Here is a 118,689-nt window from a genome sequence, read left to right as displayed (position 1 = left end):
TTAACATAATCACACCATCACTGGAGATCCCAAAGGATGAATTTTATCTATATAGAATTGCCTTAATACCTTTTTGGTATATTTAGATCAAGAACTCTGCTATTTACATGTTCAATCTGTAGGCCAAGACAATATTTTTTCTTTCCCAAATATTTTATCTCAAATTCTGCCATTAACAATTTTAGTGAGCTCTTCAAGAGTCCTAACTAATTTCAAATTATCAAAATAAACAACAATTATAGAAAAACTGGATTCTAATAAAAACGTATGGACAAATTGGATCTTTTATGAATCCTTTTTTCACAAGGCACTCAATTGTTTGTACTGCAGGCACCTAGATTGTTTTAATCCATATAAGAAACGTTGGAGTTTAATTGAACATGAATTTCTAGATTTTGCTTCAAGCAATTCAAATCCTTCAGGGATTTTTCATATAAATTTCACTATCCAACGATCCATGATGTTACTACATCCATATGATGCATGCTCAGTCGTTCAACAACTGCTAGCCTGTTGATGTTTTAAGTCCTATCTCATTTTTTATAATGACAAATATAAGGTATTTAATGTTTGCCGAGTTTGTGTGCAAGATCAAATTGGCAAAATCATATGGCGGCACATATTGACTTGAAGAAAAAGAAGACCCAAAGTGTTTAATTTTTTTGTATTTTTAATTCGAGTCTTTAATATTATTTAAATTCCAACAGTCTGTAATAATTGATACATATCATGCATGTAAGAACCTATAAGCTCAAGATCGTTGAATGACCTTAGGGCTCAACACCTTCCTTTTTAGGGAATTTCTTTGAGCTCCTAGGAGTTTTTCAAAATTATTTTATCCTTCAGTAAATTTACAAATAATCTCATATTTATCTTTTAAATTCTCCTTCAGTAAATTTACAAATAATCTCATATTTATCTTTCAAATTCTTTTCTAACTCCTCAATTTTCAAATCTTTATCTTTCATGAAAGATGCATGAGATTCTTTTTGGCGTTCAACTAAACTTGAAAGTTCTTTGACTTTATTTTTCAAATCAGAAATTTTCTTAATTTTCTTCTCAAACATTTTAATAATGTACAAATATTCTTGTTTCAGTTCATCATAAGAAAGCATGTCATTCTCATTTTCAGAATCACTAGAATAATAAGAAGATGATGAGAATGATGATTGTACCTCAAGGTCATTATGTGTCATTAGACACAGATTGACAATCTCGTCATCACTGGATTCAAATTCTGAACAACTTGTGTTGTGCGTATCCCAACCAACTTTTAGTGCCTTCTTCTTTTTCTTAGAGGCTTTCATTAGTTTGGGACACTCAGGCTTGATGTGTCCAACCTCTCGGCAGTTGTAGCATGTTGGAGGATCTTCCTTCTTTTTCTTTATGCTTCACTCTCCTCTTTCTGATTTTGAGTTCCGAAATATTCTGTTAAACTTCTTATTCTTTTTCAAGAACTTACGAACTTCTTTGTTAGCAAGACCATGTCGTCTTCTGTATCAGAATCACTTTCTTCACTAGTGCTGTTTGACGATGCCTTAAGTGTTGTGGCTTTCTTTGCTTTGCTTTGCTCATTCTTCCTCTCATTTATTGCAAGCTCATAGGTGATGAGCGATCCAATGAGTTCGTCAACAGACATCTCCTTGAGATTTCTCCCTTCTGCTATTGCAGTAGCTTTAGCTTCCCAAACTAGAGGTAGTCCCCTGAGTATTTTCCTGATCAACTCATAAGTAGGGTAAGTTTTTCCAAGAGTATTTAATGAATTTGTGGTGTGTGTGAATCTAGTATACATTGATTGAATAAATTCATCAGTAGTCAATTTAAATGCTTCATATTCACTGGTGAGCATGTCTTTCCTACTATCTTTTATTTCCTTAGTGCCTTCATATATAACTTCTAATTTTTTCAAATTTCTTTAGTAGAGTTATATGCCATTACCCTATTAAATTCATTTACATCTAATACACAGAAAAGCAAGTTCATCGCAGTAGCATTTATTTGCACTGATTTTTAGTCTTCCTCTGAATACTCATCTTTAGTTTTAGATACAATTAACTTATCAATTACTTTCATAGGAACATGATTTCCCTTAGTCACTATTTTCCATACCTTTCAATCTACATTTAACAGATATATGTTCATCCTATGTTTCCAATAGGTGTAATTTATACCACAAAAAATTGGTGGTCTAGTGGATGAGTGTCCCTCACCGAATGGAGTTATACCGATGTGTGTCATGTGATCTTTTTACAAATGAACTATTAAGTCTATGTAAATCCGCTCTGATACCAAATGTTGATTTAGGTGTAATCCCAAGAGGGGGGAGGTGAATTGGGTATTTTAAAATTCTTTCAAATTTATTTACCACTTAGTCTCTCTTTCTATATTTAACAAATTACTTATCAAGTTTGTGTGAGATTATTCAACATACATACATGCAATATAAGTAATGAAGTGCGTTGCGGAAATTAAAAAGATAAGGGAAGAGAGAATGCAAACATAGTTTTTACGAGGTTCAAACAAACCGGCCTACGTCCTCGCCTTGAGCAACCCACTCAAGGATTCCACTATAATCCCTGCTCCTTAAATCGGTATGGAGCTTCCCTTACATCCACTGGTTATAAGAGGTACAACTTCCTCCTAATCCGCTGCTTACAAGAGATACAACTCTCTTCTCGAACCCAGTTCACAACCCGAACCGTGATTACAATATAATATAAAATTTGCAAAACACTCAATGTTGCTTCTAGAAAAATTAGTGAGTGCAATTTAAATTCCTAATACATAATCATATAATGAAACCTGAAGTTCAGAATGTATGTAACGATATAATCGTTATATGCAAAAGTATGATTCACTAAAGTATGATTCACTAACTTTCCCTTTTATCAAATCTCCCAAAAATATTTATATAAGTCAATGCTTTGGAGAACTTATGTTAAATCTTTGAATACATAAAAAGCTTTGAAGATTACAAAGATTTGAAACACACTTTGTCACAACAATATTTCTTTGAAGTGTATTTAGATATCCTTTAGACTTTTCAATAACGTAGATTTTGGAATATTAAAAATACCAAGTCGTTGAATAAAAACTCACTTGAATCAAAAATATCTAATCAATAACAAACGCTTTTCTCAAGTGGTACTCTTATCAAAATGATTTGATATATGCACACTCAAGATCAACCTATTAACAAATATTCAAAAATGTATTTGGCAATGACAAGCCCTTTGAAAAATAGATATCAATCAGCAAATTAGTTTAGATGAAGAAACTCTATGAGAATAACTCTTAAAAAGAAGATTGATTTACCAAACCTCAATACCCAAATGAAATCAAGATGTGTATACGAAATCTCTTTGATTTTCTGAGTTGATTTGCCCAAGCTTGATGAGTATGAGCTGAGTGCGAGCAATCATATAGCTATATGTTCAAGTTTATCAATTCTCTTTCAAAATATGTTCTTTTCTCTTCTTTTTCAAAGGTCTTTCAAAAGCGTATAGCACTAGGGTTTAGATGTTGAATATATAGGTATCTTGCTCTTAGAATCAATCTCAACCATTGGATCAAAAAATATCTCGCGAGTTCTCTTATTAAAAAATAAATTATTAAACTTTCCTGTAAGTTCAGACGACTGAGGTTAAAGGCCCAGACAACTGAAGTTCCTTAGAGCATCAAAAAATTAACCTGGACACAGGGTCAGATGATTGAAGTTGGGGTTTAGACGACTGAAGTGTCGAGTTTAGACAACTGAAGTCTAAGTTCAGTCTTCTGAGGTGCTTCTGCCAGGTTATATGTTTCACCATTAATTCTTCAGGTGACTGAACTTAATCTTCAATCTTCTAAAGAAATTCTTTAGACGACTGAACTTATCTTTGGTCTTCTGAAGTGCAATCTTCAGACGACTGAACGCTGAGTTCGGTCTTCTGAAGTTCCTATTTCCTGAATTTTTTCTTTATAGTTTGAAAAATTGCTTTGCTCTTGTAGACACCCTATTTTTGCCCTAGCCAAATAGAACAATGGGTCCCCTCTTATTTTCATTATTATTATTATTACTATTATTATTATTTTTCATTAGTATTATTATTATTACTTATTTTTACTTCTATTTTATTATTATTATTATTTATTTTTTTCATTATTATTTTTAATTTTTATTATCATTATTATTAGTATTTTTTATTACTATTATTACTATTATTTTATTTATTATTATTATTATTATTATTATTTTTCATTAGTATTATTATTATTACTTTTATTTTTATTTATATTGTTTATTATTATTATTATCATTATTTATTATTTTCATTATTATTGACATTATTTTTAATATTAGTATTTTTACTATTATTATTATTATTTATTTATTACTATTATTTTATTATTATTATTATTATTATTATTATTATTATTATTATTATTATTATTATTATTATTATTATTATTACCATATTAGTAGTTATACTCATCTATATTATTTCCAAAAGAAAAATAAAAAAAAATGTGTAATAAAATGCAATAAACCAAAAAGGAAATAGGAAATTAGGGTTTCTAAAATTTTTTTTTAAAAAGGGGGTCTCTTTTGGCTTCTGGGGAGGGGGCGCACACACGGCTGGAGGGCACAACCACAGCGCTGAAACAAAAAAAACTCTCCTTTCTTCTTCTTCTTCTTCAGCTTCCCGGGCACTGCAGCTCCAGCCCACCTTCCCTCTCCCTTGTTCTCCTCTGTTGCAGATCACCCATAGCCACCATCACCATAGCCGCTGCCCAGCCACCATCACAACCCGTCACGACCTCAAAGATTTCCAGCCAGCCTCTAGGATCTCCGGTGACGACCACGACTCCTCCAACAGAAGCAGCGTTCACAACCCCACGGCCCCTCCACGGCCTCACCTGTTCTTCACGACCACAACCCCAGCACCATCACCATCGTCTCCACCGTCGCCAACACCCCTTGCCGGCGACGCTCCGACGAGGAGCTCACACACAGCCCCAGCCACGTTCCCTGCAGACAACCAGCTGCAACCACCATAGCTGCAACACAGACGCGCGAACTCTGACCACCTGCTTCCTCTCCTTCAGCCCACGGTAAGTCTCTGGTAAATCTCCTACTACTCCCGGCTACCCACAACACACACTCACACGCCCAGTAAATACATGCACACACACACTTTATATTTTATTGTTTAAATTTTTCTTTATTTCATACTTGTTATATATATTAAAATTGTTATTAAAGGTTTTTTTTTTTTTATGGTGATCATATTGTTATTATTATTTGTATATTGTTATTAGTAATATTATTATTATTATTATTATTTATATATCATTATTAGTAAATTGCTTGAATATTATTATTGCCATTATATTAATTGTATTAACATTATTATATTGATTTTACTTGTATTAGTATTATTTTGTTTGTATTAGTATTACTTTGTTTGTATTATTATTAGTAATATTATTATATTGTTGACTTATTATTATTAGTATTATTATTATATATATTGTTGGTATGTTCTTATTATTATTATTATTATTATTATATTAGTGGAGTACTATTATTATTGTTGTCATTTATTAGTTATTATCTAATGTGCATATATATTATTGTTATTGCCTTATATGTTTATTTGTATATTTATATTATTTTGAATGCACATTTTTTTGTATAGTTTATATATTTGTGATTGTTTTATATTATTATTTGCATATTCATTTGCATATGAGCTTACATATTTTCATATTATTATTGTAGTTCCATAATATTCAAATTGTATATCTAATTTGCATGTATATATATTTACGTAATATTATTGTCTATTATGTATTCCTGTGATATTATTGTTTATTATTTTTGTAATTATCATGTTAATATTTAGTTGATCTTATTATATAGTTGTTTTATGGTTTTCATCATTGTCATATTGATATTGCATATTCTCGGTTATCATTATTGTCATATTGTATATTAGGATAGTTATATTGTTATAGGGCTTTCGGTTATTATTATATATTATTTAGGATTGAGTTGTTGCCTTAATTTCATTAATTGCTTTAAATATATATTATTGTTTATTAACATGTTAATTTTTAGGTCGATTTGTTTCCATAATGTCAGTTATTTCCATACTTGCTATTTAACCTTTTGCACATTAGTTTTAGGGTTCAAATTGTTTCCATAGGTATCAGTTGTTTCCATATGTATATATATTGAATATTAACTTTAAGGTTTTGATTATTTCTAGGTTGTTATTATTGTATTTATAGGATGTTAATATATTATTATATGGTAGTGTATTATTGTCATTATTAGTTTTATGGTTATTATTATTACGTAGGATATAGTATCATTATTATTAGTATTCTAAGTTTAGTATTATCACGATATGAGTTACATTATTATTATCCTTATTATGCATGTATTATTACTATCTATTAGGTTGGTTTATTATGAGGATAAGTTATTAGGTGTTATAAACAATTTATTATTATACAGTATATATAGCATATATGTATCCCTATTATTATTACATGTATTATGGTAATTTAATTTCTTAGTTTATTATCTTATTAATATATATTAAAACCTCCCATACTAGTATTTTCCTATAAAAATTTTATATATAATTTCAAAATTTTGGGAGTGTATTTTCTTAATTATTATCCCTATGATTTTATTGCGGGGGTATGAGCCTTTGGGCATCACGTACCCTAAGCTCTGAGGGAATATATTTATTTATTTATTTATTTTTCATATGTATTTATAAGTTCATAGAAAGGAGTAATTTAAAGACTTATTAGATTAACTTATGGATAATTTTAAATTAATTAGGTACCGTTCGTAAGAACGGGCGCGTAGGGGGTGCTCGTACCTTCCCCTCGCGTAACCGAACTCCCGAACCTAACTCTGGTAATGTAGACCGATTCTACCCCTAACGGGGTAGTAATCATGTGTTCTAACCGCACTAAAGGTTAGTGGCGACTCCGACATTCCATGTTTTTCCATGAAAATTTAAAATTGATTTTTATTTCGCCGCTCGGGGCACACGCGCTCCCGGGACGTCGCGACTTTGCTCTCTTTCTTGAATTTTATATAAAAATATTTTTCGGGCTTTTAAAAATATTTCTAAGTCCATGAATGTCCCCTAATGATGTTCATGAAATGCATGAGTCCTAAGGTTATTCTAGATTATGATTTGAGCCTCAAATTAAATCATATGACAATGTAAATACATTAGTTCTAAGTACCCATTCACAAGACGCTCTTGAACTTTTCGCTTGCATCTTCATTCTTCAATTCTTTGAGTTCCACGGATTTTATTAAGGTATGTATGCTTTAATCTACATGGCTTCCATGGCTTGTTATCTTTCCGTGCATGCTAATTATTGTTCCTATTCACAATCTTAATGCACAAATCAAATACCAAGTGATTTGTCATTATCAAAACCGGATTGGACTCATAGAATTAGCAGATTGTTTGAAAATGCACTCTTGCACTTGATTGACTATTGACATAAGATTGAGTGCTAGCACACATATTGCACTGAGCTTATAGTTCTTATCATATTGAAGTACGTTGATTATTACATGTGCATATCGGTACATAATATTATTGTGATAGAAGCAATTTGAATTGTACATAAATTTGTATTCATTGTTGTATTCCGGGCATAGCGTGAGGGGGTTTGATCTAACTCGTAAGGATCAAGTTGGGGCTAGCCTTGTGAATTTGACCTAGGGTCTTCTTCGCTCCGCAAGGAGAGTTTGTAAAGGTTGAGGTCAGCCCTGGAAATTTGACCTGGTTGTAATCGGTGTCGCTCCACCCATTATGTGAGCAATAGCGATAATCCTAGGGCTTGCGAGTTAAGCCGGGGACGTAGGCATAGTTGGTTGAACCCCGATAATATATCGTTTGTGCACTTTATATTTTCTCAATTTATTTACTGCACGTGTATGTTATATTATGAATGTTGCACATGATTTAATATTCGCATCTTACATTTATCTGCGCATTTGGGTTTATGAGTATATAGACAGATCCTAGGTTGAGTATTACTGCCGTTGATTTGGACACACCTAGGAATAAATTTTAAATACCCAATTCACCCCTCCTCTTGGGAATACACCAATGCCAACAATTGGTATTAGAGTCTCGCGACATTGACTTAAATGTTTTTACTAAAGATTGAGATGGCTCACATTGGTGTATCTCCATTCATCGAGGGACGATCACCTTTTAGTCCTCCAGTGTTTTGTAGTGTTGATTACACCACCTAGAAATTTAGAATGAGCATATTTATAAAAGCAATGGACTAGCGGACTTGGCAGGTGATTAATAAAGGAATTTGTAATGCCTATAAATGAAAATGATATTACTTTGATGCATGCAAATTCACATGCCATGGATTTACTGTATTGTGCTTTAGATTCTAATATTTTGCTTGAGATTATGGCATGTACACATGCGAGGGAGATCTAGGTTGAGCTGGAAAAGAGATATGGAGAGTCCTAGGAGAGGGAGATCGCCACTCCAGACGCACCAAGTTTAAATGATCAGGTAGTGGCGAATCATGAGCTAGTAGTCAATGAGGAGGTATATGATTCACCTCCAGTTTTAGTTTGTTATGTAGTTGACGATTCTTATGTTGATTGTGACAAAATATCATGTGGCAAATCATCTGTCGAACTATGTGAAAATACTGCTGTTGTTGCATGCAATGATTCATGTGAAAAATATTGTGTTAATTCTTTTAATGAATGTTAGCTTTATTGTAATCCTAACAGGGGGGTGAATTGATATTTTAAAAATTTCTCCCCTAGGTCAATTATCTAGCAGCAGTATTACACAACTCTAGGGTCAATCTAGTGCAGATAAATCAATATATTCATCTGAAACTAAATTACACAAGTAAGCTAATTACGCATGCACAGAAAAGCAAGTAAAGAGAGATAATACTAGATACGTTATCGAGGTTCAGCAAATGTGCATATGCCCTCACCTTGGCTCACAAGCACAAGGAATCCACTAAGACTCACTTCACGGGTGGAGCGGCACCAAAATACAACAAGGTCAAATTAACACCGGGCTGACCTCAACCTTGACAACCAATCCTTCCAAACTTAATTAATGCCCCCTTAGGTCACATCTGAAATACAACCAAATCACAATATAAGATGTGTGCAAAATATATGCTTCTCAGACAAGCAGATTTGTACCAGTATCAATCAATGCACATAAATAATATAAGAACTATAAGCTCAGTGCTATATGTGTGCAATCAACACTCAATATAATGTCTATATTCAATCAAGCACAAGAGTGTATTAACAAGCCAATCTTTGAAACAATGTATAGAAGTGAATCTCAATAATAGTTTAGGGTTTCAAAGATTTTCTCTAAGAATAATCAAAATACCTCTAAAAATATTTTCTCAATATTCAAACACAAGAGACATTCGAAAAATAAGTTTGTGAAAATATTTTTGCACACTCAAAAACACAAGCTAAGGTGTTTTGAAATTCAAATGCCAAGACCCACAAACTTTAAGTTTTCCCACATAAAAGATTTATTAAATTAAATCTAGGGAAAACTTATGCTCAACTCTCCATCCAAAAATCAAACATATAATAAACAAATGATAGTTTCTAGCAAATGGGAATAACGAATAATCACTCAAGGTACTCTCATAAGGATTGATATAGCAAAGGAGTAGTAGTATGAGAGTGTACGAGCTTTTTGTTTGAAAAAGGTCTCTCAAAAATACAGAGAATATTTTTGTTAATCAAAATACTAATTACACTTAATCTGAGCAAATGAAATCATATTAATAGACTTGACCAAAATTATAACCATTGGGGATACCAAGGGAATAGTTAAAATTATTTTAATTGAGTTTTAAAAAATTAACCCTGTTTAACCCCAATTAACCGCGGTAAAATTTGACTAACCTGAGAGTTTCGGTCGACTATATTTTAAGTTCGATTGGCTATATTTGCAAGTTCTGTCGACCGAGTTACTTTTGAACTACAAAATATAGTCGGCTGAATCAGGGCGATTTACGAACCCTTTGAGGTTCGGTCGGCTATATCTGGGTTCGGTCTGCTATATATATATAATTCGGTCGACTATATTATAAATGAACTGAACATTCAGTCTGCTGAACAGTTGGGTGTTAGACACAAGTGAATATGGTTGACTGAGGAAGACATGTTCAGAAACCATTCGGTCGGCTGAACCGTGGTCAATCAATTGACCCTTGAGCATTTTGGTCGACTGAGCTGAAAGTTTATAGCTGGGTTCGGTCGACCAAAACCGTTTCAATTTTTATTTTAAGTCTAGATTTTGAGTATTTTTACGTGTAGGGACCTAGGGTCTATCTAAGGTTATTTTGGACTTATAAGTTCCTACACGCATGAAATGCGTCAATTATTACAAACCTTTCTAAATTAAACATTACAGACCTAAATTGAACGTAATATAAATTACAACAAATAAATATTCTGGGTCTTTATCGTCTTCAAGTTACCACATGAAATCATATGATCTCGCCAATATGATCCTGCACACAAACTTGACAGACATTAAATACCGAAGTATTTGTCATTATCAAAATAGGGTATGATCAATAAGGTCAACAATGAATCATGTGTTGAATTGAATAATGAAAGCATGCTGTCGTATAAAAAACTAGAAAAGACTTTATTGAAAATGAATAAATTTCTAATTAAGTTATCTAAGTAGAAATCATTTCTGAAAAGTGAAAATAAAAGGATAGTAAAGGAATTAGACGAATTAAAAGATTATTAGGCTATTCTTGAAAAGAAAAAGATTGAGAAGATTTTGAAGATCATCTGTTTAGAGGAAGAAATAAATGATTATTCTAGAGTTATAATTAAAGTCATAAATGAAAAGAATAATCATAACAGACCCTTCACAATTAAAATGAAAAATATTTTCAAAAAGGGTTCATACTCTATCTATCAAACCCACAATCATGCCTCAATGAGTAAAAGCCGAATAAATAAGCATAATCCTTCATGAGCATATAAAACTTGCTTATACATTGGAAGATAGGGCATATGAAATATAATTATCCACCAAAAGGTTCCAGTGGCTTAGAAAAAGAAATGAAATGGATAATCAGCAAAGCAAACCCTGTAGAACCTAAGGTAAAATGGATCTAAATTAATATTGCATAATTATCTAATCCATCCTTAGTTCCTAGGTTTAGGGGTAGTGATGACCAAAAGGCTAGGAAGTGGTCTTTGTTTAAAATGTCAAATCTTAGTATGCATATTCATTATACACTATCATTGTGCACTAAGATCATTAGAAAATCTAGCCAATTAGAAATTTCAAATAAAATATCCAATCTAAACTTAACACGAATACATATCATAATGATTGGATAAAATATGAAAACATTGGCTATAACTTAATTGAATAAAATCCACTTCCAAATGGACAAAGCATTATTTGCTTGGTAAATAATTCTTAATGCTTAACTCATGCATAAAACATCTTAAGTTAAGCAACGGTTGTCCATTGTATAGAAATGAGCTTTAGGGATTCATCCTATTTTATATATCTTTGACCCTAATCTCATCAACTAAAATCTAGTCAACACTCTAGGTATAAGCACTGTTTATTAAAATTCCATATCTATTGTCTGCTTACTAAAAGTCATCATTCTCTATCAAAATTAGAGGGGTCCCCTAAAGGAATCAAGCTCCTCATCTAAGAAAATCAAAGTATTCCCTTTGAGCTTAAAATATAAAAATCCTCTAATTTTAGTTCATCTCCTCCATAGGAACTCTTTACACACTACGATCACATTCGGTAAAGAGTCACCTATCCCCTGGTTCGTATCCTTGCTTTAAATTGTGATTATATTTATAGGATACTTTTCATTCTCTAAAGAGCATTGTTCACAATATTCACATATCTTATATGCTCTTTGCCCAAGCCTGTACATGATTACCATCGCGAAAATATTTTGAAAAATGTCTTGTTACCTCCTAAATACTTTTCTGAACCAAATATAAATTTAATCCTTAAGAGTATTTGGTCAAATTCCTTTCATAAGCTCACAAACATTAAATCAAACCCTTTAGAGCTTCAAATCGTTTGAAATTTGTTAAATGGCTAAAGTCATTACACTAGGTTTCAAATCTAGATGATGAAATGAAATTTGAAAGAGACCTATGCATATGTAGTTAAAATTCAACGCCATTCAATCTTGTGCCTCTTATACGTATTCAGATTCTTGAGAAAAGAGGTAGACATAGGCTTATCATCTTAATGAATACTCATTGTGACTTTTTGGTCCAATAAGCCTAAATCATTCATGCCAAGTCTAAATTCATTGAAAATCTTAATAACCTTGGCTAAAGAAAGTAGATAATTAAGAAAAGGCATAAATTGAATAAGTGCATAACTCAAGGGGAGCATTCATCTTCTATGGCTACAAATTCAAAGGTTCTCCTGATCTTATATCATATTATATGCACGTATGTCTTTATGGGAACTAAATTGTACATAGCTATCCATAGTGCACTGATTGATTAAAACTATTGAATAGTTTTATTTTACATGATTTGTTTTTGAGCTACCTGATTGCATGCTTGTGTTGAATGCCTCCTGCATGGCGGATGCAATTGATGTGTATTGCATGCTGGTGGTAGTTCTAGGTTCTTGTGTACCTTAAACTGAATTAAAAATTACTTATTTGAACCTATCATGTACAAGTTTCATGGGAAAATGTTCAATTTACAGACGACATACTGCCGAATTTTCGTTGGAATTTTCCTACAATAAAATTGTGTACAAAGATGATTATGATGGAATAAATGTTAAATTTTTTTTTAAAGGATGAGCGAAAGCTAAAAATATATTAAACTTCATCTTAGCATAATCATCAAAGGTTTAGAAAGGCTCAACTTCATCCTTATAGAAATAGCACAAATGACCTTCATGCATTACTTTCGTTTATTGAAATATTGAGGCTCTTCTGGAATCCCTAAACATTATATCCAGTACTTAAAACTTTATGATTCGATATGAAATGTTCTTGGGTCATGAACTCTATAGTATGCCTTAATATATATTCTATGGTCCATAGGGATAACTATGCTGATCAAGTGATAATTATAGTTGACAAATATTCAACATAGTTGATTTAAGGAGTGCAAAAATAGTTGCTTATACTTCTAGGCATAATCAAATAAATCTCTGATTAGTATAAGTAATTCATTCATCTAAGCTATGTTTCTAATCAATAGGGGGAGCATCCAAAAATTAAAATGCCTATCATATTATGCTCACAAATGTTTACTTAGATCAGTTCTTGAATTCATTATGGTTTATGTGTTAAAATGATGTTTTTTACTGAAAATCATAATTAGATACATATTGCTTAGCCACAATAGTTCTTATTTTCCATATGATCTTGCATGTGATTGTTAAATCTTTAGGATCATTATGGTTGTGGTTTTCTGATTATATTTTAGTATGTGCTTAATTGACAAATTAGAAAATTTGTGTTTGCTTGATCTTTAAAGTTTCCTTTTCAACAAGCAAACCCATAGTATCTTTTGACAACATCCTAAGGGGGATATATATATTACATATATTTTTATTATTTGGCAAAAAATTCTTTCAAATAAAAAATCCTTCATGACTTGCCTTATTATTAGTCATATATATGTTTTTTTTTTTTAAATTGCATAACTGGTTTGGTAATTTCACATGAAAATGCATGCGAACTAGTTAGATCATGTTTATGCTCAAACCCTTTTTATATATATGCCACATGTTTTCAAATTTCAAATTTCAAATTTCTGCGAGTCTTATGAAATGCTTAAATTGCAATGGTTTGAGGATATTTCTGGTTCGACTATGTTTTCATGTCATTTAAATCTTTAAGTGACTAGTTATACTGTTTGTGTACTTAATTGTCATATTTTTAAAAAATAATTATATTTATTTTTTTATATACCCTTTTTGCTGATGCCAAAATGGAGAGAAATACACTTGCAAAAATTGGTATCCATATATTCTTAGGGGGAGCTTTATTTGACTTTACTCATTTTTGTATTTGTGTTTATCATCATAAAAAAGGGGGAGATTGTTGACTTTTTGAATCCTATTTCATTTTTGATAATGACAAATACAAGGTATTTAATGTTTTCCGAGTTTATGTACAGGATCAAATTGGAAAAATCATATGGCGGCACATATTGACTTGAAGAAAAAGAAGACCCAAAGTGTTTAATTTCTTTGTATTTTTAATTCGGGTATGTAATATTATTTAAATTCCAACGGTCTGTAATAATTGATGTATATCATGCATGTAGGAACCTATAAGCTCAAGACAGTTGAAAGACCTTAGGGATCACCTTTCGGTCGACCGACACCGGATTTTTGGGTCTAGGTAAAAAGACCTTAGAAAGACCCTAGGACCTTGCACAAGCACTTAGGAAAATTCCCATTTTCATTTATGCTCTTAGGGGAAATTAATATTCAAAATTAGGACTTAAATGCACAACCTAAGTGTGCTCGGTCGACCGAACCAGAACCTACATAGAAGCTTCAGTCGACCAAACCTCCTAGGGTCAACATGTTGACTATTCGACCGACCATTTTAAAATAAACTTGTACTGTATGGCTGACCGAATTGACCCGTGGGGAATTCCAGATGCCCTGGTCGACCAAAATCTTAGTCAAATTTGACCTGGTCGACCAAACCTTTGAATTTGGTCAACCGAACATGCTCTGGTCGACCGAACCTCGAAGGGTTCAAAATTGCCTTAATATGGTCGACCAAAACCTCAGTTCAAAAATGCCATGGTCGACCAAACTTAGTGATATGGTCGACCAAACCTTAAATATGGCCGACTGAAACTCTCAGGTTGGCGAGATTTTTACTGAGGTTAAACAATGTTATTTTTATTAAACTCATTTCAAACAATTATAAAAATCCCTCTGATGTCCCTAATGGTCATAATTCTTACAATGTCTATAAATACAACTTAATTTGCACACTTAAATGATGATTAGCATTTGGATAAGCCTAAAAATCCTCTGAATTGTTGAGTGCATATTTTTAAAATACAAAGCCCATACACTCTTCCTTTGCTATTCCCTTACTAAATCAAACTTGGTGAAAGTGTCCTTGAGTGATTCCACTTTGTTCTCACTTGCTCAAACTCTCATTAGTTTAATTGCTTGTTGATTTTTTGATTGAGAGTTTTGGCCAAAGTTTTTCCCCCTGATTTAATTAATAAACTCATTAAGTGGGGAAAACTTTTAGCTAGTGAGTCTTTGCACCATTATTGCAAGACTCATTACGTTTGGCTTGTATTATGTTATTGCAAAAATCATTTGATAAGCTTATTCTCAAATATCTTTTGTGCTAGAATTTTGAGAAAATCATTTTAGAGATACTTTGATTAAACTATTTTGATATCTTTGAAATCTTACTTGTGATTGAGATATTTTGATATACTGTTTCTAAGATTGTTTGAAAATGCATTCTTGCACTTGATTGGCTATTGAAATAAGATTAAGTGTTAGCACACATATTACACTGAGCTTATAGTTCTTATCATATTGAAGTGCGTTGATTATTACATGTGTGTATCGGTACATAATATGCTTGTGATAGAAGCAATTTGAATTGTATACAAATTTGTATTTCATTGTTGTATTCCAGGCGTGGCCTAAGGAGGTTTAATCAAGCCCGTAAGGATCAGGTTGGGGTCAGTCTTGTGAATTTGACCTAAGGCCTTCTCCACCCCGCAAGGAGAGTATCTAAAGGTTGAGGTCAGCCCTGAGAATTTGACTTGGTTGTAATCGGAGTCGCTCCACCCATTAAGTGAGCAATAGTGATAATCCTCGAGCTTGCAAGATGAGCCGGGAGCGTAGACACAGTTGGTCGAAGTCCGATAACATATCATGTATGCACTTTATAGTTCCACAATTTATTTACTACACGTGTATGTTATATTATGAATGTTGTGCATGATTTAATTTTCGCATCTTACATTTATCTGCTCATTTGGGTTTATGAGTATATAAACAGACCCTAGGTTGAGTATTACTGTTGCTGATTTGGATATACCTAAGAATAAATTTTAAATACCTAATTCACCCCCTCTTGGGAATACACCAATTCCAACATAGCCCATTTAGGAATCTGAAAGCGATTCCATCCATTACGGGAGAATATGTCTCCTCATAATCAATTATGAGTTTTTGTGAGAAACCTTGTGCCATAAGCCTTGCTTTATATCGAGTAATTTCATTATTTTCATTACGCTTGCGCACCAATACCCATTTGTATCCAACGGGTTGGACATCTTCTAGTGTTTGGACTACAGGTCCAAAAACTTTTCTTTTTGATAGAGAGTTCAATTCTGATGTGATAGCTTCTTTCCATTTTGGTCAATCCCTTTCATATCGACATTCATTAACAAATTTAGATTCATGATCCTCATTACTTCTGGTAATGTCATCATTACTGCATATGCAAATGTGTTGTTGACAATAATTTTATTTTTATCCCACATTTCTCTTATCTAATGAATTGAGATCTTATTATTATTTTTAGGTACCTAACTCTTTTTAAGGGATGTCTCTTCAGAAGTTTTCTCTTTGGGAGATTCCTTTTCAAGAGGTTTCATAATAGAAAGTTCATTTTCTGGAGAAACGAGTTTGTGAAGTTAGAATGGATTATCCACTTCTGTAACCTTTTCTGGAATGCTTACAGATTTCAATTTTCTCTTTCTAGGAGTTTTGTCTTTTGCACCAACAGACCTTCCATGCTTAACTTATGGTTTAGGTTCATTAGCCAACTATTGTCTTTCAGAGACATCAATAGGTGCTGCAATATTTGTAGCAGGTACATGAGATTTTAATATGGCCTTGGTATCTGTAAAAGAATCGGGTAATTGATTTTCAATCCCTTGCAAATGGATAATCTCATGAACTTCAAGTTCACTTTGATTTGTTCGAGAATCTAAATAAGATAATCTCATGGCATTCCATGTGATTTCATATTGTGCTTCAGACATTGATTTTGGTCCCCCTAATATAGGGAATACTGCTTCATTAAAATAACAATTAATTTTTTTTGAAAACAAGCAGTACACATAAAATCTGTTAATAAAAGAATCTTTTGGTTTTTTAGTGGATGACCATGTGAATTTTCAATGATTTTTCGCATTATTACATTTCTAGGATGTCCAAGATATTTAGGCCAAAGTGTAAATAATTTTGGATCATTGTACTTCTGGTGTAAGATATTATATAATTGTTTTAATCTTTGTATAATACAAATTAGAAAATAAAGTTGACAGTTTTATTAAATTTGTTTCTTCCTAGAAACAATACAAGTAATATAAAGAAATTCTTTACTACCTTCATTTGTAGTTTGAATGTGATATCTATCGAATTTTAAATCTTTAAAACTTAATAGATTTCTCCTAGATCTGCTGGAATATAAAGCTTTATTGATTTGTTATAAAGTACCATTGGATAACTTTATATTAGCTCTTCCAGAATTTTCAATCAAATTTGTAGAAATAGATATTGTATTGACATTTATTGAAAATATATTCAAGTAATGGAAATAATTCCTATCTTGAATAATTGTGTTAGTGCTATTATCAAAGCAATGATAAATCCAAACATAAAATTGCTTCGTTTGCATCATTGTTTGATTTGCAAGAAAATCAGTAAAATTTATTTCTACTTCTTTACTATTTTCCTTTTTTATTTATAGATATTTGGTATAGATCTACTAAGTGTCTGAGTGTACGATAGGTACACGACCAATGACCTTTTATTCCGCATTTGTGTCATTTATTTTCATGATGCGTATTATTGATTATCCCGCTTCTAGGGGTCATCCCTCTTCTAAGGGTCATCCCTCTTCTAGGGGATCGTATCCTCACGTCTCGACGCTAGTGATAATTTCAATCACGACCACAACTATGCCCAAGACCATATATGCGACCTCGTCCTCGACCACAAAACGTGTTCATATTCACTTCAAGGAATAAGGTCAAACCAGTTGGACGAGTTTGACAATATTTTATCAAAAACTCGCTATTTTGCTTAGTAACAAGACATGATATGAATTCAGAAAATTTACTAAATTTCCTATCCCTATATTGTTGCTGTAGAAGCATATTAGTGAGATGAAAAGTAGTAAAATTCTTTTCAAGCATGTCTTATTCAGTAATATTTTCACTACATAGGTTTAGCTGCAAGCTAATTTTATGTAGAATTGAATTATATTTATAGGTTGTTTTAAAATCTTATAACTTCAAGTGCAACTATTCATATCGAACTTTTAATAATATCTGATGGTCAAATATATCCTTTAAAAATTTTCTATAGAATAAGTGAGTTTTTGATAGTGAGGTATTCAGTCTTTAATTCTTCCTCTATAAATAAAATGATAATAACAATGATAATAAAAATATATGAGAGAGAAAGCAATTAGAGACAAATAACATTTATGAGAGAGAAGAATTATTAATTAAATAAGGAGCTGAATATAAAATAAAAAAGGCAAATACATTTGAGCTCATGCATAATTTTTTATATATACATACATATATATATATATATATATATATATATAATATTTTCTTAATAAGCTGCCCACTCCATGCACCTTCCACGCATCATCATATATACATGCGTGAGGAAGATCACGACTTTTACGCAATCCTGCAGGGATACGATATTTTCATATAAAATAGTATTTTTCAAATTCATTGTATTTAGATGGATTTTGACATCAAGAATATATAATATACAATTATTGTCTTTTGATGTCAAGTAGAACAAATTCAGTTTTGCTTATATTTTATATTTAAATAAATTAACAATAAGGCAATTTGTAAAAACAGAATATAAAAGCTGAAATAAAGTTGCGATGTAATATAATATTATTTTCACCCTTTTGGGATTACTTAAATATGTTTCTTTAGGAACATTATATTATTTCTCTCAATTTGTACTTTTCAAGAGTATGATTCTAATTTACAATATTAAATTGGGTAATAATTTACCACCTCTTTTGGAAGTTGAATATACTACTTCATTTGGAGGATAAACATTTCATCTCTTCAGGAGATCGATTTAAACATCTCTTCAGGAGGTTAAAAATATACCCTCTTCAGAAGGTAAATATTTAATATTTCTTCTCGAAATTAAATATATAGACGGAAAATGTATATAACATCTCTTTTAGAGATTAGATATATAACCTATTCAAGAGGTCTATCTATTCAGGAGATTAAATATGTAGATGAAATATTTAAATATATTGTCTCTTCAGAAGGACTATCTCTTCGGGAGATTTAAATATATAACCTTTTTATGAGCTGTATCTTATCATCTCTTATAGAGATTAAATATATATAGCCTCTTCAGGAGGACTATTTTACCATCTCTTCTAAATATTAGTACTTTAAATACATACATACATACATATATATATATAGGTGGTACAGAATTAAAACCGTCTATTAAGGCGGTATAAAGATATAAAAATATATCAGTTGGTTAGAGACTCGTGCTAATAACGTGTTATAAAATGATACAAGAATTATTAATAAAATAAATAGAGATGAACAGAAAAATAAATGAAGATGAGACAAAGATTTTACGTGGTTCGGCTATACCTACTCCATAGGCGAATGATATCAAAACTTTACTATCACGGGAGGAATTATAAGATGATTTGGAATTAGTCTTGTACAAAATATCTTTCTTCTCTCTATCTCTCATCTTTTCTATATGCTCCCCACTTCAAGCATGCAATATATACATATATAAGTATGTTATATGTATATCACAAATGAGAGGGAGAGGGTGCCTTTTAATAGGGTTAGGGATGGAAAATGAAAAGGTGAAAGATGAATTAGTGCATACATATAGGATAGGTTCATAAAAATATGAATTAGTGTATATATATATATATATAACAGATTCATAGGAACAAGAGGGACATTCACCTATATTTCATAACAGTACAAAAGTAACATTAAGCCATGGCTCAACCCAATGACTTGGATTCTGTAAGTTGGTTTCCCCAATGACTTGGATTCTGTAAGTTGGTTTCCCGCTGCGGTGCACCTCCATAAATTATCAGCAAATCACACTATATTTTAAATTTCCTCATTGACTTTTGGGCGACTGTCAAGTGTCAACATCACCCAAAGTGTTTTCTCCTTTAATTGGTAATTAACTATTTATCACCCATATAATTTAACTTAGGTACAAGTACAATAATATTAATTGCTACTACTAATTTAAGCAGCACTCGTTTCCTCATTTTTCCTTCCGGTGGCCCGAATGTAACAGAAAACCGCCACCAGAAAAGTGGTGGCTAAGCCCCCGAGGATCACTCCTCCGCCGGCCACCGATTTATCCATCGACCTGTGCTTCTTCATCAGCGTTTCATTCTCCGGTTCATCTGCAGCAGCCCGGTCTGACGAGCCCACCACGTCTATGGACCGGATCTTCTCTTGGGCTTGAGGGGCTTCCGACGACGGTCCGAGCGCCTGTCCCCCCAAAACCACAGCCACCTTGTGGTGGTGCAAGTGATGGTGATTCCCCAGCTTCCTTGTTATGGGTGCTCCGGCCATGGTCATGTACTCTTCTCTCCCAATGTTTGATGGGCTTGCCGCTGGCCTGCCGGGGGAAGTTGCCGGAACCACCGCGGCATCAGCAATAATATTGATCATGCAGAGAAGAAGAAGAAGAAGAAAAGGAGCCATTATGTTTTATGGGAGATTGGTTTTTAGAAATTGTTCGTGGTTTTGTGAGCGAAGGAGGTACAGTGAGTGCCTTTTGGGTCTTATATGTATATATATATAGCGGAGGGGAGGAGGGAGAGAGTGTTGAGATATCCCATAACTATGGGGTTTGATGGAAGTTTCCCTTTGTTTGATTTTAAGAGTAGTTTAGGTAATTTTTGATTAATTTTTCTGGGGGGGTTTAAACGGAGAAGAGGGGGTATCGGGCGATATACACGTGGAAGCATTATTAGAATAATGGAAAAATACTACTGTGAGGCAGAAAACAGATCGATGGATCTCCAATATGTTCATTTGTTCGATCCATGGGGGGTTGAATGTGTAATGTTATTCACAAGGCACTGTTGCTCAAAAGTGTGCACTTAGTCTTCATGCATGGGAGAGTGTGGCCGCCCATTGTACATCCATTAGTAAATTTAGGAACAATATATATATATATATATATATATATATATATATATAGAGTTACTAAATATCAAAGTATTATTTCAAATAAAAAATTGTAATTCTCAAAACTCAGATCCTAACATTTTAATTTGAAGAGCCTTGAATTGATCATGAGCCACCTTTGGCCCCTATATTACTACCTATTATAATTTTTTTATCCAACAAAAGGAATAGCCGAGGAAGAAGTAGAAGAAAAATTAAAATCTCATAAAATTGACATGACAAATTGCAAGCATAAGCTAAACTAAGACTTGACTACTTTGTTATATTTGTATTGATGCATGATTTTACAATTTGAAATTATGTAGGTATGAGAGAGGTTTTTGTCATGGCAATTATAAGCAGAGTGAATTAGGTTTCAGTCTTGTGTGATATTTTTTGTAAGGTAAATTTGTGATTCAACTAATTAAAAACATATAATATTTCACTAGAATGGGAGCAAGACTATGAAATTTAATGTTGAAACCACCTGAGGAACTGTAGGTGAGTCTCACACATGGAAATGTTTGGGTCGCTCTAACAAGGGCATTAGAAATCAGGAATGGCATTATCTCTTAATCATATTAATGTCATATTACAAAAAATATCATGCATGCAAAGTGGATTCTACTTTATATGCTCTAGACTATATACATATGTATCTTAATTAATTAGTTATTTTCTTATTTCTAACAACCTAACATTTTTTCTATAAGTAGGAATTATAAATCAAGTTTGGAACATAAATTAAACAAGTTTTTTAATTCATTTAATTATGTCATGGCCTCTCTCTCTCTCTCTCTCTCTCTCTCTCTCCCTAACTATTCATTTCTCAATTTGTTACCCCATCCCCATACATGCATTCACCATTCTCCATCTCTGTTAATTTCATGAAATGCACGTGTTTGGTGGGTGGAGTGCACATGCAGTGCAGCTAAAATTACTCGATGTACTTAGAAAAATTAATTTTAAATAAAAATAAAAATTAAACGAAATATTAAGGGCCCATAATTAAATCATTTCTAGGGCCCCATATTGGGAAGATCCGCTCCTAACAATATGGCTATATATATATATATATGTGTGTGTGTGTGTGTGCGACCACGTATATTAATTTTTGGTGGCTGTTCTTGTGTGTGTCAAGCAAGCAATGTTGTTGTTCTTAATTATTTTAATGAATTTATTTTTGAGCACTGATGCAGGTATTCTTTAAATTTCAACGTATTTAGGATGTGGTAAAAAAAGGCTATAATTCATGAAGCAAATTTGATATCAATTCAAAAGATGGTGCTAATTATTACTTGATAGAAAAAAATATAAAGACATGGCCTATTATAATTTTCAAGCAATTGATCTGTTAATTTTTGAGAATGTTGCATCCACAAAAATGATACAAAGGCATATTGAAGTTGTATTAGGATTTTGAAACTTGAAAAAATTAAAAAGGTGTGGTTACAAACTCTATAATGACAATATGAGCTTTTGTAGATGAGAAATCAAAATGATTTGTCATTATTTTTCACACATATTAGTTATTGTCAATTAGATAAGAGTTATAAGAAGGAAGGGAAAGGTATTCAATTAATTATGAAAAAGAATCATGAATTGTGGTTAAATGAATAGGCACAAGTTTGCATAAAGGAAGCCCTACAAACCAGTTGGATATAAAAGGTGAGGATTGAAGGACAGTCTCAAAAGAAATTAGAATCATTTAAGAGAAATCAACAATGGAGGAAGGACAAATTACAAATCATCAATGGGAAAAGGACATATAAATGATACTTCCAGAAGGAGGGATAAGGCTCGTGTTTAATTAGTGTCATAATTGTAACAAATATGGTATTACAAATTTGAGTTGTGGTAGAATTGACACGCAAAGATTGTTGAAAGTAATGAAAAAAAATTAGGACCTTAATTGTTGACGTGATGCGAAGTGGAGAAAGAACATTAGAACCAATGAATTCTCATACAGGTTGCAATAATCACATATACATTTTTTTTTTTTAACTAAAGAAGGGCGACACTACCAATTATTTATTGATATACCCTCACTTTTTGTGAAGGAATACCATAGTTACATTATAAGTATTGGAAGATTACAGGAAAAAAAAAAAAAAGACATTAAAGAGCTTCCAAAAATAACACCAACAACCAACCAAAATAGGACTACAAATCCAAACAAAACTAAATAAGAAACAAATCTAAACAAGCCTAACAAAAACAAAAATACTAAAATAAACTAAAATAAAAAAATATAAACCAACCAAACAAAAATCGAGAGGATGAACTAATGACGAAGGGAAGTGAGACCCAACCTATCCATTTAAAAGATACTTTTTAGATAACGTGATAAAAGATGTTGTTTTTCGTAAATGACATATACTAATTAGAAAGATATGTTTTGATTCAGATGAATCACTCAAATCATCGTGACATATATGTCTTTGAACACTTTAATTTTGATAATCTAAAATTTTTTTATCTTAAATATGTATATATAAAGCTTACAATCTTTACTCGAGTCAAAATAGATATTCATGTTCGACGTATTGTAAAAAAGAAAAAAAAAATTTAATAGATGATTTTATTTTTATTATTTTAATTTTATGCGTGCTCCTTGAATAGTTTTTCTTGAAATTGCCTGCCCCTTTGGAAGCAAGAGAGAGTTGGCTTTTGGGTTTTATACATATATATATATATATATATATATATATATATATATATATATATATATAGGCAGGGTTTAGTGTTGAGAGAGATCCCATAACTACGGGGTTGGATGGAAGTTTCCCTCTGTCTGGTTTGAATAATTATTTAAGTGAGTTTGAAATAAATTTTTTATGGAGCTATCTGAAGATGGAACAAGGGAAATTGAGCTGAGGGCTTTACACGTGGAAGGATTAGAAAATTGGAAATTCCAACTGTTAAGGGAAGAGAAGGGAACAGCAAGATGTCTGATATGTTTATTTTTAAATGCATGAAGTCCTTTTCTTACTATTTCTTTATATATATACACAAGTGTTATAGATTGACTCAACACCTATGTTCAATGGCTGAATTCATGATCAGTATAATTAAAGTTTAAAGTTGAAAAATTTTAACCTTTTTTTTGTCGGTTTCCTTCAAGTGTTTTTCAACCCTTGATTATTCACAAAATTAGAGTTTTTAAAGTTAAAATAACTTTGAAAAAGATAAAAAGTAAAATTATGAGACCAAATAACATATCAATTAAAGTTTTTTTAATACCGTTATACAAAAAAAAAATTATATGATATTCAAAATTGTAATAATTATCGCAAATTTAAGATTATGAATCATACGATGAAACTACGAGAAAGGATAATTGAATGAATAATGAGACTAGAAATGAGAGTTTAAAAAATCAAATTTGGTATTATGCCTTGGAGATTAATAACAAATACTATTTATCTTTTAAGAAGATTAATGAAAATTTTGAAGGAAAAAAAAGAAGAAGGGGGAATTACATATAGTTTTAATTAACTTAGAGAAGACTTATGATAGAGTATCCAAGGCACTAGGGAAGTTCTTTGGTGGGTTTCAAAAAAAGGGAGTATGCAATAGATATAGTGAGGTCATTAGGTATATGTATGATAGAATAATCTAAAAGTTTTTCAATCGCAATAGGTATACATCAAGGTTTTACACTGAGTCAATATCTTTTTATTTTAGAAATTGATAAACTCATTAATAATATTCAAAACAAGATCCTTTTGCGTATGTTGTTTGTAGATGATATTGTCTTACTTCATGAAAGTAGCAGTGGAGTAGAATCTAAGTTAGAACTTTAGAGAACTGCTTTAGAGTCTAATTAAAGTTTTTAAGATAAGCACAAATAAAACAAAATATATAAAATGTAGTTTCAGTATCGTAAGGAATAGTAGCAGAGAGAAAATTAAACTTGATAATCAAGAAATTAGTAGCACTTATAGATTATGATATCTTGGATTTATTAAGCACACTACAAAAAAAAAGACTTTTAGTGATGGCTTTAAACCGTCACTAATAATAAAAAACTGTCACTATTAATTATTAGTGACAACTTAATGACGTTTATAGATTAGTGACTATAACAGTCATCCCAACTTACTATTAGTGATGGTTTTCGATGCGTGAGGGAAGCAATGGAAATATTTAAGGAAGTTTTTAGTGACAATTTTTAAAACCGTCACTAATAATAGACTATTAGTAACAAAATTTTTTATCACTAACTAATATTCAAAAAATCGTTACTAATATTTTCATGCAATCGTTAGAGCGGGAAAACCTACGTTTAGTGACAAACAGGAAACCGTCACTAATAATGCATTATTAGTGACAGATACAAGGTTCGTCACTAATGGCTGAAATATTAGTAACGAATTTTTATTTTATTACTAATAGAGCATCATTAGTGACAATTTTAGATTCCTCATTGATACTTTCGTTACTAAAAATGACATTTTTTGCTGTGACAAGTGGAAAGGAAAATTAAAGAGGGTATAATATATAAAATTAAAGCAGGTTTCATAAAATGGAAGAGTGCGTCAATTGTGTGATTGTAAAATACCTTTAAAATTAAAAGGAAAGTTCTGTAAGATGACTATAAAACTAGCTATGTTTTTTTCATTCAAAATGTTGGGCAACTAAAAAACATGTACAAAAAATAAATGTTACTAAAATGCCAATGCTATGGTACTAATGATATAATATTAAAAGATAAATTCAAGAACGAGCATACTAAGCATAACACCAATCAAAGATAAGGGAGGGGCCGCTTATATCGTTTGAGCATTTAAAATGCAATTCTAGTAGCACACATGTGAAGAGAAGTGAGTTTATTATTGTTTCTAACGTGAAAGGGGATAGTAATAGGTTTGAAAAAACTTGGAATAAAATTGTTATAAAGAATTTAATAACTCGTTCTTGATCAAGTGAATTGGTAAAAAAGAATTCATGTAAAAGAAATGATGCGGTTAAAATTTTTACATTGCCTAGACTATATCTTAGAAGTAAAGCCAAATTTATATCCTACTTGTATACTCTTTGGTGTCCCTTTCAAAGGTTAGAAGCCATGTAAAACACCCTTTGGCCCTTTGGTTGGGCACCCTTTTAAACTATTCACAACCCTTGATTTGGTTTAAACTAGATAAGACGAGGGGTATTATTATGGCCAAACAGTCCATACCTAAGAGTCACATATTTAGACACACCTCTTCTCTTGACATTTAAAACATTTATTATTTTATACAAGAGAGAGAATCAAACATGAACAAAAGAAGATGCATCTATGTTTTTGAAAATTTTAGGTGATGTCCATGCATGGACAAGAAGCAGGAATAAGCAATCTTGAAGTAGAAAATGATGGGTAAACATAAACAGTGTTATCTTGGTTGATTTCTTTGCCAATTTTATACAGCCAACACATCTAGAATAGTCGCAACATCATGTTATTAGCTTCAAGAACCACCACATATGCATCCCTTGTCTGCCAACATCCAAAGCAAACCTGCAAATTCAAAATCCCCTTGGTCAATGAATTCCCAAAACTTGCTTCGTACATATAGCCAATATCCAATATATTACAATTTCATTTGAATTCAATATCTTATGAGGAAAAAAAATAATAAATAAAAGAAAAGAACAGAAGATGAAAATCAAATTTTCTTCATATTTTCTCTATAGTATAGGTAAGAACAATTTTTTTTCAAATATGATTAATTTTAAAAATAAAAATAAAAGTTAATGACTTGGGAAATGAAAATTGGATTCGCTCATTTTCTATAAATCTTATATATTTTCTTTCTCATTTTCTTGATAACCAAGCAAGAAAAAGCAAATTACTTTTTCCATAAAACATGTAGATTTGTGTGCGTATATACTTTGGTTGGTACGCGCTAATTATTGAGAAAGAAATTTGAAATCGTCATCCCTAAATCTGCACTCTATTATATATATACCCTTTCTGGGTACTATTCGTTATGCATGCATATGGGGGATGGTTCAATGGAATCTGTAACCATATATATATTAAGGCGGATCATCATGGACCGATCACCTAAATTCATGGTGGCTGCTTGGAAAATCACAGACATGATCATGCAGAGTTCTATACAATTTCTTAACCAGCCAGCAAGCTGCTCTGCACATATAATATAAACAACTCATTCATTTATTCATTTTAACAGTAAGTCAGATAAGAAATTAAGAATGCAGTGGATGGACACATACCCGTCGAACAGGAGAGGAGACATCATGTGTTGAGACACCTAAAGAGTGAAGAGATCATTGCAGAGTTCCATTTTATTAATGAAGGTTTCCTGTCAGTCGCTGTCTCTGCATTATGGGATCGTGAATGCAGTGCTGCTAACCAGCGGAAAACACAAAAGCTAAAAAACCAAAAACAGAAACAGAAAACAAAAGCAGAAAATTGGATCGCAGTAGGTTGCTGGATCATGTTGAACAAAGAAATGTTTGCTGGCAGCTGTTGGGTCATCTTGGACACGAAATTTTGGCTGGCAAACCATGCAACAACATCATATTGGCAGCCTGCACGTGTGGAGACCCTTCATGGAATCTTGGCTCACCCAACAACTTGATCAATTAATATTGAACTTGAATACATACATACATACATACATACATACATACATACATATATATTAGCTCACTAATTAATTGAATTCTTAAGGGTTTATTTTACTAATCAAGCCAAATCAAAGAATAGTTGTCATATCAATGCTATAATGTAAAAATTAAGGAGTTTCACCTTAATTTGACCATTTTCTTTTACATTTTACTGCCATGTAGTGTTATTATTCTACTCTTTTTTATCGTCATGTATCTACCTCATTGTGGTTGCATGGGAAATTAAAAATTATTTTATTTTCCCAACCTTCTGCTTCCCTTTCTATTATTTTTAATAATAAAATAACTTTTGATTCGCAAAATATCCTAACAATAGGACAGAATACAATGCAAATATAATAAAAGTTACATAATGTGAGCTGAATTCAATTCAATTCAATTCTGAAAATTAACATTATGTACATCCCAATCTTATAATACAATCACCTATTCTAATAAGGAAATAATCCCCGTACAGAATAATATATAATCTCCTACATTTACCCACTTTCCTAATTTACCCATTATACACAAAGATGCTTGGGATATTAACACTCCCCCTCAAGTTGGATCATAGATATTAATCATCTCCAACTTGCTAACGAGATCATCAAAGTTCTGTCATGCCAACCCTTTCGTAAAGATATCTGCAGTTTGTTCCTTCGTAGGTACATAGGTCATACAAATAGTTCCTTCTTCAACTTTCTCTTTGATAAAATGTCGGTCCACTTCTACATGTTAGTCCTATCATGTTGAACTGGTTGAGAGAAATATTGATGGCTGCTTTGTTGTCACAATAGAGTTTGATTCGAAATTTCACTCGGACTTGTAGTTCATCCAAGAGTTTTCGTAACCACATTCCTTCACATATTCCTTGAGCAACTGTTATGAACTTAGCTTCAGCACTACTACGAGCCACTACATTCTATTTTTTGCTTCTCCAAGTTACCAAATTTCCCCAGACAAATGTGCAATAACCAGTGGTGGACCTATCTTCCACTGATCCTGCCCAATCTGCAACTCTAAAGATCTCTACTTCCTTGCTTTCACATTTCTTGAAGAAGAGTCCTTTGCCTAGGGAGCCCTTGAGATGTCGAAGGATCTTATATACATCATCTAAACGAACTTCTTTGGTGAATGCATGTGTTGACTTACCACACTAACCGCAAATGCAATATCTAGTCTGGTATGTGATAAGTAGATTAGTTTACCAACCAATCTCTGATACCTCTCCTTTTCAACAGGTATTCCACAGTCTTCGACCCTCTTTACTACTTCAATCGGGGTTTCACTAGATTTGCATCCTAGCATGCTAGTTTCAATTAGGAGATCAGTGATATACTTTCGCTGACACTAATACCCTTTTTCGTTCTAGCAACTTCAATGCCCAAGAAGTACCGCATTTGTCCCAAGTTTTTAACTTCAAATTCAATAGCTTAGAACTTTCTTCAATCTTTCCATCTCTACTGTATCATCCCCAGTTAAAATTATATCGTCAACATACACTATTAGAATTGTTCTCTTACCTCTTTTAGACTGTTGGAAGAACAAGGTGTGATCAGATTGCCCTTGTCGATATCCTTGGTTCTTTATTACTTTTGCAAATCTGTCGAACCATGCCCTGGGAGATTACTTGAGTCCATACAAGGACATCTTGAGTTTACACACTTTGTTTTCTTCACCTTTCTTGCTAAAGCCTGGTGGTATTGTCATGTAGACTTCTTCTTCTAACTCACCATTTAGAAATACATTTTTAATGTCAAATTGTTGTAGTGGCCAATCTAAGTTGGCTGCCAAGGATAAGAAAACTTGAACTGTATTCAAGTTTGCCACCGGTTCAAATGTCTCTGTATAGTCAATGCCATAAGTCTGTGTGAATCCTTTTGCAACGAGTCGGACTTTATATCATTCAACTGTTCCATTAGATTTATATTTCACTGTGAAGACCCATTTACAACCAACTAGCTTCTTCCCTCTCGGCAAATTCATTACATCCCAAGTCCCATTTTTCTCCAGAGCCCACATTTCCTCCATGACAGCCTCCATCCATTTAGGTATTTCCAGAACTTCTTGAATATCCTTTGGAATTCTCATCCTGTCAAGGTTAGAGGCAAAAACACGATATCTTGTAGACAAACTTTTATAAGACATATATTTAGACTAGGGATATTGAGTACATGACCTGGTTTGTTTTCTGACTGCAATAGGTAAATTGATGTCATCAAGTACATGATTATCAAAAGAGAGCTCATGACTATCTGTTACCAAATCGGGATTGGGCGTGGACTCATGGTTGTTCGGAGCCATCATTGGTTCCGACGCTCTTGGTGCCTCAGGTATGAGATTCTCCTTATTCTTTGTGTTTGGCTTTCTTGAGTAAACAAGTATGTCTATGTTGTTTTTCTTTCCTGCATCTCCCCCTGAGGTTAAGTGCTCTTTTGTGTTTGACAGGTCAGGAAGTGATGCAATAAGAGGCTCAGTGGATGGGTCAGCAAATGAAGTAATATGAGACTCAATAGATGGCACAGAGTCGGTGGTAAAAAAGTCAATGAACCGATCTTCACTCCATTGCTCCCCTTGAAAAGAGGACTTTGGGAAATAAGGAGTGGTTTCAAAGAATGTGACATCAAGGCTAACAAACATTCTCTTTGGGACAGGGTCATAGCATTTGTAGCCTTTCCGGGTAGGGAAGTAACCAATGAAGACACATTTAACGGCACAAGGATCCAATTTATCTCGATGGTGAGCATGAACATGAACAAATGCCGTACAACCAAAGATTTTCAGCGGAATACTTGAGGGGAGTCGAGAGGTAGGAAAATGTTCCTAGAATTTCTGGAGAGGAGTGGCAAAGGAAAGTACTCGACTCGGCATTCGATTAATGAGATGTGTAGTTGTTAAGATGGCATCTCCCCAAAAATAGTTTTTCATGTTTGTAGTGAACATCAATGCCCAAGTTACTTCAAGTATATGTCTATTTTTTCATTAAGCAACCCCATTTTGTTGAGGGGTATCCACACAAGAAATCTGATGTACAATCCCATTTTCTTGAAGATAAGTTCCCAGAATATCATTAAAATATTCCGTACCATTATCAGTACGTAAAATTTGAATGTGAGTCTGGAATTGTATTTGAATCATGGAATGAAAACTGACAAAAATGGAACGGACTTCAGTTTTATTTTTCAACAAGTAAACCCAACAAAGACAAGTATGGTCATCAATAAAAGTAACAAACCATTTTGTATGTGTGCGATTGAGGGATCTTGAGGGTCCCCACAAATCACTATGAATCATAGTAAATGGACGGGATGGTTTGTGTATGGATGTTGGGAAAGAAGCACAGCAATGTTTTGCAAGCTCACACACTTCACATTGAAACTCAGAAGACATTTTATTTGAACAGATAGACGGAAACAAACGTTTTAAATATTGAAAATTTGGGTGACCCATCATAGAATGTCATAACAAAAGTTCACTATCTCTAGAAGTAGATGCAGAATCACAAATTGCAGTATTACATTGTTCACTCAAGCTTGCCTCCTCAAAGTAGTAGAGTCCCTCATATGCTTTAGCAGTGCCAATCGTCTTCCCCGATGATAGGTTCTGAAAAACACAATGAGATGAAACAAATTTAGCAGAGCAATTCGAGTCTTTTGTTAATTGGCTGATGGATAACAAGTTGCAAGATAACTTGGGAACATGTAGGACATATTTTAAGGTTACAAAGTCATATATGCGAATACTTCCTTTACCAGCAACTGGTGAGAGTGAACCATCTGTAATTTTGACTCTCAGATTTCCAGCATATGGTGAATAGGATGAAAACAATTGATGAGACCCAGTCATATGATCAAATGCACCCGAGTCAATTATCCATGGTGATTTGTGATAGGATATAGTATTTAAGGCTGATAAATAATTACCTCGATGAGCTAGAGAACCAGTGGAAGACTGACCCGATGTTTGAATGGAGGTAATCATTTTATATAGCTGATCCAACTACTTAGGGCTGAATGCACTACTTGGACTAATATTATTGGTTTTTTCGCCTTGTAATTTTTTAGTTGAACTGTTAGTAGTAGCCTAATACCCACGATTTTTTTGATATTGTCTCAGCTTCCAATCTGAAGGTTTTCCATGAATCTCCCAGCAGGTCTTTTTTGAATGACCTGGCTTTCGAAAGTGCTCACACCATAATTTGCCTTTTTGTGGTCTTTGTCTATATCCTCCCAAGCCTTTTGAAGTTAGGGTCGAGACGTCAGGCCCATTTGGATTTAGGGCTGGTATTTCAAGCCCAACACGATCCGCCTATGGCTTCAGCATCACGCGTCGTTGGCTCTCCTCCCTCCTTACTTCAATGAACACCTCTCGGGTTGATGACAGAGGTCGTCAGCCAAGAATTCTTCCCCGTACGTCATCCAGATCTCGGTTAAGGCCGGCCAAGAACTCGAAGACCCGTTCGTTTTCGAGTCGTTTTTTGTATCATGCGTTGTCGCTGAAGCACTCCCATTCTTCTTCGATGCTCAGATCAAGCTCCTGCCAGAGATGAGTCATCTCCATGAAATACTCAGTAACGCCTCTCTCGCCTTGCCCACAACCGGGTCTTGATCTCGAAAATCTGTGAGTAACTCTCGACGTCGGAATATGTCTCACGAACGGCGTCCTAGACGTCCTTCGTCTTTGGTAAGAACAAGTAGATTTTCCCGATTGAAGGCTACATTGAGTTGATGAGCCAAGCGGTCACCATGGAGTTTTCGGACCTCCATTTTTGCAAGGCTACAACGTCAGTGGAGTCTAGTTTCCTCCGTTCGCCGGTAAAATAACCTAGCCTCCCTTTTCCTTCAATTACCAATTTTATGGATTGAGCTCACTCAAGGAAATTTTTTCCGTTTAATATCTCCACTACGAGTGGAAAGGCTGTGTTGTCTAGCCCATTCGAACCCCCAACGGATGTGGCCTCTGAGTCGCCGTCAATATTTTCAGAAGAGGTCGACCCTCTGCTATTGACGGTGCTGCTGGCCATAGTTAGTTAAGGTTGAGAAACCCTAACTCTGATACCATATGAGCTGAATTCAATTATATTCAATTCTGAAAATAAACATTATGTACATCCCAATCTTATAATACAATCACCTATTCTAATAAGGAAATAATCCCCCTACAAAATAATATATAATCTCCTACATTTACCCACTTTCCTAATTTACCCATCATACACAAAGATACTTGGGATTTTAACACATAAAAAAATGAAATAATTTAAAGAGAAGTTAATCATGTAAATTCATGTTATTCTAACCCATATTCAATAGGAAAAAAAAAACATTTCCATAATGAAATTTGAAAATAATTATTTATTTTTATTTCCTTTATGGATTCATACACTTGTTTTCACTGTTATTTGATTTATAATAGTACCACACACTTTTTTGTGTATACTATCAAATTCTTCCACTATAATTATCACTCTATGTTTAAGAATAGACAATTCATGAGCCAAACTATCATAATTGTCTATTCTTCTTCTCAATTATATCTATTTTAACTTCTTACCTATATTTAGTAAAATTAATTAATTATTTAAATTTACTAATGTTGATCCTAAAAATCAAACCCTAACCTCCGCATCCACAAACCACGGCGATCACCAGCAACAAAAAGGGGGAAAAAACTTGAGATACTCTTAATAGCATTCATATACCTTTTTTGAGGCTCAAGACAGAGATTGATGTAATTGTAACCATAATCTTGGAGTGCATGAAGAGTTCTAGAGAGTTTTCCTTACCTGAATTTTGGCCTCTCCTTTATATAGCTGATATTCCCTAGTATAAATGTCCTCCATATTTAATTGGGAGGTTATTTGTTTTGTATGAGGGGTTACACTCCTCCATCACCCCCTTTACTTCCCTTGCGGTTGCATTTCCCTTCTAAATTTTGGGGTGGCTTTTGGTCTTCATATAGATCACTCTCTTTAACTCTTAAATTGCCATAGTTTATTTTATGCTCATCAAATGGCTCCACTTTTAAGCCTTGAAAGGTTTAGAAATACGTTTTTCGTAACTTATAAGGTTTCATTTTTTTTTTTTGCAGTATTTTTTTCTTATATGCTTGGATTGAGTTGGCCCCCTTTTTTCTCATTTTTGTTCCTCAAATGCTTTAACCAAGATGGTTGTTATTTAAGGCTCTTATATTTCTATTTTGATAAGCAAAGAAGGAAAGAGGAAAAACGTGAAGGGGGCAGCACAGCAAGACTCGTCAATGGGGAGCCTATGCTCGTTGACGAGGGAACAACAGATGTTCGTCGACAAAGGTACTGAAACTCGTCGATGAACAATTACCAAGAGCAGGAAATTTTCAGACTTCTAGCATCGTCAACGAGAGCCCTGTATTCGTCGATGAAGGTTCGTCTTGGTCTCGTCGATGAGGTCGTGTATTCATCGAAGAGAGGCACCAGGGCTGCGACAGTTTTTCTGAATTTTGAATTTTTGAACGTTGAATGGTTGGGCAAATGGGGGGAAACCTCCGAGGAACTTCTATATATGTCATCTAGGCATATTTTGAGAGGAGAAATGATCATTATTGAAGTGTATTGTGTACATTTTGATTTCCTTAGTGAAATTTGTGTGTCATTGCTTCCATAGATGTAAGCTTTGCCGAACCACGTAAATCTTTGTGTTGATCTTGTTCTAGTTGTGTGTATTATTTACATTCACTTGTTGTTTATTCCACTGTGCATTTTCATTATACGATCCATTTCACAACAAAATTGGTATCGGAGCGATTATTGTTATGACATTAGGATCGTCTTCTACAAGATTTGACATTGTCAAATTCAATGGAATCGGAAACTTCGATTTATGGCAGAGGAAAGTGAAAGATATTCTAGTACAATAAGGAATGGATAAAGCATTACTTGATACTCAATCGGAAGGAATGGATGAGGCAACATGGTTAGATTTGAAAGCAAAGGCAGCATTGGCAATACGCTTGTGTTTGCCCGACGAAATTCTCTATCGGTTGATGGAGGAGGATTCTCCATCAGCTATCTGGAAAAAGTTAGAAAATCGGTACATGTCTAAATCCCTCCATAACAATTTTTTTCTTAAGTAGCGTTTATATTGGCTTAAGATGGTAGAAGGATCTAGTTTAGATTAACACATCAATGCGCTTTGATGAGAATTGATGTGAAATTTGATGAGGATGATGAGGCTTTGATGCTGTTAAATTCTTTGCCCTCGACTCATACCTACGAAAATCTTGTGACCACTCTTTCGTGGGGAAAAGAAACACTTGATTTGGAAGAAGTAACAAGTGTTTTGTTAAATTTTCATCAAAGGTTGAAAATATGTGATGAAGGAGAAGAACTTGTGGTAAAGAGCAGTAATGAGCGAGGCAAAGGAAAGTTTAAAATTGGGTCTAATCAGAAATCTTGGAATCAATCCAAGAAGAAGAAGGGAATCCGGTGTTATAAATGCGGTAAAAAGGGGCATGTGAAACCGGAGTGTCCGGATTGGAAGAAGGGAAATACTAATAAGCATGAGAGGATTTCTAAATCTGTGAATGTTATTCAAGAAGAGGAATCAGCGGATGATGATGTTCTATCAGTATCAGCGGAGTCGGATAATTTAACGGACTCTTGGATACTTGACTCGGCATGTTCTTATCACATGACTCCAAACAAGAAGTGGTTTAGCACTTACAGTTTAATAAATTCTGGATCAATTCTTATGGGTAATGATGCTTCTTACAAGATCCTTGGCATAGGAAATGTAAAGATAAAGATGTTTGATGGTGCTGTAAGAACATTGTGTAATGTAAGACATATACCTGAGTTAAGAAAGAGTCAGATATCTCTTGGTACTTTGGATTGTAATGGCTTTAATTACAAGTCCAAAAGTGGAGTCTTGACAGTATGGAAAGGTAATCTGACTGTGATGAAATGGTAGAAACTGGATGGGAATATTTATACGTTGCAGGGAACTACCGTTATAAGTGGAGTTGCAGCTGTGGATGCTGAATCAGATGAGACCGTCTTGTGGCATATGCGTCTTGGACATATGGGAGAACATGACATGAAAGAACTACACAAAAGAAAATTGTTGAAAGATTTAAAATCATGTCAATTGGAATTCTGTAGATTTTGTGTTCTTGGAAAACAGAACAGGGCAAAATTCAGATCAGCTACTCACAAGACAAAAGGAATTCTTGACTATGTACATTCAGATGTTTGGGGCCCAGTTAGAATTGCATCAAAGGGTGGACATATGTATTATGTGAGTTTCGTTGATGATTACTCACGAAAGGTTTGGGTTTACTTCATGCGTCACAAATCTAGTACGTTTGTCAAGTTTAAGATTTAGAAGGCTGAAGTGGAAAACCTGACATGGAGGAGAATCAAATATTTAAGGTCGGATAATGGGACCGAGTACGCTAATTTTCGGTTTATGGAGTTTTGTGTAGAGTAGGGCATCAAGAGACATTTTACAGTTCGTTGGACACCTCAACAAAATGGTATGGCAGAACGGATGAATCGAACTCTTGCTGATAGGGCTCAGTGTCTCAGATTGAATGCAGGACTACCGAAGAATTTCTGAGCCGAGGCAATTAGTATGGCTTGTTTTCTGGTTAACCGATCACCAAGGGCATAGCGGGTAAAGTGGCGGAAGAGGTTTGGAGGGGAAATGCAGTAGACTACTCCAAATAAAAGGTATTCAGGTGTCCAACCTATGTCCACGTGTCTAGTGAGGAGAGGTCTAAGCTTGAACCGAAGTCTCGTCGTTGCATCTTCTTGGGATATCTAGAGGATGTGAAGGGGTATAAGTTGTGGGACCCAGTGGCAAACAAGTTGGTGATCAATAGAGATGTAGTCTTTGATAAGAAGGCTATGGTGAAGCGTACTCAAGAGTTTGATGAACAGAAACAGGAGCCAGAAAGCTGGGGCAGTGATGAACATGTTGTGCAGGTGGAGTTGGAAGCTTAGGACAATAAAAATGATCATGGTCCCGTGGTTGTAGGGAGCTCTAGCTCGGGAAACCAGCAAGTCGACAATATTCCTATACGAAGATCCGGACGCACTATCAGGCCTCCATCAAGGTATGGATTTGATGAGTTAGTATCTTATGCTTTCTTTAGTTGTTGCAACTATCCAACTTCTTTTTAAGAGGCAGTGCACGGCCAGGAGAAAGATAGGTGGATGGGAGTAATGATTGAGGAGATGGAATCATTACATAAGAATCTAACTTGGGATTTGGTGGAGCTTCCAGATGGGAAGAGACCAATAGGTTGCAAATGGGTGTATAGGAAGAAGGAGACAATTTCAAAAAAGGAAAGAGAGAAATTCAAGGCATGGTTGGTGGCAAAAGGATACTCACAAAAGAAGGGGATAGATTATAATGAGATCTTTTCTTCAGTGGTCCGACATACTTCTATCAGAGTTGTGTTGGGGTTGGTAGCTTATTACGATCTTCATTTGGAACAAATGGATGTGAAGACGGTGTTTCTTCACGGTGACTTGGAGGAACAAATCTATATGGTACAGGCAGAGGGATTCATTGAATCAGGAAAAGAAAATTTTGTTTGCAGGTTGAAGAAATCTCTTTATAAGCTAAAATAGTCTCCAAGGCAATGGTATAAACAGTTTGATTCGTACATGATGAAGATTGGCTACAAACGGTGTGAGTATGATTGCTGTATTTATGTGAATAAACTTGAGGATGGTTCTCTTGTTTTCTTGTTATTATACGTCGATGACATGTTGATAACTGCAAAGGATTTAACTGAGGTGAATCAGTTAAAGGACCTGTTGCATAAAAAATTTGATATGAAGGATCTTGATTCAGCCAAAAAAATACTTGGGATGGAGATTTGCCGTGACAGGACTGCAAGGAGATTATGGCTATCTTAGGGCAGTTATGTTCAGAAGGTGTTGGAGAGGTTTAGCATAACTAATGCAAGACCGGTGTGTACACCTCTAGCGAATCATTTCAAGTTATCTATTGCAAATTGCCCAAGTTCGGATGAGGAAATCCTGGACATGTCAAAAGTCCCCTATGCTAGTGCTATGTGGAGTTTAATGTATGCCATGATATGTACGAGGCCGGATTTAGCTCATGCAGTGAGCGTGGTGAGCAAGTTCCTCTCTAATCCAGGAAGGTAGCATTGGGAAGTCATCAAATGGATACTTAGATACTTGGGGGTACATCAGGATATGGCATCATGTTCGGCAAACAACAGGGTTGTCCTTCAGTTATAAGATTTGTTGATGCAGATTATGCTAGGGATATGGATGATAGAAGGTCTACAACGGGAAATGTGTTTACCCTTGTAGGAGGACCAATATGTTGGAGATCCATGATACAGTCTCTAGTTGCATTGTCCATGACTGAGGTAGAATATATGGCTGTTGCCGAAACTGCAAAGGAAGCCTTATGGCTTACTAGTTTAGTCAGAGAATTGGAGTTACAGCAAGATGGTGCCGTGCTGCATTGTGATAGTCAGAGTGTTATTTACTTGGCGAAGAATCAAGTATACCATACTAGGACCAAACACATTGATATGAGGTTCCACAGAGTACGGGAATTGATTGCTTCAGGTGAACTTGTGTTGGAGAAAGTTCACACATCTGATAATGCAACAGATATTTTGATCAAATCAGTTACTTCAGAGAAGTTCAAGCATTGCTTGAACTTACTTAATGTCTCCAGGTGTTAGAAGGGAGACATACCCAACCAAGCATTTTCAAGTTCAAAGTGAAGCAGTTCATGTTTTTGAGATTCTCCAAAGGGGGGTATAATCTCCAAGGTGAAGATTGTTATTTATGGCTTTTATACTTCTGTTTTGATAAGCAAAGAAGGAAGGAGGAAAAACATGAAGAGGGCAGCACAGCAGGACTCGTCGACGAGGAGCCTATGCTTGTCGATGAGGGAATAACAGAAGTTCGTCGACGAAGGTTCTGAAGCTCGTCGACGAACAATTACCGAGAGCAGGAAATTTTCAGACTTCTAGCATCTTCAACGAGAGTCATGTATTCGTTGACGAAGGTTCGTCTTGGTCTCATCGACGAGGTCCTATATTCGTCAACGAGAGGCGCCTGGGCTGTGACAATTTTTCTAAATTTTGAATTTTTGAACATTGGATGGTTGGGCAAACGGGGGGAAACCTCCGAGAAACTTCTATATATGTCATTTGGGCATATTTTGAGAGGAGAGATGATCATTATTGAAGTGTATTGTGTACATTTTGATTTCCTTAGTGAAATTTGTGTCATTGCTTCCGTGGATGTAAGCTTTGCCGAACCACGTAAATCTTTGTGTTGATTTTGTTCTGGTTGTGTGTGTTATTTACATTCACTTGTTGTTGTTTATTCCGCTATACATCTTCATTATACGATTCATTTCACAACAATGGCCTTTGGGAAATTTTTCTATACCTCAAATTCTTGTATAGATGTATGAGCTATTTTCATGATTGTTTCCAAGGTTATCCTTTCTTGCCTCAATGGCAATGGACATCTACTCATCATGCATGTTTCCATGGCACCAATTTTCGTGGCTATTTCCAAGGTTATCCTTTCTTGCCTTGATGGTAATGGATATCTACCCATCATAATATTTCCATGGCACCAAGTCTTCATGCCTATGTTACCTTTTTCATGGGTATTTTCCAAGGTTGCCAAATCCTATATTAATGATGTTGGTAACCTACTTATCAAATGTCTTTTAAGGTTAGCACTTTAGATTCTCTAACCAAGGTTGCCAAATCCTATATTAATGATGTTGGTAACCTACTCATCAAATGTCTTTTAAGGTTAGCACTTTAGATTCTCTAACCAAGGTAGGTTGTTCTTTCATAGATGTTCCCAGGGTTACCACCTTGGGAGGTGGCCTGACTTTCAAACGCTATTTGTGAATACTAATGTTAAGCCGTGGTGGCACATTTTATTTGTGAGATTTCAGTATAGGTATATTAAATATATATATATATATAATTTTATTTTTTAATAATTTATAATATACTGCCAACCAAATTTTATTTTTTATAATTTATAACTTATAATTTATAATTTATTATATATTGTCAACCAACCAACAAGTATGACAAAGGGTTGGAAACACGTAAAAATTTTAAAGAACAATAAGAAATGCTAACAACATCAACTCTCATAATTTAAAACCAAAAAATAGAAATATCATAATTTAGTGATGATCCAAATTAATTAATGTTCATGGTTTCACTATTTACTGCTCATAATATCGTACTAAAATATACTTTATATACAAAGTCGTGATCTATATCTCAAACATCTACATAACAAATTGTCATTTGAGGCAATTAAATTATTCAGTATGCTAGTAAGCTATCTTTGCTTTTCATGAAGCGACCACATTGCTTTGTAGAACAAAGGGCAACCACACTCAGAACTGGCTAGGGCATAGTCAAAAAATTCTCCTTTAGGGCAAGTGCAAAAAAGTGAGCATGAACAACTACACTTACTAATTAGCTCAACACATAAAACACATATAACATCGTATTCAATTCAAGCATAACATGCAGAAACCCAGAACTAACTTCAGTCAATAATTCCAAAACTTTTCTTATAGCTCGCAGCATCCAATTTTGCGACTCTATATTCTTATTCTATCAGTCTTTTCCCATTCAAAAAGCAGTGCAATAATTTTTAAAAAAAAATTAATTTTAAGCTTGTATGTGTGTATCGAAAGGCATAACAAAAAGGGAAATCATTTAATTTATTTGAACAATTTCAAAATGCTAAAAGCAAAATACCAATAGACGAATAATTTCAATTCATTGCATGCAAACACTTGGAAGGGACATTACCATATCTTGAAGTTTGAGCGCTTATCCTTTCAGATAAGACAAAGGATCCCAAAACACCTCTCTGTAACGACCCGGCCCTTTACACGGACTCAGGTGTCACTCACATACATCAAATACCTATACCTGTTCAAGATATGGAAACAACCCGTCCTAAACAGGGACATACGGGTGTAAAACATACATAATCATGATGTAAATGTCGCGGAAAAACATAAACATCCATTGGGATTACTACTAGCCTTATACCAGAGTTCACAAATACATCCATAATTTACATACATTCGGACTTAGAGTAATCGACATATTACAACCCTCCAAAAATGACTTTCATCAAGTTTAGTACAAAAATTTAGATGCTTACGTAAGCTAACCAAAATAACCTCCCTAGTCCTTTTATCTACTAGGACCGACGCACGGATGGACCTGAAAACAAAAGTTGTCAGATAGGGTGAGACACCTCTCAGTAAGGAAGAACGAGTTACAACAGTGTGTGACTGCATACATGCATATTTTCATTCAACATCTGAAATATAAATCAAATATTTTCAATACAGTAATGCATCAGGTATATCATTATTCATATTACAAAATTCCCACATCTGTCTTTCGACCATTTAATGATTTATCAGATGACCAACAGCAAAATATCCCTATAACCAGTTTTACCCCGTGGCTCGGGTTGTGCACTGGTACTCGTCCAATGCCCTGTTCGTGCAGACACTGCCGAGTACCTACATACGATCCGACTGCCTCCATTGGCCCAATATCAGCTAATGGTTTCACCCTACTAACCGACCATCTTGGTACCCACATCGTTTAGTACGTGTGATTGCACGTGTACATCTAGCTACGATATCGTGTCGTATCATATAACAGTGGTTTCATTTCATCCTGCAAAGAAAGTATTTTTCAACCCTCCCAGGACTCTCGAGCTGTGGTTCTGTGTATCATAAATTCAATTTATACAAATATGATTTTATCTCCCATAATCTATATCAATAGTATAGAAATAATTCCAGCGGGTTCAAATCGGCGTCTTTTCACCTAGTTTACCCCTCTTTGTTTACTGATGCGGCTCAGTGTATCACCAGCCTCTGTTTATCACATTGTCAGTATAACAAATTGGAATTTCATTCCCATATTCTATATCAGTAGTATAGAAAATACCTTCATTTCCATTTCAACATATATCACACAAGTTTAATACAAAAACCCGCTAAATGATAAAAATTCAATATACATAGTTTAACTAAATAAATAAAGGATTCAAGCCTCTCCTACTATAGTATAAATACAAATAAACAATATTTGTAAAATTTGGAGATCATACGTCGAAATCCTCGTTTTTACCAAAAATCGTAAAATCGTCAAACCGGCATTTCTACTGGGTAGAATTTCACAAATAAGTAGTTAAATCATAGATAACGGTTTAGTTTTCCAAAAATGCTGTTGTAATCAAATTCCTCTTACCTTATATTCGAAATGAAATTTCGTACGAAAACGGTCCAAAACGACAACTCGAGATCCTGAAAACCTAAAAACACAGAACATAACCTTACTATGTTTTCTACTGCTATCCAAATATCTAATCAAAATTAGGATCAGATTCCTACCTCGATTCTTGGGAAAACCCGAAACTCTCCGAAACGACGATCTGATCTACTAAAAGTGTAGAGTTTCCTCTTCTGATCCACGCAGTACCCTCCGTTTTTGGAAACGGATGATGAACGGCGAAGGATCTTAGAGAGAGAGAGAGAGAGAGAGAATGAGAGAGAGAGAGAGAGAGAGAGAGAGAGAGAGAGAGAGAGAGAGAGAATGAGAGAATGAGAGAGGATAAGAGAATTTATAGAATAAATCCTTGAGAGAGAGAGAGAGAGAGAGAGAATGAGAGAATGAGAGAGGATAAGAGAATTTATAGAATAAATTCTTACTTAACCCTTAAGTAATTTAAATAAATATCTCTTCCAAGATATTTATATATAAATATCTAAAAATATCTCTTTTCAAAATATCTTCTCCAAAATATCTTCCTTTTTTTTTTTTTTCTTTTTCGGGGTCGGGTTACTACATCTTTTGTTGGACAATATATATATTGGATACACTAGAATTTTAGTAATCCATTCTAAACCGGCCACATCAAACTTGTCAACCTTGCGCTTTGAAAAGGCATCTTTAATTTCCATTCAAAATGTCATATGATGCAGAAAATGAATTTGCATTCTAATGTGATCTCATACTTACCACACGATGTTGAAGTTCTTAAAGCATCTCCTCCACTTCTATGCATTGTGTTTGTAACATATCCACTATCAGTCACAGTTACTGAATTTATTCGCTGAATCCTTATATGCTTCAAAAATTCTAACCCATTTTTAGCCTCTCGATATAAACAAACAAACCCACCCTTCTGTCAAAATCAACAACGTAAAACCCAAATTAGCACATTTATAACAGGTACTGATGCCTAAGAAATAAAAGAAGTAAATTTTTTTCTTTTGTTTGTTCCAATTAACCCAGAGGAAAAACCTAAAATAGCATTGATTTAAAGGAGGGGAAGTAAAAATTAGTAAGTTATTACTAATCAAGATGTGCATTAAATAGTCTATGAAAATGAGTTCGCAGAAAATGACTACATATTTAGGCATAACAATATGAATATAATATAAGAAGAGCCCAAAATAATTTTAAATAAAATTTCTAGAAAATCAGTGCAGCCTACAAACTAATCTTCAAGATTAACCAAAAAATATTTTATTCACAAATCCCAAAAAATGAAAAGTCAACTAAGAAAAAAAATCGGTGTAACACATCATATCAGATGATTCAGATGTGCTAATGCATTCAGCTGCTTAATAAAATGAACATTAAATTCCCACAAACCCAACCATGAGATGATGATGTGAAGCATAAAACTCTTAATCAACGTTGTGCTAACTGAAACCATAAATTTTATACACCATAAGTGCAACAATGTATGACCATTTCAGCACCAAAATATACCATTATAACTTCAGACATAAAATGGTAATTAATGCTTCCCAGATTCAGAAAAGATTGACAAATTAGTCTTCTTGACTACACAACCACAAATTCTGATGCGCTAGGAGTTTAGTGCAATCAAGCAATAAATGTACTTAAACAATCTATATCATTCCATTCTTGATAAAATTTCCCATCTAAAAATTCAAATTTGATGCAAACAACCCAATTTCAAACAAGGTTATTACACTCAAATGCATCAACATATATAAACCAATTGTAACTCGTGATATGTGTGTTCAGTTGAATGGAAGGGAATTTATAAAAATATGGAGACCAACAACAGATTCATCCACTGAAGACTAACAGTCATAATAGTAGGACAATTGGAATTGTGATTGTTGAACTCTGAGGAGCAGTCATCTTGCACGTAACTGCCCATGGTAGATGGAGGGACTGTATTAAATGAACAAGATTCAATGGACCCTTCAATTCTAGGTTTTGGGGTACGCAGGGAACTAAAATTTTGTATGAATAACAAATAGAGGGTAAATTTGGAATTTCAATTTGACTAAAAATTTTTCCCTTTATGATTTTAGAAGTAGTTTAATTAGTTGGGTCACATGTGTTGCACGTGATTACAATTCAAAGGTATCAATTTTGACTTCTACAAGAGGCTTGGTATCCATATTTCTAATAAAATTAAAGTCTCTGATTTTTACAACTATGGCATGCACTTAGACTTTATTGTGAGAAACTCTATAAATTTTCTCTTTTAATGGTAAGAGTGCATTTAATTTATTCTAATGAAATTCCTAGAAGGGCATAGTATGTAAGATCTTCTCCAAGCATCATTTTACTTTTTCTAAACCTATAACCATACCTTTGATTAAACTATTTCAATCATCTAACCAAACTGCCAAATAACAAAAACATAACCCTCCTTTTCCTTTCTTTGTTCCCCAACTTTTTCAATAAACTTCTTTTGACACATTTTACTTGAATCCATCACAAAAGTAAAAATACAAAGCTAAAAACATGGCCAACTATCATTTCATCCTATAATTATCAAAATCATTTTTCATTCTATACTTCCTAAAACGCAAAATCCTAGTCCACCTATATGTAAGCCTAGAAAACTATAAATTTAGCACTCAAGATAGTCCTACATGATTATACTCCTTGAACCCCAACAAAATCTAAAAAATTAAATTCATAGCCTAGAAATATTTTCACATTAAATTCATAGCCTAGAAATATTTTCACATATGTTCCCCTTGGTTAACAAAAAGTTGAAATCACTTTGACCACTTAGCCTAATAAATTCATGTCTAGGTTTTATTTCTTGCCACTGAAATGCAACATGCATTGCACTAGTTTAATCGAAAGAAATAAAATTGAAATTTCCAAACATCTAGAAATTTCAAAATTCGAAACAATTTATTCAAATATGGATGGCAAATTGAAGTCTATGTTTAGCCTAAACATTGAGGTATATTGCTAATGGGTAGCTTGTGAGACAGCATAACAGAAAATAGAACTGCAAATCTCATAGCTTTTTTCTTTAAAAAATTTAAATAAAAATTTCAAAAAATACATGTATCTCATTCCAAGATACTCATATGTGCTACACAAAAAAAGGTACTTAACAAAGAGGGAGAAGCATTTGTTTTGGTAATTACTCTTGACAAAATAATGTTGAGATATCTAGGCAATTCCAACTTCCTAACCAACGGTTCCTCCCACTTCTCTCCAAGAGACCGATAATTGGCTCCTCCAAACTAAATAGAGTGTGGCAGGTCAAGTTCCCATCTCATAATTGCAAATGTTTTATATCCATGTTGAAAAGGTAGAATTTTCCATCATACTAATGCATTAAATCTAAAAAAATGCTAAAATTCTAGTCCTTCTTAGCATATATTATACCCATTGTTCAAAGAGACGGTGGGTCAATAAACCAAAAACAAGATGCAATTACATACTTTCTCATCTAATGAACATATGCTTTATATATCACTGGACACCAAATTATATCATAAACATTGATTAAATTGGCTAAAACTCTAGCCATTCTTAGCATGTATTGTAGTTTACACATGTACCAACTCCCAAAAAGCAATAGATCCCCATACATATTTCTTTTTCTATAAACAAAAGGTAATTGGATGCTATCTCATGTGTTCTTACAGCGAAGATTGGTCACAAGGTGAGACTCAATCGTCCCCAACAGCCAAGAGATCACCTTAGCATCCTTGACCTTCCATTGTGCAAATTCCTTTTCATTAGTGGGAACTTGAGTAGAACTATCAATATGATTTGATAATTCGTTCCCTTTCAAGAACATTTTAAATTGGAATTCTCACGTAGGGAAATTCTTTCTAGTAAATCGAACAATAGTCTTTTCAATAGACATGATGAAAGGCACTAAAATAAAAAATAAAAAATAAAAAATAAAAAAAAAAAGCCCAAGTAGTCAACCAAATAAACGACAAGCCTAACTCAAATCAGGTCCAAATCCAAATAATAAGAGGTCCACAGACACAACCAGATTACAGAAGCCCAGCAGAAATAAAAAGCCCAGATCAAACATGGAAGCCTACCTTGAAATACCTGCCCTATGTGAAAAATGACACAGCAGAGGAAGAAACACAGCACCTTCGTCGATCACACCAGGAGAAGTTGAAGCTGCTGACCACCACAGAAACTGCCGACAACCACAAAATGCCCAGCCACCAAGAGAAAAACACCGAGATGAGTAGCCCGCAACCAAGGACAGCGTGCGCAACTAAAAAAAAATTCCGGCAACCCCCAACCAAACTCAAAACCACCAAAGTGGACACCACGGAGAAGGTTGATGCCCACAAAAAAGCAAGAAAGAACTTTCTAAAACCGAGAGAAATTAAAAAAAAAAAAAAAACACACACACAACGATAAGAATTGCACCCGGTGATTAAGACCAAAACGATGGAATCAGAAGAGGGGCTCTGATACCATGTTAATTTTGGTCTTAACGCCCTTTCCATCGGGTTTGCTTTCATTATATATAGAAGAAATTTACATAGTTGTTGCCTAAATTTCAGCACATTTTCAGCGCCTAAATGCTGCTAGATTTTCAGCATTATTTACAGCCTAATTTTCTGCTATATGCAATATAAATATAAACTAAAATATTTCAACTAAATTATTTACGGCCTAATTATCCTAAATTATCTTCATAACAAAACCTACTAATTAATTAGGAAAAAGTCACCCCAAATTAGCTTGTTTTGCGCTTTGGGGAATTTAGGAATAGCCCACTCCATTGCTGGGTCTTGCAAATTAATTAGCCCCAACTCAGGCCAGTTGAACATACTTCCCAAATTCCCTTCTCCCATAACTTTCTTCATCGCCTCATCAACCTCCAACTCTCCTCCCGAAGCCTTGCTAGAGGCTTGCCAGGTTCTCTTTAGTACTATTGGAACCTTTAGACCCTCACATGGTTTTAAATTGCTGTAGTCGGTAGCATAACATAACAGTAACGAGTGTTGCAGGAAGTAATAGTAGCAGATGTTATATAACGGGAAGCGGGTGTAATGGCCATGAATTCTTTTCAAGCACACACAACCTTATGCACATTAGTGTAGTCATATGTTTTAAGCTTTTAACCCTTCTTAAAAAGAGTTCGTTCATTTTGGATCCTTTAGTTCAACTAAGTTGTTTGGTAAGGACAAAAAATTTACATTTGTTTTAAACCATACATCATTGATAGAAAATTATGTGTGTGTGTGTATTTATACTTATTCACTATTTTTATGTGTGATAAATTAATTAATAAAATAAAATACATTATACACCATTAATTTATTAAACACATAAGACATACAAAAAAACAAATATACAATAACTAGAAAAGGAATAGAAGGCCAAAATTGAAAAATATAGAACATAAATACCAAATTGCTAATATTATAAAAAATATATATATATTTTCTCAACAAATTAGTATTATCAAATTGTGAATCAATGCATCTCTTGTGAGTATTTTTAAAAAGTATCAAATTTTGTACCATTATCATCCTCATGATAATCTTTTCCCCCCTCTCTCCCCATTGTATATTGAGAAATGGTTATGAAAGGTGGGTAAAAACAAAAGTGAGAACAAAAAGTAAAAAATAAAACATTTTTTTTGTCGTAACATTCCTGTGGCAGTTACATAACAGTCGAAGCAATCTTTACGTAATGGTCTCGGTTCATAACAATCACTACAAGCGTGATTTTTCTTCCCACCGATTTGCAGTATGTAATGGTGTTGGGAACCCAAAAAAATTTCACGTAATGGCATTACGTAATGGTCGCAGCCGTTATTTAAAACCATGGACCCTCAATTTCTCCGCAACCAACTCCAGTTCCATCCCACCTCATATTTGTACCTAGATGCCCTATTTGGTCTGCTTAGATCTGTTCGATAAAGATCTTTCTAGTTTGATTCCACCCGAGCTTGTGAATAATTGTCAATTTCTCAATGATTTGGTTTTGAGAAACAATCAGTTGTCTAGTCCGGTACTGTATGAGCTCCGCAGCTTGATCACCTTAAGCAGTTTTTTGTTGAGCACAACGATCTCTCCGGTTCAAACTTTATCGCTTTGACCAAATTTGATGCCATAAATTTCGTTTAAACATGGATCTTTGCAGTAAGCTCCTTGGATCTCCAAGAATATGGAGGAAAGTTATGGGAATATGGAGTCCAAAAGGGTGGTCCAACGAAAAAATAATGTCCATTACAGTGTGATGATTGGAATTATGATGGGTGAGCCAATGGAGAGTAGTCATCCTAGGCATAACCGACATGTAGATGAAGCAGCATGCTAGAACCTCAATGGCCAAAGGGAGAATCCGATCGTTGGATTTTGGGACATGTAAGGTATTTAAATTTTGTATGAATAAAACATAGGGGTAAATTTTTTAATTTTTGTCATGTTGGAAACTACTAGATTTTCTCTTTTGTGCTTTTAGAAGTAGTTTAATTAATTTTGGCCATTGGTACTTGTACCATTTTTCCAAATGAATCTATTTGATCTTTATATCAAGTGAGCATATTCGATTTTTTATACTTGATCATTCCATCAGGTGGACCTATTTTGTTTTCTGTACTTTGTTACTCCGCCAAGTATGCAACTTTTGCCTTTTTTTCTAAGTGAGTCTATTAGACTTATTAAACTTGGTCTTTAAGCCAAGTTTCTTCAAGTGGGTTTGCTTGGCCCTTCGTTCTAAGCCATTCTACCAATTTTCTTCAAGTGTGCCAAATAGGCCCACTAAGCACATTCAAACGACATTGACAAAATGGTCAAGAACAAAAGACAGAATAGGCCCTCACGAAGAAACTTGGGAAAAGGACCAAGTTCAATAGGCCAAGCAAACCCATTTTGAACAAAAAAAAAAAGGACAAATAAATCCACTTGGTAGAAAGGAGGCCAAACAAGTCACTTGGTAGAATAGTTGTACAAAAAACAAAATACGCCCCCTTGGCAAAATGGCCAAACACACCACCAAAAACAAAAGTTTAGATAGTTCCACCTGAAGAAACTTGAAAAAAAAAGACCAAATTCAACATGCCAAAGATGTCAACCTGCAAATAGGTCCACTTAGCAAAAAGGTCAAGCATAAAAGGCCAAATAGGCCCACTTGGCAAAATGACCAAGCATCACAAAAAGCAAAATGGGTACTTGGCAAAATCACCAAGTATAAAAAGCTAAATAAGCCCATTTGGTAAAAAGACCAAGTATTATAAGTCATATAGACCCATTTGACAAAATGATCCAAGTACTAAAGGTCAAAATTAACCTTGACAAATTGTTTTAAAGAGCAAGCCACCACTCAAGATGGCAACATTTGGAAACACATATGGAAAAGAAGGTTTTCCTTGGTTAAAGAATCTGAGATGGCAACATTAGAGAAAGGATTTGATGAGTGCATCACCACCTTCGTTAAGATAAGAGGTGGCAACCTTGGGAAACGCCCATAAAAAGGTTACCTTGATCTAAAGACCCAAAGTAGTTGGTTTGCACCGCCCATTAAGAAGGCAATAGGAGATAACCTTGTGAAATGCCTTGAAAAAGGCCCAAAAGCCTTAGTCCAAACATCTTAGGTACAAGAAAAGAAAAAATCAATCTTAGTCTAAGCATCTGAGAAATAAAAAACAAAACAACCTTCTTCCATGAGTTTAGTTATGAAAAATATACTCTCAAACCTTAAAGTATCTTTCGAGGCTTGGGGTGGTGGCATTTGATGGGGATAATACACCATGACAAGCCAAGAGTTAGAGAAAAGGATCTATATAAAGACCAAGGGTCACCAAAAAATTAAAGGGGAGAAATATAACCCTAAGGGAAGTAAAGAGGCTAATGGAGGGTTGTAACCCCCATATAAAACTATAACCCTCCAAATATGGAAGGAAAGCATTTATGCTAGGAAAATATCACCTATATAAAGGAGATATCCTTTGCTGTTTCTTTTTTTTTTTTTGGGGGTGGGGGGGGGGGTGGGTGTCTAAGATTTTTGAAATCTCTACTGCATTCTAAAAATTATGCTGACAATTACATACATTTCGTGTTAACTCTAACTTTAGCATCGAAGAAGACCTCCAAAGGCCACAAGAGAACTCACAAACTTTTTCTTTTTCCATTAGTTGTAGGTAATCACCATGGTCTGTAGACACTGAGACCAAGATTCAATTTTTGGTGTCGAAAGATTTGGGAAACATAATCCTAATTAAAAGAAGATTGGGGGGGGGGGGGGGGGAAAAATCCCCCCACATAAAACCAATCACCTCCCAATTAATTGTTAAATATCACTTATATAAAGGACAGGTCAATGTTCAAATATGGACACTCCAGAATTCTCTAAGACTCTAATGCCACTCACAATTATATACATTATGTGCCAACTCTGACTTGAGTGTCATTGAAGGCCCCATAGGCCGCTGAGGATCTCCAAAACTCAATACTTTTTCCATTGGTTGCAAGCAATTACCAACACTCATCAACAAACCCTTGCAAACATCCATTGAACAACATCTAATTGTCATAATAGGGTAATCTACTCCCTGTTGATCTTAATTTTGACCACATTGTAGACCACTTTTACCTCATTCCAAGATATCCCATTGAATTCACCACACATTCCATAGAAAGCATTTTGATGCATTTGTACAACTGTATTACAGGAGTAAGGATGTGAAGAGTAGTCTTACATAACCAATGGAAAAGAAGGTAATTTTGCCTCCATTGTATTTGGATAATTAGAGAGAAATGAAAAGAAACAAAAGTAATTTCTCTTCTATATCGTTTGAATGCTTGAAGAGAAAAGAAAAAAATAATAATATCATACTAAATTGACCTTTTATTTATTAATTCAGATGGTAAACTGTTTCCTAAGGAAGTTTTGGCAGTTAAAAAAAAAAATGTATCATAAAATTTCCCTCTCCAAATCTCTCCACTTTTTGAAGAGTCATAAACAGGATTACAAGCCCTCCCTTTCTCTCCAGTAGTATATTCTCTAAAGGGTGATTAAAACAAGTGATTACGAGGCATAGAGTTTTCTTTAATTAATTTATTTTTTTCTCTCCAAATACTCACTCCAAACAAAGTGTTAGTATTATTTTATTTTTTAGCAAAAGTGCTAGCATCATCTTCCTTTTTTTTTTTTTTTAGTACCCCTCATAATCATGCATTATTTGGGAAAAAAATGCACAAGGTTATGGAACAACACAACCAAATATAATAAAAACAATAATAAAAAAACCTGACACAAGTGGCCCCATTTCTATTTTTACCCTACCTACTTCTAGATTTTCTTTAAATATAATTGAAAGCACCTCACTCTCGAATGCAAGTATATAATGTGTAGAATGTCTTCACAAAGACCCAACAATAACAATGACCATTTAAGAAAAACAAAATTTATCCTTGCAAAATAGTTCACCAGGCATCTACTCTAGTTTCTAGATGCATGTGTAATTATTTTTTTTCTTGTTTATTTAATTCATTTTTACTTTTTCTATTTATATAATTTAATTTTTTCATTTTTACATCTCTAATATTCAGTCTCTATTCCATAGTTAATTATTGTAAGAAGCTAGACAAAATGTGATTAAATACTAGTAATTTTTTTATTAAAATTTAAATTTATATAAAACATTCCAAAATGTTAAACAAAAACAGGCAATAAAGGAAAAAGTATAGCTATGTGCATATAATATAAATAGTTTTAGGTTAATTATGTGACAACAATACCTAATGTTTTTATATACTGCATAGTTTTACTGCAAATATTTATATAAGAATATATTAGAAGATAAATAAATAAATAAAATAAAAGATGAAACACCTCTTCCTTCTACTTGTGTAGATTTAGGCATTCTTAAACATATAACACATCTACCTTATCGGTTCTTATGTTAAAGAACACTATATTCATTTTTAACTCTGCTAAGCTCAAGAAATTTGTAGCTCCCTGGTCTCAATAGGCTGGCAGTCACTCCAAACAAATTACATGCACGTTTGGTACATAGGATTGGAATGAAATTAGGCAGAATTGAATTGAATTTATTACTTGATTTCGACGCTCTCCATTCAAATTTTCATTCCATTACATTCCTACCCAATTTCCTTCCGCCAACTAATACAATTAGATTCTCTGGCCATACTTTATTTTCATCGAATGTACATAACTTGAACAAGACATGGTTAAATACAGGAGAACCGGAAACAGGAAACTCACTGGTGTAATGTGAGAACTTAATTAGTCAAAGTCCCTTTGAGCAGTTTCAAAATCCATGAGACAAATCAGGCTAAAAACACATTCAACTTTGACAGTTTCCATAATCTACCACTCAAAATCAGTTTACACAGTCTAGTTTGTCTTCTACACCCTGAAGTTCTTTTACTAATGCATTTTTTTAATGTCACCATTTTTCTTGAGTTCATGTTACCTTAGAAAAAAGAAAGACCAGAAAACATATATGCACCAAATGCGGCAAAAAAGCACTCCTAGCACTCAGTTTTAGACAAAGTCCCAAACCATGAACAAAGCCATAGAAGCACTGTATGGAGAAAGAAATAAAAATTAACCAAAAAAAACATTTAAAAATAAGATAAATGCTATAAAATGATGCAAGAATTAATAAAAAAATAAATAGAGATAAGCAGAAAAATAAATGAAGACAAGACAGAGATTTTACGTGGTTCGGATATACCTACTCCACGAGTAAATTGGATCAAAGCTTCACTCTTTCGGGAGGAATTACAATATGATATGGATATGGCCTTACACAAAATATCTCTCCTTATTTCTTTTATATCTCTCATCTTTCTTTCTACTTCTATCTTTCTCTCTTCTTCTTTTCCTACTCGTCCTTTTTTCAACTCCACTGGCTATGTGGGAGGAGGTATTTATAGCCTTTACAAGCTAGCTCATCTTGACTTTATTAGTGCAAACATATAGGGCAAGTTCACATGGGGATATAATTAGTGCAAACATATAGAACAAGTTCATAGGGATATGAATTAGTGCAGACATTAGGGGCAGGTTCATAGGAATATGAATTAGTGCAGACATTAGGGGCAAGTTCATAGGGATATGAAAAGGTGGACGAGATATGGATGAATGACAGCCACTCTCATCCATTCATAACACTCCCCCTTGGCTGTCACTCATACATTAACTCTTTCTGCTAAGATCTTTAAGATGCCTCATTCCGATAAGATGAACCAATTTCTTAAACATTATAGTAGGCAAAGCTTTGGAGAACAAATCTGTTAGATTATCTCTTGATCAGATCTGCTAAGCATCTATATCACCATTCTTCTAGAGTTCATGTGTTTAGAAGAATTTTGGAGAGATATGTTGGGCTTTTGTGGAGCCTAATTGTGTTTTAATTTGGATGACGACCCAACCTCTATTTAATTAGAGATTTCTATCCTAAAGCTTAGTCCATGGAGCGAAGGCTTGGGCCATTCGAAACGGAACCCTAGGCGCAACATATAAAAAGGATTGCTTTCGGGTGATTAGGGTTGGCGTGGTTGTACGTGCGAGAGAGCGAGAGGGAGAGCATTGTATTGCCGCACTCTCTGTGTTTTCTTCCTGATAATATTGAAAACCCTGCAACTCCGTGGACGTAGGCAAAATTGTCGAATCACGTAAATATTGTCTTGTGCATGTGATTGATTTTGATTTGACATTATTTTTCTTCTATTTTGTTTCTCACAGGTTTCGGGAATTTGTTCTTTATTCCCAACAAGATATGCTTTTTTTTGTCACCCTTTATGTATTCTCCTCTTAGTTGAGCTATACATGCAACATTGTCTTCATATAAAACTGTTGGAATATCCTTGATTGATTGAAGACCACAATTTGCAGGGATATGAGAAATCACTGATCACACATTCTCCACTAGCCTCATGGATAGCTAGTATTTCAGAATGATTGGAGGATGTGGCTGTAATCGTCTGCTTTAATGATTTCCAAGATATAGCTATTTTTTCAGTAAAGAAATACATATCCTTGCATATACTACTAATTAAGATTTGGAATCAAATGAGTAGAATAGACTCAAATCAGATGTACCTCTCAAATAGCGTAAAATGTGCTTAATTCCATTCTATTGCCGCCGAGTAGGAGCAGAGTTACGTCTTATTAGTAGACTTACAGCAATTGCAATGTCGGGTTTTGTACAATTTGCCAAATACATCAAAAAGCCGACAGCACTTAAATATGATACCTCAGGACCAACTAATTCTTTCCCCTCATCATGAGCCTTAAATATGGTACTTCAGGACCAAGTAAATCCTCCTCCTCATCATGAGGATGAAATTGATCTTTCTTAACATAATCACACTATCATTGGAGATCCCAAAGGATGAATTTTATCCATATAAAATTGCCTTAATACCTTTTCGATATATTTAGATCAAGAATTCCATCATTTATATATTCAATTTGTAGGCAAAGATAATATTTTGTCTTTCCTAAATCTTTCATCTCAAATTCCACCATTAGCAATTTTAGTAAGCTCTTCAGGAATCCCAACTAATTTCAAATTATCAATATAAACAGTAATTATAGCAAATCTGGATTCTGATAAAAATGCATGGACAAATTGGATTTTTTATGAATCCTTCTTTCACAAGGTACTCAATCGATTGTACCATGTGCGTCCAAATTGCTTTAATCCATATAAGGAATGTTGGAGTTTAACGAAACATAAATTTCTAGATTTTGCTTCAGGCAATTTAAATCTTTCAAGGATTTTTCATATAAATTTCACTATCCAACGATCCATGTTGTTACTACATCCATATGACGCATGCTCAGTCGTTCAGTGACTACTAGCCCAATTAGGAATCTAAAAGTGATTTCATCCATTACGGGAGAATATGTCTCCTCATAATCAATTCTGGGTTTTTGTGAGAAACCTTATGTCACAAGCCTTGCTTTATATCAAGTAATTTAATTATTTTCATTTTGCTTGCGCAAAAATACCCATTTGTATCCAACGGGTTGGACATCTTCTGGTGTCTGGACTACAGGTCCAAAAACTTCTCTTTTAGATAAAGAGTTTAATTTTGATGTGATAGGCTCTTCCATTTTGGCCAATCACTTCTATATCGACATTCATTAACAGATTTCGGTTCAAGATCCTCATTACTTCTAGTAATGTTATTACTTCTAGTAATGCTATTATCTCTGGTAATGCGATTACTTTTGGTAATACGATGATTACTTCTAGTAATGTCATCATTACTTCTGGTAATGTCAGTACAGGATCCTCAGTACTTCTGGAAATGTTAGTTTGGATCCTTATTACTTATGGTAATATCAGTAGCTACTGCATATGCAAATGTATTGTTGACAATAACTTTATTTCTATCCCACATTTCTCATGTGTAATGAATTGAGATCTCATTATTATTATTTCCAAGTACCTTTCCTGTCCCTTTTCAAGGGATGTCTCTTCAAGAGTTTTCTCTTCAGGAGATTCCTCTTCAGGAGGTTTCATAATAGAAATTTTCATTTTCAAGAGAAATGGGTTTATGAATATCAAATGGATTATTCATCTCTATAACCTCTTCTGGAGTGTTTACATATTTCAATTTTCTCCTTCTGGGAGTTTTATCTTTTGCACCAAAAGGCCTTCCACGCTTATCTTGCAGCTTAGGTTTATTAACCGGCTATTGTCCTTCAGGGATATCAATACGTGCTGGAATATTTGCAATAGGTATATGAGATTTTAATATGATCTTGGTATCTGCAAAAGAATCTGGTAATTGATTTGAATTCCCTTGCAAATGTATAATCTTTTGAACTTCAAAATTCACTATGATTTGTGGAAGAATCTAAATGAGATAAACTCATGGCATTCCATGCAATTTCATATTGTGCTTTAGGCACTGATTTTGCTCCCCCTAGTCTAGGGAATATTATTTCATTAAAGTGAGAATTAATTTCCCTTAAGAACAAGTAGTACACATGAAATCAGTTGATAAAGAATCTTCTGCTTCTTTAGTGGATGAACATGTGAATTTTCAATGATTTTTCGCATCGTTACATCTCCAGGATGTCCAAGGCGATTAGACCAAAGTGTAAATAACTTTGGGTCATTGCACTTATGGTGCAAGACATTATATGATTCAACTGCTTTAATCTTTGTATAATACAAACTAGAAAATAAAGTTAGCAATTTTTCTAAAATTTGTTTCTTCCAAAAACAATAGAAGTAATATGAAGAAATTCTTTACTACCTTCATTTGTAGATTCAATGTGATATCCATTGATTATCCCGCTTCTGGGGTCATCCCTCTTTTGGGAATTATTTCTCTTTTGGGGGATCGTAACCTCACATCTCGATGCCAATGATTATTTCAATCACAGCCACAACCATGCCCACGACCATACCTTTGACCTTGTCCTCGACCACAAAATGTTTTCATATTCACTTCAGGGAATAAGATCGAACTAGTTGGACAAGTTTGGAAATATTTTATCAAAAGCACGTCATTTTTCTTAGCAACAAGAAGACATGATATGAATTCAGAAATTTTACTAAATTTCCTATCCCTCTATTACTATTGCAGGAGCGTATTAGTGGGATGGAAAGTAGTAAAAATCTTTTCAAGCATGTCTTTGTCAATAATATTTTCACCACATAATTTTAGCTTTGAGCTAATTTTATGCAAAACTGAATTATATGTACTGATTGTTTTAAAATCTTGCAACTTCGGGTGCAACTATTCATATCGATCTTTTGGTAAAATCTGATGGTCAAATAAAATTTTTTTCGTAGGATAAGTGGGTCTTTAACAGTGAGGCATTCAAGTTTTAATTCTTTTTCTAATTATAGAGATAACAATGATAAGAGAGGAATTATTAATTAGATGGGAAACTGAATATAAAATAAAATAGGCAAAGACATTTGAGCCCATGCATGATTATATATATAATAATATATAATATTTTCTTAATAAGCCGCCCACTCCATGCACCTTCCACACACCATCATACATACATGCGTGAGCAAGATCATGGCTTTTACGCGATCCTGCAGGGATGCGATATTTCCATCTAAAATAGTAATTTTCAAATTCATTGTATTTAAATGGATTTTGATATCAAGAATATACGATATACAATTATTTTCTTTTGATATCAAGTAGAACAAATTTAATTTTACTTATGTTTGACATGTAAATAAATTAACAATAAGGCTATTTATCTTCTAGGGATTAAATATATAGACAGGAAATTTAAATATATAGCATCTCTTTTAGAGATTAGATATATAACCTTTTTTGGAGGACTATCTCTTCGAAATATTAAATATATATACAGGAAAATTATATATATATAGCCTCTTCAGGAGGTGTATCTTATAATCTCTTCTAGAGATTAAATATATATAGCCTCTTCAGGAGGACTATTTTACCATCTCTTCTGGAGATTAGATACATAACCTCTTCTGGAGATTAGATACATAACCTCTTCAGGAGGTCTATCTCTTCGAGAGATTAAATATGTAGACGAGATATTAAATATATTACCTCTTCAGGAGGTCTATCTCTTTGGGAGATTTAAATATAAATAGGTTCTTCAGGAGGACTATCTTACCATCTCTTCTAGAGATGGGTACTTTTAAAAAAAACAGATTCTCTTTTGGAGAATATTATATTCTTGTGGAGTAAAACTTACAAGAAATGAATAAATTAAATAAGAATTAAAGAAGTAACTTAGATGGTTAGAGTCTCGTGTTGATAACATGTTATAAAATAGTACAAGAATTAATAATAAAATAAATAGAGATGAGCAGAAAAATAAATGAAGACAAGACAAAGATTTTACATGGTTCGGATATACCTACTCCACGGGCAGATTGAATCAAAGCTTCACTATTTCGGGAGAAATTACAATATAATATGGATATGGCCTTAAACAAAATATCTCTCATTATTTATTTTATATCTCTCATCTTTCTTTCTACTTCTATCTTTCTCTTTTCTTCTTTTTGTACTCTTCCTTTTTTCAACTCCACTAGCTATGTGGGAGGAGGTATTTATAGCCTTCACAAGCTAGCTCATCTTGACTTTATTAGTGCAAACATATAGGGCAGGTTCACTTGGGGATATAATTACTGCAGAAATGTGGGACAGGTTCATAGGGATATGAATTAGTGCAAACATTAGGGGTAGGTTCATAGGGATATGAATTAGTGCAGACATTAGGGGCAGGTTCATAGGGATATGAAAAGGTGGACAAGATATGGATGAATGACAGGCACACTCATCCATTCATAACAATAAAAAAATAAAAAATAAAAAGGGTAAACAATAGTACAAGCAATAAGTATGGACAAAAAATACCACATAGCATTATGTCTATTAGGTAAAACATTGTTTGATTGATAACAAGAGAATGTCATGAACTCTAGCAAAATGAGTGTCAAACTAGATAAAATTGGTAAACAGGATATATGCTACATTTTTATTTTTATTTTGGCTAAGCTACACAACAACAACAAAAAAAGAGGCAAAGAACAACAAAGAAACCAACCAATAAAACGCGAACTAATGAAGCCTCTCCCTTAAAGCTAAAACAAAGTTGGAACTATTAGAAACAGATTTCTAAGACTTGGTATGGTTAGTCACCTGAAAACTCGCATCCAAATATATGTTTTTGAAAATGAAAACTGCCAGTTGTATTTTGCAAATTTTGTGCTCAACAATGCTTTTAGTTAACCGCATTTGAAGTTATTTCCTAAGAATGAAAATGATGGAAAATGCATTTGATTGAAAGAGATGCCTAATTGTTTGGTTTAACCATTATGCATACATAATAAAAAATAAAAAATAAAAAATGAATTTTTTTATATAGAAAAAGAAGTTCATTAACGAGATAGAGAAGAACTTACATCAAGATGGAGGATAAGGGATCCTCATTAAGAAATTAAAAAAATAATAATAATAAAGAAAACAAAAAACAAAAGGATTACTATAATGCTCCCCTCTAGTTCCTTTGAAGATTTGACAAAAGTAAACCTCGAAAAAAACTCAAAATAATGAGCCCAAAAAGATGCAAGGAAAACCACTCTATCCCAAAGGAAGCAAGGAGGATTTGATTTGCCATTGAAAATCACTGCATTCCTTTCCATCCAAAGAGTCCAAAGGAGAGCAAAAGGAGAGCAAAGATAGCACATCTCCAAAGGATCCTCCTTTCCTTACTTCTCCCAATACCTCTATAATGCACTTTTAGGAAAGCTTCAACTGTCCTTGGGAAAACCACAACCTCGCCAAAGACTGAAAACAACATAAACCAAAGTTGCTTAGCCATTCGGCAATATAGGAACAAATGGTTGATAGTTTTGCTTGAGTCATGGCACATGATACATATATCAAGACTTATAGCTTTGTGAGGCCTCCTTTACTGCAACAAATCATTGGTATAAACCCAATAAAGTACAGAAGTCCACATGAAAGCTTCGATTTTGAAAGGAAACTTTGCCTCCCAGATAAAACTATTCAAAAGGAAAGTACGCAGACTCGAGGATTTCATAAGATATGAGAAAAATGATTTAGTAAAAAAGGAACTTGAGGAATCCCCTACCCAAATCCTCAAGTCATCTTTCACCCTAGGTGAAAAAAATCCCAGCACTCTCAATAAAAAATTAAAATCATCAACCTCTATCTCATTGAGATTCCTAAAAAGGTGAAAATCCAAAGAAATAGAACCCATTCCAAATTATAGAAATCAATAATTGGAGAGTTGTGTAACCTATAGAATCTAGATAGATAAGGAACTAAAGACTGCAATGAAACCTCACTCACCAAGATATCTTCCTAAAAACTAATGATGTTTCCATTACCAACTTGGCAAGTAAGAGGGTAGAACAAATTAGCTATTTGAGAAATGAATTTCCAAGAACTTGCGTGAGAAGCACAACCACTTCCTCTAGTATCCCACCCTTTATGATGCATACAATATTTACTTCTAATTACCATGTACTAAAGGGAGTCAACCTCCAAGGGAAACCTCCAAAGTCTTTGCCCACCCCACCTAAAATTTTGAAAAGGGAAAGAAAATATAAAGGTATATAAAAGGAGTGGCATTAGTGAGGGTAATGTAACCTCCAAAAGACAAGTAAGCTCCCCCACCCCCAAATTTATTCCCCACTCTCTCCACTACAAGGTCCCAAAACAAAATATTGCCAAGATTACCAACGAGGTAAAGAGCCAAATAAATCAGGGGCCCCTCCAAAATCGTGCAACACGCTAGTTCAGCCAATACCTTAACACTATCAAAGCTAAGTTGATACCCGCTACCCCACTCCTAAACATGTTAATTTTAAAACCTGAAATATTCTCAAAGATTTTCAATAGGGAAGAGTACTGTGAAAATTCATAATACCATCCTTGAGAAAAAAGGAGGGTGTCATCAACAAATTGGAGATGGGACACTATGATCTCCTCCCTACCTACTTCGAGGCCTAAGATGACATTGGGACCTTGGGCATGATTGATCATTCTACTCAAGCCATTTACAACTAAGGTAAAGAAAAACGGGGAAAAAGGATCCCATTACCCAAAACCCTATGAGGCTTGAAACCACTCCCATAGTTGACCATTTACTATAATTGACAATGTCACCGTGGACAGGCATCCTTTTATCCATTTCCTCCGATTCCCACCAAAACCCTTCAAGGCCGACATGTTATCCAAGAAATTCCAACAAACCATATCAAAAGCTTTTTCAAAGTCTAATTCGAGTAAAACACCCCTCCCTCCCCTTCTTCTACATCCTCCACCACCTCATTTGCCACAAGGAAAGCATCTAGAATCTGTTTATCCTCATTAAAGGCAGACTGTCCTAGGGTAACTGTTCTCCCTAAAATCTCCTGAAGCCCCTTAGACAAAACCTTGGTGAGAATTTTATAGAGACTAGTTACCAGGCTTACCAGTCGAAAGTCGCTCACTTTCTTTGAATACTCCTTCTCAAATATATAAGGTAGGTCTTCTAATCTTGTTAACCATAAACCAGAGTCCATTCTCCATTATCCAATCTCTATCTTCAATTTTGACGAATTAAAATATAAAAGCAGCATTAGGAAGTGAAAAAATCTCTACAGTACCAGCTCTTTTCCAAATTTTCTCTATAATGTTCCTAATGCACGTGCATGGAGGAGCATTTCCAAGAAATTGTCCAATAATTACCTCTTTCCATTTTTCAACTCCATATTGAAAAAAAAAATTATTCAGAGGATTAATTAATATTTTTCCTTCCTCCTGGATTGGCTCAAAGTACTGTAGCTGTGAGACATCCTCATTCAAATGATCCAACAACCTTCTCCAAAGAACATTAGTTCCTATTGAAATTTTTTTTTTTATCCCTTGGCTTCTTTGAAGAAGAATGATTTGATTCTACAAATATCTCTTCAATTCTACAACCAATAGATATTTCCCTTTTCTTAGAAGAGTTACTGAAGATCAGATCCATATCATAAAATTTCAACCACTTTCTAGGAACAATGATTGCAGAACAATCAAGAGAATTAGGGAAACAAGATGAACTCGAGATTATTGAAATCAAAACCAGCAGAAGCAATAAGATTCAAGATGAATTTAAGAAAGTTCTTGATGAATTCCACAAGTTAGCAATCAGTGCCTATCTAGCTGAGAGAAATTGAAACTTTCAGGCCTCCAAAAACCCACTTGACAAAAAAATGTTGCAGTCAAACGAAAGCCAATATATCACGACAGATAAAATACAGTGAACAACCAAATGATAAATATGAAAACCCTCAAAATCTGAGTAACATTGTAAGACAAAATCTCACCAAGTTCACATAAAACCCATTTAGGATTTAAGTTATTCAGAACTAGAACCTTCACATCCAACTATTTGCCATTCCATAGTCTATACGATTCATGTGTGCCGCCATTTTTTTTTTTTCCTTTCATTGGAAACATAATTTATTCGCACTCCAATTTTATAACGAAGGGACGCACCATATACACAATATCAATTTATGTTTAGCCATCACCAACTTGAATTTACCACCCAAACCCAAAAATAAAATAAAATAAAATAAGCCAAAAATAAACAAGGAATTGAAACAATAATTACGGACATAATTACCTCATCTTCGCCAAGTAATGGACGATGAGGAAGGATTTCAAGGGACTAAGTATCAGCAGCCATCACTATGAACTCCAAAATCCCCCGGTACAGCGCCAAAAAATGCATGCACAAATTGGGGGGAAAATAACAACGAATAAAAGTTCACAGAAAATGAGGGAAGTTTGAAAGATCAAAACCATCAGCTTGGCGAGGGAAGGAGAAGATAGAATGCACGAGAGAACGTTGCAAAAATATTGCACCAGCCGGGAATCGAACCCGGGTCTGTACCGTGGCAGGGTACTATTCTACCACTAGACCACTGGTGCTTCTACTGTGGTGGCTTACAGTATATTTACCATATTTTTGTAGCTTGGCTCAACGGAATGCACACGAACAAATTTAAATTTTTTAAAATGCGAAGCATGTCCTGGAAAAATCGTACATTCAGGCTCTGAATTATTCTTTTACAGCAAAATTGTATACAGCTTAAACATAAAAACACAAATAGACACATACTAAAGACGTTCAAATTTGTTATAAATATCTAATTAGTAATATTTAATTTTCGTTAAGTTAATCATTTTTACCTCGTTTTTATTTATTGGCCCTCTGTAATTCAAAATCATCGACCATTTGGTCTGCACCAAACCAAATTCCTTATTATTTTTTTCTGGGTCTCTACATCCTCCCCTCCTTATAAAAATTTCATTCTCGAAATTTGCTAACTAATATTCAACCCAACTCTAGAATTCCTTTAAATCGTAACCCCGCACTACAGAAGAGCCGGCAGCCACCCACATAGCTACTCCGTCTCAAATTTATTAATTACCCTTACTTTTGGCGGAGGAATATCGTGGTTATAACAAAGGTTTCTGCGAGATTATAAGTAGTTAATATAAAAACTCTCCCACAACCAGTCATAACTTAAAACCTAAACAGACAGATTATAACAAGCATACTAACTATACAACCATACACGAACTAAATCAATAACCAAAACAATTAAGTATTTTTCTGAACCGTCATTTTTATCTGACTAACGCTAGGCTTGGTTGAATAAGTGTGGGTACTTCTGACGTATTTCCTCCTCTAATTCCCATGAAGCTTCCTTAACTGCGTAATTATGCCAAAGTACCTTCATCAATGGAATTTTCTTGATACGTAATTCCTGCTGTTAGCCTAATAAGGTTTACAATTCTTATTTTAATGATAACAAATCAAATGATATATTTAATATGTTTCAAGTAAAAGTGTTCAGGAAAATAACAGAGCTCAAGTGTATAAGAAAGTTCATGGATTACAAAAAACATGAAGAAATGAAGTCATATTGTGAAAAGCTCAAAGGAAAGAATGTAACTACAAAGATGGTGGAAGAACAAGTTTTGAAGACTAGATTATACTTCTGAGGATATTCTCAAATGTAAGTACTTTAAAGTAAATCTTAAGTATAAAGAAATTTGAAGCTCATAAAAATTCAAAAATATATTTTTATATATATACTCTAAAGAATATTTCTTAAATCCATAAAAAGAAAGGGTTTAAGAAAAGAAAATTTTTTTGAAATAATGAAGTTTTTAAACATATTTATTTCAAAATATTTGGAAAATCAAAAATATTTTTTTTAAGAAATATTTTTTTTAATAAATAAAAAGGGCTTAAAAAGAGAAGATTTTTTGAACCATGTTTTTAAACATATTTATTTCAAAATATTTGGAAATGAATTTTAGGAATCTTTTGGAGTAATGGATGATTTCAAAAAAACTCTATAAATAGTTCTAATCTCAAACATTTTAAATTAGAGAAAAGAAAGTACAAAGAAAGAGAGAAAGAACTTTGATGAAATATTCAAAAGAATTTTGAAATTGAGAAATCCTCTAAAGTTTCCAGATCAAGTGTTTTTCAACAACTTTTCTGATCCAGAGATATTCAAAGGCTTTTAGATCAAAGTAAATTTTTTTTTAAGGTTTTAGATCAACTAATCTTCAAGTATTCAAAATTTTGTTTTCAAAGGATCTGAAATTCTTTTAAGATAAACTCTTTGATCTGAAATCGATTTACATTCTAAAATTAAGTTTTCCAACGATCAAAATTTTTATCTTCTTTGGAAAATTATTTGATAATCCATACCAAGTAATTGAGCTTGAAATTTCTTATATTTAAATTACTTTGAGGTATAAAGTGAGCTGATTGGTGTATTAATTCACTCTGCTGTGAGAGTTCTCTTTTATACACATATTCCTTCATTATCTTTCTTAAACGATTCTGAGTTGTTGAATCGTTGAACCAAATAAGGGGTTGTTATTTGTAGAGGCGGGCTCTAGCCTAATTGAAGGAGTGCATTGTAAATTGGTATTGTTCCACTAGGTAAAGGAACTGAGATAGTGAAATCCTTTGGTGTTTTTGCCAAAGGCGAGGACGTAGGCTGTGTTGAAGCTGAACCTCGTAAAAACTCTTGTCTCCTTCTCTCTACTTTAATTTACATACTTTATTCGCTTTTGTTATAAAATTTATGAGTGCAGGTTGCAGGATTTAAATTAAGTTCTTGATCAATAGAAAGTATGTTTTGATTAATCTTTTGCGGAAACCCAAAAGGGGAGTACGTTGATTAATTTGCGGAAATCTTAATCAAGTAAAGTGAATAATAAAAGGTTACAGGGAAAGCAACGGAAGCCTAAATGTTATTGATTGATTAATTACATTGATTGAATTATTATTTTAAATTCCAGTTTTCTTAAGTGTTGTTATATATTGTATTTTGCTGGGTTATTAAAATTAGAAAACTTAAAAATCAAATAAAATTAAAAGATTTCCAATTCACCCCCCCCCCCTCTTGGGAAGCTATTCTTCATTTCACCTGCTCTTTCTGTTCTATAATCTAAACTGACATTTCTTCATATGACAAGGTGTCTCCAAGTTTTAGCGACTAATAACTTATCACATGCGACGGATCTGGGACATACTTTTTCAGCATGGACACATAAAACACGTCATGGATTCTAGACAATGTCGGGGGTAACACTATCCTATAGGCAACTAGACCAACCCTCTCCAATATCTCCAATGGCCTGATATACCTAGGGTTTAGCTTACCCTTCTTCCCAAATCTCATTACTCCCTTCATTGGTGCAATTCTCAAAAATACATTATCCCCTACACCAAACTCTAGCTCTCGTTGGCGAGTATCAGTATAACTCTATTATTGACTCTGAGCTGTTTTAATTCTATCTTGGATGAGTCTGATTTTCTCAGAAGTCTACTATATAATCTCTAGCCCCAAAATTTTCCTTTCACCAACTTCGTCCCAATACATTGAAAGTCAATATATACACCATCCCAAATACAAATACCAGAGTTCAATACATCCACACATCCACGAATACATATACATCCACAAAATACTCTGGGGATCATATGAAACACATGCCTAGCTCAAAACACTTACCCTGATTACTAGGGAACTATGGTCCCCTCTCCCTCAGAACTCTCTCTGCTTGTCTATCTTGGTTTCCTAAAATGTTTAAATTTTGGGTGAGACACCTCTCAGTAAGATGGAATAAATTATTGACAGTGTGTGGGACATGAGTTTTAATATATCATCACATTTATTTAAATAATTATAACAATTGAGAAAATATACCGATATGTACTCATAATTATAAATATAAAACATAGTGTCACAAACTTTCATAACATTTTCATAATCATATATATAAGCTTTCATATCTCATATCATATACATACTCATTCATTTCTTATATCATATACGTACTCTTTCAATTCTCATATTCATAATCACATTCTAGTCCATAGGTATCCACCAGCATATAGCACAATGCGTCTATAACCCATGGTTGTTCATTTCTTATATCATATCTCATTTTCATAGTGTGATGCTCCGACCCACCACGTGGGCCTGGAGTGCTAGAAAACATAACATAAAGTAAAATACTCCCTGATACCATTTAAAAGAGGGTTCGACCCCGAAGAGTTCACGATTGCCCTATCCATAACCAACATACAATAAAGCAGCGGAAAAGTTTCAATCTCTAAAATACCATACCAGAGTCCTAAGTCATTACTATTACATAAATACTTCCAATGTTTCTATTACAATCCCAAAAAGATAACCAGACTATAGTCCAGTACTTACACGAGTACTTACAAAAAGGACTCCCAAAACACTATTCTCCAGAACTCACTAGAACGCTAGGTCCGATTTCTTGGAAGACCTGAAACAAGATTTGTATATTGGGGTGAGACACTTCTCAGTAAGGTGCATTAGATTACATTAGTGAGTGACTACATGAGTTTATCCCAACAGAAAAACAATAGTAAGTTTAATTGAAATGAATTACGCAGTTAAAACATTCTCAACCCTGTAATATAGGAGATATATATATAATTCCTGCAAAAGATAGTGTGGCTCACTACAAGCGAGAGTTCCCAAGGTTGGGGTAGGATACAGGCCCATACACTATAAAATCCCTCTACTCGGTACATAAAGTTTTAACTCCGCCCATTTTATTTTTAAATCATGTATATACATATCGAACTCATCCCTGCCTAGGAACACCACATAAACACCATTTACTTCCCCCATGGTACGGGATGTGTGGTCCGTAGACCCAATATAGATCTAGCGGCCCACCGGTCTAATCACTTTAATGTTACAAGTCCGCCTTAGTCAAACCCACCCCAGATCAAACACTAGAGCTAGTGACCAATCGACTTTTTAGATACCCACCCTTACTAGTAAGGCGTGGTTGCACTGTATCACCCACTAGCAACGATACCATGCTCTCATAGTAACTAGTTCCTCAGGTGGTTCATATATCATATATACAATTTATAACACAAGCACAGTAACCTGTTTTCATTCTATAAAGCATTTAAGCAATTCCAGTATTTTTCACAAACTCGTTCATTCATCGGCATTACCAGGCATTCATAGCCCTCGGTCTTAAACCAGCATCTCATTTTCCATATCCCCTGAAAACAATTTGGAACTCTAGTTCCCATACTCCACATAGATTTTTCACCAGTTCAACTTATTCACATTTACCTTCTCATATCACACTCATTTGATTAAATATGCTATAACATAATAAATGGTTTGTAAAACTACAATTTAAATAAAACAAGGTTTCAAGCATCTCCAACTTTTAATATATTAAGAATATATAAGTTTAAATAAAAATGGAGACCACACCCCAAAACCCTAATTTTCCCGAAACCATAAAATACAGTTTAACCAGTTTAGATTTTAAAAGTAACTTATGTAAGACAAATCCTCTTACCTAGCTTACAAGAAAGCCCCCTGTGTTGATTAAGGTGTAATCCCAAGAGGGGGGGTTAATTGGAAATTAAAAAATAATTCACTTAATTTTCTTTTACACACTTCTTATAAGTTTACCAACAACTTCTAGTTGCTCAATTATGTGTGAGTGTGGCAATCCTATCTATGCATGCAATATACTCAATTTAAATATAACGCGAAAAATAAAGAGTAAAAGGAAAAGAGAAGACAAACGCGATTTTACGAGGTTCAGCCGACTTGGCCTACGTCCTCGCCTTGAGCAACCACTCAAGGATTCACTAAAAACCCTACTCCTTAAAGTGGGACGGAGCTTCCCTTACAAACTGCTGCTTACAAGAGGTACAGCTCCCTCCTTATCCGTTGCTCACAAGAGGTATAGCTTCCTCCTCACACCCGATTCACAACCCGAACCGTGTTTACTATGAAATCTGAAAATAACACTCAAAACAATGCTTCTAACAAAAGCTTGTGAGTACAATTCAATTTCTTAATACATTAACATATGATATAACTTGAAGCTCAAGAATGTATGAAAAACGATACAATCGTTTGATGTATGATATGTGTCAACACATAAATTCGTATTTAATCAAAACTCCCAAGTGAAAAATATATTTAGAATGCTTTGGAGTCCACTAGGATTCTTGATTCACTTTGTAAAGATGCTCAAGTATATTTGAAGTGAGCTATTTAACAAAAATTTGACTTGAATACAACTCAATCAAAATCACAAAGTTTTCCTTCAAGTTCCAATATTTTAATTAAAGTAGGTTTTTTTTTAAGAAGCCCAATGAACAATATATATGGATATGTGTTTATGTACTTCTTGAATTTCAAATCAATCAACCAAGCTAACAAGTTTTTTCTCAAAAAATGATCTTCCCGAAGATCAATTTTTATATGTGAATACACACTCAAGATCAAACCTCTTCTAATGATAAACACGTAAAGAGATTAGAGGTTCTTGAAAAGTAATAACTTGACAGATCAAACCTTAATACTGGATCAAAGTTTAGTTGGATGAATGAATGCCCTTTTGATTTCAGTAGAGATTTTCCCAAACGAAGATGGAAAAAGATTGAAGTGCAGAAAACCGGCTCTAGGGTTCAAATCTTGCAATGAGATGTATGTCTTTCTTGTTGTGTCCCTTAGCTTATGTTCTAGGGTTTAGATATTCATAATATATATTATATTATCCTTAGAATTAATCTCAGCCGTTGGATCAATAAGATACTTCGCTTGTCTTTTTAATAAAGAGCTTATTTTTAGGCTTTCCCGCGAGTTCAGGCAATCGAACTCGACTTCAGGCTTCTAAAGTATCAACTTTAGGTGCCTGAGGTTCCAAGGTCAGGCGACTGAAGAGCCTCGGCTAGGTTCTGTCTTCTTCATTTAATTTTTCAGGCGACTAAACTTAATCTTCAGGCAACCGAAGAAATTCTTCAGGCTATTGCGGTTTGAGTTCAGGCAACCGAACTCCCCATTCTCTCAAATTTTCATTTCTAACTAAAAAAATCTGCTTGGCTTCTTTTCTTAGGTCTTTCATAAAATATATTTCATGATTTTGAAAACATTTCAAGGTCCATGAGAGTTTCCTAATGATGTACATGAAATACATGAATCCTAAAATCATTCTAAGTTATAGTGAGCCTTAAATTAAATCATATGAAAATGTTAATACATGTGTTCTAAATACCATTTCCCAAGATATTCTTGAACTTTGCCGCTTGCATCTTAATTCCCGTACTCTTTGAGTTCCATGGATCTTACCAAGATTTGTTAACTTTCCATGCATGCTTAGTGTAAGTCCTGTTCACAAACTTAATGAACAGATCAAATATCAAGTGATTTGTCATTATCAAAATAAGATTGGACTCGTAGAGTCAACACCCTGAAAATCCCAAACTCCACGCCCTACAACATTTGCAATTCAAAATCCTGAAACCATATTTTCCCTAAATAAATCAAGACAAACTCCAGATCAACAACCATTAATCCTTTCCTAAGCCTTGATATAGCTCACAAAAACTATAAAGCCTTAAAAACCTACTTACCTTGATTTTGGAGTAACGCTCGAAAAGCTTAAATCAAATATCTATTCCGCTAAAGTTGTAGAGAATCTCCCCTAGATCCTCGTAGTAACTTTCGTTTGTCGAATCTGTCAACAAACGGCAAGAAATAGTAGACAGAGAGAAAGAAAGAGAGAGAGAGAGAGAGAGAGAGAGAGAGAGAGAGAGAGAGAGAGAGAGAAATTATGTTTCTTAATGAAGAAGCAAACAAAATTTATATTTATAGACCCCTTGACCCCGTCAAATTTGTCGACGAATGGCACCTTCGTCGATGAGCCACACAAGGACGTTCGTCGACGAACCTCAAGCCTAATATTTTTTGGACATTCTGGATTTCTTCGTCGACTAAGCTCTGAATTTCGACAACAAATCTCAGAAATGCCTTCGTCGACGAGAACATGGAGTTTGTCAACGAAGCCTATTGAAAATCCCATTTTTCCTTTCTTATTTAATTTCTTATTTTCCTTGTTCGGGTCTCTACAATTTCCTCTTCTTATAAAATTTCGTCCTTGAAATTTGTTAACTACTTTCTATTACATCATCTAATCATCACTACACTGACTCTAGGAAGAGCCGGTGGCAACCCGCATCGCAGCCCCATCCCAAGTTTATTACCTACCCTCACTTATGGTAAAGGAATACCATGGTTAAATACACCATCTCAAGAGATTACAATATCCATACAAAACTCTCCCAAAGACCAAAAATACACCAAGCTATAAACAAATCTACTATAAACACTATACATACAAACTAACACTTACTTACTGCTCTACCCACCTACCTAGCTTTGAGCATCTCTGAATAACTATGGGTACTTCTGACGCAACTCTGACTCTAATTCCCATGAAGCTTCCTCCACTGCATGATTATGCCGTAGTACCTTCACTAACAGAATCTTCTTCATACATAACTCTCGCTCTCTATGATCTAGGATCTGAACTGGTATTTTCTCATATGCTAACGTGTCCCTGAGCTCCAAAGACTCGTAACTGATCACATGCAAAGGATTCGGAACATACCTCCTAAGCATGGATACATTGAACACGTCGTGAATCCTAGACAATGCAGGAGGTAATGCTATCCTATACGCCACTGAACCAACTCTCTCTAGAATCTCGAACAGTTCGACGTACCTAGGGCTCAACTTGCCCTTTTTCTTGAATTTCATTACCCCTTTCATCGGAGTAATCCTAAAAAATACGGCATCACCTATGTCGAACTCCAGCTCCTGTCGGTGAGTATCCGCATAACTCTTCTGCTGACTCTGAGCCGCTTTTATTCTCTCCTTGATAACTTGGACCTTCTCAGCGACTTACTAGACAAACTCCGACCCTAAAATCTGCCACTTACCGACCTCGTCCCAATACAACGGAGATCGGCATCTCTGAACATACAGTGCTTCATACAGTGCTATCCTGATGCTGGCCTGATAACTGTTGTTGTAGGCGAACTCAACTAATGGCAGATATCTGATCCAACTACCACCAAAATCTAGTACACACGCCCGTGCATATCCTCTAAAATTTGGATGATCCTGTAACGCCCTGAACCCTTAAACTCGGGTCCGATGCGTTATACCTGATCATATCCTCATAAATCATATTCCATAACATACGCAGCGGAAAACATGATCATAACTTCCATATAACATAATACCAAAGTTTACTAATTCTAACTATAATTTATAATAAATCATCCAACACCTGCATTTCCATAATTACATATATTTCCAAAACATTTCAGTATGTTCACAACTTTCTTTTCTCCACAGACTTAAAATATAAGGACGTAAAATATAAATATTTGCATCCCATAATTAACATAGAAATATACCATTTTCTTTTACTATTTCCCAATAATGTTATAGAACCTCGAGCTCTCTAAGCTCGATCTCGATGAAATCCTAAAAAAAAAAAAAAAATTTCATATTCGGGTAAGACACATCTCAGTAAGGGAAGAAACCATATATTAAAGCAATATGTGGCCAACATGAGTTTATACATAACATAATATTTAACATTTGAAAATCCTTAACATAATTTTCGAAATCATTCCCTGATCCTAATCAAACACATGCAAATGTTTAACCCACGATATTTTCAGAGGATAGGGGTGATTACCCGCCTATACAAGTAGCACCCCTCTGCTCTGATACTTAGGCAACCCAAAGGTCGCAGTTAAAGCATACCAGGGCACTCACCTTACTCAGTAAGCCCTCAAGTGATAAATTAATTTCGTACTCACACCGTTCAACAATAGCTTACCGGAAAAGGCCCTAAGGATAGGAAAATCTACCCACCCATACAAGTAGGTTCCCTCTGCCCTAATACGTTATGCAGCTACTGCCACATCTGTAGCTACTAGTGCACTCGCCTTACTCAGCAAACCCTCAGGTGAAGAGTGTGTCCTGCCCAAACGTAACATGTTCTACATATATAAATATTTCTAATATCATAATACACCATTCTTTCTGTCAATATACATTCATACACATTCGTTCATGTTCATAACTTAACTTTGCATTTTGTTTCACTTTAAGTGGCTCTTTTCCATTTACATCATTTACCTTTGTCATTTCATTTCATTGCCTTTTCATCATAATTTCATTGCATAACATTTCATTTCATTATTTCGTACTACAGCTGGTTTTTAGCCATCATCAGTTAGTCTACGTAGAAACGTGCTAGATCTACTAACACAGCTCCTTTTAGCTGTCATCAATTAGTTTACAACGAAGTGTACTAGATCTGCTAACATGACTGTCTTTCAGCTGTCTTACATTTACATGGTTGCATTTAACATATACAAACATCATTGTCTTCACATTTTATTCATAAACTTTACTTACTTCACCTGCATCTCGTATTTAGACCACTAGAAAGATTCCCGCAAATCCATGTACATCTTCGTACTTCCTGGATGTATTGTAAAGACCCGAAAAATTAAAATGATTAAAATAATTTTTTTTAAAAAATAATAAATGAACAGATAAAATGAATAGTATGGAAAAAAAAATAAAAATAAAAATAAAAATATATATGAAATAAAATGAAATTAGACTAATTATTAATTAGTTAATTAATCGAATATTATTTGATTGAATTAATAAATTAATTAAACGTTATTTAAATAAATTAATTAAGTAATTTATATGGTGAGTATATATATATATATATATATAAAATATAAAATAATATAAAGATAGAATTAAGTGAATTAGATTTCAATTTGAAATCCAATTCAATGTCAGATTCATCCCCCCCTCTCTGCAATTGCTCCAGTTGCTTCTGCTTCCTGCGTGCAGCCCGCTCACCTCCGTCTCCGTCTCTCTCATTCTCTCAATTACTCGGCGAGTTTGCGACGGATCAGGAAACGAAAGGTGCCGTTGGAATCCTGGTTCCGCTGCCGACATTTCTACTAGAGCATATTTTTCATGGGAACGGCTTAGGCACTGCTCATGGGGAAAGGTAATTTTTTCCCATTTTCTCAATTTCACCGTTAATATGTGGTTAAATCGATGAACGGACACCCCCACGGAGTCCTAGTCATCGTCGTTGTCATTTTGGCATAGATAATTTTCCAATTGGGATTTTCTAGGCCCTACTCCAAAGTGAGAGTGAGATTTGGGAATTTGGCTAAATTTAAGGGTATTATTATTTATTTATGAATTATGGTCCTAGGAAGTATTAAATTAATATTTTATTTAGGAATAATTTATTGGGACTAGGAATTTAATTATAGGGTCCGGGTGAGCGCCGCAGGTATTTTTTGGAGTCACTGTTGGCGTAGTTCAAGAAACCAAGTAAGGAGGAAATTTATATATTAAATCAGGTTTTTCATGAATTAAAAATGAATATGTGTTATTTATGTATTTATGTTTGTTATGTGGGTTGAAAATGCCAACCATAAAATTTATGTTTTCTGGGTCTGGGATTGTCGATATAGTTATGTATGTGTGAAAGTGAACGAATGAAAGTGAAATGAATTTTTCGATGAATTAAATAAGAAATGAAATGAATTTTGAGCATATAAATGTTAAATGTTGGTTGGCTTATTTTACAGGCAGTGTATGAATTTTATTGTTAAATTGTGTGGCTAGAGATTCTGTGCAAATATATGTTAAATGTATGAGATGCAGGCTAAGTAAGTAAAGCAATGAAAATAAAATATGATATGGACAATGTTGCCTGTGTATGTTAAATGCAATCATGTAAACGTAAGACAGCTGAAAGACAGTCATGTTAGCAGATCTAGCACACTTCTGTGTAGACTAACTGATGATAGCTAAAAGGAGCTGTGTTAGCAGATCTAGCACGTTTCTACGTAAACTAACTGATGATGGCTAAAGACCAGTTGTAGTACGAAATAATGAAATGAAATGTTATGCAATGAAATGATGATGAAAAGGCAATGAAATGAAATGACAAAGGTAAATGATGTAAATGGAAAAGAGTCACTTAAAGTGAAACACAAGGAAATGTTAAGTTATGAATAGGAATGAATGTGCATGAATGTATAATGACAGAAAAGAATGATGTATTATGATATTAGAAGTATGTATGTACAAAGAACATGTTACGATTGGGCGAGGCGTACCTTTCACCTGAGGGCTTGCTGAGTAAGGCGAGTGCACTAGTAGCTATAGATGTGGCAGTAGCCGCATAACGTATTAGGGCAGAGGGAACCTACTTGTATGGGCGGGTAGGTTTCCCTATCCTTAAGGCCTTTGCCGATAAGCTATTGTTGAACAGTGTGAGTACGAGATTAATTTATCACTTGAGGGCTTACTGAGTAAGGTGAGTGCCCTGGTATGCTTTAACTGCGACCTTTGGGTTGTCAAAAATATCATAGTAGAGGGGTGCTACTTGTATAGGCGGGTAATCACCCCTATCTTCGGGTAATCTCGTGGGTTAAACATTTGCATGTGTGTGATTAGGTTCAGGGAATGATTTCAGAAATTATATTAATGATTTTCAAATGTTAAATAATATGCCATATATAAACTCATGTTGGTCACACACTGTTTTAGTATTTGGTTTCTTCCCTTACTGAGATGTGTCTCACCCGAATATGAATGTATCTTCTTTTTTTTTCAAGATTTCCTCGAGATCGAGCTTTGAGAGCTCGAAGTTTTTATAACATTATTGGGGAATAAAAAAAGAAAATGGTATATTTCTATGTTAATTTTGGAGAATTTAAATATTATGTTTTATGCCTGTTTTAAGGCTATTGAGTAAGGAATGATTGTGAAAATACTGATTTGTTTTGGGAGTTATGTAAATTTATGGAAATGCAGGTGTTGGATGATTTATTATGGAATATAATTAGAATTAGTAAACTCTGGTATATTGTTATATGGAGATTATGATTATGTTTTCTGCTGCGTATGTTATAGATCATGATTTATTAGGGATATGATCAGGTTTAACACATCGAACCCGAGTTTAAGGGTTCGGGGCGTTACATGTATTGTGTAAAGCGAACGAAATGCCTCCTCTAGAAAAACCCGTTTGATCTCGACGTCATTCGGTACACAAATTCTGGTGTGGAATCTCAACATTCCATCATTAGAGATGTTAAAATCTGGTTTCAACCCATTCCATACTCCCTCAATAACCTCTACCAGCTCTGAATCTTTCGTCTGAGCTGTTCTAATACTTTCCTGAAAGATCGGCTGCACCACCAAGCTAGCAATGAAATTCTGATGATTTCTTTCCTATAATTCCACGCCTAACTTTTCCAGGTCCATACCAATCTAATGTTGAACCCCCACTACTGAAACTGACGCACCCACTGACTTCCGACTCAGAGCATCAGCTACCACATTAGCTTTTCCTGGGTGATAACTAATGGTACAATCGTAGTCCTTTATCAGCTCCAACCATCTCCTCTATCTCATGTTCAACTCCTTCTGAGTGAAAAAGTACTTAAGACTTTTATGATTGATAAAAATCTCGCACCTTTCACCGTATAGGTAGTGCCTCCATATCTTCAATGCATACACTATCGCTGCTAATTTCATATCGTGTGTCGGGTAGTTCTTCTCGTACTCCTTGAGTTGGCGAGAAGCATAAGCATTTACCTTTTCCTATTGCATTAGAACACACCGAGACCCTTCTTAGATGCATCACTGAAGATTACAAATCCACCATCCCCTAATGGAATGGTCAGAACTGGTGCAGTAACCAACCACTACTTCAGTTCCTGGAAACTTAGCTCACACTCATCAGTCCATTCAAACTTTACGTTCTTCCTCGTGAGTCATGTTAAGGGACTTGATAGTTGGGAAAACCGTGCGATGAATCATCGGTAGTATCCTACAAAACCTAGAAAACTCCTGACCTCTTGAACATTCTTCGGTCTCATCTAGTCCACTACTGCTTCTATTTTACTCGAGTCCACTGATACCCTTCCTTGGACACTACATGCCCCAGAAATGGCACTTGCTCTTACCAAAACTCGCATTTCTTAAATTTCGCAAACAACTTCTTCTCCCTGAGCACCCAAAGTACCAACCTTAGATGAACTGCATGCTCCTCAAGACTCCTCGAATAAACCAAGATATCATCAATAAAAATGACCATGAATTGGTCCAAATACTCATGGAACACCCTGTTCATCAAGTCCATAAATGCTACAGGAGCATTAGTCAATCCAAAAGACATAACTAGAAATTCATAGTGGTCATTCCTAGTTCGGAATGCAGTCTTCAGAACGTCTTCTGATTTCACCTTTAGCTGATGATACCCGGATCGCAAATCGATCTTAGAGAAGACCTGTGTGCCCTGTAGTTGGTCAAACAGATCTAGCACTAAGCCCCATGGACCCAAGAAAATATGGGTACTAAAATTAGTCAATTGAATGTATATTGCAGGTGTGCTTGAGATCATCCTCTTCAAACGATAGATGGTATATGGATAGTGGATTTTCTCGACATATGACTAGAGATAAATCCAAGTTTGCGTCCATCACACCTAAGGATGAAGGATTCGTCACCTTCGGTGACAATGTAAAAGGTAGAATTATTGGAGTTGGTAAGCTTAGTAAGGAACCTTCCGTTGTTATTGATAATGTGTTATTAGTAGATGGTCTAAAACATAACCTATTAAGTATAAGTCAATTATGTGACAAAGGTTATAGAATTTCTTTTGAACATGACAAATGCACTGTAGAGGATAAATCTGAAAATAAAATATTGTTTACCTGTTGATCATCGTGAAAATGTCTACACCACTAGCTTTGATAATTTTGCTTCTCAACATGTAACTTACTTTTCTGCTATAATGAAGCTAGTTAACTATAGCATAGGAGATTAGGACATGCAAACATGGACTTATTATCCAAACTAGTTAAAGGAGAATTAGTTAAGGGATTACCTAAGACAAAATTTGCTAAAGATAAAATATGTGATGCATGTCAACTAGGAAAGCAAATAAAATCTAACTTTAAGAAGAAGAAAACTACCTCCACTACTAGACCACTTCAAATGTTACACCTAGATCTATTTGGTTTTAATCCAACTCAAAGTCTAGGTGGTAAATTATATACTTTTGTCATTGTCGACGATTATTCTAGGTTCACATGGGTACTATTTCTTACACATAAAGATGAAACTTGTGAAAAATTTACTAGACTTTGCAGAAAAATCCAAAATGAAAAGGGATACAAAATAACGCACATTAGAAGTGATAGGGGAACAGAATTTAAAAATGACGGTATAGAGAACTATTGTCACATGGAGAGTGTATCTCATAACTTTTCAGCACCTAGGACTCCACAACAAAATAGGGTAGTTGAGGGAAAGAATAGAACTTTACAGGAAATGGCTAGAACTATACTTAACGAACGTAAGTTACCTAAGTATTTCTGGGCTGAGGCAGTGAGCACCGCTTGCTATGTATCGAATAGAGTTTTGATTAGACCCACTTTGAATAAAGCTCTATATGAATTATGGAAGGACCATAGACCAAATATTTCATATTTCCATGCATTTGGTTGCAAATGTTTTATTCTTAGAGATAATGAACACCTAGGAAAATTTGACACCAAATCAGATGAGGGTATTTTTCTAGGCTATGCCTTAGATAGTAAAGCCTACAGGGTGTAACAAAAAAACGTTGATTGTTATTGAATCCATCCATGTAGTGTTTGATGAGTCCAATCCCTTTTCAAAAAAGACTGATGAGGATGAGATTGAGATAAGTAAGGGATTAGAAAAGCTATCTTTCGAAAATAATTCAAATAAGAACTTTGAAGTTAACAAAACATCAGCTAAAGATAATCAAGTAGAAAAGGAGGTTAATGAGCTACGTAGGGAATGGAAATAGGTAAGGAATCACCCCATTGATCAAATCATAGGTGAACCATTATGTAGAGTAACTACACGATCGTCACTTAGAAATATGATTAGTCACTTCGCATTCTTATCACAAGAAGAACCTAAGAACGTGAATGAGGAAATTGAGGATGAATCATGGGTGATATCTATGCAAAAAGAATTAAATCAATTTGAGAGAAATAAAGTCTGGACATTAGTTCCTAGACCTGATGATCATACAGTTATTGGAACAAAATGGATATATAACAAGAAAGATGAAAATGGAGTAGTAATTAGAAACAAATCTAGACTAGTAGCTTAAGGATACAACTAGGAGGAAGGCATAGATTTTGAGGAAACATTTGCTCCTATAACTAGAATGGAAGCCATTCGAATGTTATTAGCATATGCTGCTTTTAAGGATTTTAAATTATATCAAATGGATGTGAAAAGCACATTTTTAAATGGCTATATTAATGAGGAAGTCTATGTTAAACAACCCCCAAGGTTTGAAAACCACAAATTTCCAAATCATGTCTATAAATTGACTAAATCCTTATATGGATTGAAGCAAGTTCCTAGAGTCTAGTATGAAAGGTTTAGTGGTTTTATTCTAGATAATGGGTTTACTAGAGGGAGATACAACACTTTTCATAAAGGCTAAAAATGAAAATTTGCTCCTAGTACAAATATACGCAGATGATATCATTTTTGAAGCAACCAATGAAGAGTTGTGTAATGAAGTAAATTTGAAATGAGCATGATGGGTGAACTCAACTTCTTTCTAGGACTCCAGATCAAACAAGCAAAACATGGAATTTTCATAAACCAATCAAAATACATTAAAGACCTGCTCAAAAAGTTTAACATGGAAGATGGTAAAATTTTAGGAACACCTGTGAGTTCTTCCATAAAATTAGATAAGGATGAGCAAGGTATATCAGTGGATATTAAACTCTACCGTGGAATGATAGGTAGCCTCTTATACTTGACTGCTAGCAGGTATGATATTATGTTTAGCGTATGCTTGTGTGCAAGATTTCATGCTGCACCTAAAGAGTCACATCTATTAGCCGTTAAAAGTATACTTAGATGTCTTATTGGAACTATTGAACTTGGATTATGGTATCCTAAGTACACTTCTCTTAAGATTATCAGTTATTCTGATGCTGACTTTGCCGGTAGCAAAGTAGATAGAAAAAGCACTAACGACACTTGTCATTTTTTAGGACAATCCTTAGTTTCTTGGTTTTCCAAGAAACAAAATTCAGTTGCATTGTCCACAGCTGAGAATGAATACATAGCGGCTGGAAGCTATTGTGCTCAAATGCTACATATAAAGCAACAACTAATGGACTATGGATTGTACTATGAATCAGTTCCTATAAAGTGTGACAATACAAGTGTAATAAATATCTTAAAGAACCCCATATCACATTCACGAACTAAGAACATAGAAATTACACATCATTTTCTACGTGACCATGTGCAAAAGGGGGATGTGGAGTTTGTTTGCACAGATGAATAATGGGTAGATATATTCACAAAATCACTTTCGGATGATAAGTTTATCCAAATTAGACGTGAATTAGGCCTAATGCACAGTAGAGAAGTTGCCTAGAGATATATTAGAATACATAACTGAGGGGGAGAACCTTAATTTAATATTAAGTAATGGCTATTGCATGTTAAATATTTTATGAATCTATGATACATGTTGATGCGCACATGATTTTTAAACTTTAATGAACTGAATTGCTTGCCTATATTAATGTCGATTGAAATGTTGTTGTATGTTAAACATGAAATTTTGATTTCACAAAACAACTATATCTTTAGAAAGGGGGAGCGATAAATTGTTTAACACAGGGGGAGAGATAAATTTTTTAACAAAGGGGAGAAATATTTAACCTTGTACATTTTGGTAAACCTTTTTTATTAATATCAAAAGGGGGAGAGAATATTTATTAGAGCAAAATTTTCTTTGCAATATTTATGGATTACATTGCCATATTATTAGAAAAGGGGAAGAGAATATTTATTTTTATTTGTGTATTTGTCATCATAAAAAAATAGGGAAATTGTTGACTCTATGAGTCTAATCCCGTTTTGATAATGACAAATCACATAGTATCTTAACTGTGCATTGAGATTGGGAACAGGATCACTACCTAGCATGCACGAAAGGTAAGGATGTCATGGAAGCCATAAAGAACTTAAAGCATATACAACATGGCACACTTCATGGAATTAGAAGAGCAAAAGGATGAAAAAGCTTCAAGTTTTTCAAGTGTAATGGGTATTTAGTATTGCTTGTATTTACATATCTCATATGATATAGTTAGGAGCTCAAAATAACAAATAGATGGACCTTAGGATACATGCATTTTATGAAAATTTACATTCACTTATCCTAGGTTGAATCAGGTTGAAAATAAGGCAGCTCGTCGACGAATCCTTGGCCTCGTTGACGAATGCATGAAGGCCACTCTACGACGAGCATTTTGTTCTCATCGACGAGAAAATACCGAGACCTCTAAAATTTTAGACAAGCCACTCGGCGATGAACCCATACTCTCGTCGACGAATGAGTGTAGAACACTCGTTGGCGAACGTGTGCACTTGTCGACGAGTCCATCCGGCAAAACAACGCTCTAGTGTGCAACGGGAAAATTTTTTCTCAACAAAAATATACCTAAATTGATCCAACGATCAAGATGCACCCATCTGCCGGCCATGGATATATATTTCAACCTAAAACCCTTGTTTTTGAAAGAAGATTAGAAAAAAAAAAAAAAAAGAACAAAAAAAGCTAGAAGAGAACAAGAACGAAAGATTTTTGCTATGCTTGAACTTCTTGCCTACGCACTATTGTCTTCAGATTTTTGGGCATTCATTACTCTCACAATCAAAGGTTCTTTCACTCTTATTTTCATAAGCAAGATCGTGTCTTTGAGGTTTGGTAGAAAAAATATTATTTTTGATATATAGATCTTTATTTTCAAAGTGCTTATACTCTCACAATCATATTGTTATATATTTTGAGAGCAAGAATGTGAGTTGTTCATATGTATATATTACTTGAAGATATTTTTAAAGGGTTTATTAAAGCTTAAATCTTTGAAAACATTCAAGTTTATATTTTATTCAAAGATTTTATCTTAGTTTCATTATTGTAAAATTGATTTGATTTAGATCTTTGGAGCAAAACTGTTTTACATATATTTTTATAAAGATCATATAGTTGGATTAGATCTTTGGAACATATTTGTTATACATCTTTTCTTATATAAAGATCATTCAGTTGTTATTACTAAATATTTCATCAAACATAGCACATACATTCAACTGAGCTTCGAGTTATATCATTTGAGTATGTATTAAGATTTCAATTGTACTCATTAGCTTTTTGTGAAGCATTCGAGTTTGCAAAAAATTGTAATCATATTATTGTATTGACGGTTCAGGTTATGAACCGAAGTGAGGAGGAAGTTATGCTTCTTGTAAGGAGCGGACTGTAACAGGAAGCTCCGTCCCAGTTAAAGGAGTGAGATTAGTGGAATCCTTAAGTGGGTTGCTCAAGGTGAGGACGTAGGCCAGGTTGGCTGAACCTTGTAAAAGCTGTGTTTGCATCTCTCTTTCCCTTAACTCTTTTAATTTTCACTTGCACTTAATTATATGGGGGTTGTGTATATGTTACCTGTTTAGTACACTAGTAAAGTAATTGGGTAAGATTGATTGATTAAAAAAATCACACGTTAAAATTGATAAGTTGAGAAATACTGAATTGTTTGTCATCTAAGTTGTACGTGTATGGTTGTAAAGTGTTCAAAATTAGAACTTGAGTGACACAAATTTTAAAATACTCAATTCACCCCCCCCCCCTCTTAGGATTACACCTAAATTAACACACCGACACTGCACCTCAACAATGCTGGCACTCTATAGCTCAACAATACTTGCACCATCTTTACAGCTTAACAATACTGGCATTGTTTCCACTAAAGCTCAACAATCTCCCACTTAAAGACGGAGAGACCATCTCAACCAGTATATAGGTAAAAGATGTGCTCAAATCTGTCTTCAAGCATGAAGACCAACTAAAGTTGAGCACAACTTCAGCTTCTCTGTAGTGACCATCTTTGCCTACATGTCTGCTGGATACCTACTATATTGGATTTTTTCAAGTCCCAACACTACGTTCTCTAATAGAGATCTGACGAAGTGTTAACGAAATCCAATATGTTTGGTTTTGGAATGAAATGCAAAGTTCTTTACTAGATGTATCGCACTCTAACTATCGCTGTGCAAAACATTCCTCACTTGTTTTATTCCAAGCTTAGTCAACAAATCTTGAAACCAAATAATCTCTTTGTTGGTTTTTGTCACTGCGATGTACTCAACTTTTGTAGTGGATAGGGCGACAATATTTTGTATATGACATCCAACTAACAGTTGTTGTGCCAACAGTGAACACATATCTGGTGGTGCTTCTACGGTGATCAAATTCACCAGCAAAATCGACATCAATATACCCTTGAATTTTCTAGTCTCCTTTGCCGAAACATAGGCACTTATCAATAGTGCCACATAGGTACCTCAAGATCCACTTCACTGCTTCCCAGTGAGTCTTCCCTGGATTTGACATGAACCTGTTGACAACTCCCACTTCTTGGCCAATGTCTGGTCTGGTAGAAACCATGGCGTACATGAGACTTCCAATGGCTAAGGCGTAAGGTGCCTTAGCCATGAAGTTCTTCTCTTCATCTGTCTGGGGAGCTTGATCCTTGGAGAGGCGAAAGTGACCGGCCAATGGTGTATTTACCACTTTGGCGTGGCTTGACTCACTCTAAAAATGAGCAGCACAAAGGCTATCCCAAGTATAAGAGTTCTGTAATGTAATAATTAGCCCAAGGGCTAAATCGTCTCCTCAAGGAATGCAGTTTAATTTCAAACTCGTGTAAAAAATTTTACTAAACATGGTTCAAATTTAGTTTCTAGGATCTTTGAGATATTGTGATGAAATTGAAACAACGCAAGATCTAAACTATAAACCTAACACGCAAGAAATTAAAGAAAAGAAAAGGGAAACAAACACAATAAGATAGACGATAACAAATTTAAATGCAAAACACAATCCTACGTTTAACCATTCAGACAGGAAATAAATCCTACGTTTGAACTTTTACACAAAAGCCTTAAAGCGATAACTTTATTACGTAATTGAAGCATACAACCGTAAAAACCTCAATAAAACAATAACTCAAACAAAACAAAACTTTAACACAATCAAGAATGTAACAAAAAGCAAATCAAAAACTGAACTTTAATAATAATCAAAAAGAAGTTTAAAATTCCAAGACTTCAATTAAAACACAACACAAATAAGCAATATTAATTTTACAATTATTTAAAGGAGAAAAGAGAATGAGTGAGAGAGAAAGAGAGAGAGATTAACTGAATACTCAATGCAAGAATTAACTCAAATTAAATATTTAAAGATGTATTTAAATGACCATGAAAATAAATAACAAGTACGTAAAACAACTAATTAAACAAGGAGAGAGAGAGAGAGAGAGAGAGAGAGAGAGAATGAGAAAGAGAGTTGTCGTAGATGGTGGAGAGTTGCAGCAGCTACAATTTGTCTTTATGCATGTGGCGCAGGTTCCCAAGGCCAGAAGACCCTCTGTGGCTGCTCCTCTCCAAGAAAAAGAAGACCCCACTAAAGCTACTTAAAAAAAAAAAAAACCCTAAAAATTACTTTAGTGCCTTACACCCAGTCTCCCCAACGCTGCCTCACAAAGAGACCCCAGCGCCTAGCCTTTGTCCTCCCATGTGTATGCTTCATGGTTGGGTCACATCAAGCCCTCCTTTTAGCATTCGGTTCTTCTGTTTGAAGCCCAACACCCCACACAACCCAGCGTATGGCTTCTTGTTCACAGCTCTAGCCCAGCTCTCACGGTAATGTACACATGGGCCATCAATTTCATGCAAGCTTCACACGACAGCCCATGCATGCTCACCCGTCCACACGTCACGGCCAAGTCAAATTCAGCCCCAGCGTTGTTAGCAGCCTACAAGCCTGGCGTCCTTCAATTTTCAGTGTTCAAGCTCGCTTTGACGCGGACACGAGTTCGTTCACACGGCCAAGTACATTTAATTTCAGATTTAATATCTAGAATTTTTCCTATAATGATAAAATACAAAAATCTGTAAATTATTGAATAAAAAACCAAATAATATAAATTGAGTGCAATGTTAAAGTATTGAATATAATCAGGCATTTTAATTAAAATTATAATCTTTAATGTATGACTTTTAAATGCCTAATTACGCAACTTTGAGGCGTAATCACACCCCTCCAACTAACATTCTGCTAGTCCTCACAAATAAAAATCTAAGAAAACTATCAAATCCTATCTACCTCCTCTTTCGCGAGAAACACGATTGCATTTATCAAATGCAACAAGATTTTAAACTCGTAGGTCAATCCTACTGGACGAGTTGTAGTCTTGTGAGGGTTTCCAAGGCGACACCCACAATTACCATTCCCAATGAATATTAAATGAATGCACATGCAATACAAATATACCATTTCACAAACAGAAATATCACCAGAGTACTCACAAGCTCATTCATTCATAATTCTGCTATAGATGCAACTCCGAAGCAAGTTACTCATACAAGTTTCATCATTATATAGTTATTAAGAATAGTATACTCACATATAGTTAACCAGCAATTACAATTCAAAATTAATGCAGTCGTATAAATTCGAGTATGAATAGGTTAAAGCTCGAGGCATGTGTAATGTGTATAACTCGTTACACTCAAGATATCCATGGACACCTACAAAACGGTCGTCTTGACTCAACCTCACTGATATACCCTAAAAAACACTTAAAAAGGATGGGCTCACTCGTCATATGTGAGGAGGAGTGTCATGATCAAACATCCCACATATTGCAAGGAAGAAATGCTAAATGTATGGAGTGGACTAGTCTGAAAAGGATCCAGCCTATTTGTAAGATGTCAAATCCTTCACCCTAGCATCTTTTCACCGTCATATCCAACCAAGACCACCTTAAATCAACTTATTCACAAATCAGGCATTAATACGTCTGAGGAATTAGCGGCTAAAGAGTCTTCGTATATGTAGAACATGTGTCGTGGCCTGATTTTTAGTTATAATTATGTGGAGCAGGAATTAATCTTTCATCCTATTCAGGTGCAATTCTATTTCTTTTTTTCTTTTTTCTGCTCATTCTTCAATTTATTTATTTTCATGGTTAATTAGGACAATCATTACACTTCTTTTATTGTCTTCATACCACCCATGTGAATTGAGCTTGAACAGGATTCCATGAAATAAGTCTATTTATAGGGATGGCTCAGCCTTCACATCTTAAGTAGGCTACAAGACCTAGGTTTTTATCTCCACTCTAAATGTCACCTCTAGACTAACAAGTCAAAAATCGAGACTAGTGTACAAAGAGTATCCAGAAAAAGGGAAAGTTGAGTTTCATGAACTCTAAGTTGACGTCAAAAACTCAAAAGAACAATAAATGGCTCAATAGTACCTCACCGGAATAGTTGCCACGGGTGCTCACAAGAAATCCTAAGTGCTACAAGTCACGTGAACGTGTATTTTCAACCTCATAAGATACCATGTAAATACATGAGTTTATATAGTCATATTAACACGAATGAACTATTAGTCAACCTGCATAGAGTTACAATTTTTAGATTAGCCATAAAAAGAAACTACACATAAATAACCCACTACACTATCAGGGAGCATACAGAATCATGTTGATGGGCCTAAGTGTGTAACTCTTAGGTTATATGCAAATATGTAAAGGATATAAGTCAGTGTTAATCATGACCTAATCATTCATATTCAACATTCTCTTTGTTTTTTGTTTTGTTTTTGTATTTTTTTTATGCATAAGGATATCATCAAATGGAAACACACAATGTCATATACATTGTCCTCAATGTGAAAGCATAAGGGAGACAGGAGAGATGATAAGGAAGGAAGTAGATACATACTTGGGAAGAGAAGTAAGGGAAAAGAAAAACTGAAACAAAGGGAAAAGGTACCTAAAAATAAACTAAAAATAAAATAAAACGAAAATAAAGGGAAGAAAAACATCACAATATAGAAATCCATTGTTGGGCACTTTCAGCTAAGTAATCAAAGAATGACAGTGCCTGATCCAGTTTCTTACTGAAGAATTCTCCATTGCACATAGTCTGAACAAACTGTTTGCATTCAAAAGTAAAAACTATATAGAAACAATTAGGCAACCTTGAAGATTCAAACCCGTGATGTGGATAGATATTTATCATATCCTTGAACCTCTCCCAACAAGCCTAGAAAGTCTCGTTACCCTTCTACATAAATTGATTGATCTGCTCTTCGAGGAACTGAGTTCTCTGAAAAGGAAAGAGTTTGTGTGAGAACTCACGCTACATATCAGTCCAACTAGTAATAGAGTTAGGTCTTAAAGAGTTAAACCATATCTTCGCCTTATCCTTCAAAGAAAAAGGAAATAAACGGAGTTTGATATACTCATCAATTCCAACCCTATTAATGAAAGTCGTATAGACCAGCTCAAAATCCGTCAAGTGCTGGTAAGGACTCTCAGAATCCATCTCATGGAACTGAGGTATCACTGACAACACCCCAGGCTTAATTATGAAATTCGGTGCATCATGTGGTAAAGCAATGCAAGAAGGTGTGGTAGTGCATGTAGGTTACAAAAAATCCATAAGAGTGAGTGGTGCAGATGCAGCCATATTTTCCTCAAAACTTTTTTTTTTTTCATTGAAAAAATCAAAATAATAGGAAAAACACTAGTTTAAAACTAGATCTGACATTCCTCGGGAATGGCGCCAAAAACTTGACTCACTCTAAAAATGAGCAGCACAAAGGCTATCCCAATTATAAGAGTTATGTCATGTAATAATTAGCCTAAGGGTCAGATCGTCTCCTCAGGGAATGCAGTTTAATTTCAAACTCATGCAAAAAAGTTTACTGAACATGGTTCAGATTCGATTTTTGGGATTTTTGAGATATTGGGATGAAATTGAAACGATGCAAGATCTAAACTATAAACCTAACACGCACAAAATTAACGACAAGAAATGGGAAACGGGCACAATACGATAGACAATAAGAAATTTAAATGCAAAACACAATCCTATGTTTAACCAATCAGACAGGAAATAAATCCTACATTTGAACTTTTAGACAAAAGCCTAAAAGCGATATTATTATGTAACTGAAGTATACAACCATAAAAACCTCAATCAAACACTAACTCAAAAAAAAACAAAACTTTAACAAAATCAAGAACGTAACAAAAAAGTAAACCAAAAACTGAACTTTAATAATAACCAAACAGAAATTTAAAATTCCAAGACTTTAATTAAAACACAACCCAAATAAGCAATATTAACTTAAATAATTATTTAAAGGAGAAGAGAGAATGAAAGAGAGAGATAGAGAAGAGAAGGAGAAAGAGAAAGAAAGATTAACCTAATACTCAATGCAAGAATTAACTCAAATTAAATATTTAAAGATGTATTTAAATGACCATGAAAATAAATAACAAGTAAGTAAAACAACTAACCCCCAGGGGGTAGCTCAGTTGGCAAGGCGGGCTTTAGGATTTCCTTTCACGAGGTGAGCCATTCAGTGCATCCTGGGTTCGATTCCTGCGGCGGGCTCCTAAAATTTACCCTCTCCGTGGGCTATGGGGTCGGTTGGCACGGGCACGGGATTAGTCGCGGACCGTAAAAACGGACGTGGACACCCGGAGCGTATAAAAAAAAAGGTAATTAAAACAACTAATTAAACAAGGAGAGAGAGAGAGAGAGAGAGAGAGAGAGAGAGAGAGAGAGAGAGAGAAAGAGAAAGAGAGAGAGGAGAGAGAGAGAGAGAGAGAAGAGAGAGAGAGAGAGAGAAGGAGAACGAGAGTAGCTGTAGATGTTGGAGAGTTGCATCAACTTCAATTTTTCCTTGTGTGTGTGGCGTACGTTCCCAAGGCCAGAAGACCCTCTATGGTTGCTCCTCTCCAAGAAAAAGAAGACCCTATTAAAGCTACCTTTAAAGAAAAGAAAACCTTAAAAATTACTTTAAGTGCCTTACACCCATCCTCCTTTTAAAGTTTCCCTATGGCTGCCTTACAAAGAGACTGCAGTGCTTGGCCTTTGTCCTCCCATGTGCATGCTTCATGGTTGGGTCACATCAAGCCATCCTTTTAGCATTTGGCCCTTCTGTTTGAAGCCCAACACCCCACACAACCCAGCGCATGGCTTCTTGTTCACGGCTCCAGCCCAGCTCTCACAGTAATGTACATATGGGCCATCAATTTCATGCAAGCTTCACACAACAGCTCATGCATGCTCACCCGTCCACACATCACGGCCACATCAAATTCAACTCTAGCATTGTTGGCAGCCCACGGGCCCAGCGTCCTTCAATTTCCAGCATTCAAGCCCACTTTGATGCAAACACGTGTTTGTTCACACGACCACATACATTTAATTTTGGATTTAATATTAAGAATTTTTCCTGCAATAATAAAATACAAAAATCCATAAATTATTGAATAAAAAAATAAATAATATAAATTGAGCACAATGTTAAAATATTGAACATAATTAGGCATTTTAATTAAAATTATAATCTTTAATGCATGATTTTTAAATGTCTAATTACACAACTTTGATGCGTAATCACTGCTCATGTTGAATCTTTGTAAAACACGACTAATATACTTTGACTGAGATAACTGCAATGTTCCCTATTGCTTATCTCTAGATATCTGCATCCCAAGTATCTGCTTGAACCCAAGTCCTTGATGTCAAACTTCTCTGACAATTCCTGCTTCAATTTTCTGATCTCTTCTATATCTAGTCATGCGACTAGAATGTCATTAACATATAGCAATAGAATGATATAGGTAGACTGATACTTCTTGAAGTTGCAACATTGGTCGCCATTGCACTTCTGAAAATCTTTTCTGTGCATAAAGCCATCAATTTTTTTGGTACCATTTCCTAGGAACTTGTTTGAGACCGTACAAGCTCTTTTTTAATCTGTATACCAGATTCTCTTTACCTTTCACTGAGAATCCTTCTGGCTGGTGCATGTAAATCTCCTCATCTAGATCATCATGAAGAAATGCCATCTTCACATCCAACTGCTTGAGATGTAGGCCCTCCGAGGCAACAATGCTCAAGGCTAATTTGATGGTTGTTAGCTTTATAACTGGTGCAAAGATGTCAGTGTAGTCGATTTCTTCCTTCTACTCGTAGCCTTTGACTACCAACTGGGTCTTGTACCTCCTGGAGCCATCATGCTCCTCTTTGATCCTGTACACCCACTTGTTGTGAATAGCCTTCTTACCTTTGGGCAACTTAGTTAATTCCCACGTTTTGTTGGAGGTAAGAGACTTCATCTTGTCCTTCATCACAAACTCTCACTCGTATGAATCTCCCACCTGACATGCTTTATTATAGCATTCGGGCTCTACTTTATCTGTAAGAATTAAATAATCTACATACTTTTTATTTGGTACAAGGGATCGAGAAGATCTCCTAAGCTCTGGAGCTGGAGTAGGAAGTGGTGGTGCGACGATTTACTCCATAGGTTCCTCTGCCTAAGGATTCTCAGTATTTTGCTGTTGTGTCTCCTCCGCCTAAGGATTCTTGGTGTTTGCTGTTGTGTCCCAACACCTTATAGGACATCATCCAATTCTACATAGGTTGTTTCATTCTAAACTGGTTCTGTAGATTTTGTTGTGTGTCTGTCATTGTACATCACTTTTTCATTGAAGATCATGTCTCTGTGTCTAATTACCTTCTTATTTTCATCATCCAAAACGCGATAACCATACTCATCTTCACCATAGCAGAGTTGGATCAAGCTTGTTTCTAACATGATCACTAATATGCACATATGCAACACAACTGAAAACTTTTAAATGTGAAAGTCTCACCTCTTTTTTGCTCCATACTTCTTCTGGTAGTCTGTGGTCCAATAGTAGTGATGGACTCATGTTGATCAGGTATGCTGTTGTGTTGACTGCCTCTGCCCAGAACTACTTTGGTAGGCCTGATTGCATACGCATATTTATGGCTCTTTCGATTAACGATCGGTTCATCCGCTCGGCTACGCCGTTGTGCTGGGGTGTACCTGGTGTTGACTTTTTGAGTCTGATCCCTATTTTGATGCTGACAAAGCACACATTTCTTATGTGTGTATTTAGCATTTGAACAGGTCCATTAATTTAATACACACACATAAGGAAATGGCGATGGAAGCTTGCAGGACTTAAAACTTATACGATCTAGCGCATTTCATGAAGTTAGAAAAGCAAAAAGAAGAAGAAGACTTTTATTTCTTATTGTAATTGCATTTAACTTTATTATTTGGTCTGTAATAATGCATACATCTTGCATGATATGATTTGAATGCTCATACAGAACCGCATACTGACCGTAGGGAACCAAAGACCATAAACAGACCTTATGACATTGAATTTTTCATTGAAAACCTTTTTCATAAAAATTAACATCATACAAAAGTTTTAAAATGTCCTTAGGGTTTAAATTGGGGCAAAAACAGGTCTTTGGTCGACCGATGTTAGATTTTTAGGCTTAATTAAACGCCTCGGGCGACCGACCGATTTATATGTTTGGCCGAATCTCGATAACAAATCTTGTCTCGCTTTCTCCCTATCTCTTTTATATTTATGCACTTAAATTTCCGCATGTGTATGCTTTCATTTATAGTTATAATTATTTTCATGCACACCTCTATTTCAAACGAGATATGTTCTATGTGTATGTTTGCATTTATTGCTTTATTAATTTATATACACGTTTGTATTATGAATGAGACATGAACTGTGGTGAATAAGTGTAAATGTTTAAATTAGCCGAAATATTTTTGAAAACCAATTCACCCTTCCTCTTGGGATCACACCAATTCCAATAATTGGTATTGTTGCGACGTTCCCAAACGCGAACTTGACAAAAATGTGTTATTTTAAAAGGTGATAGCCTCGGCACCCCCAGTGGAGTCGCAAAGCTGTCGCGACATTCCTAAATGTGAACTTGGGATGACTCAACAATGAAATGATGAAAATGAAGTGTGGATTTTGAAAAATGTGATTTTCGTAGAAAGTAAAGTGTGATGGAGTCACCACTAATCTTTTGAAGTGTGGTTGGAACACAAGATTACTATCCAATTAAGGGTAGAATCGGTCTACATTATCAGAGTCGGGTTCGGGAGTTCAGTTACGCGAGGGGCAGGTATCAGCACCCTCTATGCGTCCGTTCTTACGAACTGTACCTAATAGTCTTCGGTCGACTGACGTTGGGTTTTTAGGCCTAATTAAATGCCTCGGGTGACAGATCGATTTATATGTTATTGCCCTCGGTCAACCGAACACACTGTTGATCGAAAAGTCAAATAGTTGACTGAAACCTTAGGTGACCGAACAAAAAATGAACGTAGCTTCCACGATCAATCGAACCCTGGTTATTGACTTTTCCACTGTCTTCGGCCTTCTGAACTTATAGTTCAAAATCATCCTGGGTGATCGAATTGTGAGGCATGGCAAACTGAACCAATGAACCAGACGCCCAAACCTATGAAGGTTTGGGAAATCGCCTTGACTTCAGCCAACTGGACTCACCCACAGTCACCCGAACCCAATACAGGCTTTGTGTCTGTTCGAGCGACCGACCCTAAGGATTGGGCGATCGAACCTCTCGGGTTGGGTTACTTTTTCAGCCTTAAACACGCTTATCTTTTAATTAAATATTTTTAAAAATACCGAATGTGTCCCTAACGGTCATATTTTTTTTATTAAAAAAGTATAAATACCCCTTCATTTTCTTAGATTAGCAACTTTGATTAACAAATATTTTCTCTCAAATTTTTCACTTAATCTAAGTTGCCCCACCCACATTCTTATTTCAAAAATCACTTTGGGGTTAAATTTTTACACTCTCCAACCCTCTTTATTATTCTTTGGAAAATCTTTTGAAATAGAGCATCTTTATTTTAGGACATTTATTTTTGCATCCATGATTTCATAGAAAAAGTTTTATGTTGCAAAAACTATTTGAAAAACCAAAACCCAAGGTTCTTCTACTTCTCATTGAAAATATTTATGGAGAAATATTTTATAGGGTTTAAATATTTGAGCATTTTATCATATACATTATTTTTCAAAGATTGAAAATGTTATTTGATAGCACCCTTACTCTATTGAGCATAATGCATATCATTAGAGAGTGCATGAATTGAGCTTTAAAGTGTACATATTTTCTTGTATTTTTAGAAGCACTATCTTGTACAAAAATATTTTTAATGTACCAGTTGGGTTCAGTCCGTTAATTGAATAAGGAAGTCTCAGCCCCATAAGTGAGATCAGTTCGGTTTAGTCCGAAAATTGAACTGGGGAGTCTTTGCCTTGTAAAGGAGACAAGTTGGGCTCAGCCTTATAATTGAGCTGGGGTTTACCTCGCCCCTTAATTAGAGATTGTAACGACTTCTGTTGTGACTCGAAGAATAATGGTATTTAAATAATAAAGAGGGAAAGAATTGGAAACAAAAACAGAAGGAGGCAGTGGCTTCGTCGACGACATTGCACTTTAGATGTAATAACTCGGAAAAATTAGAAGGGTCCTCGTTGACGAACACAAGGGATTCATCGACGAGGATATAAGAGGAGCTCATCAACGAGGTCAGGTTTCGTCGACGAGAAAATACCGAAAGAGTTTTTTGGGCAGTCTGAAATTCATCAACGAAATTTCTTAAGGACTTGTCGATGAGATGACGTGTCTTATCGACGAATCCAGCTCTATAAATTACTAAAACTCGTATTTTTGCAGAATATCAGCGCAAATCTTTCCTTTCTCTCTATAAAACGCACCCCTTTCCTTCTCTCTTCGATCCTGGCCCCGTCTCTCGCCGGATCGATGATCTGAAACCACCACGACGCTTCTGGCAAAGTTCTCTACAAGTCTGCCGAAGCGGATCATCAGTGGAAGAGGTTTGAAATTCGTTCCAAATTCAGGATAAGGTGTTTTATTTAAAATCTATTTTCCCTGCAGTTATACGAAATGTTATATGTAGTAAAATACTGATATTTTGTTTTGGGGGATGTCATTTTCAGGGTGTTGAGTGAAGAACCCTGCAGGTATAGGGCTATAGTACAGTAGGGACTTTTTAGAGATAAGGTAGGAAAATATGCTATGCTAGGAAATTTGAATATGTTAATAGAAATTTTACCAACATGTATATATACCAGTTATGATATAGTTTTTCAGAATTTGTGTTCTAAAGTATGTGTGGCCTGAATAGATAATATTTGATGTAGAACTTTATACAGTTTTTCCAATATATAAAGTTATACAAAACATACAGATATAGCCAGATATTCACAGAGATTATACAGACAGATATACATACATATACAACTTTTATTCAAATAGTTTCACAAAACAGATATATATATATATATATATATACATATATATGTATACAGATGTTTACTCAGATCAATATGTTATAGTTTTATACAGATCAGTATATTACAGATGTTTATCCAGAATAGTATATTACAGTTTTACTCAGATTAGCATATATAGCATTTACAGTATGCCATGTTTCCTATTACCATAACATTCAGAATATATAGACAGAGTATATGGATATGTATTTCATAGACAGATATATAGAGATAGCATCAAGATGCTACAAATACAGAATATAGAGATTACAGAATTTACAGTACAGAAAGATAGCGTTATGGTAATTTTGGAAACATGATGAAAACAGTAAAAGAGTATATATATAGTATCAAATCCCTGAGGAATGATTACAGACAGAAACAAATGAAGAATACAGAGCATGGTACCGTTGCTATATACAAATAAAGTGCAACCACATATCTCAGATAGTGTGTGGATACTGTCAAACTGTGCTCGGAGAGGATGCAGCTCCCCAGTTCACTGGGTTGAGGGGGCCAATTTGATGAGGTATCCGCCAATCCCGCGCCTATAAGAGTATGCAGTTTGGCCAGACTGAGATAGTGTAGAGTATGATGACTTACCTGGAGGGCTGACCAAAGTTAAGTACCGCCTACAGGCTGCACAACCCTATCATAAAGGGTCAAATCATGACATGTAGAGTTCCAGGGATAAAGCACAGTTATATATATGTATACAATTTTACAGCTTTGTTGTATACAGTATGATATTAGTAGTACGAATGATAGAAAGTTCAAATGATACATATATTTTAAGCTACTATACATGTGATATATGTATTTTTACAGATTTACCAGATCATGCAGTTTTACATACTATTATTATAGTTTTACAACTCGGTCGCCACACACTAGTAATAGCATATTTCCACTTACTGAGTGTCATCTCACCCTATTATTTTACCATTTTTCAGGTGAGCCAACTAAGCGAGCAGATCGGGCTCGCAGATAGAGTGATTTCTTGATAGCCCTGGTTTTAGGGTGAGTTTGTGACTGAGTTTTGTATTTTTGGGATAGGTGATACTGGAGGGAGTTGTTTTATATGACTATGGTCTGAATGTATTGAACTCTAGTATTGTATAGTATGCATGGATGTATGGTTTATGTTTCCGCTGCGTAGGTATGAGTATTGTATACAGGATTACCCCGGTGCCTGCTAAGGCCGAGTTTCATAGCAGAGGGTATCAGAATAGTTAATATATATATATATATATATATATATAATATGAAAAAGAAATGATATAAATTTTGAGGTCGTTACATCTGCTCTACCCATTTAAGTGAGCAGGGTTAGTGGAATCCTTGGGGGGTATGCCCAAGGTGGGGATATAGGCTGGTTCGGCCGAACCTCGATAACAAATCTTATGTCACTCTCTCTCTATCTCATTTATATTTATGCACTTAAATTTTTGCATGTGCATGCTTTCATTTATAGTTATAATTATTTGCATGCACACCTCTATTTCAAACGAGATATGTTCTACATGTATGTTTGCATTTATCGCTTTATTAATTTACAAACACATTTTTATTATGAATGAGAAATGAACTGTGGTGAATCGGTGTAAATGTTTAAATTAGGCGTAATATTTTTAAAACCCAATTCACCCCTCTTTTGGGATCACATCAATTCCAACATCTGACACAATTCTTTCCATCCTGATGCCATGCTCATAGCAGAATTTCTTGAACCTAGTGTCTTCATACTCACAACTGTTGTCGGTTCTTAGCTTCTTGATTTTTAAATCAGTTTCATTTTCAACCATTGCTTTCCATTTCTTGAAAGCATTAAAGACATCAGATTTATATTTTAGAAAGTAAACTCATACCTTCTGAGAATGATCATCGATAAATGTCACGAAGTAATTCCTTCCGCCTTTGGATGAGATGGTCATCGGTCCCCATACATCTAAATGGACTAATTCAAGTCTCTCTTTCTTTGGGGTATAAGTATATGTCTGGAAACAAACCCTCTTATGTTTTTCGAGTGTGCATTCCTCACATATGTCAATCTCTACTAACCATAGATGACTTAATTTTCCCTTTAAGTGCATCACCCTAAGTCCCTTCTTGCTCATGTGGCCGAGTCATTGGTGCAAAATATTGATATCGTCATTTTCTTGTAGCAACTGAAATAGACATGCAGATATTAGAGTTCACATAAAGTGTTCCACTTTTCTTCCCTCGTATAATCATCAGTGCACCCTTTAATATCTTCCATTCATCGCCAATGAATGTTGTGGTGTAATCCTCATCTGCCAGTCGTCCAACTACATTCAAGTTTTCTCTCAGGTATGGAATATATCTAACATCCTTCAGCTTCCATATGGACCTATTACAATTCCTTCACCGACTATGTCACAAGGTTGATCATTGCCAATGTATACCTTACCACAGTGTAGAGAGTCGAATAATAATAATAATAATAATAATAATAATAATACTAATAATAATAATAATAATAATAATAATAATTATTATTATTATTATTATTATTATTATTATTGGTCTTACAAGACTTAAAATCTTGTTTTGATGATAACAAATAAGAGGAACTTAACATATTTGGTTAAGTGATGACATTTCAAGACTCAACTATGAGAAAGTAAGGTCAAGTGTTCACAAGGATCCATTGAAGTCTTAAAATCAAAAATATGATCAAAATAAGCTTAAAGGCATGGATTCCAAATGATCTATTAAAGCTTAAAGATTATGAGAGCATAGATATTAAAGAGAAAGTTCGAAGTATATTAAAGCTTGAAGACAAGATGGAGCCAAAGCAAGCATGAAGACTCAAGTGTTTAGAATGTCAAAGTCTTAAGAAATTTTTATGTAAGTACTTCATATTTGAATATCTCTTGAAATATGTTGAAGCTCTTTACGATGCAATATAGACTTAGAGGCCAACTTTTGAAAACCTTGGAAAATGATTTCAAAAGTCACATTTGAGTTTTTCAAATAATAGGGGTTTAAAGTCTTAAAAATTAAAATTTTTGTAAAAAAGGACTGTCCAGCCGACTGACCAAGAATGAACTGGGTTTTCTCAGCCGAATGACAATTAAAACCTTTAATTGGACTGTCCAACCGACTAACAAGAATGAACTAGGTTTTCCTAACTGACTGAGAATTAATTCTTGAGATTTTTGGACAGACAGAATGGACTCAGTCGACTAACCCGATACAAAATAGGCCTAGCCGACTATCCAACCAACTAACTTGCCGAGTTTTAAATTTTAAACTTCAACGGAAAATTTTCAAAAATTAGTTTTTCAAATTTAAATGTTGGGGAATATTCCAAGTATCTAGGGCAATAAGGAAACTCACTCTAAAAACTCTATAAATACTCCTTTAATCCAAGGAATTAAACAACCAAGCATACAATCAGCATTCAAGCATTCTAATTGCTAAAGCTCTCTCTTGTTCAAACCTTTGTACAATTGAATTGCTGAAAGTTTCTAAAGAGTTGATCTTTCCTATACTGATTCATACTACTAATCATCATCTAAGAAGGAATCTTGGTGAATTCTATACTTGAGTTTCAATTCTATTTCATTTTGATATTTAAATTTTGAAGTATATAGTGCTGAATTTGTACTAATTTGCTCTTTGAGAGAGTATTCTTGTACGCAACGATTATTCTGTATTCTTGTAGTGTTTTTGACAATTCCAAGTTGTTGGATCGTTAACCAAGCATGGGGTATCGCTAGGAGAGGTGATTACTCTAGCCTATTGAAGGAGTGCCCAAGCATGGGGTATCGCTTGGAGAGGCGTTGTTGTAGCCTAGTGAAGGAGTGTTTGAGTGTGGGGTTCAATTGCAATGGTTTTGTTCTGCCCGAAAAGGAATATGTATAGTGGAATCCTTAGGTGGTTTGCCTAAGGCGAGGACATAGGCTGGGGATATGTAGAACCTCATAAAAACCTTCATCTCCTTCTTTTTCTTTCTCTCTCTTTATTTTGCAGCATACCTATGATTTAAAGTATTGATCATACATAGTTTGGAAATTAAATAAGCTGAAGATTAATTTGTTTTTAGAATATCAGAGACCGAAAGAGAGTACGTTGGTTAATCAATAACTTGCGAAAACCGTAAGGGAGTACGTTGATTGGTTAACACCCAAATACTCTTTAACTGAAAGTATATTTAATGTCTAAGCTTTTGGAAATAATATTGGATTTTATATTGCACATCATATTGAGAAAGCAAAATCATTAATACAAAGTCTTATATTAGCAAGCATATATTCTCAATATTTACTTTAAGTGCTGAAACTTGCAAGCATTAAAATCTACTTTTGAATTAATCTTGATAGTGCTGCAGTGCGTACATTGACTTGTGCTTGGTAAATCAAGCAATTGGTTGTTCAGGTTTTGTTTATGTTGTGTGGTCGTGGATTGAATAAAGAACTAAGTTTTTGTATGATTGCTAAATCAATAAGAAGTCAAGAATTTATTAAAAGAATTAAAAGTGGTTAAGAATTCATAAAAAAATTAATTAAAATTTTAATAACCCAATTCACCCCCCCCCCCTCTTGGGACTACACCTTGGTTTTCAATTGGTATCAGAGCAGGGTTATAACAAATCCTAACAAGTAGTTATATAAAGATCTAGATGGCACATCTAGGAGTAGCTCCCTTTGGAGAGGGTCAATCCTCAACAAGGCCTCCCATCTTTTGTGATTTAAATTATACATTTTGAAAACAAAGGATGAGAATTTATACTCAAATAATGGATTGGAAGGCTTGGAAGGTTGTTACAGATGGAAACCTAATCCCTACCAAGCTTGTAGATGGAAAAGAAGTACCTAAAGATAAAAAAGAGATGAATGATTCAGATCATAAAATGTTGCAAGTAAACTCTATTGTAATAAACGCCCTATATTGTGCACTTGATATTAATGAATTCAATAGAGTTATGACATGTAAAACAGCAAAGGAAATATGGGATAAATTAGAAGTGACTTATGAAGGAACTCTAGATGTTAGAGATAGTAGAATTGACATGCTCACAAGCAAGTATAAGGCTTTCAAAATGAACCCGGATGAAACTATCACTAATACGTACACTAGGTTCACACATATAATAAACTCCCTAAATGCCTTAGGAAAAACATACTCCATTTATGAGATGATCCTGAAAATCCTTAGAGGACTTCCTCCAATATGGGAATCTAAAGCTACAGCAATTACGGAAGGAAGAAATCTCAAAAACACATCCTTAGATGAACTCATAGGATCCCTTCTCACCTATGAGATGGCCATAAATGAAAGGAGTGGAAAAACTAAAGCCCAAGAATCTGTTGCATTTAGAGCATTAAACAAAAACTCTAGTAGTGAAGATGAAAAAGATGAACTAGCCTTCATATCCAAGAAACTTGTAAGAATACTAAGAAGGAAGAATGAATTCAAAAGAAAAATCCAGAACTCAAATCCAGATAAGGAAGAAACTAATAAGAAAGAAAGAAAGAAAGAAAGAACTTCCAACATGCTATAATTGTAAGAGAGTTGGACACCTAAAACTGGATTGTCCAAAACTTAAGAAAGATTCTAAAAAGAAAAAGAAAAAGAAAAAGGCAATAAAGGTCACTACATGGGATAATCTAAGTTCTAGTAGTTCAAATAATGAATCAAGTGACCAAGAGGTTACTTGCTATATGGCATGGGACAATGATGAAGAACAAAGTTCCTCATCCAAATCTTTTAATGAATCATGTAGTGAATCTAGCAATGATGAGAGTATGTCATCTTATGAAGAACTACAAAGTGAATTATTCAAAATTTATAAGATTCTAGTTAGAGTAACAAAACGACATACTTCCTTGAAAAATAAGAATGAAGCTGTGATGAAAGAATTAGAATCTAAAAATCTTGTTGAAAAAGAAAAGGATTTAAAAATCAAGAGATTAGAAAGCAAGAATGAAAAAGTGATGCAAGAATTAGAAGATATAAGATCCCAATCCTCCATTAATAATGAGAAAGATCAATATATTTCTGAACTAGAGAATAAAATCAGCAAAATATCTCAAGACAAAGAAAAATTACAAGAAAAGGCTAAAAACATACTAGACTTAGAAATTGGTGATCTTAAGAAAAAAATTGAAGATCAAGTAAAAATAATTTACAATTTCACAAGAGGAAAAGAAAACTTTGATAGAAGGTATACAAATAATGTCTTTGAATAAAGAAGGCATTGGATACAATGGAGTTAAAAATGTAAAGAAAAAGAACCTCTATATGGGGTACTTTACAAAAGCATCCAAAAACTATGCTAGCACCTCCTCTAATGCCTATACTCACACTATATGCTACCTATGTAAGAAGAAGGGACATATAAAGTTTGAATGTCCACTAAAGAGGAAAGATGTGAAAGTTAAACAAGTTTGGAAAATAAAAGAAACTTCTCTTGTTAAACCATCTGGACCCAAGAAAATATGGGTACCAAGATAAAAGTCTAGTTCATAAATCAAGGACTCCATAGATGTTAGGTATTCCTTTTAGAAATTATGAAAGAAACTTAATCACATCTTCTACAAGGATATTGAACCGGTTGGAATGAAAAGATGAGTTTTAAGAAGCAAACTGGTGCTTATCATATTAAAACTAATGAAAATTGTTGGCCTTAATCAATGAATGAATCATACAAGGCTTAACTTAGAAAATATTAAGATTTGGAAAGCAATATGAATTTTGGGTGTTCATATGATATCAAAAGAAAATAAAATCTGAAACATATTGAGCTTATTACATGAGTACCTTAATATAAGAAGAGTGCTTGGTTTGATGCACAATATAAAGGTTGTGTAAAGAAACAAATTTTAAAAGAAAGTAAAGGTCAGCCGACTAACCATAATCTCAGTCGACTGACTGAACAATACTTTAAAAAGAAAGTAAAGGTCAACCGATTGACCATAAGTCCAGTCGACTGACTAATGGAAACAAGTTTTGATAAATAGCAAAGAGTCCACTCGACTAACTGACAGAACTTACATTTAAAATGAGAAATATTTGAGAATGAGAGATACTAAAGAACAATTTGAGCAATACTGTAGTACAATGCACATGATAATGATAAGCTCCATACTTATACGTTATGCTAATATGTTACATGCTTACATGCTGATATCTTGATAGTGCCAAAGACATGAAAATGATTTTGTAGAGACCTAAAGAATTATAACAATTAAATAATAAAAGAAATGAGAGAAGAGAAAAATTCTAAGGGGGACTCAGCAGGGTCTCGTCAACGAGCGCAGAGTGTTCGTCGACGAGAAGCCTTCTTGGGCACGTCAACGTGAACGCGTGTCTCGTTGACAAGAGTTTTCCGAGAGGGCTATTCTCAAGGCCTGAATTTTTTCGATAAGGGTGAAGTGTCCGTCGACAAACCTTCTTCTTAGTCTCGTCGACGAGGCAACATAGCTCATCAACGAGGACGCGTGGACAGCACTCTATATAAGGCCAAAAATCACATTTTTGCGAGAGATTTGCATGTCAGCCTCTGCCTCTCTCCCTCTCTCTCTCTAGAAATTCGTCTCCCCTTCCTTCTCTCTAGATTTTCAACTTCGTTCTTCGCCGATTCAACGATCGAAAGCCGCCACACTACTCGTAGGAAGGTTCTCTACAAGTTTGTTGGAGTAGGTTGTTGGTTAGGCCAACTTGGGCACCATTCCAAAATTTGGGTAAGTTGGTTGTTTTAAGTTTTATAAGGTCTTTGATATTTTTGGATCAAGGAAAATGTATTAAGTGAGATAATACTGGAGTTTTGTAGGGAAAATGTGAATTTCAAGGTGTTGAGCTGGAAACACACACAGTAGCAAGTTTGGTTAATTTTGTGGGCTTCTCAGTAAGTCAAGTAAGGGATAAATTAAGTCAACATTTTCATGAAATTATTTATTATTATACAACATTTATTTTCAGAAATTATGTATGATATAATACAGTGTTTGGGAATACTGCTGTTGAATAGGGAAATGAATTTTGTATATTTTAGCAGGAAAACATGGTTTCAGTTCAAATTTTATATTTAGAATAATATTTACATTTGTGTGGCATGAGTATGATTTTCCATGAAATTATGTTATATTGAATATTATGATTTCTCAGAATAAACATGTTATAATATTTTTCAGAAAAACCATAAAAACAGTATAGGAACTATGGTTTTTAAATAATACGTTAACAGTGCAAAAATATTAAGATTCAGTATGTTATGTTTTATGCTAACTCAGATGCCATGATTTATACGATATGATATGCCGGTGCAGATGCCGTGATTATATATTATGATATGCCAGTGCAGATGTTATAATTTATGTCGATGTAGATGCTGTAAATATGCATGTTATGTCAAGATTCAAGAAAATATGATCATGTCAGATATTTATATGAAATATGAAATAGTTACGTATCAGTATTATGAAATGTGTTATATGTTATCAAAACCCGACTGGAGAAGCTTCAACTGTGTGGTGTTGCAGTAGCAAAGAGAGTTAGAGAGAGGGGAGTTTGACTGAGAAAAGAGAGCTAGGAGGAAGGGAAAAGGAGAAGGAAAAAAGAGGGAGCAGGGAGCCGAGAGGGAGAGTTCAGAGAGGGTGAGAAGGAGAGGGAGCAGAGAAGGGCAAGGAGGGAAGAGAGGAGAGAAGAGGAAGAAGAGAAAGGAGGAGAGGGAGAGGCTGTTGTGTGGCCAAGAGAAGGGAAAAAAAAAAGAAGGAAGAAGAGGAGGGAGCTGGGGCGGCCTGTTGGAGAAGAAGAAAGAAAGGAATAAATAATGGGAGAGAGGGAGGTAGAGCCCTACCCAGCGCACGCCTTCAAGGACCCGGTTGCATGGCCCGGTCAAATAAACATTTTTTTTCTTTTTTCTTTTTTCTATTTCTTGTTTCTTCTTTTTTCTTCTTTTTGTTTCTCAGCGAACAAGAGAGATTTTGGCCATCCTAGAGCCTATATATCTTGAAGCTTAAAACACAATAGTTGTAGATAATTTTATCATCTTTTCATAGCATTTTGAATCATCTCGATTGAAACTCAGACGAGAAAATTATGCACAAATTACGAAGTAACATATGTTTTAGCTTCTAATAATCGCCCTGCGATAAAAAAATACCAAAAATTCATAATTTACTCAATAAAATCTAAATATTAAAAATAAGACACAATATTAAAATATTAAGAGTAATTAGGTATTTAATTAAAAATATAAGCCTTAATGCATGAATTAAAGCACCTAATTACGTAATTTAAGCGCGTAATCACACCCCCTAACTGACGTTTTGCTAGTCTCTAGCAAATAACGTGAGTGAATTTTAAGGCGGTACCCACATATACTAACTCCAATAAACATGAAACGACTACATATGTGACACAACCATACCATTTCACATACACGTATATAACTAAATTTCACACAAGCTCATCATATACAATACACTCAACTCCGAAGTAAGTCATTCATGCAAGTCACATTTTATATGGCTGTTAAGAACAGTATACTCACATGAAGTTAACTGGCAATACAATTCAGAGTTAATGTAGTCATATAAATTCAAGTATCAACAGGTAAGATCTCGATGTATGTGTAATATGTATGACTCGTCACACCCAGGATAACAGTGGACACCTATAGAACGGTCGTTTTGACTTGGACTAAATGGTATACCCTCAAGAACACTAAAAAAGAATGGATTCACTCGTCATATGTGAGGAGGAGTGTCGCAATCAAACATCTCACATATTGTAAGGAACAAACACTAAATGTATGGAGTGGACTAGTTTGAAAAGAATCTAGCTTATCTATGAGGTGTCGGGTCCTTCACCCTAGCATCTTCTCACCTACTCGTCATGTCCAACCAAGGCCACCCTAGACCAACTTATATTCACAAACTAGGCAAGAATACATCTGAGGCATTAAGCGGTTGAAGAGTCTTCATATGTGGAGAACATGTGTCATGTTCCTGACTTTTTGTGGTATTTGTATGGAGTAGGTATTAACCTTTCATTTCATGTGCATTTTTATTTTTCTTATTCTTTCTTCTGCTCATTCGTCAATTTCTGTCTTTTCAATGTCAGTTAGGACAATCATTACACTTCTTTTATTATCTTTATACCACCAATGGGAATTAAGCTCGAACAGTAGTCCATGAACTAAGTATATCTCTAGGCGTGGCTCAGCCTTCACTTCTTGAGTAGGCTACAAGACTTAGGTTTCTATCTCCCCACTAGATGTCAACTCTAGGCTAGCAAGTCAAAAATAGAGACTAGTGTACAAAGAATTGTCCAAAAGAAAAAGAACTGAGTTTCATGAACTCTGATTTGATGTTAACACTCAAAAGGACGATAAATAGCTCGAGGATACCTCACAAGGTGTCATAGTCGCTACAGGTGTTCTTTCAGTGCTCACAAGGACTCCTAAGTGCAATGAATCACATGAATGTGTCTATTCAGTCTCATGAGATACCATGTAAATACAAGAGTTTATATAGCCAAATTAACACGAGTGTACTACCAATCAATTCTTCATGGAGTTACAAAGTCATATAAAAAGAAACTACACATAAATGACTTGAGTGTGTAATTCTTCGGCTATATGCAAGTGTGTGAAAGGTATATGTCAGTGTTAATCATGACATAATCATCTATCCTCAATACTCTTTCTTACTTTCTTCCTTTTTTTAAATTAATACAAAACCCAACAAGTAGACGTACACAATGTCACATGCAAATTATCACCCCCCAACTAAAGTGGAATATTATCCTCAATGTGAAAGGATAGTGGAGGTAGAAAAGATGTGCATGGGAGAAGTAGTGCGTACTTGGGTGGAGAAGTAATGGAAGAGAAAAACTGAAACGACAGAAAAATGTACCTAAAAATTAACTAAAAGTAAAGTAAGATAAAACAAAATAAAAGAAGGGAAAGAAAAATATCACAGTCTGTCTGGCAGAGGCTTTAGAGAATTTCATCTGGTGGGTGCAGGTTTATAAATTGAACCAGCGAGTCTCTAAATTTGAGACGCCACAACGAATCTGTCTTGTTACCTATACAAAAGTTAGTCTTAAATAAATCAATACATTATAAGGTACTAGACAAAACATGTGCAGACTGCCTTCCTTATTTTAACAAAAAAGGATTGTTATTCAATATATTTCCTAGGGATTTCACTTCTTTAAGAACCGGTCTTTGAGGCACAAGTGTCAAAACAGTTACCTTTGGTTCTTCAAAAATATTAGCATTAAAAGTTTTACCTGATTCCTTGAAAGTTAAATTCTCACCATTCTGCTCACCCTCTTAATCTGGTGTACCAATCATCTTACCACTGCAGGGATTTGCTTCAGCATTTGACTCCTTGACATTTATTCCAGTAGAGAGTGACGGTTCCATGGCTGCCAATCTTTGAAGATACGGTACCACAAGTTGGTACTTCTTACTAGTCTCAACCTCCTTATTAACTAACTTCTTCACTTCTAGACTTTCTTCATCTGATATTTCTTTGACTTCCTCTGTCTCAGTTGTAACTTCAGGTGCAAGGACAACTAGTTGTCTGTCGATGAGCATCTCAGGTTGGGAAACTTCTTTCCCACTTCTCAAAGTAATAACGGCCTCCAATGTCTCAAGAGAAACATTATGTATTTGTTTCTGTTGCTGCTAGTATTCTTAAGGACTAGGCTGAGGTTCTACAAAAAATTTTCCTTTTTCTAAAATATCCAACTGTGTGCTCATCGCATTAATGGTGTACCTCAATTCATTTATGGCCTGAGTGTACTGATTGTTAGTTGTGATTTGAATCTGAATGAACTGCTGGAAAACATCCTTAAAAGACTCCTCCGGTGGAGCAGGTGCTGCATTAGATTGAAATCCTGACAGCGCACAACTCTGAGGGATCTGTTGTGGCTAATACTGAGACGGAAGAATGTCTCAATAATATGTTGGCTCATATTTATCTCCACCATTGATTGCACTAATAGGTTGTACTGCCATGAGTGCTTAATCGTATTGTGTATTCCATTGTTTGGACATTTTCAGCTAAATAATCAAAGAATGATAGTGCCTGATCCAGTTCCTTGCTGAAGAGTTCTCCATTGCATATGGTTTGGACAAAGTGTTTGCAATCAGGAGTAAGAGCTGTATAGAAATAATTGACTAACCTCCATGATTCAAACTCGTGATGTGGACAAGTACTTAGCAGATCCTTGAACCTCTCCCAGCAAGCCCAAAAAGTCTCGTCACCCTTCTGCATAAACTGAATAATATGTTCCTACAAAAATGGAGTTCTTTGTAAGGGATAAAACTTATGTAGAAATTCATGCTCCATATCAGTCCAATTAGAGATAGAGTGAAGTCTCAAAGAATTAAACCACATCTTTGCCCTATCCTTCAAAGAGGCTAGAAATAAACAAAGTCTAGTAAATTCATCAGTTCTAGCACGAGAGAAAAAAATATTACAAGTCAACTCAAACTTCAGTAGGTACCGATAAGGACACTCAGATTTCGTCTCGTAGAATTAAGGTATCAATGATGTCCTTCCGCGCTACATCATGAAGTTAAGTTTGTCATTAGGTAAAATAGTGTAAGATGGTGCAGTGGTGCATGTAGGCTTCAAAAAATCCATAAGCATGCGTGGTGCAGGTGCAGCCATATTTTCTTCAAAGCTTAATTCCTTTTTTTTTTTTTTTCCTTTTTATTTTTTTTTCTTTTTCATGAGAAAAATTAAAATGATGGGAAAAACACTAATTTGAAACTAAGACTGACATTCCCCAGCAACGGCACCAAAAACTTGACTCACTCAGAAAATGAGCAGCTCGGAAGCTATCCCAAGTATGGAAGTTCAGTCATGTAATACTTAGCCCAAAGGCCAGATCGTCTCCTCAGGAAATGCAGTTTAGTTCCAAATTTTGCTTAATTTCAATCAAAAAATAAGAAACAAAAGGGCACTGAACATAGTTCAAATTCGGGTTTTCTAGTTTGTTTGAGATTTCTTTTGACAAATTAAAATAATGTGCAATTTAAATTTTAAATCCTAACATGCACTAAATTAAATTACAAAGAGAACGACCCTATATTTAATTAAGCAGGCAAGAATTAAATCCTACGTTGAACTTCGGAAAAAGATTAAAAACGATAACTTTAAGCACAAACTTAAGCATGCAATTAAAAACTCAATCGAACACAAACTCAAACAAGAAAAACCAAATTTTTGCAATGAAGAACTTGAATCAAAATTCAAAATTTAACAACTAAACAATAACTAAATACAATAACAAAATTCCGACTTTAATTAAACGAGCTTGATCCTAAATAGAACCTAACAAAATTTAAATCTTAAAAAGATTTTTTTTCTTTTTTTTAATTTTAAGAGACCAAATCAAACTTGAACAATGAAAAATAAACCAAGCAAAAACTAATTCTAACAATAATATTAAATAAGAAGAGAATGAAATTAAATGAGCTTGATTAATAATACCCAACAAAGATTCAAGGGTTTGAACTTTAAATGAAATTCTCCTAAAATTAACAATATGCAATAAAGTATTAAAAGAAAGGATTAAAGAGAGAGAGAGAGAGAGCAACAAAGCTTGAAGAAGTCTGAGCACATAACAACTTTATGCTGCTGTGTTATTTTTTTCATTTTCTGTGGTTGGCTGTAACACAACAGCAAAGAGAGCAGCAAGGGGGAAGCTCGGGTCTTCCTCCACAAAACAGCAGCAAGGGCAGTCGTAGATAAGAGGAACAACAGCAGCTCGGTAATGGTGGGCTTCTCGGCTGGCACCACAGCGGCGGCAACTAGGAGTTCTTAGGACAATAGCCTAGTAGGCCATGGGACAGTAGCAAGGCTAGAGGAGCTTTGACTGTGTGGTGTTGTAGCAGCAAAGAGAGTTAGAGAGATGGGAGTTCGGCTGGGAAGAGAGAGCTAGGGGGAAGGGAAAAAGAGAAGGAAAGAAGAGGGAGTAGGGAGCCGAGAGGGAGAGTTCAGAGAGGCTGACAAGGAGAGGGAGCAGAGAAGGGCAAGGAGGGAAGAGAGGAGAGAAGAGGAAGAAGAGAAATGAGGAGAGGGAGAGGGTGTTGTGTGGCCGAGAGAAGGGAAAAAAAGAGAAGGAAGAAGAGGAGGGAGCTGGGGCGGCTTGCTAGAGAAGAAGAAAGGAAGGAATAAATAATGGGAGAGAGGGGGGGAGAGCCCTACCTAGCGCACACCTTCAAGGACCCAATTGCATGGCTGGGTCAAATCAACATTTTTTTTTTCTTTTTTCTATTTCTTGTTTCTTCTTTTTGTTTCTTAGTGAACAAGGGCAATTTTGGCTAACCTAGATCTTGTATCTCTCAAAGTTTAAAACATGAAAGTTGTAGATAATCTTCTCACAGCATTTCGAATCGTCTCAATTGGAGTTCGGATAAGAAAATTATGCATAAATTACAAAGTAGCATCAGTTTTAACTTCCAATAACTGCAATAATCGCCCTGCGATAAAAAAATACTAAAAATTCATAATTTACACAATAACATTCAAATATTATAAATATGACACAATTTTAAAATATTGAGAGTAATTAGGTATTTAATTAAAAATATTAGCCTCAATGCATGAATTAAAGCACCTAATTATGCAGTTTAAGCGCGTAATAAATGAACCTTCACTAAGATCTATACTTTTGCTTATGGTTGCTCATAGCCTTATTATTTATACGTTTTTCATGATATCTTACTTTTTTTTATTGATGACAAAAGGGGGAGAAGTTTTGGGTAAAAATTAAGCATGGGCATGATATTAAATATGAGAGTATTTGATCTTGAACTTGAATGATGATCTTGAACTTGATTGATATGATGAGTGTACACACCCTATTTTTGCCCGGGCTAAAATTTATCATTACTATATTATTATTATTACCTTATTTTTATTATTTATTATTATTAATATATTATTATTATTATTATTATTTTATTATTGTCATTATCTTTAGTATTTTTTACTATTACTATTACTATTTTATTATTATTATTATTATTATTATTATTATTATTATTTACTCTTATTACTATTATTATTATTATTATTATTATTATTATTATTATTTTACTGATAGTATCTTTATTATTTTTATTATTAGTAGTATTATTATTATTACTCTACTACTACTACTATTATTATTATTATTATTATTATTATTATTATTACTATTTTCATTATTACCATAAGAGTAAAAGCAGAAAAAGAAAAGAAAAAGAAAAACAAAATCAAAAAAAGAAGAGTTTAGGTTTCCCAATTTTTTTATAAAGGGAGGCGCAGCGCAGGCCAAAGGATGGGGGTGGCACGGAGGCCAAAAAAAAAAAAACACCAAAAGAGAAAAATTTGCCATCGTATTCTTCTTCTCCTCCACGAAGCCCCGAAGGCTCTGCTCCCTGCCAACAACCATCCTTTCTTCTTCCACTCCCGAGCTCCAAAATTTCCAAACAGCAACACCTCTCTGTCTCGCCCAGCCCACAGAACCAGCCACCCGGGACCTTTGTTCCCGGCCATAGCCATCCACCAGAGGCCCTCCACAGCAGCCATCCTCTGGCAACCACAACCCCGCCTCCAGTCACTGCGAGCACCAGTAGCGGCCACCAGATCTCCGTAGCAGCAACCACCTTCACCGCCTCTGACGAACCAGCAAAGCCGAACCCAGCAACTCCACCCCCATCCACGCCACACCAGAATACCCGCGATCAACCTATGCAGCGGCAGCAGCAGCCCCGTCGCCGTCGCCCCCTGATCCACGCCACCGCCGTCGCCAACAGCCACTGAGAGGACCCTCCAAACAACCATCGCCCCGGCTGTCAATCCTCCACCATCCTCGGCCATCACAGCAAGCAATCAGCCGGGAAATCTCCGACCAGCCACAGCAGAGCAACAACGCCCAAAAACCATCGCACCAGCTTCCAGCCTCACGCCCCCCGCCCCTCTTCTCCATCTCCATCTCACAGAAGCCCTGCTGCCAGCCACCATCACCACACGAATCTCTCTCCCATATCTCAGTTCCCTCCAGTAGCCTTCGTCTTCACCAACCAGCCGCCACTTTGGACCACTCTCTTCTGCAACCCAACACCGCCCCAGGTCACCCACAGCAAGCCGCCACGCCGCTCTCCGCCAACCTCACGGCCAGCCTTTGCTACTAGCACCAGCGGCCACCATCAGCAGCACATGTGGCCTCCTCTGAGCGGAGCACTCCCATCCTCATCACCGCCTCTATTCCTAACGCAGCAAGCCGCCACGCCGCTCTCTGCCAACCTCACGGCCAGCCTCTACTCCAGCCATCACCGTTGCACAAACCCACTCCTACTCCCAGCAAGATCCCCCAGTTCTCCGGCGGTATCCCCCCTCTGCAAGTACCTCCACTGGTAAGTACCTCCCTACCCCTCTGCTGTATATACATACACACGCATACAAATATATACATATATTGATTCAGCTTGTGTTTTATTACATAAAGTTTAAGTTTTTTTTATTTTGCTTCTGCATCTGTGTGTACATCCTGCAAAATTACACACATATACAAATATATATATATATATATATATATATATATATATATTGATTCAGCTTGTGTTTTATTACATAAAGTTTAAGTTTTTTTTTTTTATTTTGCTTCTGCATCTGTGTGTATATTTTGCAAAACACACACAACACACACACAGCACACACAGTAAAACACACACAGCGCACACACGTGTTGGTTGTAAAGTTTAAATTTTGCTTGGTTATTGTTTTAGGATTTTTAATAATTAATGTCCATATTTATAAATACTAATTTGTTTATCTTCATTATTGTAGGATTTTTTCTTTTTATTGCCAAGGTAAGATTTCATTTGTAATATTTAAATGTAATAATTTCTGTTATCATATTTTTAGTGCGCAATATTCAAGTATTCTTAGGTTTCGGGTTATTATCTTGTTGTGGTTCTTATGTGTAAGATATATATTTTTTTTATTATTTTATTCATGTTTATATTGTATGTCAACTTTGTATTATATTATTAGTATTTTACAATTTTTGTCATGTTATATATCATGTTAGGATTTTTAGTAGATTAGTTGTAGTATATGTGGTATTTTAGAACTATAATTGTATGTGTATTTAGTATTCTAGAATGTTAGTCATATTAGGTATTTAACAACTTAGGATTTATAAGTAACATCATACATCTAATTTAGTATTTTAGGTAACTTTTAATATAGCGTCTTAAGTAATACTATATATTTGTTATTATTATGATACTTTTAGTATGTTAATATATAAGGTATTATTTATTATGGTAAGTTTAATATTTTAGGTAATATAATATATTTGGTGTTTTGGTATCATGCTATTATATTATATGTTTTGTATATATAGTGTTATAGTAATTTGTTACGTATTATAGTATTGGTGGATATTTATTATTATTATTATTATCATAATTATATGTATTATGGTATGTTTGAGTATTTTTGTTTATAACGTGCATTAGTATTTTAATATTATGGTATGTTCATTATCTTAGTCTATATTATATATTTTATATTCTACTATTATTGGTATGTTGGATATTTTAGCTCGTGTTATATATTTAGTCTTATAGTATGGTGGTATGTTTAGAATCTTAGCAAATATCATATATTTATATCTAGTGTTTTGTATTGTGCTAGTTTTAGTATTTTAGCTTGTATTATATATGTTGATTAGTATGTATTGTGGTATCATAATATTCTAGTTTATTACTATTTTTTATCTTTATTATTATGTTTAAATTATTATATCTATTATCCAAAACCTCCCAAACTAGTATTTTCATACTTAGGAAAACCAATAAGATTTTTAAAATTTGGGATTGTATTTTATAAAGTATTTTTGATTTTTAATCCCTATGATTTTAGTGCTAGGGTATGAGCCTTCGGGCTCCACTTACCCTTAGTTCTGAGGGAATATGTAAATATTCATATATTGTATATATTTTTGCATTATTTATTTATTTATTTATCCATTTATTTATTTATTTATTTATATTGCATGTATATTTATAAATCTACTAATAGAGGGGTAATTTGAAAGACTTATTAGATTAACTTAGAGATAATTTCGAATTAATTAGGTACCGTTCGTAAGAACGGACGTGTAGGGGGTGCTCGTACCTTTCCCTCGCGTAACCAAACTCCCGAACCCAACTCTGGTAACATAGACTCATTCTACCCTTAACAGGGTAGTAATCATGTGTTCTAACCACACTAAAAGGTTAGTGGCGACTTCGACATTCCTTGTTTTTCTCTGAAAATTAAACCACATTTTTTCGCCGCCCAGGGCACACGCGTTTCGGGACGTCGCGACAATGAGCATGATAGGAAAATAGTTTTTGAAATTGATCTTGATATTGTTAAGTTTGTTAAGATAATGCTTATTGTAAGGGGAAGTTTTTTTAAGACTCACTCACATTTTTGGTTCTTGTTTGTCATCATAAAAAATGGGGAGATTGTTAGCCTTACAAGGCTTAAAATCTTGTTTTTATGATAAAAAAACAAGAGGAACTTAACATATTTGGTTAAGTGATGACATTTTAGGACTCAACTATGAGAAAATAAGGTCAAGTGTTCACAAGGATCGATTGAAGTCTTGAAATCAAAAATATGATCAAAATAAGCTTAAAGGCATGGATTCCAAGATGATCTATTAAAGCTTGAAAGATTATGAGAGCGTGGATATTAAAGAGAAAGCTCAAAGTATATTAAAGCTTGAAGACAAGATGGAGTCAAAGCAAGCATGAAGACTTAAGCGTTTAGAATGTCAAAGTCTTAAGAAATCTTTATGTAAGTACTTCATATTTGAATATCTCTTGAAATATGTTAAAGCTTTTTAGGATGCAATATAGACTTAGAGACCAATTTTTGAAAACTCTGGAAAATGATTTTAAAAATCACATTTGAGTTTTTCAAATAATAGGGGTTTAAAGTCTTAAATATTGAAATTTTTGGAAAAAAAGGATTGTTCAGCCGATTGACCAATAATGAACTGGGTTTTCTCAGCATATTGACAATTAAAACCTTTAATTGGATTGTCCAGCCGATTGACCAGAATGAACTAGGCTTTTCCCAGCCGACTGACAATTAATTCTTGATGTTTCTGGATAGACAGAATGGACTCAACCGACTGGTCAACCGACTGACCCTATACAAAATAGGCCGAGCTGACTGTCCAGCCAACTAACCTGCGGAGTTTTAAATTTTGAACTTCAACGCAAAAATTCCAAAAATTGGTTTTTCAAATTTAAATGTTGGGGAGTATTCCAAGTATTTAGGGCAACAAGGAAACTCACTCTAAAAACTCTATAAATACTCCTTTAACCCAAGGAATTAAACAACCAACCATACAATCAACATTCAAGCATTCTAATTGCTAAAGCTACCTCTTGTTCAAACCTTTGTACAACCAAATTGCTGAAAGTTTCTGAAGTGCTGATCTTTCCTACACTGATTCATACTACTAATCATCATCTAAGAATGAATCTTGGTGAATTCTATACTTGAGCTTCAATTCTATTTCGTCTTGATATTTAAATTTTGAAGTATATAGTGCTAAATTTGTACTAATCTACTCTTTGAGAGAGTATTCTTGTACACAGCGATTATCTTGTATTCTTGCAGTGTTTTTGACAATTTCAGGTTGTTGGATCGTTGACCGAGCGTGGCGTCTCGCTTGGAGAGGTGATTACTCTAGCCTATTGAAGGAGTGCCCAAGCGTGGGGTATCGCTTGGAGAGGCATTGCTCTAACCTAGTGAAGAAGTGTTTGAGCGTGGGGTTTGCTTGTAGTGGTTTTGTTTAGCCCGGAAAGGAACATGTATAGTGTAGTCCTTAGGTGGTTTGCCTAAGGCGAGGACATAGGCTAGGGATAAGCCGAACCTCGTAAAAACCTTGGTCTCCTTCTTTTTCCCTTTCTCTTTTTATTTTTCAGCAGACTTATAAACTGCGTGGATGATTTAAATTTTTTATCATATATACTATGTAGTTTGGAAATTAAATAAGCTGAAGATTAATTTATTTTTGAAATTTCGGAAACCGAAAGGGAGTATGTTGGTTGATCAATAACTTGCGGAAACCGTAAGGGAGTACGTTGATTGTTTAACACTCAAAGACTATTTAACTAAAAGTTTAGTAAGGAATTTGATCTACCTTTGGCTCGTAACCAGGGTGACAAAGAGCTATAAATCTTCCTCTCCAACATAAGCGCTAGGCCTATGAAGTCAGTCCTTCTATGCCAGTAGGATTCATAGCTCCAATTAGGAACAATGCTTGTTGGTGTGTGCGAAGGGCCAGCTTCATCGCCCATTGGGATCGTCAGATTCACCGATGCACCTTATCAAGATAAGTAGTGATGACCCTTTTCCCAAACAATATCTATATAGAAAGTGAAGAGTGCTCGCGATCACAAACTAATCTTTTGGAAAGAGTGTTGGATTTTATATTACACATCATATTGAGAAAGCAAAATCATTAATACATGGCCTTATATCAGCAAACATATATTCTCAATTTTTACTTTAAGTGTTGAACCTTGCAAGCATTAAAATCTACCTTTGAATTAATCTTGATAGTGCTGCAGTGCATACATTGACTTATGCTTGGTAAATCAAGTGATTGGTTATTCAAGTTTTGTTTATATTGTGGGGTTGTGGATTGAATAAAGACCTAAGTTTTTGTGTGATTGCTAAATCAATAAGAAGTCAAGAATTCATTAAAAGAATTAAAAGTGATTAAGAATTCATAAAAAGAATTAACTAAAATTTTAATAACCCAATTCACCCCCTCTCTTGGGACTACACCTTGGTTTTCAATAATAATAATAATAATAATAATAATAATAATATAAAAAAAAGGTAATCTGTTTTGGTGCAAGATCAAACCATAAACGATTTGGTGGAGCTCGGGAAAATCGTCGACGGTTTCGTATTACCGAAGACTGGTAAATGTAAAATGGTAAAATTGGTTCGGTTAAAAGCCAAACCGTCGACGGTTTCCTCCAGGCCAACAACTTATAAATAAGGGTTAGCTCAATTTTTTTTGGGAAACTCTCTCTCTCTCTAGGGTTCTGGATTCTCTCTCTCTCTCTCTTCAATTTATCTCCAATTCTCAGCCAAATTGGTGGATAAACACCAGTTCGAGGTCCTAACTTCGATTCTCAATGTTTTAACAGGGACAGTTTTGTTGTTTGGCCATCGTAGGCACCACTCTAGGGATAAGTAAGAGGAATAGATTATGTCAGTTATTTTAGAAAGTTAACTGATTAAAATGAAGCATGTGATTACAAGAATGTTATAAATGATTTTTTGAATAATTGGGCATATGAAAATGATGAGTTTGGGTTTATTATATGTGTGTGTGTGTGTGTGTATTTGGGAAAACTAAAGTGAGTAAGGGTAATCATCTCCTTTATCCTATAAAACCAATATTATAAGTTAAGTAAAAATTATGGAGATGATCATACCCCTATTCCCAACAAAGTATATTTTTCTTGGGCAGTTTATTATATTATGGAATATCACCCAAATCGTGTGGCATGAGGATGATTGTTATTGCATAATTAAACCTACTGGTTTTTATGATATGGTATGGTAAAGGTTATAATAATATTTATACGGAGTTGTGTTTTTATACTAAGTTATGATTGTGTGTAGAGATGTGGTTATATTTTAATGCAGGGATTGTGAAAATCATGGTGACATATTGGTTTTCTGGAAGTATTGAATAGGGTTGCAATATAACGTTGGCTGGAAATGAGGAGGTCATTATATTGTGCAGTATACGTTGGCAGGAAATGAGAAGGTCATTATATTATTTGGTAGGTAATTTGGAATATAACATTGGCAGGAAATGAGGAGGTCGTTATATTATTTATTATGCGTAGTAAGACTGTAACGTCCCTCATTAAAATATAACAAAATACAACATAATAAATCAAATGGTCAACCCGAACCCGTGGGTAGCAAAGACACCTATCATACACAGTGGAATTCTTAGCAGCAATAAACATAAAAATCCATACATCCATCCACAAAACATAATACCAGAGCTTTTATAACATTATGATACTGTACTACTATACATCCTCATATACATCAAAATATCTCTAGGGTCAAACACAAAATAATTCTAACCCTAGTACAAAATCTTACCCTCCTCATGGGGTAATCTCACTAATCTCAACGGCGGCCTTGACCCACCAGTCTCTCAGGGGCTCCTGAAAAATTTAATAATGTTGGGGGTGAGACACTTCTCAGTAAGGAAAAATAAACTAAATACAGCTGTGTGGCAACATGAATATTTAGTGCAATTATACATATAGTGTACATTTCATAAGTCGGAAAACATTCGTCATATCATTCGAAATAATCATACATTTTCATATATGCTAATAACTCGTAACGTACATAAACATCTGCTATAACTGTAATACTGAAAAATACCCAGGATGAATAGCTAGCTAATGTCATGTATTACCCCCCATGATGGGTTGTGCAGCCCGAAAGCGAGATCCGACAATGGCTGGCCGACCACTGCCGAATCAAATATGTTTGTAAGTACGATGAGCCCGCCACACCCTGGTCCGGACTGCCAGGTGGACCTCTACACTCTACTGAAAGCCACATCGACTATCCATCTCCTATCCCCTCGTGGGATGGTTAGCACTAATATGGCCTCGTGCCAAAATCTACCCATAGCTACGGTACCGAGCTCCTGGTCTAAACTAAACTAACATCCTGGTTGTGATAACATATAATACATGATCATACATAACATCATTACGGCCTCGTGCCGAAAACATAGATACGACCTCGCGCCAAAATCATACGTATGGCCTCGTGCCAAAATCATAATAAATATGGCCTCGCACCAATAATATCAATACGGCCTCGTGCCGATAGCATAAATACATGGCCTTGTGCCAAAATCATATAAATACAGCCTCGTGCCGATAACATAAATAATACGGCCTCGCGCCGATAGCATAATAAATATGGCCTCGCGCCGATAATAGAAATACGGCCTCGTGCCGAATCGTTTTAGGTATTTACATTCTAAAAATAACTCTTTTATCATATATTCGTCAAACTCAATATAGCATAACTCGTCTTTCCAAAATACCTGAAAAATATGTTTTACACGTAAAAGTATACATATCATATCTCATTTCACGTAAAATAATATTCATGCCACACATGCACTGTTAAAAGTCAGACTTCATATTCTAAAATCGTGCTTTTCTATCATCTCATACATACATATACGTTTCATCATAATAGCAGTATTTCCCAAACGTACATTTCATCTATAATATACAGGTATATCATATGCTTTTCTGAAAATAAATTTACTCATAATCAATAATAGTTTGCATGGAAAAGAACTGCTTTAGTTTACTTCCTTACCTGACTACTGAGAAAGCCCCCAAAATATCCTAGGCTAACCCCCGTATGACTTCCTGATCAACACCCTGAAACTCAAAACCCCCAGTACTAAACATCAGTTATTTCATGCGTACATCAATTTCTATAACTACCATAAAGTCTAGTTTGTCTTAAAAAGTCTTATCTCAACTTTGGGATGATTTCCTACTTCTTTTTCCCAACGATCCGCTTCGACAAACTTGTAGGGAACTTCGCCAGGAATGTCGTGGTAGCCTCAGATCTTCGATTCGCCTAAAACTAACCCAAAATCGAAGAGAGAGAATGTTAGGGCCGAAGAAGAGAGAGAGAGTGTGGAGAGGAGGCTTGCAATTGAAGATAAAAATCGGATTTTTCATGTTTATAGGCGGCGGAATTCGTCGACGAGTCCGACCTTCGTCGACGAGTTCTTCACGAATTTCGTCAACGAAATTCACTCCTCGTCGACGAAATTCAGTTAGTTTAAAAACCCCTCTCGGTATCTCTTCGTCGACGAAGCCCTGAGTTTGTCGACGAAATCTCCGAAGCCTTCGTCGACGAAATCCTGTGTTCATCGACAAAGCTTGGCAGCTTCCTTCTTTTCCTTTTTTCCAATTTTCCTTTCTTTATTATTTAAATTTCATTTAAAATTTCGGGTTGTTACAAAGACGTTGGCAGGAAATGAGGAGATTGTCTTACTGTTGTCATGTAAATTAATGTAAACAGAGAAATTTATTGAACCAAATCATGTTTTGAAAAGAGAATATGTGTTTTAAAATGAATATATATAGGTGTGAGTACAATTTACATGATTTCTTAGTCAAGGTTAATTAAGTTATGGATGTTTTCTTACTACACTGAAGCTCATGTTAGCCACACAGTGATGGTAATCTATTCCGTCTTACTGAAAAGTGTCTTACCCCGATATACAATTCATTTTTCAGGACCTACAGGGAATCGAGCATAACGAGCTACGTGTGTAGAGACCCAAAAAATAATAACAATTAAATAATAGAGAGAAAGAGGGAGAAATGGGAGAAAAAGGAAAATCCAAAAAGGGACAAAGTAGGGTTCGTCAACGAATGCCCTAGTTTCGTCGACGAACGCCCTTTTGAGATTCGTGGACGAGCCTCAGTGTCTTGTCGACAAAAAGATACCGAGAGGGGAAAATTTCAAACCTTGGTTCGTCGACGAGTCCACGTGTCTCGTCAACGAAGCCACGTGGTCAGCCACCTATGTATACGTGAAAATCGGATTTTTGGCGAGAAAAACAATTTCTCTTCCCTCTCTCTCTCTCTCTCTCTAGAATTCGGTTCTCCTCACTTCTCTCTACGATTCCGGCCCCAATTTTCACTATTTCAATAATAAGAAGTTACCACGATGATCTCGAGGAGATTATCTACAACTTAGCCGGAGCAAAATTTTGATTTGAGAAGTTCAGGCACCATCCCAAAATCAGGTTATTTTAGGGTTTATATGGTTAGTAGGCTTTTATGAACATAAATCTTGTGTTAGATGAAAAGATACTAAAGTTTGAGTTGATTAAGCTAGGGTATTGTGATTTCAAGGTTTGAGTTTCCAAACACCACAAGCATGGGTTGAGGATCTTAGCGGGTGTTTTCTCAGGAACTCAGGTAACGTTGATAAATA

At 34.7% G+C, this 118,689-nt stretch overlaps 1 long non-coding RNA gene and 2 other non-coding genes across 4 annotated transcripts; 1 reads left to right on the top strand and 2 right to left on the bottom strand.

Annotated features, from left to right (window-relative positions):
• Nucleotides 1-40,675: 40,675 nt before the first annotated feature.
• On the bottom strand, nucleotides 40,676-62,614 carry LOC131159813 (uncharacterized). Of its 2 annotated transcripts, XR_009137869.1 has the most exons (5): nucleotides 62,372-62,614; nucleotides 42,977-43,142; nucleotides 42,349-42,474; nucleotides 42,206-42,269; nucleotides 40,676-41,158 (listed from the first exon to the last, which is right to left on the bottom strand). It is a non-coding gene; the product is annotated as an uncharacterized LOC131159813 (long non-coding RNA). The 2 variants fall into 2 exon arrangements; XR_009137870.1 differs by lacking the exons at nucleotides 42,206-42,269; nucleotides 42,349-42,474 and having other exon boundaries at nucleotides 62,372-62,595.
• Nucleotides 62,609-62,679, bottom strand: TRNAG-GCC (transfer RNA glycine (anticodon GCC)). Its single transcript has one exon. It is a non-coding gene; the product is annotated as a tRNA-Gly (tRNA).
• Nucleotides 62,680-86,379: 23,700 nt separating this feature from the next.
• Nucleotides 86,380-86,486, top strand: LOC131161083 (small nucleolar RNA R71). The gene has a single exon (XR_009138244.1). It is a non-coding gene; the product is annotated as a small nucleolar RNA R71 (small nucleolar RNA).
• Nucleotides 86,487-118,689: the final 32,203 nt, after the last annotated feature.

The sequence above is a fragment of the Malania oleifera genome, chromosome 7, assembly GCF_029873635.1.
Source record: "Malania oleifera isolate guangnan ecotype guangnan chromosome 7, ASM2987363v1, whole genome shotgun sequence".
Lineage (NCBI taxonomy): Eukaryota > Viridiplantae > Streptophyta > Magnoliopsida > Santalales > Ximeniaceae > Malania > Malania oleifera.
Note: the sequence above shows the minus strand (reverse complement) of the source record. Positions and strands in the feature narration are given on the sequence as shown.